Source organism: Oreochromis niloticus, linkage group LG3, assembly GCF_001858045.2.
Source record: "Oreochromis niloticus isolate F11D_XX linkage group LG3, O_niloticus_UMD_NMBU, whole genome shotgun sequence".
Taxonomy (NCBI): domain Eukaryota; kingdom Metazoa; phylum Chordata; class Actinopteri; order Cichliformes; family Cichlidae; genus Oreochromis; species Oreochromis niloticus.
In genome coordinates, this window is record NC_031967.2 from 28938670 (window position 1) to 29081745 (window position 143076).

At 39.5% G+C, this 143076-nt stretch overlaps 9 protein-coding genes and 2 long non-coding RNA genes across 16 annotated transcripts in view; 5 read left to right on the forward strand and 6 right to left on the reverse strand.

Moving 5' to 3' along the window:
* Nucleotides 1–6406, forward strand: part of LOC106097528 (sterile alpha motif domain-containing protein 9-like) — a 15051-nt gene extending 8645 nt beyond the window's left edge. The window contains exon 10 of the mRNA XM_019355078.2: nt 6189–6406. The gene's annotated coding sequence lies outside the window, so the exon portion shown is untranslated. The remainder of the gene's footprint in view (nt 1–6188) is intronic.
* Nucleotides 6407–14709: 8303 nt separating this feature from the next.
* LOC100702416 (sterile alpha motif domain-containing protein 9-like) lies at nt 14710–21973 on the forward strand. Its single transcript, XM_019355079.2, has 10 exons — nt 14710–15017; nt 15241–17998; nt 18305–18345; nt 18476–18540; nt 18689–18903; nt 18986–19242; nt 19760–19888; nt 19974–20130; nt 20219–20253; nt 21517–21973. Exons 2-9 carry the CDS (start codon nt 15259–15261, stop codon nt 20227–20229), a joined length of 3615 nt encoding a protein of 1204 aa, XP_019210624.1. The 5' UTR covers nt 14710–15017; nt 15241–15258; the 3' UTR covers nt 20230–20253; nt 21517–21973.
* A 6680-nt stretch (nt 21974–28653) lies between these two features.
* On the forward strand, nt 28654–57735 carry LOC100701880 (sterile alpha motif domain-containing protein 9). 2 transcript variants are annotated; one of them, XM_019355081.2, is made up of 3 exons: nt 28654–28759; nt 53403–56024; nt 56719–57735. In XM_019355081.2, exons 2-3 carry the CDS (start codon nt 53420–53422, stop codon nt 56781–56783), a joined length of 2670 nt encoding a protein of 889 aa, XP_019210626.1. In that variant the 5' UTR covers nt 28654–28759; nt 53403–53419; the 3' UTR covers nt 56784–57735. The 2 variants fall into 2 exon arrangements, with proteins under 2 accessions (XP_019210626.1, XP_003459450.3); XM_003459402.5 differs by lacking the exon at nt 28654–28759 and adding an exon at nt 51657–52697.
* LOC106097527 (sterile alpha motif domain-containing protein 9-like) lies at nt 37572–45731 on the forward strand. 2 transcript variants are annotated; one of them, XM_019355076.2, is made up of 10 exons: nt 37577–38536; nt 38760–41523; nt 41812–41852; nt 41983–42047; nt 42180–42394; nt 42477–42733; nt 43253–43381; nt 43470–43626; nt 43715–43749; nt 45287–45731. In XM_019355076.2, exons 2-9 carry the CDS (start codon nt 38778–38780, stop codon nt 43723–43725), a joined length of 3621 nt encoding a protein of 1206 aa, XP_019210621.1. In that variant the 5' UTR covers nt 37577–38536; nt 38760–38777; the 3' UTR covers nt 43726–43749; nt 45287–45731. The 2 variants fall into 2 exon arrangements, with proteins under 2 accessions (XP_025756260.1, XP_019210621.1); XM_025900475.1 differs by lacking the exon at nt 45287–45731 and having other exon boundaries at nt 37572–38536; nt 43715–43728.
* A 4467-nt stretch (nt 57736–62202) lies between the features above and the next one.
* LOC109194346 (NACHT, LRR and PYD domains-containing protein 1b allele 5) lies at nt 62203–69024 on the forward strand. Of its 3 annotated transcripts, none has more exons than XM_005464954.4 (9): nt 62203–62301; nt 62539–65311; nt 65604–65647; nt 65763–65827; nt 65964–66178; nt 66261–66517; nt 67039–67167; nt 67256–67412; nt 68606–69024. In XM_005464954.4, exons 2-9 carry the CDS (start codon nt 62557–62559, stop codon nt 68644–68646), a joined length of 3663 nt encoding a protein of 1220 aa, XP_005465011.2. In that variant the 5' UTR covers nt 62203–62301; nt 62539–62556; the 3' UTR covers nt 68647–69024. The 3 variants fall into 3 exon arrangements, with proteins under 3 accessions (XP_005465011.2, XP_025756253.1, XP_025756256.1); XM_025900468.1 differs by having other exon boundaries at nt 65607–65647; XM_025900471.1 differs by lacking the exons at nt 62203–62301; nt 62539–65311 and having other exon boundaries at nt 65349–65647; nt 68606–69019.
* A 214-nt stretch (nt 69025–69238) lies between these two features.
* mrpl48 (mitochondrial ribosomal protein L48) lies at nt 69239–72231 on the reverse strand. Its single transcript, XM_003459401.5, has 8 exons — nt 72064–72231; nt 71696–71754; nt 71428–71459; nt 71253–71338; nt 70815–70984; nt 69870–69972; nt 69655–69744; nt 69239–69488 (listed from the first exon to the last, which is right to left on the reverse strand). The coding sequence occupies exons 1-8, from the start codon at nt 72082–72084 to the stop codon at nt 69411–69413; spliced, it is 639 nt and encodes a 212-aa protein (XP_003459449.1). The 5' UTR covers nt 72085–72231; the 3' UTR covers nt 69239–69410.
* A 1973-nt stretch (nt 72232–74204) lies between these two features.
* zgc:92594 (E3 ubiquitin/ISG15 ligase TRIM25) lies at nt 74205–82822 on the reverse strand. Of its 2 annotated transcripts, none has more exons than XM_005464951.2 (8): nt 82718–82822; nt 80671–81512; nt 80340–80448; nt 79068–79163; nt 77007–77240; nt 76670–76692; nt 75674–75822; nt 74205–75529 (listed from the first exon to the last, which is right to left on the reverse strand). In XM_005464951.2, the coding sequence occupies exons 2-8, from the start codon at nt 81312–81314 to the stop codon at nt 75237–75239; spliced, it is 1548 nt and encodes a 515-aa protein (XP_005465008.1). In that variant the 5' UTR covers nt 81315–81512; nt 82718–82822; the 3' UTR covers nt 74205–75236. The 2 variants fall into 2 exon arrangements, with proteins under 2 accessions (XP_005465008.1, XP_005465009.1); XM_005464952.4 differs by having other exon boundaries at nt 82451–82798.
* Nucleotides 82823–84057: 1235 nt separating this feature from the next.
* LOC102079484 (sterile alpha motif domain-containing protein 9-like) lies at nt 84058–87513 on the reverse strand. The gene is made up of 2 exons (XM_005464950.4): nt 87460–87513; nt 84058–86661 (listed from the first exon to the last, which is right to left on the reverse strand). Exon 2 carries the CDS (start codon nt 86569–86571, stop codon nt 84583–84585), a length of 1989 nt encoding a protein of 662 aa, XP_005465007.1. The 5' UTR covers nt 86572–86661; nt 87460–87513; the 3' UTR covers nt 84058–84582.
* Nucleotides 87514–87530: 17 nt separating this feature from the next.
* On the reverse strand, nt 87531–89448 carry LOC102079423 (uncharacterized). The gene is made up of 3 exons (XR_268141.4): nt 89237–89448; nt 88181–88453; nt 87531–87668 (listed from the first exon to the last, which is right to left on the reverse strand). It is a non-coding gene; the product is annotated as an uncharacterized LOC102079423 (long non-coding RNA).
* A 19185-nt stretch (nt 89449–108633) lies between these two features.
* Nucleotides 108634–115140, reverse strand: LOC106097222 (macrophage mannose receptor 1). The gene is made up of 7 exons (XR_002060052.2): nt 115019–115140; nt 113020–113076; nt 112078–112410; nt 111647–111991; nt 109104–109195; nt 108935–109025; nt 108634–108765 (listed from the first exon to the last, which is right to left on the reverse strand). It is a non-coding gene; the product is annotated as a macrophage mannose receptor 1 (long non-coding RNA).
* A 21549-nt stretch (nt 115141–136689) lies between these two features.
* LOC112842928 (macrophage mannose receptor 1-like) overlaps nt 136690–143076 on the reverse strand; it is a 7720-nt gene continuing 1333 nt past the window's right edge. The window contains exons 2-7 of the mRNA XM_025900546.1: nt 141438–141506; nt 140155–140493; nt 137620–137946; nt 137384–137475; nt 136974–137082; nt 136690–136837 (exon numbers count right to left, since the gene is read on the reverse strand). Of these exons, the coding sequence (XP_025756331.1) occupies nt 136996–137082; nt 137384–137475; nt 137620–137946; nt 140155–140493; nt 141438–141506 (914 nt within the window). The 3' untranslated portion in view covers nt 136690–136837; nt 136974–136995. The remainder of the gene's footprint in view (nt 136838–136973; nt 137083–137383; nt 137476–137619; nt 137947–140154; nt 140494–141437; nt 141507–143076) is intronic.

The following is a 143076-nucleotide window of genomic DNA, read 5'->3' on the forward strand; positions in this document are numbered from 1 at the left end:
GGAGAAAACCAACTTTTACAAACCTGCTGTTCATCCTGACTAAATGTTTCTATCTGCTATAAACACACAGAACCTGCCCCAAATTTCCTGGCATTGTTGCATTCTGATCATCAGCTATCATTCTTGCATATTTTGTCTTTGGTTGTTGTTGTTTTTTTTACAATCAAAAAAGGCATGTGCTAACAACTAGTTTAGACCATGGCTAACAACTAGTCAAAATTTGTGTGAGAGTGTGCGTGACTGGCATTCTGGGTATTCCCTTATGTAGTTTTGTTGGTATTGCTATGATAAGGTCTTGTGGCTGTAATGTGGGTTCGAGGATATGATGCTGCTGCTCGTAGTGTGAACTTTATAATTCATTTGTTAGGCCACCCACCTAGCTGCCACTGCTCTTAATTAAGTTGTCAAAAAAATGAAAGAGAAACCCTTCTGTAATAAATATCAGAACAACATAATTTCATAAATATTTTTGTCCATAGTGATACTTCAGTGAAAATGTGATATCTGTCAGCATAACAAGCAATTGGAATTGGCCTACTTAGCCTGTTGATTTGTATAAACAGAGCAGCCTAAATAGGAAACAAACTCTTGGCCTGAATTATTTTTTTAGTCTGTGCCCATCTGCTGTCGACACTTACTGTAACGCTTGCAGGGATGTGTCTGAATAGAAATTTGGTGTCTATGAGGAGACACATTAGTAATTTCCAGTTTTGGTGGTCATGGACAGTTCATGCAGAAGAAGTGAGCATGATTCATTGAGCTATAGAATTCATTTAGGCTATCTGGCAATTAGACATCAGTGACCCATCATAGCAGAATGAGATCCCAGCAGTGGGAGGAGATGAGAGCACCCCTGGAGTCTAGATGCTGGTGGTAGTGAAGATGAATATGAGGAGGAGGTGGGTGGCATCAATGAGAGTCTGAAAGACAGAATGACAGAAAAGCACTAAGATTTCAAACACAGAGAACAGAAGGCAGGCAGGAAAATGATTGGACCAGAGTAATGATGTCAGCACTGAGTTTGCAGCCCGATGAGTGATTACACATGTTCCTTACTGAAGTTACACTTGAGCTTCATTATTGCTGAGGACCAGAAATATGTGGGGCTCAACTCCCAGAGGACTGTGTAAAAAATGACAGTTTTGCCAACTGCACTCACAGCTGTGAACATTACACCTGCATCAGTTACACCGATCAAAATAAAAATAACAAAATAAACCTGTTGTTTTCAAAAGAAGAAATAAACAGCCTTAAGAAAGGTGCTCTTATTGGTTCACTGTAAATTTGGTCACATCCTGCCCTCTCGAGCCTACATCAAAAACACTACTTTAATGTCATATATGAAACATTCTCTAACCCGACAGAGCAGCTGGTCCATTGAGTGGATGTCACGCTTTGCCTCTCCTAGGCGTGAAATGGACACGTGTACCAGCAGAGAGCTGTAATTTATTTAAAGCTAACAAGACACTCCTGACAAAGGATGGTATGAAGTACACTCCAGGCTCCTTCTATGCCACGTAAGATTAGGCTAAATGGCTGATATGTATTTACGCGTAAACGTGTTAGTAATGTTTCTTTAAGTTTAACTTTCCCCTGACTGTTTTCATGATGCTTTATATACATTTTTAACCTCTGCTGGCACTGCACAGTACTGTAACTTAAGCATGCATAGGCGAGGCAAAGTATGACATCCACACAATAGACCAGCTGGCCTATTACACACTTTGCAGTGACATTGGGTTGCATACTCCTTATGAGGCACTATATATTCACAAAGTGCAAAAAAAAGTCTTTTATATTACAGACAGGATCGAATGTGCAAACACAAACCAATGAAAGGAGAATAAACAGGCTTTAAGTGAGTGTAACGTCACCACAAAAATGTGATCAATACTGCATTGTAAGCCCCACATGTGAGAACTAAATAAAGAATTTTTATCACATTAACTTCTTCATTAGTTTAATTATGTAGTGGAAATATCAGTCCATCCTAAATAAAATATGAATGTAACTCCAGTATCTCTGTGCTGTGCTGGTAATTTCCAACTGCTGCAGTCATTCCTCCTGTGTTGTTTTTACAATAAATGGTCTAAATTTAAAAATTAATAAACATTTCTAGAAAAAATCTAAAAAGTTATCAATTAAATGATCTCATAATAAGTTAGATGATTTATGTTACATTCATAGCTTAACAATGTTTTTATATCTAGTAATGTGCACATGAGCCTCTGCTGTTTCATTTGCTTTCTATGTCTTAATATACAAACGTAACACCTTAGACATAATTTAAGTGTCTAAGGTTATGGTTAATTGTTATTAGATGCTTTGTGGGGTGATACAGGGCCATGATAATGATATGAGTTACAGCAGATGAATGTGGCGGGTCTTGCAGAAGAACGCGATGTTGAGATGCCGCTGACGCCATCAAGAATGTTGCAAATGTGGGAATGCTGAATGTGCCTCGAGTCATGAGATGACGTGCAGCAATGTTGTTTGTTTTGTTTGTTTGTTTTGTATCTTTGAACTGTCAAAGGGAGGCTGAGTTGGATGAATTTGGGCTTTCCTCATTGTTGTGTTTTGCTTTTGTACTTCATGTGATTGCATTTTTCTAGAGGTGCACAGCAAAAATATAAAATACAAAAGTACTTTTCATTGAGAACAATATTCTCATGCACACAAAAAGTCCCAACTGGATTTAGTTACAAACTGCTGGTGTGGAGGACCCATGTGTCATGACGTGTTTGACGATAAGGAATTTCTGGTGATGTTTGAAATGATCAAAGTTCATTTCTAGTCATGTATGTTTTGCTGTAGCAGGCAATAGAGGTGACTTTGAAGCACTTTTAATATTAATCTTATCAGTCTTAGTGTGTGGCAGCTATGGCACCATAAGAATGGTGTCCTATGGCTCTGATTTTGCTTTCATAATGATAATATGTATTATTATAATGATAATAATACATATGAAAGCATTCTAAATAGAGTTAGCATGAAAGAACATGCACAGTAGACAAGTGTTTTTACTTGTTTCCAGCACCAAAATTCTATTCTGTTCAGTAACTGTGTGTTACTGTCTTTTGAGTCAGTCAGTCAGTGGGATGTTTTGTCTAATATTATTTTTGTAAAGCACACAGTTCTTAAATAATGTGGCAGGTGTGGTTGTTTCATAGTTGATCCACCTCATTATGTTTGTCAAGAATTGTTGCTCTTAAATAGATCAGATTACGAGTTACGCCTGTTATTGTGCACATGGTTAAATTTAGTTGGAGCCTGAAGTGAAGTGATGTGATTGAGTGCTCTTGCCCTGAGGAATTAGCCATTTTAGTTGCAACATTAACAACATGTTTTAGCACACTTACACAACATCTCCTGGTGTATAAATACAATGCAAAACCATTTCCATTTCTGGGTTGCCAGTCAGGGAGAGTCAGCCTGGATGTAGAACTCATGTAATAATTTTTTTTTTGCTAATTTAGGCAAGAAGTATTTCTGGATTCATGATTTATTTTGGAGTGACTCCAGCAAAATATCATGGATATTTAGACAAATATAAGGATGTGGCATTTTGTCACAATTTAAATGAGACTGAACTAAAATTGTGTCACTTTGTCACTGTACTAAAATTAATTTAGCATTACACATCAAAACAGTCCGGCTCAAAAGTTGAAGACCACTTGAAAATGAGCATGCAATTTATTAAAAACAACACTTAAACTGAAACAGGCTGTTTTACAGCTGATTAAAAGTTTAGGACCACACACCTTTAAAAGGTTTCATTGTAATGACGTTCCGATGGCAAAAGACAAATAAAAAATAAAAAACTTCCCTTTTGTGAATGTGGTCGGGCTGTTGAACTGCATAAGCAGGCTCTCTTGCACCATGGCAGGACTAGAACATAAATAAAACATTTCCTTTTTTTTTTCTTCATATATAACTTTATTCTTTCAGTGGCAAAAGTAAAACTGCTCCTGCTTATTCATCACTTAGAAGAAAAAAAGCATTTAATAGGAGCAAAATATAAGCTCTTTAACTCCATTCGTCTACATGACTGATGGGACTAAAACTCGTAGAAAAGTACTCGACAGCTGTGGGATCCTAAATTTCCCCTTTTCAGGTGGTTGAGAAAACTGGCAGTTTAGCTCTCTGGCAGAGATGCACATTATTTAGAAATCAAGCATTTCCACACGTTGTGCCAGACATTTTGTTTTTTGTTGTTCTGATTTTTGGCAGTGTTACTTGTACTGACAAGTCCAGGAAACTTCAAGCTGTGTGATGCAATGAACAGCTGTGTGTGTGGTACATGAAAGCATGTGGTCAGGCATCGTTTACGGAGTACTTCATCTGCTTGTGCTTTGTTTTTTAAATGACAGACCATTTTCAAGATTGTGTTCATTTAATCGTGGGAAGCCAAAATTGTGATCAAGATTACATTTCGTGGAGCCCTGTGATTTAGTTGTAATAACCAAAATATCCTAAAAATGTCCTTATTAAGCATTATATGCACATCTGCAAACTAAGACCTCTATAGCAACCTTAAAAGTGCATTACACCACACCCCAATGTCAGCATGACTATGTCATAACCTAAAAGACATTGGTAACATTTGACAGTCAGATAGTAAGAACAGGAAACATTGCAGTGGGAGGTTTCATTATCAGAAAAAGGAAACTTAAAATGCCTTTGAAAGGAATGAAATGAAAGAAGAAAATAATGAAGGAAACAAAATATATAAGGATATGAAAGAAACTGTTGACAGTGTTACAAAGTTAACAGCTGCATGGCCTCTTGTCAGTAACATTTCTGTTGATCTCACGCCCACCCGTTTCCTGGAAATGTTCAATCTTTCTTGCAAAGTAATACTGCTGCATCAAAGTAAGAAAACAATAACCTCAGACGCTGAAGACATTTTTTTTTAACATTTTCCCTGATCTTTCATTAATAGTTTCCTCTAGATTTTCCATCTGAATATCTTTAATAGGCTTCATTCCAAGCTGCCTTTTTCTCAGAAACAAGTAAATATAAAGTCCTAATGATTCCTTCAAACATTTTGATCATATCTTACTACTACCTCATCTGGTCAGTATGTGCTGAGTATCTACTCCCACATCTACCTGGGTGTGACAAGTGGCTGTATACTATATATAACTTCAGCACAAAAGTCACTAGTCAGTAATACATGTAACATATGAGAGGACATCAAACACATTTGCATCAAGTAGAACACAAGGTAAGAGAAATATTTATGGATCTCCAAATATCTAAAAGTTTTTGAGAAGTTACACTTCTAAATCTCTGTCCTGACACAAAGAGTGCTACATATACAACAGCAGTGATTACATCTTAAATCAACACAGACTTTCTGCTCAACAGTCTCAGAGTTTGGTATGAAAATTGGTCAGATTTGTTTTTCTCAGAAAAATATATATTGAAAAGTATTTTATGTATGAATTTAAAATTTCACACCAATCATATACATGTTTAAAAAAGTTGAAGATGCTTGAGCAGATTTTTTTCTAAAGATGTGATGATATGAGACGGAATGACCCTACAGTCAATCTGTGGTTAGACCTGGGAAAAACTGCTTGGACATAACGATTCCAGGTTTTAGAAGATTCCAAGGGCTTGTAAAATACAATACATAAAATATATTTAGTGGATAAAGATAACTTTAGGGGTCAGAATTACAAGTTTGATGTAGAAGTATTTATCACCAAGTCTGCTTTGTTTTCTAAAACACTTACTACATGCCACATTTTAATTAAAACCAATAATTGCAGATTATGTATCGGAATTTCAGGAGCAGGACCACGCCTCCAAACACGCTCCTCTATATAGGTTCCCCCAGTTCTGCAAGCTGATCCCTTGTTCTCCATTCTTTAACTTCTTCACTTCTATTTAGTACCCGTGAGCCGTGCCAGTCCCCTTCAAGGCCTTCCCCCAAACCGCAGCTCAATTCATGTCAGAGCATTCACTTTTACCTACTAAAACGCTGTCAAACTTAAAATGAGGACATGGGCCCAGCTAGTGAATAATAACAATTAAGAATAAAACTAACACAGTAGGTATAATTTGATGAATGTAAAATCCTAACCCTTTGTAATGTACATTTAAAATGTGTGTGCTACTGCCATTTAGCCTCAGAGAACAGTCCATACTAAATTACTTTTATTTTCTAACATTCATTACAGAACAGGACACTTAAAGCTGAAGATGGCAAACACACCAGCCCTGTCCACTGCTAAAGGTGGGGAAGTATGTGTGGGGAGTGAATTCCGAGATTCCTGCACAATGTTGGATATCTTCCATGCAAATCAGTTTGAAGGAGAAATTTTTGATCCAGTACTCACCGGGAAGACAGAAGAGAATTTTTACAGAGGGGCCCCACCTCAGTGGTTAAACTTCTACATCAGTGACCAGGCAGAGTTACATGGGACTGGAACTGCTTTAATCAAAAGAGATGGATACACAAAAGTTAGGAAACAAATAGAGAACTAGAAAGCGAAAATTTCAGAAGAAATTTTATGTGTGCCTATGCCGCTGCTAATCACTGTAGTTGCCATTCATACGGCTACAGACAGCAAAACTCAGAAGAGCAGCCATTCTCCACCATGAACTATGGTAAAAACAAACACCGCTCACGCTTCACAGATGACAGCTTACAGTTTTGTGTAAAGATGAAGTTAATTCGTACAGCGCCGATTTGCAGACGCTGTGCACACAGGTTCATGAGCAGAAGTCCCATTGTACCACGGCAGACCCGACAATGTTTGCATGAACACGCTTTGAAGCATTACATTATGGACCACTTTTCACACATGCATTCACTTTTTGTTTTTTGTTATTTTTACACAGTGTTCTGAATGATGAACAATGGTCTACAGCCAATCTTGTGTATTATTATACAAACTTTGGTTGTAAGATTCAGATAACTATTTAATAAAAGCTAAATATTTTATATGAGAGTAAGAAAGAAAAGTATATCTTTATGTCCACCTTTCTCTGTTAATGCCCTACCTGGCCCCCTGGCAAAAGCTTTGCTAGATCCGCCCCTGCACAGTTACCAGCTGTCAGCTACACAAAAAACAGGAGCTTGGTGTTTACAGGGAGTGCAGAATTATTAGGCAAATGAGTATTTTGTCCACATCATCCTCTTCATGCATGTTGTCTTACTCCAAGCTGTATAGGCTCGAAAGCCTACTACCAATTAAGCATATTAGGTGATGTGCATCTCTGTAATGAGAAGGGGTATGGTCTAATGACATCAACACCCTATATCAGGTGTGCATAATTATTAGGCAACCTCCTTTCCTTTGGCAAAATGGGTCAAAAGAAGGACTTGACAGGCTCAGAAAAGTCAAAAATAGTGAGATATCTTGCAGAGGGATGCAGCAGTCTTAAAATTGCAAAGCTTCTGAAGCGTGATCATCGAACAATCAAGCGTTTCATTCAAAATAGTCAACAGGGTCGCAAGAAGCGTGTGGAAAAACCAAGGCGCAAAATAACTGCCCATGAACTGAGAAAAGTCAAGCGTGCAGCTGCCAAGATGCCACTTGCCACCAGTTTGGCCATATTTCAGAGCTGCAACATCACTGGAGTGCCCAAAAGCACAAGGTGTGCAATACTCAGAGACACGGCCAAGGTAAGAAAGGCTGAAAGACGACCACCACTGAACAAGACACACAAGCTGAAACGTCAAGACTGGGCCAAGAAATATGTCAAGACTGATTTTTCTAAGGTTTTATGGACTGATGAAATGAGAGTGAGTCTTGATGGGCCAGATGGATGGGCCCGTGGCTGGATTGGTAAAGGGCAGAGAGCTCCAGTCCCACTCAGATGCCAGCAAGGTGGAGGTGGAGTACTGGTTTGGGCTGGTATCATCAAAGATGAGCTTGTGGGGCCTTTTCGGGTTGAGGATGGAGTCAAGCTCAACTCACAGTGCTACTGCCAGTTTCTGGAAGACACCTTCTTCAAGCAGTGGTACAGGAAGAAGTCTGCATCCTTCAAGAAAAACATGATTTTCATGCAGGACAATGCTCCATCACACGCGTCCAAGTACTCCACAGCGTGGCTGGCAAGAAAGGGTATAAAAGAAGAAAAACTAATGACATGGCCGCCTCGTTCACCTGATCTGAACCCATTGAGAACCTGTGGTCCATCATCAAATGTGAGATTTACAAGGAGGGAAAACAATACACCTCTCTGAACAGTGTCTGGGAGGCTGTGGTTGCTGCTGCACGCAATGTTGATGGTGAACAGATCAAAACACTGACAGAATCCATGGATGGCAGGCTTTTGAGTGTCCTTGCAAAGAAAGGTGGCTATATTGGTCGCTGATTTGCTTTGGTTTTGTTTTTGAATGTCAGAAATGTATATTTGTGAATGTGGAGATGTTATATTGGTTTCACTGGTCTAAATAAATAATTGAAATGGGTATATATTTGTTTTTTGTTAAGTTGCCTAATAATTATGCACAGTAATAGTCACCTGCACACACAGATATCCCCCTAAAATAGCTAAAACTAAAAACTACTTCCAAAAACTTTCAGCTTTGATATTAATGAGTTTTTTGGGTTCATTTAGAACATGGTTGTTGTTCAATAATAAAATTATTCCTCAAAAATACAACTTGCCTAATAATTCTGCACTCCCTGTATTTGTCTGTCAAAAATAGTTCATAACTTCCCTTCAACTTATTCATGTCACCTAAAGAGTAAACCTGTTTCTCCATCACCAGTTCAGCTCTGATGATTCAGTAAGGACATCTGCCGTTTTTACAGCTGTAGCTCCAGCAAACATCAGCTGATACCAGAAATTAAAAGCAAATGAATTCTAACAACAGCTGATCAAGCTTAAACGTTTTGCTGTTGTTTTGCGCGATAAACAAACAAGAGAGAAACGCCGATCATTGATCAGTTTCATGACTGAAGTTTCAACAGGCGAGAGAATGACAGGGGAGGCTGTCATAAAGTTCAACATGCGCACACAGCTGTATAGAAACTCCGTCGTGCTAGCTAGAACGCAGTACGAGTTATTGTAAGTGACTGAAAAAGTCAGCACAACGAAAATAAACTACACCTAAACTCGGTTTATATCTGACCGAAATAGAGTGCAGTTCATAACTTCTTACCTGAAATTCAGTTCACCTCACGCTCCTGCCTTCGCTTTCCCTGATCCATGATTGACCACCGCGTTAGCAATCGCCTGCCCGGCCTCGTATGTCTCGTTGGCGGCATGTCCTTTCTGTCACACACCGGTGGATAGCTGCCCTCTGTTGTAGCTCCACCACCAAACAACTCAGTTATTTTTTCCACATCGACCAGCATCATCGGCCCATATAAACGAAAAATAAGTCCAGCTAAGACACAGACCCTTGCCGAGCGATCGGGCGATTAAACAAATTTTAGCCACCTCACTATCAGCCAAGCCTGGGTGGTTTTTCACGAAGGGTCGCTAGCGGCGCTAGCTAGCTAGCCAGCCGGCTATCAGCAACACGTAAGAGAACTGTTGCTAAATAAACTACACCTAAACTCGGTTTATATCTGACCCAAATAGAGTGCAGGTCATAACTTCTTACCTGAAATTCAGTTCACCTCACGCTCCTGCCTTTGCTTTCCCTGATCCACGATTGACCTCCGCGTTAGCAAACACCGGTCGCCTGCCTCGTATGTCTCATTCGCGGCATATCCTTTCTGTCATACACCGGTGGATAGCTGCCCACTGTTGTAGCTCCGCGTTATAGCACCACCAAACAACTCAGTTATTTTTTCCACATCCAGCTGTAACTCCGATTCTATGCGAGCATTTGCGAGAGACCGGGGAGGTGAAACGACAGAGAGAGTCCCCTCGCTATCCATTTGCAGCCAAGTGCGGCAGCTAGCTAGGTAGCCGGCTAGCTGTCAGGCAGGACCGACATAGTCAGAGCACTGTCGCTAAATATGGGATGTCTTGATAAAACAAGCAGATATTTGAAGTTTACACACCTACATTCTCGCCTGAAAATATCTTAAAAGCTTATTTTGTGACCTAGAAACACGAATAAAAGACATATAAAACGAAGTGGTGGCCGCCATTGTTCACTCTGTAGAGGCGTGCTATGAATTGTGGGATATGGAGTTTTCAACACAAGGATAAATCTTTTCGGCTGTACTACTCCCGGTATACCACTAGAGAGAGCCAAGACACCACAAATGAAGTCTGTTTATTTGGCGCCAAAAGATGAATTGGCCTAAATTTGCACTAAAATATTAATATTTAAAAAACTATACAAGTTATAAACACCAAAAGTCATAACATAATAGTCCAGCTCCAGCCGCACAAAATGATCTAACATATGTAACCCTAATGTCAAAACTGTTTGGCAGAGGAGCGCGGGAAAATTTTCACTAAAATATTAATATTTAAAAAACTATAAAATTCATAAACACCAAAAGTCATAGCACACCATTCCAGATCCGGCCGCACAAAATGAGGTAACATATATGAAGCTTGTCTCAAAATTTCAGGCGGAAACTGGAGAATAATAATAATAATAAATCCGACGAATAGTAATATGTGTGCCTCTTTCCATAGGCACACATAATTAAAAAAAATCCAGGGATATCAGCTGTAAAACTGTCACACCAACCAGGAAGTGGAGGAACTACAATGGCCATGCAGGTGATGTGGGACTTGAGAAAAACCTTCAGGTGTGCTGTTTTAACTGGCTCCACCTCAGACATGGCAAAGGTTGCAAAAGAGGTTGTCCACCTTTTCACAGCAGGAAGTCGAAACAACCAGAACACTGTGCTGTTGTTAGTGGATGATAAGAAAATCCTGGAAGATCTCCAGAGCAGCATTATGATGACAGTTGCTGAGCAGAAGATAGTTACTCATATGCCTGAAAAACAATGCACCTCAACAAAGTGATCAAGTTGTCCTAAAGAACACACTCTCAGACAATGAGAAGGAAATACTCAATGAGATGGAAGCATTCAATGAGAAAAAGAAAGAGCTTCAAAGCAGGTACAAAGATAAATGTGAAGAGTTTCATGGTTTTAACATAATGCAAAGTAATTTCTCTAAGAAGTATGTCAGGAAGGCATGTGCTGCTTTAGAAAACAGCAAAAAAAAGAAATAAACCTCAGAAGACACAGCTTGCTGCCGTCCTATCCCTGCTGAACGCCTTCGTACCAGGGTCATATCTCCTGGAGTCTCAGTGCCTGGACTTCCTCAGACATGAAGACTACGATGACCTTTCACTGGAGGATCAAATGCAGCCTTTCAGTCATCTCATCATCACCTTCCAACAAGATGGAAGAGCTGAAGCACCCCCAAAAATGGGCTAAAATCGCCCCTGGAATTCATCCAGATGTTTCAGGATACAAACCTAGATGACCAGTCTGTGGGAATACTGTCATTTCTTGTCAAACAATACACTCAATCAGAGCTCGAAGTCATATCTACAAAGCATAGAGAAATGTGTCCAAGTGCAGATTCAGAAACAGCTCTGGTCAACAACATCCTCACACTATTTAGAGGGAAAATGCCATCGAGCAAAAAAGACCCACCTGAGCTGCACATGTTCACCCTCCTCTGGTACTGGCCTGTAAATGAAGGCCAATGTGATTATGACCTCAGTGAGTTAGCTCAGAAAATGCTCAAGTGTTATGAAAATACATATAAGAAGTACTTTCAAAACAGATACCTTCTTCCTGTGTTTTTCATTGGGAAAGGTGAAGGTGTGAAGAGAATTGTTCACAGAAATGTTATTGAGAAACATCTGAAAGTGAGACCGGATTGGAGCAATAACTGGAAAAATGAAAAGAGCTTCAGAAATCCTGCTGTTCAAGAGCTCCTTAGAGCTTGTCTGGCATATACTAAATTTATCCAAAATATATGAAAAACTTCCAAGTACACACATGTTTGATAAGACGATGCTTGATGTTTAAGAAAAAAAAACATTTACAATATAAGAAGAGATTTAAAGAATTAAATAATACTATCTGGAAAGTAAAGGAGGGCTTTATTATCCAATGGTGACAAAAAAAACCCCTTAAAACTTAAGGGTTTTTTTTGTTACTGTTGTAACTGTTCACATTCACTTAAGGCTTAAGTGAATGTGAACAGTTACAACAGTCATAACTGACCTGAACAGTGTGTGGAAGTAAAAACCTCAAGTCACAATCTACTTCTGCTCTTTTTTATTTGGAAAATGAAAATTAAAAAAAAGTTTACAATGACAGATCGTGCAGAAGAACTGAGCTACAGAATTCAGTAAGGCTATCTGACAATTAGACTCCATTGACCCATCATAGAAGAATGAGATCCCAGTAGTGAGAGGAGAGCAAAGCACCCCCTGGAGTCTAGATGCTGGTGGTAGTCTAGATGAAGATGAGGAGGAGGTGGGTTGCATGAATGACAGTCTGAAAGACAGAATGACAGAAGACCACTGAGATTTTAAACACAGAGAGCAGAAGGCAGGCAAGAAAATGATTGGACCAGAGTAATGATGTCAGCACTGAGTTTGCACCCCGATGAGTGATTACAGATGTTCCTTACTGAACTTACACATGAGCCTCATTTTTACTGAGGACCAGAAATATGTGGAGCTCAACTCCCAGCATGCTGGGTGAGGACTGTGTGATAAGGGTAACGTTTTGCCACTGCACTCACAGATGTGGACATTATTCCTGGAGCAGTTACACAGGTCAGAGTTGCTAAAACATCAGAAATACCTGAAAGGTTTCTTATTAAATAAACCTCTTGTTGGTTCACTGTAAATGTGGTCACATCCTGCCCTCTGGAGCCTACATCAAAAACACTACTTTAATGTCATAAATGAAACATTCTCTAATCCAACAGAGCCGCTGCTCCATTGAGTGGATGTCACGCTTTGACTCTATGCAACGTAGGATTAAGCTGTATGGCTGATATGTATTTAGGTGTAAATGTGTTAGTAATGTTTCTTTAAAAGTTGGCTCTGACTGTTTTCATGACGCTTTAAACAAATTTTTAACCTCTGCTGGTACTGAAAACTACTGCAACTTAAGCATGCACGTTAATTTGATACCTGTAGACGAGGCAAAGCATAACATCCACACAATAGACCAGCTGGTCTATTATACAATTTGCTGTGATATCAGGTTGCATTTTCTTTATGAGGCACTATATTCACAATCCCCCTTGAATTCCTAAGGTTTTTGAAGTTTCACTTTTTCCACAAACTCTTGCTCATTTTTATTATATTGAACTAGAAGACTACTACAACACAGAAATTGGTTAAAGGAAGCAAAGCGGAGGGCTCCTTGAAGTTCATTTGTTGCGGATACACTAGGCCAAGTCCATAAGAGCCACCTGGAGAACACAACCATTTCTGCCAGACCAAGAGTAGTTTGCAACTTGCCCAGAAGGGGATTGAAGCTTTTGAAGATGATCTGGAAGTCTGCAGCCTGTGGTATGACCATCTTATCAGACAATGAACAACAATGAACTTTGGAAGAAAGTTCTCACCAAAACCGTGGGACTGGACACTTTCCTGAAATCCCCCAGAGATGAGAAACTGTTCATGTTTATGGAGCTAATAAACAGCCTCAGAGATATGGTTGAGAAAAGGTTTGATTTTTTTTGACAGTTTCAGATTTTGTTTTGAAAAAAGATGATTCATCGTACATTTCACGAAAAACATCAGAATGTCTGCAAAAGGTATGTTATGCCAAGCCAAATGATCAACTCCAGAAAGCCTCCCACCATCTTAAAAACCTGGCTGTCACTTCTCCGAGTATTTTCATGTCTCGAAAGATGGACGAAATTAGACACCAAGGACATTGAACTCTGTCAACATAAAGACTCTACTATACATGTCTTACCCAGCTACATTCTGGCCAATATCACACCGATTAATATGAAAGAAACTTTTATGTTTCTCCCTGAAAGCAGATGAGGTTTTTATTGAGATATTTTAATGAGTTTAAGTATGATTTTATATCTCATCACATAGTAACAATAATAATAATAATAATAATGATAACAATCAGAGACTTTTTTGTTTTTACACATGCGGGTTTAATAAATAGAAGCTTTAAAGTCAAAAACATCAGTCTGATTAAAAAAAAATGGGAATCCTGGTGCCTCTCGTTGGCTGGAAGCAGCAAGTACGCCACCTGTCGAAACTGGGGTGAAACACACCACAACGTCGGAGTTTGCCGTGATCACGTGACCTGGGTGTTTTTAACCGCACTTTGGAGCAGCGTTTCGAAACATCTGTGCCTTGGCGGCTCGACACGGTATCGAAACGTCAATATTGAACTTCCCGTCGGCAGCACATAACGGTTTTGAAAGCCTTTTATTCAGGCTTGGATGTGCGCATGCGTAGAAGGGTTTTATATGTTGGATTGAAGCACGCGCTTGTGAGTCCTCGTTACACACAAATCATTGTACACGTTTGTAAATCATCATATCGTCATGTCGTACTCGTTCGTAACACTTATCTTTATCTCCATATGAACTTAAGTAACAGGTTAACTCAACCACAAGAGCGAACTAGTGACTAAAAGAATAATCGTCCGTCATGAGCGCGTTCATAGTGAAACGTTACTATTTCCTGTTGTGATGAACATTTCCTCGTCAAATAAACTAATGAATGCATTACCGCTTTGAAGAAGTGCAGGTAATGTTTGAATAGAGGACGATATTAACATATATCGCCTATTTTATTATTTTTGGTGGCCAAATTTGCAAGTTTCCACTCTTTCGCTTCTAATTGTGGAATATTTGACTTGAGTTTTTTTATCGACTGAACGAGTCAAGTGTAGCTCCTGCCTTTTTTTTAAACAGGAAGGAAATGTGCAGGGGATTTTTTTTTTTTTTTTAGAACTGCTCTGACATTCAAAGTGTAGAGGTGTACGTCTGTACGTGATTGTCTCTTCCTGCTTTGGGTGTGTCTACTACCTCCCGGGTTACGGTACACATTCACGGTCCCAGTGCTTGAACGCATGGCATGACAGCGGGTCTTTAGAGCTGTCCGCGTCATTTGGGAGAAGGTAAGAAAAATTCTGTTAAGATCTGAAAGTTTTGTTGCAGTTAATGTTTGGTCCTTTACATGGAGAAGGCTGTATATGCATGTACTCGACCAGCAATGAAATGGCTATTTAAATTTATCACATTCCATAAAGTGAATGTAAGACCTTAATTTACAAATAGTTAAAGCTAAGACATAAGACTTACATTTGTTTCTGCTTTGTTTTTACATTCATTGGCATGAAGCAAAGTGAAAGTGTGAAGATGGCAAATACACCAGCCCTGTCCACCTCCGAAGGTGGAGAAGCAGATGCAGGGAGTAAAATCAGTGATTCCTTCTCATTTTTGGATGTCCTCCATGCCAATCAGTTTAAAGGAGAGTTTGTTGAACCTCAACACGCTGAGCAAGTGGAGGTTAACTTTTACAGAGGGGCCCCACCGAACTGGTTAAACTTCTATATCAGTGAACAAGCAGTGTCAGATGGCACTGCAACTCCTTTTATCAAACGAGATGGATATGAAACCCTGAAGGATCAAATTCACCTGAGAAGAAAAGGCCCTGGGACATCAACAATTAAACTGTTTCATCAACAAGGATGTGGGGGAACCACACTGGCTATGCAGGTGCTGTGGGACTTGAGGAAAACCTTCAGATGTGCTGTTTTGACAGGCTCAACATTAGATATCACAAAAGTTGCGCAAGATGTGGTCAGCCTTTTTACAGCAGGTAGCCATGGCCACCAGAAAACTGTGCTGTTGTTACTAAATGATGAGTTCATATTGGAAATCCTCCAGGACAGGATTATGGAAGAGATTGCTGAACAGGATATAGAAATTGATTTGCCTGTAGTAATTTTACTGAATTGTGTGAGAAGCAGTGACGGGGTTATCCACCAAAAGGAGCGTTCTTATGAACTGAAACAAAAATTCAAGAGGAAAATGAGAAAATCTATCATTCTCAAAAAATCTCTCTCAGCCAGAGAGCAAGCAGACTTTGATATGAAAAGAGAAGAGCTTAGCAGAAGATTTGGTGATCGATGCAAGCAGTTTCATGGTTTTAACATTCTGCAGTCTAATTTCTCTCAAGCCTACATCAGGAATGCATGTGCTACATTTGAACATATCAAAAGAACAAATAAACCACTGAAGACACAGCTTGCTGCCTTCCTGTGTCTGCTGAACGCCTATGCACCAGGTTCATATCTCCTGGAGTCTCAGTGCCTGGACTTCCTCAGAAGAGACAAGTTTGGTCACCTTTCACTGGAGGATCAAATGCAGCCTTTCAGTCATCTGATCATCACCTTCCAACAAGGTGAAAGATCTGAAAAAAAGGTCTGCATGGCTCACAATATGATAGCGCAATATTGTACTGAACTGTTGGCAAATGCGGGTGTGACCAGAAGTGACACAACAAGACACTTCTTGAACAGTTTTTGCATAAGTTACGTTCCTCCATATTTACTCGGGTTTATCAAAGACATGCTAAATAAAAGAGAAATTACGGTAATAGAGGACCCAACTGATGGCATTAAACAATGGAAAGAAAAGTTTTCCAGACTGATTCAAGATATTACAAAGAGAGAAGATGAGGGCAACAGTCTGTCAGTTTTGATAATGGCCTCAAAAAAGTTTTATGAAGTTTCACTTTTTCCACAGACTCTTGCTCGTTTTTATTATATTGAACTAGAAGACTACTACAATGCAGAAATTTGGGCAAAGGAAGCAAAGCGGAGAGCTCCTTGGAGTTCATTTGTTGCAGATACACTAGGCCAAGTCCACAAGAGCCACCTAAAGAATATGCCCGCTTATACCAGACCAAGCGAAATTTTGCAGCTGGCACAAAAAGCCATTGAAGCTTTTGAAGATGAAGAAAAACTTGCTAAAAATGAACATGCAAAGGGTAAACAAGGAGATGTGAATATAAAAGTCTTGCGTGCTTTAAACACCAGAGGGCTGTTTGGTTATCTGGAAGTTTGCAGCCTGTTGTATGACCATCTTATCAGACATGATGAACTTTGGAAGCAAGTTCTCACAAGAACCGTGTCACTGGACTCTGTCCTGCAATCCACTGAAGATTGGAACATTGTCAGGTTTAAGGAGCTAATAAACAGCCTCAGAGATTTGGTTGAGAAAAGATTTGAATTTTTTGACACGTTTTTAACGTATTCATATTCTATTGTAAAGAATGAAGATCCAGCCTACATTTCCAGAAAGACAGCAGAATGCTACAAAAAGTATGTTGGAGACGCAGAACCAAATGATCAACTCCAGAAAGCCTTCCACAAACTTAAACAAAAACTGGCTGTCACTTCTCCGGGAGTACTTTCATGTCTTGAAAGATGCACTAGATCAGACACCAAGGACATTGCTATATGGTGGAAAGAAATCTGTCAACACGAATATTCTACTACACATGCCTTACTCAACTACATTCTGGCCAATATCATGCTGATAAATATGAAAGAAACTCCCTCCAGCTCCGACTACCAAAGCAGCTTTACAGAGAAAATGCCACTGGCTCCTGAGATGCAGCCCGAGTTTCACATGTTAGCCCTGCTGTTGTGTTGGCCTACAGATGGTGAAGACAATTTGGCCTCTGACCTCCATCATTTAATCAAAAATATTCTGCAATCCTATGAACAAGAATATAAGTCACTCTTTCAATCAAGGTACCTTCGACCCCTATTTTTTCTTGGACCGGGTCAGGGTCTGAACACACTTGTTCACAGACGAAACCTTGAAATCTTGTGGACCCAAGATGCACTGAAAGCCTCAAACACAAACTGGAGGGACGACGATATTTTCACTGATCCGACAGTCCAAGGCAAACTTCTCAGAGTTGAAGGTATAGTGCAAAATTACAAGCTGTATGCAACATTTGGCGACACAGAGATTGAGTTAGATGCCAACCGAAAAGACAGCCTCTGGAAATCAGGCCATGTGTTCTTTTATCTTGGATTTACAATCGGAGGTCCTGTTGCTTACAGCGTTCACAGAGCTGAGGGTAAGAAAATGAAGTTACTAAAGTCCTCATCTTTAACAAATGTCATATGTGTTAATAATACACATTTTGTACTGCCATTATCAAAGTGAGTTAGTGCTGCGTACAAAGGTTTCCTGTACTAAACTGGTTTTATTGTTACACTTAAAGATTCTAACAATAAAAAATAGACATCTTATATGTACTTAATGTAATTTCGTTATGTAGAAATCTCACACAAGATAGCACTTGTGTTAAAGGGGAAAAAAACAATGTGTCTGAATGACATTTTGTTGACCAGCTCTTTAAAATTTGACTTTGCTTTACAAGAACCATCAGAGAGACCTCTGGAGACTTTTGACAATGAAACAGTAAGTTTCTATTTCTCTGGGATTTTGTTTGTTTTTCATAAATTGTATGTCACATAAAAATTCTAAAGTCATAATGTAAATGTATAATAATATTTTAAAGATATAATGAAAAAAATATCTTGTACAACAGGACTGCAGTCAGTGGACGGAGCTGAAACCTGAAGTTGAGATAATGGAGGAGGTTCATACTTACAGGTAAAGGTTATCGATAACTATAAGACAGACCATAAAGTAATTCATTACAAATGCCATTTTATGTTATTTGCTTTGCAGTTTTGCGGTTTCTGTTCGTGCATGTGAACAGAGCATAACAGAGCAGTTTGTCTTGTCTATTCAAATTCAGCCTGCAGTCTGAAAGCGGCAACTATGAATGCAGCGAGTCTGCCTTGCGGTGGGTTTGTAAGGAAACGGTCAGCTTCAGATACCAGTTTAGCTCATGGGAGCGATTCATGAGGAAACCTGTATGCATGGACTACATACCAGCAGGACCCCTAATGGACATCAAGGTCACAGATGGGAAGCTAGAGGAAGTCCGTCTGCCGCACTGGATCTGTACAGGTGAGCAGTTGTAAAACGCACATGATTGTTTTATTACAGTAATAAGGATATTTATGCACAAATGGCTGTTTGTACTTTGCAGGTGAAAATCCAGCAATGTCAGACATATTTCGAGTTCTGCATGTGGACAGCAGTGGAGATTATTTGGAGCAAGTGTCTGAAATGACATCATCCCATGTGAAGTTAAACCAGCTGGATTTCTCTCTAAGAGGAGCCATGATCCTAAAGAAACTGGGCCTGTATCTAAAAGTTTTTGCTGATGTGTTGATATACATGCAAATCACATCTGGCCTCACTCTGCACGTTTACCTGGTTCCACACGATCCTCTAATACAACAGGTAATACAATGTCACATACTGGAGCAACAATACAAAGTAGAAGTGAGGAAAAATATCATCAAGGTGATATATAATAACAAACAGAGAAATAAACTGCTCTCATTGATAAATACAAAAACACAGTGACACTACAAGGCAGCAAATTAATAGAGTTTGGTCTCTAAATGTTTTGACAACCCAACTGACAACATCACTGACTTTCAGGCAGAAAGAAACTGCATTAAATGTTAAGAACTTACAGCCATCTTTATGCTAATATAATTTAATAATTCTTTCAAAAGCTGTTTTTTGAACAGCTTTGAGCTTTTTTTTTAACTTTGTAGTTGTCTTTCTTGTGTTTGCTTGGCATTTTCCCTTTTCAGTTACATGTATTGCAGTAGTGCAAATCAATGTTCTCATCTTGATATAAACACAAACACATATGTTCATTAAAGACATGAATAGATGTGAACACGATTCCCAAAGATTTCTAACCATTACTTGTATGTGAAGAATGGTCCATTTTTCCGTGTTTCAGGAAGTGGAGAAGAAGGAGAAATCCGACGGATTCAGAAAAATCAGAAAGACAAGTCCTATTGACCCTGTACAGCTGGAGAGTTATTTCTACCTCTCAACAGACTGGGACACAGCAGAAATCTGCCCTGAGGTTTGGAAGTCATACTTCTGTTCATTGCACCATAACATAGAAACAGCAAAAATCCTCAAGTTTCCATAAAATGTTTTCTCTACAGAAACAGCAGTTCATGTTGGAGAGGAGCGACACTAATTTCTTTGAGGTGGTCATTGGAAATGAAAAAAGTGATTTCGGAAACTTGAAACTGAAACTTGAAGTTGAGCACAGGGGAGGAAAGGAAAAGGACACCGTCTGGACGTGCACTGTCGGAACAGGTTAGTGTTTTATACGTTTTTGCCCTGATGCAGCTCATCTAAACTATAAACAGCCACCATTTGACCAGCATGAACCCTTTTATTCCAGATGACTATTAAACACAAGCATTCACCAAGAACAGGGTAAGAGGTTCATTTTAATCCATTATTATTAGATTATTATTGTTATCAAAGTAGATCCCTTTAAAAAAATAGTCATACACCATTTTTTTATTCTAAGGTTTTACTTATCCAGCCATAATTTGAAGGAAAAAAACCATCTGGTTCTAATCGAGTTCTGAAAGAATCTAAATACAAATCTGAGATGAGGAATGTGTTTATATTCATTCATTTAACAAAACTAGGCCAAAATGCGAAAGTAGTGTGTGAAAAACTAAGCACAACACAAGATTTAGTGGCTTGTAAAACCACATTTAGCAACAATAAGAAGCAATTAATGTCATATTACTTCATCAGTCTCTCACATCATTGTGGAGGAATTTTGGTCCACACTTCTTTACAGCACCGCTTCAGTTCATTGAACTTTGCTGTCATTCATTTACACACAGCTTTCTGAAAAAGCTTTTCAGTCCGATTTAGGTCTGGACTTTGACTGGTCCATTCTCCTGTGCTTGGGATCATTGTCCTGCAGCATGATTTAATTTCAGCCAAGCTTTATCTGTCAGCAGATGCCCTTGCATTTTTCTCTGGAAAACTTTGGTATACCGAGAAGTTCATGGTCAACTCAATGACTGCGGGGTGTTTAGTTCCTGTGGCTGCAAAACGAGAAGAGAACATGAAAAGAGACTTTCTCCAACATATAACATGCTAATTGAGGCCTTTAGGGTCTGAAATGTAGCTCTTGGGGTTTTTGTAGCTTCCCTGAGCATTGCACGGTCTGACATTTTCTGGGATGGTGACTCGTGTGAACACTGGAATCCATCCCTGAATGTTTTCTTTTTGTGAATAATAATTCTTACCAGACTGTTGGGCATCAACACTTGTTTCATTAACATTATTACTACTTTCTTCCCTGGCAATCTGTCAGCTGTGGTGATTTCTTGTAAAGAAAAAGAGAGCATCTTCGTGGCTTTGTTTAGTTTGCAGCACCAGGCTGCTATTTACCCTCTTTATTAATGGAAGCATTAAAGTGTATTTAGTTTTTCAGTGTTTTGTCATAATTTTCATTAAAAAATGAGTGAGTTGATCTTTTACAACCTGATAAGGACAAAGTGATATTTATTATATTCTGATAAGTAAAACCTTAGAACTGAAAAAGGATTTACTTCCTTTTTCACAACTATAATCCTAATATAGACCATCACTGTCTAGTATTCAACAGTGATGATCTGAATACTAGACTTTTTTTTTTTTTTTTGTAAATTTTCACCAACTTCCTCCGCTCAGGATTTGGTGGTTCTCCATTGGACAGCTCTGATTGGCAGAGCGAGTGAGGCAGCAGCTGTTGTAGACGAGCTTCAGGAAAAGGATGTGATCTCTGAGGACAAACATGATGCTGTGAGAAGTTTAAATGCAACATGAGACCAAATGAGAGAGATTGTTTAGTCTATGACGCTGACACAACAGAGGCAGAGACGTCCTCTATGAAATCCTGAGAGAGATGAAGTCTCTGAGGTTTCTCATGTATAAGCTTGAGGGATCTCAGTGAAAGAACATGACTGCTTATAAAATGGAGCCGATCTGTACATTTGATTAACGTGCGGCGTTCTCCGTACCTTCTGTGTAAGAATATGATGTGAAAGAATGTGAATACTGAAATCAAATGATTAAACCTAATTTTATCTAGTTAGTGACATAAAAATTAAGGGTTAAATCTGTTGTTTAAGGTATATAAACCTATGAACATTGCAGAATTTTGTTTTCGCAACCAAATAATTGTTTGGGTTTTTTTCAAGTTTAAAAAATGCCTTTTTTAATAATATTTTACCTTTTTTTGTCTTTGTAATTTTATGTGTTTTATGTTTTCTACAAGATGGGAAATGGAAGTTAATCTTTATTCAGAAGATGAGAAAATATTTAAATAAACACTTAATTATTATAACTCACATTTTATTATAACTAGTTTGTTTTAATTAAAAGTGAAAAATGATATTTTGCCTACGTTTAGTGTTCAAACTTGTCAATGAAGCAGAATAATTTGTAGATTAAATAATTAAAAAAAAGTTTTGAGCTGGAAAAAAGTGAGTATGGTTTTATTTCCCCCCCGAAAAGACAAATAGAAATGTCTACACTATTTTGTTTTTCTAAAAGCAGAAAAATTAGTTTTTAGGGGATGTTATTGAGGAATGAGCTATGCGCTATAAATTAGTTGTCGTACAAGTACTGTAGTGCTGATACTTGGTGAAAGTTATTAATTCATCTGAGCGATGAGCCCCTCCAGCTCTGGACGCGCCTTGAACCGTGCTTGGAAATCAGCTTCGGTGTGCTGAGAGGTACAGAGGGAGAAGAGAAGTGGATTAGTACTGAAAATGATTATATGACCAAAAACTACACATGCACATTGCTTTTAAGAGTAAGATGGAGTTTGGTTTGTTATAGTGAGCACTTCTAATGTTCTCCAACAGTCATGGACTAAAAGATGAACATGCAACAGCTAACTCAGACGGGACACAGCGCGGCGTTCAGAGTGCTCAGCTGGACAAAAATTAATAACACTGTTAGCAGTTAGGTCTTTAAAACCTCTCATTACACCTGCAGCACCTGCAGTTTGAGCTGAAAGCACAAAAAAAGACAAGCCAGTTCTTACCTGAATGACTCGGTGGTGAGTCTTGAGGACAGCATCAACGTACGTCTTGGTGCCTTGCTCCTGCATCAGCATGACCTCTGTGCTCTTTGTTGGTAAAGCATAGCTGTATGTGGGAAGCATTAAAGAGCATTAAAACTAAATTTTCAGTCTACTACAAAGAAAAAAACCCCCAAAAAACAACAAATTTGCTGTAATATATTTGTCAGATGAGAATTTGGCAGATTATCTGTATCCATGAATCTTTTCACATTTGTTTAGAAGCACTTACATTGTCAGAGCGCTTTAATCTTCAGTTATATTTGTAAACAGAAAAATAACAGGGCTGTTTGTTCTGATAACTTATGATGATGAATTTCTGAGGACTGAAATATCATAAAAAAGCTCATTCAAGAGAACAAGAGTGGGATTTATTTTAAGTTTTCATCTTACACACTGAGGCAATGCAGAGGAACTCTGCTGCCACCTAGTGACCAAAGTCTGAAATATTTTAAGGTCTAAAACTTGTCTACCATCCTTACTGTGGCTTTGACAGTTTAACATTTTTGATGACTATGCCAGCGCCTTCATGTAAAACATATATTTAAATACATTTTTATTCCTCCCTTTAGAGGGAGAAAAACAACTTTTACAAACCTGCAGTTCATCCTGACTAAATGTTTCAATCTGCTCTCCGCACACAGAACCTGCCCCAAATTTCTTGGCATTGTTGCATTTCGATCATCAGCTGTCATTCTTGCATATTTTGTCTTTGTGAAAAAACAACAACAACCAAACAAAAAAGGCATGTGCTAATGTGTACAGCAACAACTAGTCAAAATTTGTGTGAGAGTGTGTGTGACTGGCATTCTGGGTATTCCCTTATGTAGTTTTGTTGGTATTGCTATGATAAGGTCTTGTGGCTGTAATGTGGGTTCGAGGATATGGTGCTGCTGCTCGTAGTGTGAACTTTATAATTCATTTGTTAGGCCACCCACCTAGCTGCCACTGCTCTTAATTAAGTTGTCAACAAAATGAAAGAGAAACCCTTCTGTAATAAATATCAGAACAACATAATTTCATAAATATTTTTGTCCATAGTGATACTTCAGTGAAAATGTGATATCTGTCAGCATAACAAGCAACTGGAATTGGCCTACTTAGCCTGTTGATTTGTATAAACAGAGCAGCCTAAATAGGAAACAAACTCTTGGCCTGAATAATTTTTTTAGTCTGTGCCCATCTGCTGTCGACACTTACTGTAACGCTTGCAGGGATGTGTCTGAATAGAAATTTGGTGTCTATAAGGAGACAAATGCCACATTAGTAATTTCCAGTTTTGGTGGTCATGGACAGTTCATGCAGAAGAAGTGAGCATGATTAATTGAGCTATAGAATTCATTTAGGCTATCTGGCAATTAGACATCAGTGACCCATCATAGCAGAATGAGATCCCAGCAGTGGGAGGAGAGGAGAGCACCCCTGGAGTCTAGATGCTGGTGGTAGTGAAGATGAATATGAGGAGGAGGTGGGTGGCATCAATGAGAGTCTGAAAGACAGAATGACAGAAAAGCACTAAGATTTCAAACACAGAGAACAGAAGGCAGGCAGGAAAATGATTGGACCAGAGTAATGATGTCAGCACTGAGTTTGCAGCCCGATGAGTGATTACAGATGTTCCTTACTGAACTTACACATGAGCTTCATTATTGCTGAGGACCAGAAATACGTGGGGCTCAACTCCCAGAGGACTGTGTGAAAAAAGACAGTTTTGCCAACTGCACTCACAGCTGTGAACATTACACCTGCATCAGTTACACCGATCAAAATAAAAATAACAAAATAAACCTGTTGTTTTCAAAAGAAGAATTAAACAGCCTTAAAGAAGGTGCTCTTATTGGTTCACTGTAAACTTGGTCACATCCTGCCCTCTAGAGCCTACATCAAAAACACTACTTTAATATCATTAAAGAAACGTTCTCTAACCCGACAGAGCAGCTGGTCCATTGAGTGGATGTCACGCTTTGCCTCTCCTAGGCGTGAAATGGACACGTGTACCAGCAGAGAGCTGTAATTTATTTAAAGCTAACAAGACACTCCTGACAAAGGATGGTATGAAGTACACTCCAGGCTCCTTCTATGCCACGTAAGATTAGGCTAAATGGCTGATATGTATTTACGTGTAAATGTGTTAGTAATGTTTCTTTAAGTTTAACTTTCCCCTGACTGTTTTCATGATGCTTTATATACATTTTTAACCTCTGCTGGTACTGCACAGTACTGTAACTTAAGCATGCATAGGCGAGGCAAAGTATGACATCCACACAATAGACCAGCTGGCCTATTACACACTTTGCAGTGACATTGGGTTGCATACTCCTTATGAGGCACTATATTCACAAAGTGCAAAAAAAAGTCTTTTATATTACAGACAGTCTGGATCGAATGTGCAAACACAAACCAATGAAAGGTGAATAAACACAGAAAAAGGTTCCAGGCTTTAAGTGAGTGTAACGTCACCACAAAAATGTGATCAACACTGCATTGTAAGCCCCACATGTGAGAACTAAATAAAGAAATTTTTTTATCACATTAACTTCTTCATTAGTTTAATTATGTAGTGGAAATATCAGTCCACCCTAAATAAAATATGAATGTAACTCCAGTACCTCTGTGCTGTGCTGGTAATTTCCAACTGCTGCAGTCATTCCTCCTGTGTTGTTTTTACAATAAATGGTCTAAATTTAAAAATTAATAAACATTTCTAGAAAAACTCTAAAAAGTTATCAATTAAACGATCTCATAATGAGGTAGATGATTTATGTTACATTCATAGCTTAACAATGTTTTTATATCTAGTAATGTGCACATGAGCCTCTGCTGTTTCATTTGCTTTCTATGTGTTAATATACAAACGTAACACCTTAGACATAATTTAAGTGTCTAAGGTTATGGTTAATTGTTATAAGATGCTTTGTGGGGTGATACAGGGCCATGATAATGATATGAGTTACAACAGATGAATGTGGCGGGTCTTGCAGAAGAACGCGATGTTGAGATGGCGCTGACGCCATCAAGAATGTTGCAAATGTGGGAATGCTGAATGTGCCTCGAGTCATGAGATGACGTGCAGCAATGTTGTTTGTTTTGTTTTGTTTGTTTTGTATCTTTGAACTGTCAAAGGGAGGCTGAGTTGGATGAATTTGGGCTTTCCTCATTGTTGTGTTTTGCTTTTGTACTTCATGTGATTGCATTTTTCTAGAGGTGCACAGCCAAAATATAAAATACAAAAGTACTTTTCATTGAGAACAATATTCTCATGCACACAAAAAGTCCCAACTGGATTTAGTTACAAACTGCTGGTGTGGAGGACCCATGTGTCATGACGTGTTTGACGATAAGGAATTTCTGGTGATGTTTGAAATGATCAAAGTTCATTTCTAGTCATGTATGTTTTGCTGTAGCAGGCAATAGAGGTGACTTTGAAGCACTTTTAATATTAATCTTATCAGTCTTAGTGTGTGGCAGCTATGGTGCCATAAGAATGGTGTCCTATGGCTCTGATTTTGCTTTCATAATGATAATATGTATTATTATAATGATAATAATACATATGAAAGCATTCTAAATAGAGTTAGCATGAAAGAACATGCACAGTAGACGAGTGTTTTTACTTGTTTCCAGCACCAAAATCTTGTTCTATTCTGTTCAGTAACTGTGTGTTACTGTCTTTTGAGTCAGTCAGTCAGTCAGTGGGATGTTTTGTCTAATATTATTTTTGTAAAGCACACAGTTCTTAAATAATGTGGCAGTGTGGTTGTTTCATAGTTGATCCACCTCGTTATGTTTGTCAAGAATTGTTGCTCTTAAATAGATCAGATTACGAGTTACGCCTGTTATTGTGCACAAGGTTAAATTTAGTTGGAGCCTGAAGTGAAGCGATGTGATTGAGTGCTCTTGCCCTGAGGAATTAACCATTTTAGTTGCAACATTAACAACATGTTTTAGCACACTTACACAACATCTCCTGGTGTATAAATACAATGCAAAACCATTTCCATTTCTGGGTTGCCAGTCAGGGAGAGTCAGCCTGGATGTAGAACTCATGTAATAATTTTTTTTTTGCTAATTTAGGCAAGAAGTATTTCTGGATTCATGATTATTTTGGAGTGACCCAGCAAAATATCATGGATATTTAGACAAATATAAGGATGTGGCATTTTGTCACAATTTAAATGAGACTGAACTAAAATTGTGTCACTTTGTCACTGTACTAAAATTAATTTAGCATTACACATCAAAACACAGTCCGGCTCAAAAGTTGAAGACCACTTGAAAAATGGTCTTGAGCATGCAATTTATTAAAAACAACACTTAAACTGAAACAGGCTGTTTTACAGCTGATTAAAAGTTTAGGACCACACACCTTTAAAAGGTTTCATTGTAATGACGTTCCGATGGCAAAAGACAAATAAAAAACAAAAGACAAAATAAAAAATAAAAAACTTCCCTTTTGTGAATGTGGCGGGTCTGTTGAACTGCATAAGCAGGCTCTCTTGCACCATGGCAGGACTATAACATAAATAAAACATTTCCTTTTTTTTTTCTTCATATATAACTTATCTTTCAGTGGCAAAAGTAAAACTGCTCCTGCTTATCATCACTTAGAAGAAAAAAAGCATTTAATAGAAGCAAAATATAAGCTCTTTAACTCCATTCGTCTACATGACTGATGGGACTAAAACTCGTAGAAAAGTACTCGACAGCTGTGGGATCCTAAATTTCCCCTTTTCAGGTGGTTGAGAAAACTGGCAGTTTAGCTCTCTGGCACAGACACACATTATTTAGAAATCAAGCATTTCCACACGTTGTGCCAGACATTTTGTTTTTTGTTGTTCTGATTTTTGGCAGTGTTACTTGTACTGACAAGTCCAGGAAACTTCAAGCTGTGTGATGCAATGAACAGCTGTGTGTGTGGTACATGAAAGCATGTGGTCAGGCATCGTTTACGGAGTACTTCATCTGCTTGTGCTTTGTTTTTTAAATGACAGACCATTTTCAAGATTGTGTTCATTTAATCGTGGGAAGCCAAAATTGTGATCAAGATTACATTTCGTGGAGCCCTGTGATTTAGTTGTAATAACCAAAATATCCTAAAAATGTCCTTATTAAGCATTATATGCACATCTGCAAACTAAGACCTCTATAGCAACCTTAAAAGTGCATTACACCACACCCCAATGTCAGCATGACTATGTCATAACCTAAAAGACATTGGTAACATTTGACAGTCAGATAGTAAGAACAGGAAACATTGCAGTGGGAGGTTTCATTATCAGAAAAAGGAAACTTAAAATGCCTTTGAAAGGAATGAAATGAAAGAAGAAAATAATGAAGGAAACAAAATATATAAGGATATGAAAGAAACTGTTGACAGTGTGTTACAAAGTTAACAGCTGCATGCCTCTTGTCAGTAACATTTCTGTTGATCTCACGCCCACCCGTTCCTGGAAATGTTCAATCTTTCTTGCAAAGTAATACTGCTGCATCAAAGTAAGAAAACAATAACCTCAGACGCTGAAGACATTTTTTTTTAACATTTTCCCTGATCTTTCATTAATAGTTTCCTCTAGATTTTCCATCTGAATATCTTTAATAGGCTTCATTCCAAGCTGCCTTTTTCTCAGAAACAAGTAAATATAAAGTCCTAATGATTCCTTCAAACATTTGATCATATCTTACTACTACCTCATCTGGTCAGTATGTGCTGAGTATCTACTCCCACATCTACCTGGGTGTGACAAGTGGCTGTATACTATATATAACTTCAGCACAAAAGTCACTAGTCAGTAATACATGTAACATATGAGAGGACATCAAACACATTTGCATCAAGTAGAACACAAGGTAAGAGAAATATTTATGGATCTCCAAATATCTAAAAGTTTTTGAGAAGTTACACTTCTAAATCTCTGTCCTGACACAAAGAGTGCTACATATACAACAGCAGTGATTACATCTTAAATCAACACAGACTTTCTGCTCAACAGTCTCAGAGTTTGGTATGAAAATTGGTCAGATTTGTTTTTCTCAGAAAAATATATATTGAAAAGTATTTATGTATGAATTTAAAATTTCACACCAATCATATACATGTTTAAAAAAGTTGAAGATGCTTGAGCAGATTTTTTTCTAAAGATGTGATGATATGAGACGGAATGACCCTACAGTCAATCTGTGGTTAGACCTGGGAAAAACTGCTTGGACATAACGATTCCAGGTTTTAGAAGATTCCAAGGGCTTGTAAAAGTACAATACATAAAATATATTTAGTGGATAAAGATAACTTTAGGGTCAGAATTACAAGTTGATGTAGAAGTATTATCACCAAGTCTGCTTTGTTTTCTAAAACACTTACTACATGCCACATTTAATTAAAACCAATAATTGCAGATTATGTATCGGAATTTCAGGAGCAGGACCACGCCTCCAAACACGCTCCTCTATATAGGTTCCCCCAGTTCTGCAAGCTGATCCCTTGTTCTCCATTCTTTAACTTCTTCACTTCTATTTAGTACCCGTGAGCCGTGCCAGTCCCCTCAAGGCCTTCCCCCAAACCGCAGCTCAATTCATGTCAGAGCATTCACTTTACCTACTAAAACGCTGTCAAACTTAAAATGAGGACATGGCCCAGCTAGTGAATAATAACAATTAAGAATAAAACTAACACAGTAGGTATAATTTGATGAATGTAAAATCCTAACCCTTTGTAATGTACATTTAAAATGTGTGTGCTACTGCCATTTAGCCTCAGAGAACAGTCCATACTAAATTACTTTTATTTCTAACATTCATTACAGAACAGGACACTTAAAGCTGAAGATGGCAAACACACCAGCCCTGTCCACTGCTAAAGGTGGGGAAGTATGTGTGGGAGTGAATTCCGAGATTCCTGCACAATGTTGGATATCTTCCATGCAAATCAGTTTGAAGGAGAAATTTTTGATCCAGTACTCACCGGGAAGACAGAAGAGAATTTTACAGAGGGCCCCACCTCAGTGGTTAAACTTCTACATCAGTGACCAGGCAGAGTTACATGGGACTGGAACTGCTTTAATCAAAAGAGATGGATACACAAAAGTTAGGAAACAAATAGAGAACTAGAAAGCGAAAATTTCAGAAGAAATTTTATGTGTGCCTATGCCGCTGCTAATCACTGTAGTGCCATTCATACGGCTACAGACAGCAAAACTCAGAAGAGCAGCCATTCTCCACCATGAACTATGGTAAAAACAAACACCGCTCACGCTTCACAGATGACAGCTTACAGTTTTGTGTAAAGATGAAGTTAATTCGTACAGCGCCGATTTGCAGACGCTGTGCACACAGGTTCATGAGCAGAAGTCCCATTGTACCACGGCAGACCCGACAATGTTTGCATGAACACGCTTTGAAGCATTACATTATGGACCACTTTTCACACATGCATTCACTTTTGTTTTTGTTATTTTTACACAGTGTTCTGAATGATGAACAATGGTCTACAGCCAATCTTGTGTATTATTATACAAACTTTGGTTGTAAGATTCAGATAACTATTTAATAAAAGCTAAATATTTTATATGAGAGTAAGAAAGAAAAGTATATCTTTATGTCCACCTTTCTCTGTTAATGCCCTACCTGGCCCCCTGGCAAAAGCTTTGCTAGATCCGCCCCTGCACAGTTACCAGCTGTCAGCTACACAAAAAACAGGAGCTTGGTGTTTACAGGGAGTGCAGAATTATTAGGCAAATGAGTATTTTGTCCACATCATCCTCTTCATGCATGTTGTCTTACTCCAAGCTGTATAGGCTCGAAAGCCTACTACCAATTAAGCATATTAGGTGATGTGCATCTCTGTAATGAGAAGGGGTATGGTCTAATGACATCAACACCCTATATCAGGTGTGCATAATTATTAGGCAACCTCCTTTCCTTTGGCAAAATGGGTCAAAAGAAGGACTTGACAGGCTCAGAAAAGTCAAAAATAGTGAGATATCTTGCAGAGGATGCAGCAGTCTTAAAATTGCAAAGCTTCTGAAGCGTGATCATCGAACAATCAAGCGTTCATTCAAAATAGTCAACAGGGTCGCAAGAAGCGTGTGGAAAAACCAAGGCGCAAAATAACTGCCCATGAACTGAGAAAAGTCAAGCGTGCAGCTGCCAAGATGCCACTTGCCACCAGTTTGGCCATATTTCAGAGCTGCAACATCACTGGAGTGCCCAAAAGCACAAGGTGTGCAATACTCAGAGACACGGCCAAGGTAAGAAAGGCTGAAAGACGACCACCACTGAACAAGACACACAAGCTGAAACGTCAAGACTGGCCAAGAAATATGTCAAGACTGATTTTCTAAGGTTTTATGACTGATGAAATGAGAGTGAGTCTTGATGGGCCAGATGGATGGGCCCGTGGCTGGATTGGTAAAGGGCAGAGAGCTCCAGTCCCACTCAGATGCCAGCAAGGTGGAGGTGGAGTACTGGTTTGGGCTGGTATCATCAAAGATGAGCTTGTGGGGCCTTTCGGGTTGAGGATGGAGTCAAGCTCAACTCACAGTGCTACTGCCAGTTTCTGGAAGACACCTTCTTCAAGCAGTGGTACAGGAAGAAGTCTGCATCCTTCAAGAAAAACATGATTTTCATGCAGGACAATGCTCCATCACACGCGTCCAAGTACTCCACAGCGTGGCTGGCAAGAAAGGGTATAAAAGAAGAAAAACTAATGACATGGCCGCCTCGTTCACCTGATCTGAACCCATTGAGAACCTGTGGTCCATCATCAAATGTGAGATTTACAAGGAGGGAAAACAATACACCTCTCTGAACAGTGTCTGGGAGGCTGTGGTTGCTGCTGCACGCAATGTTGATGGTGAACAGATCAAAACACTGACAGAATCCATGATGGCAGGCTTTGAGTGTCCTTGCAAAGAAAGGTGGCTATATTGGTCGCTGATTGCTTTGGTTTTGTTTTTGAATGTCAGAAATGTATATTGTGAATGTGGAGATGTTATATTGGTTTCACTGGTCTAAATAAATAATTGAAATGGGTATATATTTGTTTTTTGTTAAGTTGCCTAATAATTATGCACAGTAATAGTCACCTGCACACACAGATATCCCCTAAAATAGCTAAAACTAAAAACTACTTCCAAAAACTTTCAGCTTTGATATTAATGAGTTTTTTGGGTTCATTTAGAACATGGTTGTTGTTCAATAATAAAATTATTCCTCAAAATACAACTTGCCTAATAATTCTGCACTCCCTGTATTTGTCTGTCAAAAATAGTTCATAACTTCCCTTCAACTTATTCATGTCACCTAAAGAGTAAACCTGTTTCTCCATCACCAGTTCAGCTCTGATGATTCAGTAAGGACATCTGCCGTTTTTACAGCTGTAGCTCCAGCAAACATCAGCTGATACCAGAAATTAAAAGCAAATGAATTCTAACAACAGCTGATCAAGCTTAAACGTTTTGCTGTTGTTTTGCGCGATAAACAAACAAGAGAGAAACGCCGATCATTGATCAGTTTCATGACTGAAGTTTCAACAGGCGAGAGAATGACAGGGGAGGCTGTCATAAAGTTCAACATGCGCACACAGCTGTATAGAAACTCCGTCGTGCTAGCTAGAACGCAGTACGAGTTATTGTAAGTGACTGAAAAAGTCAGCACAACGAAAATAAACTACACCTAAACTCGGTTTATATCTGACCGAAATAGAGTGCAGTTCATAACTTCTTACCTGAAATTCAGTTCACCTCACGCTCCTGCCTTCGCTTTCCCTGATCCATGATTGACCACCGCGTTAGCAATCGCCTGCCCGGCCTCGTATGTCTCGTTGGCGGCATGTCCTTTCTGTCACACACCGGTGGATAGCTGCCCTCTGTTGTAGCTCCACCACCAAACAACTCAGTTATTTTTTCCACATCGACCAGCATCATCGGCCATATAAACGAAAAATAAGTCCAGCTAAGACACAGACCCTTGCCGAGCGATCGGGCGATTAAACAAATTTTAGCCACCTCACTATCAGCCAAGCCTGGGTGGTTTTCACGAAGGGTCGCTAGCCGCGCTAGCTAGCTAAGCTAGCGGCGCTAGCTAGCTAGCCAGCCGGCTATCAGCAACACGTAAGAGAACTGTTGCTAAATAAACTACACCTAAACTCGGTTTATATCTGACCCAAATAGAGTGCAGGTCATAACTTCTTACCTGAAATTCAGTTCACCTCACGCTCCTGCCTTTGCTTTCCCTGATCCACGATTGACCTCCGCGTTAGCAAACACCGGTCGCCTGCCTCGTATGTCTCATTCGCGGCATATCCTTTCTGTCATACACCGGTGGATAGCTGCCCACTGTTGTAGCTCCGCGTTATAGCACCACCAAACAACTCAGTTATTTTTTCCACATCCAGCTGTAACTCCGATTCTATGCGAGCATTTGCGAGAGACCGGGGAGGTGAAACGACAGAGAGAGTCCCCTCGCTATCCATTTGCAGCCAAGTGCGGCAGCTAGCTAGGTAGCCGGCTAGCTGTCAGGCAGGACCGACATAGTCAGAGCACTGTCGCTAAATATGGATGTCTTGATAAAACAAGCAGATATTTGAAGTTTACACACCTACATTCTCGCCTGAAAATATCTTAAAAGCTTATTTTGTGACCTAGAAACACGAATAAAAGACATATAAACGAAGTGGTGGCCGCCATTGTTCACTCTGTAGAGGCGTGCTATGAATTGTGGGATATGGAGTTTTCAACACAAGGATAAATCTTTTCGGCTGTACTACTCCCGGTATACCACTAGAGAGAGCCAAGACACCACAAATGAAGTCTGTTTATTTGGCGCCAAAAGATGAATTGGCCTAAATTTGCACTAAAATATTAATATTTAAAAAACTATACAAGTTATAAACACCAAAAGTCATAACATAATAGTCCAGCTCCAGCCGCACAAAATGATCTAACATATGTAACCCTAATGTCAAAACTGTTTGGCAGAGGAGCGCGGGAAAATTTTCACTAAAATATTAATATTTAAAAAACTATAAAATTCATAAACACCAAAAGTCATAGCACACCATTCCAGATCCGGCCGCACAAAATGAGGTAACATATATGAAGCTTGTCTCAAAATTTCAGGCGGAAACTGGAGAATAATAATAATAATAAATCCGACGAATAGTAATATGTGTGCCTCTTTCCATAGGCACACATAATTAAAAAAAATCCAGGGATATCAGCTGTAAAACTGTCACACCAACCAGGAAGTGGAGGAACTACAATGGCCATGCAGGTGATGTGGGACTTGAGAAAAACCTTCAGGTGTGCTGTTTTAACTGGCTCCACCTCAGACATGGCAAAGGTTGCAAAAGAGGTTGTCCACCTTTTCACAGCAGGAAGTCGAAACAACCAGAACACTGTGCTGTTGTTAGTGGATGATAAGAAAATCCTGGAAGATCTCCAGAGCAGCATTATGATGACAGTTGCTGAGCAGAAGATAGTTACTCATATGCCTGAAAAACAATGCACCTCAACAAAGTGATCAAGTTGTCCTAAAGAACACACTCTCAGACAATGAGAAGGAAATACTCAATGAGATGGAAGCATTCAATGAGAAAAGAAAGAGCTTCAAAGCAGGTACAAAGATAAATGTGAAGAGTTTCATGGTTTTAACATAATGCAAAGTAATTTCTCTAAGAAGTATGTCAGGAAGGCATGTGCTGCTTTAGAAAACAGCAAAAAAAAGAAATAAACCTCAGAAGACACAGCTTGCTGCCGTCCTATCCCTGCTGAACGCCTTCGTACCAGGGTCATATCTCCTGGAGTCTCAGTGCCTGGACTTCCTCAGACATGAAGACTACGATGACCTTTCACTGGAGGATCAAATGCAGCCTTTCAGTCATCTCATCATCACCTTCCAACAAGATGGAAGAGCTGAAGCACCCCAAAAATGGGCTAAAATCGCCCCTGGAATTCATCCAGATGTTTCAGGATACAAACCTAGATGACCAGTCTGTGGGAATACTGTCATTTCTTGTCAAACAATACACTCAATCAGAGCTCGAAGTCATATCTACAAAGCATAGAGAAATGTGTCCAAGTGCAGATTCAGAAACAGCTCTGGTCAACAACATCCTCACACTATTTAGAGGGAAAATGCCATCGAGCAAAAAAGACCCACCTGAGCTGCACATGTTCACCCTCCTCTGGTACTGGCCTGTAAATGAAGGCCAATGTGATTATGACCTCAGTGAGTTAGCTCAGAAAATGCTCAAGTGTTATGAAAATACATATAAGAAGTACTTTCAAAACAGATACCTTCTTCCTGTGTTTTTCATTGGGAAAGGTGAAGGTGTGAAGAGAATTGTTCACAGAAATGTTATTGAGAAACATCTGAAAGTGAGACCGGATTGGAGCAATAACTGGAAAAATGAAAAGAGCTTCAGAAATCCTGCTGTTCAAGAGCTCCTTAGAGCTTGTCTGGCATATACTAAATTTATCCAAAATATATGAAAAACTTCCAAGTACACACATGTTTGATAAGACGATGCTTGATGTTTAAGAAAAAAAACATTTACAATATAAGAAGAGATTTAAAGAATTAAATAATACTATCTGGAAAGTAAAGGAGGGCTTTATTATCCAATGGTGACAAAAAAAACCCCTTAAAACTTAAGGGTTTTTTTGTTACTGTTGTAACTGTTCACATTCACTTAAGGCTTAAGTGAATGTGAACAGTTACAACAGTCATAACTGACCTGAACAGTGTGTGGAAGTAAAAACCTCAAGTCACAATCTACTTCTGCTCTTTTTTATTTGGAAAATGAAAATTAAAAAAAGTTTACAATGACAGATCGTGCAGAAGAACTGAGCTACAGAATTCAGTAAGGCTATCTGACAATTAGACTCCATTGACCCATCATAGAAGAATGAGATCCCAGTAGTGAGAGGAGAGCAAAGCACCCCTGGAGTCTAGATGCTGGTGGTAGTCTAGATGAAGATGAGGAGGAGGTGGGTTGCATGAATGACAGTCTGAAAGACAGAATGACAGAAGACCACTGAGATTTTAAACACAGAGAGCAGAAGGCAGGCAAGAAAATGATTGGACCAGAGTAATGATGTCAGCACTGAGTTTGCACCCCGATGAGTGATTACAGATGTTCCTTACTGAACTTACACATGAGCCTCATTTTTACTGAGGACCAGAAATATGTGGAGCTCAACTCCCAGCATGCTGGGTGAGGACTGTGTGATAAGGGTAACGTTTTGCCACTGCACTCACAGATGTGGACATTATTCCTGGAGCAGTTACACAGGTCAGAGTTGCTAAAACATCAGAAATACCTGAAAGGTTTCTTATTAAATAAACCTCTTGTTGGTTCACTGTAAATGTGGTCACATCCTGCCCTCTGGAGCCTACATCAAAAACACTACTTTAATGTCATAAATGAAACATTCTCTAATCCAACAGAGCCGCTGCTCCATTGAGTGGATGTCACGCTTTGACTCTATGCAACGTAGGATTAAGCTGTATGGCTGATATGTATTTAGGTGTAAATGTGTTAGTAATGTTTCTTTAAAAGTTGGCTCTGACTGTTTTCATGACGCTTTAAACAAATTTTTAACCTCTGCTGGTACTGAAAACTACTGCAACTTAAGCATGCACGTTAATTTGATACCTGTAGACGAGGCAAAGCATAACATCCACACAATAGACCAGCTGGTCTATTATACAATTTGCTGTGATATCAGGTTGCATTTTCTTTATGAGGCACTATATTCACAATCCCCCTTGAATTCCTAAGGTTTTTGAAGTTTCACTTTTTCCACAAACTCTTGCTCATTTTTATTATATTGAACTAGAAGACTACTACAACACAGAAATTGGTTAAAGGAAGCAAAGCGGAGGGCTCCTTGAAGTTCATTTGTTGCGGATACACTAGGCCAAGTCCATAAGAGCCACCTGGAGAACACAACCATTTCTGCCAGACCAAGAGTAGTTTGCAACTTGCCCAGAAGGGGATTGAAGCTTTTGAAGATGATCTGGAAGTCTGCAGCCTGTGGTATGACCATCTTATCAGACAATGAACAACAATGAACTTTGGAAGAAAGTTCTCACCAAAACCGTGGGACTGGACACTGTCCTGAAATCCCCCAGAGATGAGAAACTGTTCATGTTTATGGAGCTAATAAACAGCCTCAGAGATATGGTTGAGAAAAGGTTTGATTTTTTTTGACAGTTTCAGATTTTGTTTTGAAAAAAGATGATTCATCGTACATTTCACGAAAAACATCAGAATGTCTGCAAAACGTATGTTATGCCAAGCCAAATGATCAACTCCAGAAAGCCTCCCACCATCTTAAAAACCTGGCTGTCACTTCTCCGAGTATTTTCATGTCTCGAAAGATGGACGAAATTAGACACCAAGGACATTGAACTCTGTCAACATAAAGACTCTACTATACATGTCTTGCCCAGCTACATTCTGGCCAATATCACACCGATTAATATGAAAGAAACTTTTATGTTTCTCCCTGAAAGCAGATGAGGTTTTTATTGAGATATTTTAATGAGTTTAAGTATGATTTTATATCTCATCACATAGTAACAATAATAATAATAATAATAATAATGATAACAATCAGAGACTTTTTTGTTTTTACACATGCGGGTTTAATAAATAGAAGCTTTAAAGTCAAAAACATCAGTCTGATTAAAAAAAAATGGGAATCCTGGCGCCTCTCGTTGGCTGGAAGCAGCAAGTACGCCACCTGTCGAAACTGGGGTGAAACACACCACAACGTCGGAGTTTGCCGTGATCACGTGACCTGGGTGTTTTTAACCGCACTTTGGAGCAGCGTTTCGAAACATCTGTGCCTTGGCGGCTCGACACGGTATCGAAACGTCAATATTGAACTTCCCGTCGGCAGCACATAACGGTTTTGAAAGCCTTTTATTCAGGCTTGGATGTGCGCATGCGTAGAAGGGTTTTATATGTTGGATTGAAGCACGCGCTTGTGAGTCCTCGTTACACACAAATCATTGTACACGTTTGTAAATCATCATATCGTCATGTCGTACTCGTTCGTAACACTTATCTTTATCTCCAAATAAACTTGAGTAACAGGTTAACTCAACCACAAGAGCGAACTAGTGACTAAAAGAATAATCGTCCGTCATGAGCGCGTTCATAGTGAAACGTTACTATTTCCTGTTGTGATGAACGTTTCCTCGTCAAATAAACTAATGAATGCATTACCGCTTTGAAGAAGTGCAGGTAATGTTTGAATAGAGGACGATATTAACATATATCGCCTATTTTATTATTTTTGCTGGCCAAATTTGCAAGTTTCCACTCTTTCGCTTCTAATTGTGGAATATTTGACTTGAGTTTTTTTATCGACTGAACGAGTCAAGTGTAGCTCCTGCCTTTTTTTTAAACAGGAAGGAAATGTGCAGGGGATTTTTTTTTTTTTTAGAACTGCTCTGACATTCAAAGTGTAGAGGTGTACGTCTGTACGTGATTGTCTCTTCCTGCTTTGGGTGTGTCTACTACCTCCCGGGTTACGGTACACATTCACGGTCCCAGTGCTTGAACGCATGGCATGACAGCGGGTCTTTAGAGCTGTCCGCGTCATTTGGGAGAAGGTAAGAAAAATTCTGTTAAGATCTGAAAGTTTTGTTGCAGTTAATGTTTGGTCCCTTACATGGAGAAGGCTATATATGCATGTACTCGACCAGCAATGAAATGGCTATTTAAATTTATCACATTCCATAAAGTGAATGTAAGACCTTAATTTACAAATAGTTAAAGCTAAGACATAAGACTTACATTTGTTTCTGCTTTGTTTTTACATTCATTGGCATGAAGCAAAGTGAAAGTGTGAAGATGGCAAATACACCAGCCCTGTCCACCTCCGAAGGTGGAGAAGCAGATGCAGGGAGTAAAATCAGTGATTCCTTCTCATTTTTGGATGTCCTCCATGCCAATCAGTTTAAAGGAGAGTTTGTTGAACCTCAACACGCTGAGCAAGTGGAGGTTAACTTTTACAGAGGGGCCCCACCGAACTGGTTAAACTTCTATATCAGTGAACAAGCAGTGTCAGATGGCACTGCAACTCCTTTTATCAAACGAGATGGATATGAAACCCTGAAGGATCAAATTCACCTGAGAAGAAAAGGCCCTGGGACATCAACAATTAAACTGTTTCATCAACAAGGATGTGGGGGAACCACACTGGCTATGCAGGTGCTGTGGGACTTGAGGAAAACCTTCAGATGTGCTGTTTTGACAGGCTCAACATTAGATATCACAAAAGTTGCGCAAGATGTGGTCAGCCTTTTTACAGCAGGTAGCCATGGCCACCAGAAAACTGTGCTGTTGTTACTAAATGATGAGTTCATATTGGAAATCCTCCAGGACAGGATTATGGAAGAGATTGCTGAACAGGATATAGAAATTGATGTGCCTGTAGTAATTTTACTGAATTGTGTGAGAAGCAGTGACGGGATTATCCACCAAAAGGAGCGTTCTTACGAACTGAAACAAAAATTTAAGAGGAAAATGAGAAAATCTATCATTCTCAAAAAATCTCTCTCAGCCAGAGAGCAAGCAGACTTTGATATGAAAAGAGAAGAGCTTAGCAGAAGATTTGGTGATCGATGCAAGCAGTTTCATGGTTTTAACATTCTGCAGTCCAATTTCTCTGAAGGCTACATCAGGAATGCATGTGCTACATTTGAACATATCAAAAGAACAAATAAACCACTGAAGACACAGCTTGCTGCCTTCCTGTGTCTGCTGAACGCCTATGCACCAGGTTCGTATCTCCTGGAGTCTCAGTGCCTGGACTTCCTCAGAAGAGACAAGTTTGGTCACCTTTCACTGGAGGATCAAATGCAGCCTTTCAGTCATCTGATCATCACCTTCCAACAAGGTGAAAGATCTGAAAAAAAAGTCTGCATGGCTCACACTATGATAGCGCAATATTGTACTGAACTGTTGGCAAATGCGGGTGTGACCAGAAGTGACACAACAAGACACTTCTTGAACAGTTTTTGCAGAAGTTATGTTCCTCCATGTTTACTTGGGTTTATCAAAGACATGCTAAACAAAAGAGAAATTACGGTAATAGAGGACCCAACTGATGGCATTAAACAATGGAAAGAAAAGTTTTCCAGACTGATTCAAGATATTACAAACAGAGAAGCTGAGGGCAAAAGTCAGAGTCTTTCAGTTTTGATGATGGCCTCAAATAAGTTTTATGAAGTTTCCCTTTTTTCACAAACTCTTGCTCGTTTTTATTATATTGAACTAGAAGACTACTACAATGCAGAAATTTGGGCAAAGGAAGCAAAGCGGAGAGCTCCTTGGAGTTCATTTGTTGCAGATACACTAGGCCAAGTCCATAAGAGTCACCTGAAGAACACATCCGTTTCTGCCAGACCAAGAGAAATTTTGCAACTAGCCCAAAAAGCCATTGAAGCGTTTGAAGATGTAGAACGACTTGCTAAAAATGAACATGTGAAAAGCCAGCAAGGAGATGGGAATATAAAAGTCTTGCGTGCTTTAAACACCAGAGGGCAGTTTGGTTATCTGGAAGTTTGCAGCCTGTTGTATGACCATCTTATCAGACATGATGAACTTTGGAAGCAAGTTCTCACAAAGACCGTGTCACTGGACTCTGTCCTGCAATCCATCGGAGATTGGAACATTGTCAGGTTTAAGGAGCTAATAAACAGCCTCAGAGATTTGGTTGAGAAAAGATTTGAATTTTTCGACACTTTTTTAACTTATTCATATTCTGTTGTGAAAAAAGCAGATTCATCCTACATTTCCAGAAAGACAGCAGAATGCTACAAAAAGTATGTTGGAGATGCTGAACCAAATGATCAGCTCCAGAAAGCCTTCCACAAACTTAAACAAAAACTGTCTGTCACTTCTCCAGGAGTACTTTCATGTCTTGAAAGATGCACTAGATCAGACACCAAGGACATTGCTGTACGGTGGAAAGAAATCTGTCAACACAAAGATTCTACTACACATGCCTTACTCAACTACATTCTGGCCAATATCATGCTGATAAATATGAAAGAACCTCCCTCCAGCTCCGACTACCAAAGCAGCTTTACAGAGAAAATGCCACTGGCTCCTGAGATGCAGCCCGAGTTTCACATGTTAGCCCTGCTGTTGTGTTGGCCTACAGATGGTGAAGACAATTTGGCCTCTGACCTCCATCATTTAATCAAAAATATTCTGCAATCCTATGAACAAGAATATAAGTCACTCTTTCAGTCAAGGTACCTTCGACCCCTATTTTTTCTTGGACCGGGTCAGGGTCTGAACAGATTTGTTCACAGACGCAACCTTGAGATCTTGTGGACTCAAGATGCACTGAAAGCCTCAAACACAAACTGGAGGAACGACGATATTTTCAGAGATCCAACAGTCCAAGGCAAACTCCTCAGAGTTGAAGGTATAGTGCAAAATTACAAGCTGTATGCAATATTTGGCGACACAGAGATTGAGTTAGATGCCAACCGAAAAGACAGCCTCTGGAAATCAGGCCATGTGTTCTTTTATCTTGGATTTACAATCGGAGGTCCTGTTGCTTACAGCGTTCACAGAGCTGAGGGTAAGAAAATGAAGTTACTAAAGTCCTCATCTTTAACAAATGTCATATGTGTTAATAATACACATTTTGTACTGCCATTATCAAAGTGATTTAGTGCTGCGTACAAAGTTTTCCTGTACTAAACTGGTTTTATTGTTACATTTAAAGATTCTAACAATAGAAAATAGACATCTTATATGTACTTAAGGTAATTTTGTTATGTAGAAATCTCACACAAGGGAAAAAAAACAATGTGTCTGAATGACATTTTGTTGACCAGCTCTTTAAAATTTAACTTTGTTTTACAAGAACCATCAGAGAGACCTCTGGAGGCTTTTGACAATGAAGCGGTAAGTTTCTATTTCTGTGGGATTTTGTTTGTTTCTCATTTATTGTATCTCACATTAAAATTCTAAAATCATAATGTAAATGTATAATTATATTGTAAAAATATAATGTAAAATATATCTTGTACAACAGGACTCCAGTCAGTGGACTAAGCTGAAACCTGAAGTTGAGATAATGGAGGAGGTTCATACTTACAGGTAAAGGTTATCGCTGACTATAAGACACACACAAATGCCATTTTGTGTCATTCGCTTTGCAATTTTGCTGTTTCTGTTCGTGCATGTGAACAGAGCATAACAGAGCAGTTTGTCTTGTCTATTCAAATTCAGCCTGCAGTCTGAAAGCGGCAACTATGAATGCAGCGAGTCTGCCTTGCGGTGGGTTTGTAAGGAAACGGTCAGCTTCAGATACCAGTTTAGCTCATGGGAGCGATTCATGAGGAAACCTGTATGCATGGACTACATACCAGCAGGACCCCTAATGGACATCAAGGTCACAGATGGGAAGCTAGAGGAAGTCCGTCTGCCGCACTGGATCTGTACAGGTGAGAAGTCGTAAAACACATATCATTGTTTTATTACGGTAATAAAGATATTTTTGCACATATAACTGTTTGTGTTTTGCAGGTGAAAATCCAGCGATGTCAGACATATTTCGAGTTCTGCATGTGGACAGCAGTGGAGATTATTTGGAGCAAGTGTCTGAAATGACATCATCCCATGTGAAGTTAAACCAGCCGGATTTCTCTCTAAGAGGAGCCATGATCCTAAAGAAACTGGGCCTGTATCTAAAAGTTTTTGCAGACGTGTTGATATACATGCAAATCACATCTGGCCTCACTCTGCACGTTTACCTGGTCCCACATGATCCTCTAATACAACAGGTAATGTGATGTCACATACTGGAGCAACAATACAAAGTAGAAGTGAGGAAAAATATCATCAAGGTGATATATAATAACAAACAGAGAAATAAACTGCTCTCATTGATAAATACAAAAACACAGTGACACTACAAGGCAGCAAATTAATAGAGTTTGGTCTCTAAATGTTTTGACAACCCAACTGACAACATCACTGACTTTCAGGCAGAAAGAAACTGCATTAAATGTTAAGAACTTACAGCCGTCCTTATGCTAATGTAATTTAATAATTCTTTCAAAAGCTGTTTTTTGAACAGCTTTGAGCTTTTTTTTTAAAACTTTGTAGTTGTCTTTCTTGTGTTTGCTTGGCATTTTTCCTTTTCAGTTACATGGATTGCAGTAGTGCAAATCAATGTTCTCATCTCGATATAAACACAAACACATATGTTCATTAAAGACATGAATAGATGTGAACACGATTCCCAAAGATTTCTAACCATTATTTGTATGTGAAGAATGGTCCATTTTTCCGTGTTTCAGGAAGTGGAGAAGAAGGAGAAATCTGACGGATTCAGAAAAATCCAAAAGACAAGTCCTATTGACCCTGTACAGCTGGAGAGTTATTTCTACCTCTCAACAGACTGGGACACAGCAGAAATCTGCCCTGAGGTTTGGACTAAGTTGTACTTGTGTTCATTGCACCATAACATAGAAACAGCAAAAATCCTCAAGTTTCCATAAAATGTTTTCTCTACAGAAACAGCAGTTCATGTTGGAGAGGAGCGACACTAATTTCTTTGAGGTGGTCATTGGAAATGAAAAAAGTGATTTCGGAAACTTGAAACTGAAACTTGAAGTTGAGCACAGGGGAGGAAAGGAAAAGGACACCGTCTGGACGTGCACTGTCGGAACAGGTTAGTGTTTTATACATTTTTGCCCTGATGCAGCTCATCTAAACTATAAACAGCCACCATTTGACCAATGTGAACCCTTTTATTCCAGATGACTATTAAACACAAGCATTCACCAAGAACAGGGTAAGAGTTTTGTTTTAATCCATTATTATTAGATTATTATTGTTATCAAAGTAGATCCCTTTAAAAAAATAGTTATACACCATTTTTTTATTCTAAGGTTTTACTTATCCAGCCATAATTTGAAGGAAAAAAACATCTGGTTCTAATCGGGTTCTGAAAGAATCTAAATACAAATCTGAGATGAGGAATGTGTTTATATTCATTCATTTAACAAAACTAGGCCAAAATGCGAAAGTAGTGTGTGAAAAACTAAGCACAACACAAGATTTAGTGGCTTGTAAAACCAGATTTAGCAACAATAAGAAGCAATTAATGTCATATTACTTTATCAGTCTCTCACATCATTGTGGAGGAATTTTGGTCCACACTTCTTTACAGCACCGCTTCAGTTCATTGAACTTTGCTGTCATTCATTTACACACAGCTTTCTGAAAAAGCTTTTCAGTCCGATTTAGGTCTGGACTTTGACTGGTCCATTCTCCTGTGCTTGGGATCATTGTCCTGCAGCATGATTGAATTTCAGCCAAGCTTTATCTGTCAGCAGATGCCCTTGCATTTTTCTCTGGAAAACTTTGGTATACCAAGAAGTTCATGGTCAACTCAATGACTGCGGAGTGTTTAGTTCCTGTGGCTGCAAAACACGCCCAAATCATCACCTCTCTACCATGTTGAGAGCTGGGATGAGGTGTTTGTGCTGATATGCTGTGTTTGGCTTTCTCCAAACATGATACTAATTAACCTACTGTCTTCTGTAAAAGAACAACACGAACACTAACATCAAATAACAAGCCTGACTTGGCACTGGTTTAGCTCACTGGGATGAGCGGCCGCATGGTGGAGAGCGGGCGAATTCCTGTCAGCTCCAATAAAACAAAAACCTGACTATACTTTAGGTCCAAAAGATGGTTTGTTTGCATATGCAGTTTTGCAAACCTAAGCCATGTTCTTTTTAGAGAAGAACACGAGAAAAGACTTTCTCCAACATATAACATGCTAATTGAGGCCTTTAGGGTCTGAAATGTAGCTCTTGGGGGTTTTGTAGCTTCCCTGAGCATTGCACGGTCTGACATTTTCTGGGATGGTGACTCGTGTGAACACTGGAATCCATCCCTGAATGTTTTCTTTTTGTGAATAATAATCCTTACCAGACTTTTGGGCATCAACACTTGTTTCTTTAACATTATTACTGCTTTCTTCCCTGGAAATCTGTCAGCTGTGGTGATTTCTTGTAAAGGAAAAGAGAGCAGCTTTGTAGCTTTGTTTAGTTTGCAGCACCAGGCTGCTAGTTGCCCTCTTTATTAATGGAAGCTTTGAACTGTATTTAGTTTTTCAGCATTTTGCCATAATTTTCATTACAAAATGAGATTTATTATATTCTGATAAGTAAAACCTTAGAACTGAAAAAGGATTTACTTCCTTTTTCACAACTATAATCCTAATATAGACCATCACTGTCTAGTATTCAACAGTGATGGTCTGAATACTAGACTTTTTTTTTAAAAAAAATAAAAAATTTTCACCAACTTCCTCCGCTCAGGATTTGGTGGTTCGCCATTGGACAGCTCTGATTGGCAGAGCGAGTGAGGCAGCAGCTGTTGTAGACGAGCTTCAGGAAAAGGATGTGATCTCTGAGGACAAACATGGTGCTGTGAGAAGTTTAAATGCAACATGAGACCAAATGAGAGAGATTGTTTAGTCTATGACGCTGACACAACAGAGGCAGAGACGTCCTCTATGAAATCCTGAGAGGGATGAAGTCTCTGAGGTTTCTCATGTATGAGCTTGAGGGATCTCAGTGAAAGAACATGACTGCTTAGAAAATGGAGCCGATCTGTACATTTGATTAACGTGCGGCGTTCTCCGTACCTTCTGTGTAAGAATATGATGTGAAAGAATGTGAATACTGAAATCAAATGATTAAACCTAATTTTATCTAGTTAGTGACATAAAAATGAAGGGTTAAATCTGTTGTTTAAGTTATATCAAATTATGAACCTTGCAGAATTTTGATTTTACAACCAAATATTTTTTTCTCTTTTTCAAGATTTTAAATGTCTTTTTTTAAATAATATTTTTACCTTTTTTGTCTTTGTAATTTTATGTGTTTTATGTTTTCTACAAGATGGAATATGGAAGTTAATCTTTACTCAGAAGATGAGAAAATATTTATTATAACTCACATTTTATTATAACTATAGGTTGTTTTAATTAGAAGTGAAAAATGATATCTTGCCTATGTTTGGTGTTCAAACTTTTCAATGAAGCAGAATAATTTAAAGAATAAATAATAAATAATAAAAAAAAGTTTTGAGCTGGAAAAAAGTGAGTATGGTTTTATTTCCCCCCCAAAAAAGACAAATAGAAATGTCTACACTTTTGTTTTTCTAAAAGCAGAAAATCAGTTTTTACAGGATGTTATTGAGGAATGAGCTATGGGCTATAAATTAGTTGTTGTACAAGTACTGTAGTGCTGATACTTGGTGAAAGTTATTGGTTCATCTGAGCGATGAGCCCCTCCAGCTCTGGACGCGCCTTGAACCGTGCTTGGAAATCAGCTTCGGTGTGCTGAGAGGTACAGAGGGAGAGAAGTGGATTAGTACTAAAAATGATTATATGACCAAAAACTACACATGCACACTGATTTTAAGAGTAAGTTGGAGTTTGGTTTGTTATAGTGAGCACTTCTACAGTTCTCCAACAGTTATGGACCAAAAGATGAACATGCAACAGCTAACTCACCTCCGTCACAGAGAGCTGAACTCCCTCTGGTTGATTCTTTAAGAGGACGTCCATGAAGACGGGACACAGCGCGGCGTTCAGAGTGCTCAGCTGGACAAAAGGTCATAACACTGTTAGGTCTTTAAAACCTCTCATTACACCTGCAGGACCTGCAGTTTGAGCTGAAAGCACAAAAAAAACCAAGCCAGTTCTTACCTGAATGACTCGGTGGTGAGTCTTGAGGACAGCATCACGTAGGTCTCGGTGCCTTGCTCCTGCATCAGCATGACCTCTGTGCTCTATGTTGGTAAAGCATAGCTGTATGTGGGAAGCATTAAAGAGCATTAAAACTAAAATTTCAGTCTACTACAAAGAAAAAAACCCCAAAACAACAAATTTGCTGTAATATATTTGTAAGATGAGAATTTGGCAGATTATCTGTATCCATGAATCTTTTCACATTTGTTTACAAGCACTTACATTGTCAGAGCGCTTTCTTCTTCAGTTATATTTATAAACAGAAAAATAACAGGGCTGTTTGTTCTCTTAACTTATGATGATGAATTTCTGAGGACTGAAATATCATAAAAAAGCTCATTCAAGAGAACAAGAGTGGGATTTTTTTAAGTTTTCATCCCACACACTGAGGCAATGCAGAGGAACTCTGCTGCCACCTAGTGACCAAAGTCTGAAATATTTTAAGGTCTAAAACTTGTCTACCATCCTTACTGTGGCTTTGACAGTTTAACATTTTTGATGACTATGCCAGCGCCTTCATGTAAAACATATATTTAAATACATTTTTATTTCTCCCTTTAGAGGGAGAAAAACAGCTTTTACAAACCTGCAGTTCATCCTGACTAAATGTTTCAATCTGCTCTCCGCACACAGAACCTGCCCCAAATTTCTTGGCATTGTTGCATTTCGATCATCAGCTGTCATTCTTGCATATTTTGTCTTTGTAAAAAAACAACAACAACCAAACAAAAAAAGGCATGTGCTAATGTGTACAGCAACAACTAGTCAAAATTTGTGTGAGAGTGTGCGTGACTGGCATTCTGGGTATTCCCTTATGTAGTTTTGTTGGTATTGCTATGATAAGGTCTTGTGGCTGTAATGTGGGTTCGAGGATATGGTGCTGCTGCTCGTAGTGTGAACTTTATAATTCATTTGTTAGGCCACCCACCTAGCTGCCACTGCTCTTAATTAAGTTGTCAAAAAAATGAAAGAGAAACCCTTCTGTAATAAATATCAGAACAACATAATTTCATAAATATTTTTGTCCATAGTGATACTTCAGTGAAAATGTGATATCTGTCAGCATAACAAGCAACTGGAATTGGCCTACTTAGCCTGTTAATTTGTATAAACAGAGCAGCCTAAATAGGAAACAAACTCTTGGCCTGAATAATTTTTTTAGTCTGTGCCCATCTGCTGTCGACACTTACTGTAACGCTTGCAGGGATGTGTCTGAATAGAAATTTGGTGTCTATAAGGAGACAAATGCCACATTAGTAATTTCCAGTTTTGGTGGTCATGGACAGTTCATGCAGAAGAAGTGAGCATGATTCATTGAGCTATAGAATTCATTTAGGCTATCTGGCAATTAGACATCAGTGACCCATCATAGCAGAATGAGATCCCAGCAGTGGGAGGAGAGGAGAGCACCCCTGGAGTCTAGATGCTGGTGATAGTGAAGATAAAGATGAGGAGGAGGTGGGTGGCATCAATGAGAGTCTGAAAGACAGAATGACAGAAAAGCACTAAGATTTCAAACACAGAGAACAGAAGGCAGGCAGGAAAATGATTGGACCAGAGTAATGATGTCAGCACTGAGTTTGCAGCCCGATGAGTGATTACAGATGTTCCTTACTGAACTTACACTTGAGCTTCATTATTGCTGAGGACCAGAAATACGTGGGGCTCAACTCCCAGAGGACTGTGTGAAAAAAGACAGTTTTGCCAACTGCACTCACAGCTGTGAACATTACACCTGCATCAGTTACACCGATCAAAATAAAAATAACAAAATAAACCTGTTGTTTTCAAAAGAAGAAATTAAACAGCCTTAAAGAAGGTGCTCTTATTGGTTCACTGTAAATTTGGTCACATCCTGCCCTCTAGAGCCTACATCAAAAACACTACTTTAATATCATTAAAGAAACGTTCTCTAACCCGACAGAGCAGCTGGTCCATTGAGTGGATGTCACGCTTTGCCTCTCCTAGGCGTGAAATGGACACGTGTACCAGCAGAGAGCTGTAATTTATTTAAAGCTAACAAGACACTCCTGACAAAGGATGGTATGAAGTACACTCCAGGCTCCTTCTATGCCACGTAAGATTAGGCTAAATGGCTGATATGTATTTACGTGTAAATGTGTTAGTAATGTTTCTTTAAGTTTAACTTTCCCCTGACTGTTTTCATGATGCTTTATATACATTTTTAACCTCTGCTGGTACTGCACAGTACTGTAACTTAAGCATGCATAGGCGAGGCAAAGCATGACGTCCACACAATAGACCAGCTGGCCTATTACACACTTTGCAGTGACACTGGGTTGCATACTCCTTATGAGGCACTATATTCACAAAGTGCAAAAAAAAGTCTTTTATATTACAGACAGTCTGGATCGAATGTGCAAACACAAACCAATGAAAGGTGAATAAACACAGAAAAAGGTTCCAGGCTTTAAGTGAGTGTAACGTCACCACAAAAATGTGATCAATACTGCATTGTAAGCCCCACATGTGAGAACTAAATAAAGAAATTTTTTATCACATTAACTTCTTCATTAGTTTAATTATGTAGTGGAAATATCGGTCCACCCTAAATAAAATATGAATGTAACTCCAGTACCTCTGTGCTGTACTGGTAATTTCCAACTGCTGCAGTCATTCCTCCTGTGTTGTTTTTACAATAAATGGTCTAAATTTAAGAATGAATAAACATTTCTAGAAAAACTCTAAAAAGTTATCAATTAAATGATCTCATAATGAGGTAGATGATTTATGTTACATTCATAGCTTAACAATTTTCTTATATCTAGTAATGTGCACATGAGCCTCTGCTGTTTCATTTGCTTTCTATGTGTTAATATATATACATAATACCATAGACATAATTTAAGTGTCTAAGGTTATGGTTAATTGTTATTAGATACTTTTGTGGGGTGATACTCGCCATGATAATAATATGAGTTACAACAGATGAATGTGGCGGGTCTTGCAGAAGAATGCGATGTTGAGATGGCGCTGACGTCAACGAGACTGTCGCCAATGTGGGAATGCTGAATGTGTCTCAAGTCATGAGATGACGTGCAGCAATGTTGTTTGTTTTGTTTTGTTTTGTTTGTTTTGTTTGTTTTGTATCTTTGAACTGTCACAGGGAGGCTGAGTTGGATGAATTTGGGCTTTCCTCAATGCTGTGTTCAAGTATTGTTTCTGAACCTCATTTGCTTGCATTTCTCTAGAGGTGCACCACAAAAATATAAAATACAAAATGACTTTTCATTGATACCAATATCCTCATGCACAAAAAAAGTCCCAACTGGATTTAGTTACAAACTGCTGGTGTGGATGAACTTGAACGTGTCGTGACATGTTTGACAATAAGGAACTTCTGGTAATGTTTAAAAATGATCAAAGTTCATTTCTACGCATGTATGTTTTGCTATAGCAGACAATAGAGGTGACTTTGAAGCACTTTTAATATTAACCTTATCAGTCTTAGCGTATGGCAGCTATGGCGCCATAAGATTTTGCTTTCGTATGCTTTCATTATAATAATATGTATTATTATAATGATAATAATACATATGAAAGCATTCTAATTAGAGTTAGCATGAAAGAACATGCACAGTAGACAAGTGTTTTTATATGTTTCCAGCACTTGAAAAAAAAACTTAGTTAATGTGTGTTACTGTCTTTTGAGTCAGTCAGTCAGTGGGATGTTTTGTCTAATACTTATATGGCCTCTTATTTTTGTAAAGCACACAGTTCTTAAATAGTGTGGCAGGTGTGGTTGTTTCATAGTTGATCCACCTCATTATGTTTGTCAAGAATTGTTGCTCTTAAATAGATCAGATTACGAGTTACGCCTGTTTTTGTGCACAAGGTTAAATTTAGTTGGAGACTGAAGTGAAAAGCTGTGATTGAGTGCTCTTGCCCTGAGGAATTAGCCATTATAGTTGCAACATCAACAACATGTTTTAGCACACTTACACAACATCTATAATACAATGCAAAAATACCATTTCTGGGTTGGCAGTCAGGGAGAGTCAGCCTAGATGTGGCACTCAAGCAATACAATACTGCAAGAAGTATTTCTGGATTCATGATTTATTTTGGAGTGACTCCAGCAAAATATCATGGATATTTAGTCAAATATAAGGATGTGGCATTTTGTCACAATTTAAATGAGACTGAACTGAAATTATGTTACTTTGTCACTGTACTAAAATTAATTAAGCATTACACATCAAAATACAGTCCCGATCAAAAGTTAAAGACTCCTTGAAAAATGGTCTTGAACATGCAATTTATTAAAAACAACGCTTAAACTCAAACAGGCTGTTTTACAGCTGATTAAAAGTTTAGGACCACATACCTTTAAAAGTCAAATCTGTGCAAAAATGTGGATTCATTGTCATTTTCTGTCAGCTAGTCACATTTTCATGACATTCTGATGGCAAAGGCAAAAAAACATTCCCTTTTTGAACGTGGTCGGGTTGTTGAACTGCATAAGCAGGCTCTCTTGCACCATGGCAGGACTAGAAGAACATGGAAGAACATATCCTTTGTTTTCTTCATATATAACTTTATTCTTTCAGTGGCAAAAGTAAAACTGCTCCTGCTTATTCAGTTAAATCCAGTGCATCACTTAGAAGAAAAATATAAATTTAAAGAAAAATGTACCAAAACTTATATCAACAGGGTGCTTCTTTCACATTTTTCCATATTACTGTTAATTAACCTCTGCAGATCTATGAGATCCATATTCAGCTGGACAAAAGTCCATTGAATAGAAGCAAAATATAAATTATTTCACTCCATTCATCTACATGAAAGATGGGACTAAAACTCGTAGAAAAGTACTTGACAGCTGTGGGATCTTTCTACATTTCCCCTTTTCAGCTGGTTGAAAAAATTGGCAGTTTAGCTCTCTGGCAGAGACGCACGTTATTTAGAAATCAAGCATTTCCACACGTTGTGCCAGACATTTTGTTTTTTGTTGTTCTGATTTTTGGCAGTGTTACTTGTACTGACAAGTCCAGGAAACTTCAAGCTGTGTGATGCAATGAACAGCTGTGTGTGTGGTACATGAAAGCATGTGGTCAGGCATCGTTTACGGAGTACTTCATCTGCTTGTGCTTTGTTTTTTAAATAACAGACCATTTTCAAGATTGTGTTCATTTAATTGTGGGAAGCCAAAATTGTGATCAAGATTAAATCTCATTTAGCTGAAATAACCAAAAGATCCTAAAAATTTCCTTAAGCATTATATGCACATCTGCAAACTGAGACCTCTATAGCAACCTTAAAAGTTCATTACACCACACCCCAATGTCAGGATGACTATGTCATAACCTAAAAAACATTGGTAAAACTTGACAATCAGATAGTAAGAACAGGAAACATTGCAGTGGGAGGTTTCATTATCAGTAAAAGGAAACTTAAAATGCACATGAAAGGAATAAAATGAGAGAAGAAAAAAACAAAGGAAACAAAGTATGTTAGAATATGAAAGAAACTGTTGACAGTGTTACAAAGTTAACAGCTGCATGGCCTCTTGTCAGTAACATTTCTGTTGATCTCACGCCCACCCATTTCCTGGAAATGTTCAATCTTTCTTGCAAAGTAATACTGCTGCATCAAAGTAAGAAAACAATAACCTCAGACGCTGAAGACATTTTTTTTTTACATTTTCCCTGATCTTTCATTAATAGCTTCCTCTAGATTTTCCATCTGAATATCTTTAATAGGCTTCATTCCAATCTGCCTTTTTCTCAGAAACAAGTAAATATAAAGTCCTAATGATTCCTTCAAACATTTTGATCATATCTTACTACTACCTCATCTGGTCAGTATGTGCTGAGTATCTACTCCCACACCTACCTGGGTGTGACAAGTGGCTGTATACTATATATAACTCCAGCACAAAAGTCACTAGTCAGTAATACATGTAACATATGAAAGGACATCAAACACATTTGCATCAAGTAGAACACAAGGTAAGAGAAATATTTATGGATCTCCAAATATTTAATAGTTTTTATGAAGTTCTAAACTTCTAAATCTCTGTCCTGACACAAAAAGTGCTACATATACAACAGCCGTGATTACATCTTAAATCAACACAGACTTTCTGCTCAACAGTCTCAGAGTTTGGTATGAAAATTGGTCAGATTTTTTTACTCAGAAAAATATATATTGAAAAATATTTTATGTATGAATTTAAAATTTCACACCAATCATATACATGTTTAAAAAAGTTGAAGATGCTTGAGCAGATTTTTTTCTAAAGATTTGATGATATGAGACGGAATGACCCTACAGTCAATCTGTGGTTAGACCTGGGAAAAACTGCTTGGACATAACGATTCCAGGTTTTAGAAGATTCCAAGGGCTTGTAAAAATACAATACATAAAATATATTTAGTGGATAAAGATAACTTTAGGGGTCAGAATTACAAGTTTGATGTAGAAGTATTTATCTCCAAGTCTGCTTTGTTTTCTAAAACACTTACTACATGCCACATTTTAATTAAAACCAATAATAATAGCAATCAAGAATAAAACTGCCGCAGTAGGTATAATGTGATGAATGTAAAATCCTAACCCTTAATAATGTACATTCAAGATGTGTGTGCTACTGCCATTTAGCCTCAAAGAACAGTTCAGACTAAAAATCTTTTCACACATTTATTATGCTGCAGGACACTTAAAGCTAAAGATGGCAAATGGACCAGCACGGTCCACTAAGGAAGGGGAATTGCATGTGGGGAGCCTCCCACTGTTGGATATTCTCCATGCAGATCAGTTTGAAGGAAAATATTCTGATCAAGAACTCCTGGAACGCATAGGAAAGGCTGAGGAAAACTTTTACAGAGGGGCCCCACCAGAGTGGTTAAACTTCTACATCAGTGAACAGGCAGAGTCACATGGGACTGCTTTTATCAAACGAGATGGATATGAAAAACTTAAGAAACAAATTCAGGGAAACAGAAAGTTTCCAGGGATATCAACTGTAAAACTGTCACACCAACCAGGATGTGGGGGAACTACAATGGCCATGCAGGTGTTGTGGGACTTGAGAAAAACCTTCAGGTGTGCTGTTTTAACTGGCTCCACCTCAGATATTACAAAGGTTGCAATGGAAGTTCTCAAACTTTTCACAGCAGGCAGTCAAAACCACCAGAGAACTGTGTTGTTGTTACTGAACAATGAGACGATCCTGGAAGATCTCCAGAGCAGCATTATGATGACAGCTGCTGAGCAGAAGATAGTTACTCGTATGCCTGTAGTCATTTTCCTCAGCTGTGTGAGAAACAATGCACCTCAACAGAGTGACCACGTTGTCCTAAAGAACACACTCTCAGACAATGAGAAGGAAAAATTTGATAAGAAAAAGGAAGAGCTTCAAAGCAGGTACAAAGATAAATGTGAACAGTTTCATGGTTTTAACATAATGCAAAGTAATTTCTCTCAGGACTACGTCAGGGAGGCATGTGCTGCATTAGAAAAATGTGAAAAAACTAATCAGTCACTGAAGCTTGCTGCCATCCTATCCCTGCTGAATGCCTATGTACCAGGGTCATATCTCCTGGAGTCTCAGTGCCTGGACTTCCTCAGAAAAGACAAGTATGTTGACCTGTCACTGGAGGATCAAATGCAGCCTTTCAGTCATCTCATCATCACCTTCCAACAAGATGAAAGATGTGAGAAAAAAGTCAGAATGGCTCACACTATGATAGCACAATGTTGTACTGAACTGTTAGCAAAGGCAGGTGTGACCAGAAGTGGCACAACCAGAAACTTCTTGAACAATTTTTGCAGTGATGCGATTCCTCTGTGGTTGCTTGGTTTTGTCAAAGACATGTTAACCAAAAGAGAAATGAAAAAAGAAGTGGACCAAGTCAACAGCACAGACATGAAACAGGAAAAGTTTTCTAGACTAATTCTAGACATTCAAATGATGGAGGGGAAAGAGCAGTGTGCAACAGTTTTAGAGGAGGTCTCATGTAAAATCTTTCAAAATCCATTTTTTCCACAAGCTCTTGCTCGTTTTTATTATATAGAACTGAAAGACTACAATCAGGCAGAAACGTGGGCAGTCGAAGCACTAAAAAGAGATCCTCAAAATTCATTTGTTGCTGACACACTTGGCCAAGTCCATAAGAACCACCTAATGAAGCAAAAGGTTTCTGCCGAACCAACAGATATTTTGCAAATGGCTCAAAAAGCGATTAACGCGTTTGAAGATGAAGAAAGATTTGCTGAGGATGAAGGTGGGCCAGACATGAAAGAACATGGCAAAAGGAATGTTTCCAGACTTTTTAATTCAAGAGGGCTTTTTGGTTACCTGCAGGTTTGCAATGCTCTGTATGACAAACTTGTCAGTCAAAATGAAACCTGGGAAGAAGTTCTCACAAAAAAATTATCGACAAGCTCTTTCCTGAAATCACTTGGAGACAACAAACTCCTCGGATTAAATGAACTACTAGAAAACCTCAAAGATGAAGTTGAGCGAAAATACATTTTTTTTGAAAAATATCTGACTTACTCAAAGCCTAACAACAAGAAAGATGATCCTGAATATATATCTAAAGACACCTCAGACTGCTACCAGAAGTATGTTGGAGGCACAACTACAAAACAACTCATCCAGATGTTTCAGGAGGGAAACCTAGATGACCAGTCTGTGGAAGTACTGTCATTTCTTGTCAAACAATACACTCAATCAGAGCTCGAAGAAATATCTACAAAGTGTAGAGAAATGTGTCCAAGTGCAGATTCAGAAACAGCTCTGGTCAACAACATCCTCACACTATTTAGAGGGAAAATGCCCCCAAGTGACACAGACCCACCTGAGCTGCACATGTTCGCCCTCCTCTGGTACTGGCCTGAAAATGAAGGCCAATGTGTTTATGACATCAGTCAAATAATTCAGCAAATGCACAACACTTACAAAAATGTATATAAGAAGTACTTTCGTGCCAGGTATCTTCTTCCTGTGTTTTTCATTGGAAAAGGTGAAGGTGTGAAGAGAATTGTTCACAGAACAATTATTGAAAAATATCTGAAAGCGAAACCAGATTGGAGCAATAACTGGAAGAAAGAAGAAATCTTCAGGAGCCCTGATGTCCAAGAGCTCCTTCTCAGACTTGATGGAGTAGTAAGAAACTACAGAGTGTATACAAGAGTTGGTAGTAAAGAGATTGAGATCAACGCCAATCTGCAAAACAGCCTTTGGAAAAAACGCCAAGTTACCTTCTACCTTGGATTTACTATCAGAGGTCCTGTGGCCTTTGGCATTCAGAACAAAACTGCAGATACAGGTAAGATAGCATAACAGTAAAATTGCAGTTAAGTAAAATGCTCTGTAAACAATCGTTACAAGTTAGTAGCTATTCCATGCTTTGCCTCTCCAAAATGTGAAATGTACACACATGCAGAAGTTGCATTACCAGCAGGGGGGGATAACATCTTAAGCCAAGAAGTCGTGTTGAACAAAAAAAAATATAGAGTACATTTCAGGGTTCTTAATTGTCAGAAGCGGTTAAGCTAGGTGGCTAATATGTACTGTATATACATGTAAATGTGTTAATAATGTCCATTTAAACACTTTCACTTGATTATTGTCATGTTAGCTTGAAATAAAATATCTCACTCTGCGCTTACTACAGCATGCAGCGTGCAACTTACTGCAACTTCTGCATGTGTGTCTTTTTCATGGTTTGGAGAGGCAAAGCGTGAAATGGACACGGTGCACCGGCAGGTCTATTACAAGTTTTGGCATGATTTTAGGTTGTGCCTTCACGGTGCAATAAAAACGTAAAATTCATACATATAAATGCAATATTACAAATTTAAACAGCGCAAATGTGAATTTATTTGGCTACATTACAGTAATAGTTACTTATTGGACTTTTTTATATATACACCATAGCATAATATTGTATTGTGTTTTTTAACCTGTATTATCCATTTTTCTGTTGTTTTACTTTATTTTTTGTTTGCTGATTACCTCAGTTATTGCAGATCAGAATGGGAAAACTCTGACCAACAGTGTGAAAGAGACCAAAGCTGCCACTTAAGCTTTAAACATCATACGAGATAATGAGGGACATCCAAGTTTGTGAATCCTGCTCAACATCCCCCCGAAAGAGATTCTGAAGCTTCCTTTATAGTATTTATGTGTTTTTATATGTAGGGGCAAGAACTAAAAGGGGAAAAATTGTGCTGTAGCTTTGATGTGATGCATGTGATGCAGCACTTTTAGTCATGGAAGTATTGTCTATGCTAACACCTCAGATTAAACAACAGACTTTCTGATTCTTAGAGATAATTTACTTCCTAAAATTTGGCTTCTTTGCATAGTGTCTATTTAATACTTTGTTTATGGGTTTCTGAAGACTATGCAAGCATTGATGTACTGAAAGCTAATCAACATCTGAAGAAAAATGTCTCCTCAAAGTATCGTTTTAAATTGTTGCTTTGCTTCCTGTCTCGTTACTCCTGTTTTTTTCCTTCCTGAGTTCCCAGCTGTCTTCACTTCCCTGATCACCCGTGCTGTGTATATACTGGCCAAATCTGCGCTGGTCTGGTGATGGAACATAGGTTCTTTCTCCATGCTAGTACTTTCCCGGTTACGTTTCCTGCAGGCAAAGTCTTAGTCTACGTTTGCCTTTTGTTTTGTATTTTGTGCAACCTCTATAAACGGCTTGCTTTTATTAAGTCCCGTCTACAGGCATCTGCATTTGGGTCCTCTCAACTAAAGGTTGCCTTTTTTTGTTTGTTTTATGTGTTAGATTCTAAAGTATAAAAGAGGATGTACGTGCTGTTAAATAAAAGTTAGATAATGTTATGGATTTATCCAAGTTTAAATATGAAAAGGATTTATATTCAGTTTTTTCTTTGTTTGTTTTTGTTTTTACCCCTGTCTAACCAGTGTTTGGTTTGGTTTTACTTTTTGTTCTTGTCTAGTTTAAGAGGGCTGTTTGTTTTATTATCTGAGTTTACTCAATAAAGTATTTAATTGCGAATTTACACACATTTGGTACTGATTTCATAGACATATTTGAAAAATTATGATATTTAGTATTAATTTAAAATTTGTTTGCAGATTATTTAGTAGATCTGAAACGGTTAGTTGTTTAAAGCCCAGCCTAACAGTTTTGCACGTCTGGCCTTTAGTTTTGTAAAGTGCCATGTCTTATAAAATTATTTCAGAGTGAAATATTGGCATCATTTAATAACACACAATAATACCATAAATTGTTAAACATTCTTTTAATTTATTTTAAGACATGTTTAGTAGTGAAATAACATTAACATTAATTAATAATAAATCACTGACAATCCCCACTTTAAATGCCTGGGACTTTCCACCTTTTGGTTTAAGAATTGAAGAAGCCTCTTGGATAACAGGAAAAAAATACTCATGTAAAGTACAGATAAATGAAAATTCTACTAAAGTACATTAACAAAGTGTTTGTACTTCATTGCTTCACACCTCTGGATATAGCTGTATATTAAACTCTATGGATTAAAAATAGGATCTCACTTAAGGCAGGTCAATTATTATATATATAGCTCCAAATCACAACAACAACATAAAGAAAACAGAGAACATATGTATGTGAAGGCAGACAAGGGAATACTTTTGTATATATACATCTTTGGAGCAGGAGTCGCAAGTTTGATTCCCACCTGGGGCATCTGTATCCAGTAAGAATCCTAGTCTACCCCCCCGCCTTCTAACCAAGCCTACTGCAGACATGAACGAGAGAGAGAAATATGAAGTCATGCCATCTCGGACATCACCCTGATCAACAAGATCCGAGTCAGGTGTCTAGGTACCAGGGCACCCTGATGAGAAGTGGGGTACTGGAACAAGAATGGATTGGTGGGCAAGAGATGAAAATAGGGTGCTGTTGATATGCTACTACACAAGTAACCCCAGCAGAATGGGTTACGTGAAAAGGATGAGCAACCTATGGAATCTTATCATACCCAACAGCCACACTGAGGGTGAAACAACTAGTAGCTCAGTGTTCCAACATTCAGAAAAAGGGACTTCTCTCATAGCTAGAGAGGTGAGGTACAACACACATGGTACGGCAAGGGGGAGCCAAGACGACAGGTCAGGGGGGAGATATCATCACCCCCACCCAAGATTGGGTACCAAGCACCAAGTGATCGAGATAGATCGTTGAGTGTGAGAGGAACTGACCTGAAAGATAGGATCATGGCGAAACTTGAAACCTGGATCCCCCGTAGCCAGTTACCAAGACTATGTGAAGTACCCTCAGAAGATCTACTAGATGATGTGATTGCAGCACTAAGGACGATACCTACCGCCACCATTACGGAGACAACTAAAGTTGAACAGCTACAAAGAGCAATACCCTCCATGATGAAGGAGACTAGAGGCCAAGATCAAGGTATCGGAGCCAACTATGCAGAAAGGTGCGATGAAGAAGGTTCCTAAGAAGTACAGGAAGCTATCCATACCTGAGGCCTTGGAAACTAATAAGCAAAGACTCACAGTCTTGGCCAGCCACTTGAAGAGGTACACCAGAGAGATTAAAGGCAGGAGAATAAACCACCTGTTTTCCACAGAACCAGTCAAGGTGTACTTTCAGTGGCAGAGGAACAATATGCGAACAGCACCACCAAGGCTGGAGACGGAGCAATACTAGAAGAGCATATGGGAGAAGGATGCAACCTATAACAGCAATGCTCAGTGGCTAGTGGATCTGAGAGCAGACCACAGCAACCTCCCTGAACAGGGTCCAGTAACAATCACAGTGGCAGACATCCAAGAAAGGGTCTCCAGTATAAAGAGTTGGACAATGCCAGGCCCGGACATAGTTCACGCCTACAGCCTAAAGAAGCTGACTGCACTCCAAGAGCATCTGGCAGCACAAATGAACCACCTGCTGGTCGACTGGAGACACCCGGAATGGCTAACTGAAGGCCGGAAGGTCCTGATCCTCAAGGACCCCCAGAAGGTACCAGTCCCATCCAACTACCAGCCAATAACCTGCCTCAGTACCACATGGAAGCTCCTGTCAGGCATCTTAGCGGCTAAGATGAACAGGCATATGGCTCAGTGAGCGGGGCACAGAAAGGAATCGGCAAGAATACCAGAGGCGCAAAACACCAGCTACTGGTAGACCGAGCAGTCAGCTAGGCTGACCAACCTGTGCAATGCCTGGATTGACTACAAGAAGGCATATGACTTAATGCCCCACACCTGGATCCTGGAATGCTTAGAACTATACAAGATCAACAGGACCTTAGAGCCTTCATCAGGAACTCAATGGGCATGTGGCATAAAACACTGGAGGCCAACTTCAAGCCCATAGCACAAGTCACCATCAAGTGCGGGGTCTGCCAAGGAGATGCTCCTATGCTGCCATGATTAGTGCCCCACTGCTGTTCTGCATAGGTCTGAACCCCCTCAGTGAGATCATTAACAAGACTGGCTACGGATACGGAATACGGAATGGAGCAGTTGCCAGCCAGTTGAATGACATCAAGCTGTATGCCAAGAGTGAACGAGACATTGATTCATTGATCCACACCACCAGGATATACAGCAATGACATCGGAATGTCATTCGGACTGGAGAAGTGTAGTCGGATGATAACAAAGAAAGGGAAGGTAGTCAGAACTGAGGGATCGAACTACCAGAAGGCAACATTGCAGACATAGAGGACAGCTACAAGTACCTGGGGATCCCACAGGCAAATTGGAACCATGAAGAGGCTGGTAGGTGAACTGCAACCACCAGGTACCCGAAGAGGGTCAGGCAAGTCCTGAGGAGTCAGCTGAATGGTAAGAACAAGATCCGGACTATAAACACCTCTGTCCTGCCCGTGATCAGGTACCTTGCTGGGATAATAAGCTGGCCAAAGGAGAAGATAGAAGCCACTGACATCAAGATAAGGAAGTTCCTGACCATGCATGGAGGGTTTCACCCCAAGTCCACCATTCTGAGGCTGTATGATGGGGACTGGTGAGTGTCAGTACCACAGTCTAGGATGAGACAACGAACATCCACAAATACATCAGGAAGACAGCCCCAACTGACCGTGTGCTCAGTGAATACCTCAGGCAGGAGAAACTCAAGGCACCATCATGGAAGGACAGGCCCCTGCACGGTATGTACCACCAGCAGATAGAGGAAGTGGCCGACATCCAGAAATCCTACCAATGGCTGGACAAAGCTGGACTGAAAGACAGCGCAGAGGCACTAATCATGGCAGCACAGGAACAAGCTCTGAGCACCAGATCCAGGCTAGGGTCTACCACACCAGGCAAGACCCCACGTGCAGGCTGTGTAAAGATGCCCCTGAGACAATGCAGCACATAACAGCAGGGTGCAAATGCTAGCAGGCAGGGCATACATGGAATGCCATAACCAAGTGGCCGACATAGTGTACAGGAACATCTGTGCCGAGTATAACCTGGAAGTCCCGAGGTCAAAATGGGAGATGCCCCCAAGGGTGGTGCAGAATGACTGAGCTAAGATCCTGTGGGACTTCCAGATGGTGGCTAACCAACCGGATATAGTGGTGGTAGACGTAGCAATACCGAATGACAGCAACATCAGGAAGAAGGAACACGGAAGCTTGAGAAATCAAGCTCTCAGGCCTCTGGTAGAGTCCCATATAGACTGCCCACAGGGGCGAGAGGAGATTTTTTTTAATATAGTGACCTATATATAAGTCTGCCATGTCCTTTTACCTTTTTCAAGACCAGAACAGGTTATGTACACATGATTTTATAAAACATAGGTCAGCATTCAATAAAGATAATGTGTGTGTGTTTGTGTGAAAGAGAGTGAGTGAGAGTGACAGAAAAAGAGAGAGTGAAAAACATTTTTGGAGGAAAAAACTGGATAATAGAGAACTGTCTGTGATCAAGCCACATAAATATTCTTTTTTGATGCTCTTCCAAACCCTCTTCATTGATTATTTACATTTGCTTACATCCTAACGTATTTTTTATGCCCTCCTTTTATTTGTTTAAATGTTTCTAAATAATCAAGCACTGTTTAGTTGCAAACTGAGACCTGAACAGCGACCACATGAGTGAAATAGTGAAAGAAAGAATTGTTATCTTTCATCATTAAACCTTTCATAGTAAAGCCTTGGTATTTCCTGTTGTGACAAGCATTTCCTAATCAAATGAAGTCACCCTGCCCTTTAAACAAATGTAGGTCATGTTTGAAAATAGGACAATATTAACATATATCACATATTTTATTATTTTGTTGGCCAAATTTGCAAATTTCCACTCTTTAGCTTCTGATTGTGCAATATTTTATGCCAGCTTGATGTGTTTATTGACTGAACAAGTCAAGTGTAGCCCCTGCTTTTTTTTTTAAACCAGGAAGAAAATGTGCTGTTAAAATGACTCATTCATTTTTTTTTAAACTACGACATTCATAGTGTAGAGGTGTACATGTCTGTACCTGATTATCCCTACCTGCTTTGGGTGTGACGACTACCTTCCGGGTTACAGTACACATTCGCAGTCCCAGTGCTTGAACACATGGCATGATAGCAGGTCTTTAGACCTGTCCGTGTAATTTGGGAGAAGGTAAGAAAAATCTCTTAAGATCTGCAAATGACAAATGGAAGTTTTATTTGAAGTTAGTGTTTGGTTCTTTACATGGAGAAGGCTATAAATATTTTATGTGATCGGCCAGTGATGAAATGACTATTTAAATGTATCACATTCCATAAACTGAATGTAAGACCTTATTTTACAAATAGTTTAAGCTAAGACATAAGACGAACTCATTTTAGTTTTGTTTTTACATCCATTAACATGAAGTAAAGTGAAAGTGTGAAGATGGCAAACAGACCAGCCCTGCCCACCTCTGAAGGTGGAGAAGTATATGTAACAAGTAAAACCAGTGATTCCTTCTCATTTTTGGATGTCCTCCATGCCAATCAGTTTAAAGGAGAGTTTGTTGAACCTCAACACGCTGAGCAAGTGGAGGAAAACTTTTACAGAGGGGCCCCACCGAACTGGTTAAACTTCTATATCAGTGAACAAGCAGTGTCAGATGGCACTGCAACTCCTTTTATCAAACGAGATGGATATGAAACCCTGAAGGATCAAATTCACCTGAGAAGAAAAGGCCCTGGGACATCAACAATTAAACTGTTTCATCAACAAGGATGTGGGGGAACCACACTGGCTATGCAGGTGCTGTGGGACTTGAGGAAAACCTTCAGATGTGCTGTTTTGACAGGCTCAACATTAGATATCACAAAGGTTGCACAAGATGTGGTCAGCCTTTTTACAGCAGGTAGCCATGGCCACCAGAAAACTGTGCTGTTGTTACTAAATGATGAGTTCATATTGGAAATCCTCCAGGACAGGATTATGGAAGAGATTGCTGAACAGGATATAGATATTGATGTGCCTGTAGTAATTTTACTGAACTGTGTGAGAAGCAGTGACGGGATTATCCACCAAAAGGAGCGTTCTTATGAACTGAGACAAAAATTCAAGAGGAAAATGAGAAAATCTATCATTCTCAAAAAATCTCTCTCAGCCAGAGAGCAAGCAGACTTTGATATGAAAAAAGAAGAGCTTAGCAGAAGATTTGGTGATCGATGCAAGCAGTTTCATGGTTTTAACATTCTGCAGTCTAATTTCTCTGAAGGCTACATCAGGAATGCATGTGCTACATTTGAACATATCAAAAGAACAAATAAACCACTGAAGACACAGCTTGCTGCCTTCCTGTGTCTGCTGAACGCCTATGCACCAGGTTCATATATCCTGGAGTCTCAGTGCCTGGACTTCCTCAGACATGAAGATGAAGATGACTTTACACTGGAGGATCAAATGCAGCCTTTCAGTCATATGATCATCACCTTCCAACAAGATGGAAGATCTGAAAAAAAGGTTTGCATGGCTCACAATATGATAGCGCAATATTGTACTGAACTGTTGGCTAATGCAGGTGTGACCAGAAGTGACACAACAAGAAATTTCTTGAACAGTTTTTGCAGAAGTTATGTTCCTCCATATTTGCTTGGGTTTATCAAAGACATGCTAACCAAAAGAGAAATGATAATAGAGGACCCAACTGATGGCATTAAAGAGAAGAAAGAAAAGTTTTCCAGACTGATTCAAGATATTACAAAGAGAGATGATGACAAAAAGGAAGGCAAACATCAGAGTCTGTCAGTCTTGAAGGTGGCCTCAAAAAAATTTGATGACAACCCACTTTTTCCACAAACTCTTGCTCGTTTTTATTATATTGAACTAGAAGACTACAATGAGGCAGAAATTTGGGCAAAAAAAGCAAAGCAGAGAGCACCTTGGAGTTCATATGTTGCAGATACACTAGGCCAAGTCCATAAGAACCACCTGAAGAACCTAAAAGTTTCTGCCAAGCCAAGAGAAATTTTGCAGCTTGCCCAAAAAGGCATGGAAGCGTTTGAAGATGAAGAACGACTTGCTGAGAATGAGCACATGAAAGGCAAACAGGGAGATGGGAATATAAAAGTCTTGCGTGCTTTAAACACCAGAGGGCAGTTTTGTTATCTGGAAGTTTGCAGCCTGTTGTATGACCATCTTATCAGACATGATGAACTTTGGAAGCAAGTTCTCACAAAGACCGTGTCACTGGACTCTGTCAGGAAATCCCTCAGAGATGAGAAACTTTTCAGGTTTAAGGAGCTAGTAAACAGCCTCAGAGATATGGTTGAGAAAAGATTTGAATTTTTCGACAATTTTTTAACTTATTCATATTCTGTTGTAAAGAAAGAAGATCCAGCCTACATTTCCAGAAAGACAATAGAATGTTACAAAAAGTATGTTGGAGATGCTGAACCAAATGATCAACTCCAGAAAGCCTTCCACAAACTTAAACAAAAACTGGCTGTCACTTCTCCAGGAGTACTTTCATGTCTTGAAAGATGCACTAGATCAGACACCAAGGACATTGCTGTACAGTGGAAAGAAATCTGTCAGCACAAATACTCTACTAGACATGCCTTACTCAACTACATTCTGGCCAATATCATGCTGATAAATATGAAAGAAACTCCCTCCAGCTCCGACTACCAAAGCAGCTTTACAGAGAAAATGCCACTGGCTCCTGAGATGCAGCCTGAGTTTCACATGTTAGCCCTGCTGTTGTGTTGGCCTACAGATGGTGAAGACAATTTGGCCTCTGACCTCCATCATTTAATCAAAAATATTCTGCAATCCTATGAACAAGAATATAAGTCACTCTTTCAGTCAAGGTACCTTCGACCCCTATTTTTTCTTGGACCGGGTCAGGGTCTGAACAGATTTGTTCACAGACGCAACCTTGAGATCTTGTGGACTCAAGATGCACTGAAAGCCTCAAACACAAACTGGAGGAACGACGATATTTTCAGAGATCCAACAGTCCAAGGCAAACTTCTCAGAGTTAAAGGGGTGGTGAGAAATTACAGGCTGTATGCAATATTTGGCGGCACAGAGATCAAGTTGGATGTTAACCGAAAAGACAGCCTCTGGAAATCAGGCCATGTGTTCTTTTATCTTGGATTTACAATCAGTGGTCCTGTTGCTTACAGCGTTCACAGAAGAACTGAGGGTAAGAAAATTAAATTATTAAAATTCTTTCCCTTAACAAATTAAATGCTTTCCTCTTTGAGTATTACATTTTTGCATATTATAATAACAATCAATTTTTTAATAGAGCTAGGTTGAATTGACCAAATGGTGTTTCCTCCATTTTTCTGCTTGAAAGATGCTAAGATTAAAAAACATGTATTTTATGTACTTATATCATATAGAAATCTCACACAAGGTAAAGTAACGTTAAAATTGTGTTAGAATTATTTAATTTTGTGAGCTAGCTCTTTAAACGTTAACTTTGCTTTAAGAAGAACCTTCTGAGAGACTTCTGGAAGCTTTTGGCAATGAAATGGTAAGTTTCTGTTTCTGTGGATTTTTTTTTTGTACTCATTTATTGCATCTTACATAATCGTGAAAGTTTTACATTTTAAATGACCGTGATAATGTAAAAATATATTGTACAACAGGACTCCAGTCAGTGGACTAAGCAGAAACCTGAAGTCCAGATAAAGGACAAGGTTCATACGTACAGGTGAAGGTTATCACTAATTACAAGACACACAATAAAGTGGTTTGGGTGTAAAATGTACCACTTTGTACTATTTGTTTTGTGCCGTTTCTGTTCGTACATATGAACAGAGCAGTTTGTCTTGTCTATTCAAATTCAGCCTGCAGTCTGAAAGTGGCAACTATGAATGCAGCGAGTCTGCCTTGCGGTGGGTTTGTAAGGAAACGGTCAGCTTCAGATACCAGTTTAGCTCATGGGAGCGATTCATGAGGAAACCTGTATGCATGGACTACATACCAGCAGGACCCCTAATGGACATCAAAGTCACAGATGGGAAGCTAGAGGAAGTCCATCTGCCGCACTGGATCTGTACAGGTGAGAAGTCGTAAAACACATATGATTGTTTTATTACGGTAATAAAGATATTTATGGACACATGACTGTTTGTGTTTTGCAGGTGAAAATGCGGCGATGTCAGACATATTTCGAGTTCTGCATGTGGACAGCAGTGGAGATTATTTGGAGCAAGTGTCTGAAATGACATCATCCCATGTGAAGTTAAACCAGCCGGACTTCTCTCTAAGAGGAGCCATGATCCTAAAGAAACTGGGCCTGTATCTAAAAGTTTTTGCAGACGTGTTGATATACACAAGAATCACATCTGGCCTCACTCTGCACGTTTACCTGGTCCCACATGATCCTCTAATACAACAGGTAATACAATGTCACATACTGGAGCAACAATACAAAGGAGAAGTGAGGAAAAATATCATCAAGGTGATATATAATAACAAACAGAGAAATAAACTGCTCTCATTGATAAATACAAAAACACAGTGACACTACAAGGCAGCAAATTAATAGAGTTTGGTCTCTAAATAATTTGACAATATTTTTGTTGACTTTCAGCTGGCAAAACAATATAAAAAATGAAAAATATAAAAAATACTGTGTTAACTGTTAAGAAATTACAGCCATTTTTTAATGCACAGTCTTCTGTTCAGAGGCTCAAATGCAATTTAAAAATTTTTCAAAAGATCAGCCGTAAGCTTTTGTTCTCTTTTAAAATAATTTGTTCTTGCTTTTTTTCCTCGTCAGGGAGATAGATTGCAGTAGTGCAAATTCATTTTCTCATCTTAATATAAACATAAAATACACGTATAAAGAAATGAATAGATATAAACATAATATCTGATTCTTGTATGTGAAGAATGGTCAATTTTTCCGTGTTTCAGGAAGTGGAGAAGAAGGAGAAATCTGACGGATTCAGAAAAATCAGAAAGACAAGTCCTATTGACCCTGTACAGCTGGAGAGTTATTTCTACCTCTCAACAGACTGGGACACAGCAGAAATCTGCCCTGAGGTTTGGACTAAGTTGTACTTGTGTTCATTGCACCATAACATAGAAACAGCAAAAATCCTCAAGTTTCCATAAAATGTTTTCTCTACAGAAACAGCAGTTCATGTTGGAGAGGAGCGACACTAATTTCTTTGAGGTGGTCATTGAAAATGTGAAAAGCGACTTTGGAAACTTGAAACTGAAACTTGAAGTTGAGCACAGGGGAGGAAAGGAAAAGGACACCGTCTGGATGTGCACTATCGGAACAGGTTAGTGTTTTATACGTTTTTGCCCTGATGCAACTCATCTAAACTATAAACAGCCACCATTTGACCAATGTGAACAAGACATAATTTAAAAAGAAAATCAGGTTTTGAAACAACTTAAAAACAAACCTGAGAGAAACAAAACAAAAAGCAGTTTTTCTTTTTCACCCATTTGCTGTAAATTGTTCGCTGTGGTCTGGATCATTGTCCTTTTGCATGATTTCCAGTTTGATCCCATGGCTATAAAACAAAGCCCAAACCATCACCCTTCCACCGCCGTGCTCTACAGTTGGTTTGAGGTGTTTGTGCTCATACGCTGTTTGGTTTTCTCCAAATGTAAATGGTAAATGTAGTGCTGTGCATTTTGTTCAAACATGCCTACTTAGGTCTCACCTATCCAAAATATATTGTTTTTTTTCACATGCAGCATTACTGCTGTTCTTTTAGATAGAAGAGATTTTCCCTCTTTCCAAAAAAAGCCTGTTCAAAACTTGTTCAGTCTTTTTGTAATTGTACTCTCATTAACTTTAATATTTAATGTGCTGAGGCCTGCACAGTTTCAGATGTAGCTCTTGGGTTTCTTGCAGCTTCTCTGAGCAGGGCATGGTCTAACACTGGGATGAATTTACTGGGATAGTGACTCCTGTGTTGACTGGAAGCCGTCTTGAATGTTTTCTATTTGCAAATGATTTTTCTTCCCAGACTGAAGAACATCAGCAATTTCTTCTTAATAATTATTATTGCTTTCCTATTTGGAATTGTGTTAACACACACCTGAATGCTCCAGACTAGGAAACTACTGAACGACTGCTTTTGTAGAGGTACTCGCACATGCTGATGATCAATAATCTAGTGCATTTCTGTATCAGCACCTGGCTTATGCTTTCTCTCTTAACTCCTGTGGAAGCAGTAAGCAGTGTGCTTAGTTCTGTAGCATTTTAATTTTCGTTAAATAATGACAGTGTAATACGTCATGTTGCTGTTCATCTGAGGTTTTAGTAATTTTACAGGCTTGTAAAGACCAGGTGATTTTCATTAGGTGCTGATATGTAAAACCGTAGAACTGAAAAACCTTCCTTTTTCATAGCTATGTATAAGTATATATATATATAGATATGTATATATATAAATAACTATAATATAGAGCATTACAACTTGCCGTGTTATATTATTTTTTATTTGTGCTTTGTGGGCAGCATTTCATGGATCGCCATTGGACAGCTCTGATGGACAGTGAGCGAGGCAGCAGTCGTTCTAGACGAACTTCGGGAAAAAATATCTGATCTCCAATGAGAAATTTGATGCTGTGAAAAATTTAAATGAGCCAAATGAAAGATTATTCAAAGATGAGCTCTATGAAGTCTCTGAGGTTTCTCATGTATGAGCTTGAGGGATCTCAATGTATTGTTTAGGGAATGTAAAAATATGAACCACATTTTAAAAGTTTTTTTTATTTAACTCAACCAAATATAGATTTTTCTCTTTTTAAAAAAAAGGCTATGTTTATTTTTTAAAATTGTTTATCTTTTTTTTTTTTTTTAATCTGAGTAATTTAATCTCTTTTATGTTTTTCTACAACATGGGATACAAATGTTAATGTTTACTCAGAATACACGCAAATATTCTGATATATTATATTGTATAATATATAAAATATATTTAAATAAAAAATACCTGATTGCTACAATTTTAATTTTTGGTCACAGAAATTAAAAATGCTACATTTTGTGTCCAAAGGTTAAAAAAAAAAAGTACAGTGACATGTTGTATATTAAAGTGAACAAAGTTTACAATGAAGCAGAAGAACCAGAAAAATAAATATGGAAATATTTTAAGATGGAAAAATGTGTGGGGTTTTATTTCGCAGGTCACAGAACGAGACAAATATAAATGTGTACAGTTTTTTTCCAATGCAGATAATCCATTTTTACAGGATGCTACTGAGGAATGATGGGTAATAAATTAGATCAAACTGATACTTGTACATAATGAGGTGGAAAGCTATTGGTTCATCTGAGCGATGAGCCCCTCCAGCTCTGGACGCGCCTTGAACCGTGCTTGGAAATCAGCTTCGGTGTGCTGAGAGGTACAGAGGGAGAAGAGAAGTGGATTAGTACTAAAAATTATTATATGACCAAAAACTACACATGCACACTGATTTTAAGGGTAAGTTGGAGTTTGGTTTGTTATAGTGAGCACTTCTACAATTATGGACCAAAAGATGAACATGCAACAGCTAACTCACCTCCGTCACAGAGAGCTGAACTCCCTCTGGTTGATTCTTTAAGAGGACGTCCATGAAGACGGGACACAGCGCGGCGTTCAGAGTGCTCAGCTGGACAAAAGGTCATAACACTGTTAGCAGTTAGGTCTTTAAAACCTCTCATTACACCTGCAGCACCTGCAGTTTGAGCTGAAAGCACAAAAAAAGAACAAAAAACACAACAAGCCAGTTCTTACCTGAATGACTCGGTGGTGAGTCTTGAGGACAGCATCGACGTACGTCTTGGTGCCTTGCTCCTGCATCAGCATGACCTCTGTGCTCTTTGTTGGTAAAGCATAGCTGTATGTGGGAAGCATTAAAGAGCATTAAAACTTCAGTCTACTAGTTAAGTCTACTACAAAGAAAAAAAAACAACTCACTGTAATATATTTGTAAGATGAGAATTTGGTAGATTATCTGTATCCATGACTCTTTTCGCATTTGTTTACAAGCACTTACATTGTCAGTGCGCTTTCTACTTCATCTTTATTTGTAAATAGAAAAATAACAGGGCTGTTTGTTCTATTAATTTATCCTGATGAAGGTCTGAAGACTGAAATATCACAAAAAAGCTCATTCAAGAGAACAAGAGTGGGATTTTTTTAAGCTTTCATCCCACACACTGAGGCAATGCAGAGGAACTCTGCTGCCACCTAGTGACCAAAGTCTGAAATATCAAGGTTTAAAACTTGATCGTCTACCATCCTTACTGTTGCTTTGACAGTTTAACTATGTCAGTCCCTTAATGTGGAACAAATATCTAAATAATTTTTATTCCATCCTATAGAGGGAAAAACAGCTTATACAAATCTGCAGTTCATCCTAACCAAATGTTTCTATCTGCTTAGTTAATTGTTAATTACACACACATAAGAGAGAAGAGCGGGGACCTTTGATACTCGCTCTACCAAAGAGAGTGAACCAAATCTGATTTAATGTTGTTCATATATGGAAAAGAATAAAAACAGTTTAACTTCAAACATCTAATCTTAATGAATAGGGGGCAGTTATAACAGAAAGTGGAAATTTTCCTATTGAACTTAACATAGTTTCCATCTCAGCTCCTTAAGTGACTCGGTTAAATGTTACCTGCTGACCTGCAGTGATCAGAAACCTCAGACCCGCCATCCAAACGTCCTCACCTGTCTGCCACTTTGATGCCGAGCCGGTTGCAGAAGTTATGGATGTACTGGGAGTAATGTTCCACAACAGTCATGTCATATCCTGACACGTTCACATTCAGAGTGCCGTACGCTGTATCTGTCGCAGACATGATCTGTTTCATCTGCTGCTTGTCCTTCTTTTTCCTCGGCTGAAACCAACAAAACAGAAAAGGTCCAGACAGTGTCTTCAGTTAACTCTAGCCTGCAAACAATTTAAAATTCACTCTGGTAACCACAAGTAAGCCAGCAGTCTGACACTGAAGAGTTTTGTGAGGACAGTCTGGTGGTATGAGGTCTTTAAGATGAGATAGGCCTGATTATTCAAAACTGTGTGTGTGTGTGTGAGGAGAATGTTTTTAAATTCATTTCTGGATTTAGCAGGTAGCCACTCAATATATTCTCCACTTGGAGTCTTACCGCTTGCTTAGGTAACAGATATTTCCACCTCCCAATGCCGTGGGTTGGCATGCCCTTGTACTGTCGTTCATTTACAGAGTGTGTGCCTAAGAAGAGAACAAACAACACTTTCAATATTCTGCAGCAGCACAAGCAGTTTGCATTGAGTTTGCATACACAGGATACAAATACTCACACCAAACAGGATGCCGGATGGACGGTGCAACCCTTTAAAGATTACAGAACACATGTTAATCATAAATAGTATCAGAAGGAAAGAAATCATCTCACCGCGATGTGTTTAGAAACATAAAATATTCTACGGTCTAACAATTGAGACTTGTTGTAAATGTCTGTGCTTCAACCTGTTTTAAAAACGTCCATATTTTAACCTAAATGCCTAATTAAATTAAACATATAATGTCTACAACTGGGACAACCGAAAAAGCAAGGCAAAGACTTACCGACAAGGTGTCAGCGATTTATTCAGCAGCAGCGCCTGCTGTGCGACAGACGCCTGCACCTGGAGACACACAGAACAACATCACCTGTCAAACAGTGTAGCCCAGCAGTATTTGGATATCCTCCTTCAGTATATCGATAAACCCCCATTGTGGTCTTCCTCTTTTCCTCCTTCCCTGGCAGCTCCATCTACAACATCCTCTGTTTTTCCAGTTACCTCTACAGGAGCCAGAAAAGACAACAACGACACAAGCACGGGGCTCATTCTGGCTGCAGACTGACAGGAAGCTAACTTAGCTCCAGCACAGCTCTGACCTCTGTGAAGTCAGCAAACCTTTAGCAGAGAAAACACAAACAAGCGGGACGTCACCTTCCGGAAGACAGGATTCATCACTCCGCCTCTCTGTGTCGATATTTAATGTCAGATATGCTCAGACGAAACTCCTCACAGAACTACATCTGCTTAGGATGAATAACAGGCAATAACACACGCACTGGTGCAGACGCCGGAAGTCCGTGCTGTTTTTTGTCCGTCGGCTAAACAAGGGAGTACAACCGTTCCGGGTGTCGTCCCAAAACGTGATTACAGATGTCTCCGTGTGCTCTGTGTTTTTTAATGCCTAATATAGTTCCTTATAGTGGTAAATAAGCTGTAGACAACATGATTTGCAAAGGGGCTATATGTAGAATAAAGAATTGGCCTGTTTTACAAGTATAAACTAAGACCATTGCACTACATTCAAGCACTTCAACCCGTCCTCTGTGTGCCTTCATGTTGTTTTGTATATATTCTTGATATTTATTCAGCTGTTTTACCAAGTATATTTCATTCCACGCACGGTTGGTGTGGAGCATCCACGGCGAGGTATGTCTTTAAAACACTTGTAAAATTGCTTGTTTGTCCAAAACGTTTTATTTTCTTAGCAGATATAATGATACAATAAATGTTTTATTTAGTGGATATTTTGTTGATTTTCACATACTTCACTGAAGAGGTATGTGCCACCCTGCCTGGATATCTTGCCCCTCCTTTACACCTCCATGATGTAAAGTTTTCTAGCTCTGGCACTGCTGCTCTGTCCTCTGCATTAAAATTCACTCCCTTGGGGCAGTTAAAATGTATTTATAGGACTGTGATGTCATGCTTAATACAATCCATGCTTCCCTCTTGGCTCCATCTCTCTTGAAGAGACTTTTGATGTCAGTGACACTTTGACCCAGAACATATGGAAATGTTCCTGTCACAATTCTCTCTGGCTCAGAATGACAATATCATTCATGAAAAATATAATTGACATATTATAGGCCAATAATACACAACAGTTTAAATACTAGAGCAGGTGGTTGCTTTTCCTCTACAGTGTAGTGAACTATATTGGGGTCCCATGACTTGCTTGGTTGAACAGGCTACTCATGTACTGAAAGCTGTCTCTAAACTGTCCCACTTACTAAGGGCCTAAACTAAGATTTTATTATTATTACTACTATTATTATTAGTCTGTAGTGATGGACAGATGAGGTCAGGCTGGGGTCTCTGTGGACTATGTTTGCATATGATGTTGCGATCTATAGTGAGAGTAGAGAGCAGGTGGAAGAGAGAGGTAGTCTAAGGAGCTTGGAAAGAAAAGTGTCTGGACTTCTTTAGGTTGCTTGAAGACGTTTCACCTCTCATCCGAGAAGCTTCTTCAGTTCTAGGGTCAAATTGTGGAGAGTCCCAGATTTAAACCCCGTTCACAGTGGACATAAATGGCTTCTTTCACTCCTCTTTCAAACCATCGGTCTTCTCTGTCCAAAATGTGAACATTGGGATCCTCGAAGGAGTGACCTTTGTCCTTTGAAACGTGTTCAAGCAACCTAAAGAAGTCCACACACTTTTTTCCCCCCCCCAAGCTCCTTAGACTACGATGACCTGGATGACTGAGAACCTTCACAAACATGAAGAGAGAGGTAGCGATGGTGAATGAATTTAAATACCTATGGCCAACCAAAGCAACAGACAGTTAACAAATAGGTGGACAAGACAGTGCAGGCAGGCTGGAGTGGTTGGAGAAGAGTATCTGAGTGATTTGTGAAAGAATAGCAGCTAGACTGAAAGGGAAGGTTTACAAGATGGTAGATCTGCTGTGATGTGTGGTTTGGAGACGGCAGCTGAGCTGGAGATTTTCACTCTGAGTGACCAGAATGGACAAGAATACTAATGTGCATTTGGGAGGGACAGCTAAAGATGTTTAAGGTGGTGCTGACAGGCAAAGAGGAAGACCACAGATGAGGTTCATAGATGTAATGGAGTACATAGAGAGGATTGGTGTGACAGAAAAGGAGGATGCTAGGGATATGTGATATTTGTTTTATTTTCTTTCTTGCCTATTTTCCTGTGTTTAAAGTCTTCAGCGTGTTAGCTTTAAATGTTTTAATCAAACTGCAGTAATGCGTTTCCTGTTCATCAAAGCAAAATTACAAACTCTAATGTCACAATTCTCCAGCAACATAAACAACACCGTGACAACAGTGCACATTCACCAGGCTTTTTATTATTATTTTTATTATCCTTTTTACAATACCTGAAGTTTGGCCCCTCAAATCATTTTATCAAAATGGAAATCAGCTGTCGACATTCAAAGATTTCAGGTGTACCACAGCCTTAACAGTAGTAAAGTGCGAAAGTCCACATCACCTAAAACTGGTATTTTAAGAATAATGTATGAACTGTGCATAGGAACAATTATTTTTGTTTTCACATGTTTGTAAATGCATGAACTGCTTTTAAAGCACAAAAAGCAAAAAGTCATTCTGCAGTAAACTTCTGTTAGCACTTTTTTTTTTTTTTTTTTTTTTTTTTTAAACATCATGCCAAGCAGACAAACATCTCCTAAAGTATGCATGCACACACTCTCACTCACAACCTTTTCTCTTTGGCTTGCAATGCTGAACTTTACAAAAACAATCACAACCTCATACACAGGTTCTGTTCCAGCAGATTTCTCATAGCCTTCAGCAGGAGTTCTGATCGAAGGGCTTTCTTTGGAGCCATTGTTGTATCGAAGGTTTTGCTGAAAGTTCTTCAATCAAGCTAAGGAAATCTAGCTAACAAGGTGAAAGGGTAAATTCTCACACTTTCTAAAAAATCTTTTTGGCAAAGTGCTAGAAAATCTGGCGTCACAGACGTGCAAAGGTTTCCCCAAACTGAGTATGAAGCCTTCCGGTCACATTCAACCATTATACATTCACACTGATGTACAGCGAATGATTCTATAGGAAAGCACCAGAATTAGGTTTACCAGGATGTGACACAGGTTGAGGGTGAGAGTCACTTCGGTACATTCTCAGTCCTTGATTTGTTTCAAGTCCAGCTGAACTGGAAGCTGTCACTCCCCGGCATGTGTCTGGATGCTGTGTGAGGGTTAGAGGCAAACTGTGAGGCTTCTTAAGTCTTTATCTTCACATTCTGCGAAAGAGAAGACGAGCGATTTGTCATGTGACAGTTCACTCGTCCACAATCGAGGATCGACTTCAAAGTGCTTCATTAGGTGGAAAATAATGCTATTAAACTCCTCTTTCTTCATCGTCGTCCTCTTCATCTCCATCCTCTTCTTCCTCCTCAACATCCTCCTCCTCCTCCTCTTCTTCCTCCTCCCCAGGGCTGTAATCATCATCATGCGGTCCCACCCCATCTTCCTCCTCATCGTCTTCCTCCTCCTCCCCCTCGCTTCTCATTTCCTCTTCGCTGCTGTCATCCAGGTCGTCTTCATCTTCGTCCTCCTCCTCCTCGTCCTCCTCTGGGGCCTCTTCGTCATTCTCGTCCTGCTCCTCCTCCTCTTCAGGATCAGAAACGTAGCCTGATGGAGAAAACGAAACAGAAGTTTGAGCAGAGCTGAAACAGCACAAATCCGTTACGCTGTCAGATGTTTTTCGGATCAAGGGCTCGTGTAGCTGTTTCAGACACAGTGACGAATGTCAGCAAATGACTGAATATTTCTTACACAGGGAATTAATAGCATCGATAATGTGAGACCGGAGCTCGTCTTCCAGAAACTTTCTCATTTCCTCTTCCATCGTCATTCCAACACCCTCCGTCTCCATGTCGACGTACTCTGGGTAAAACATGTTTTTCCTTAGCTGCCTGCGGTAACTAAAGCGCACAAAGACAAAAGAAGTGACAGTTTTTGTTTCCTCCATCCATGTATGCATGTCTTAAATCGCTAATCGTTTGTTACAACTATGCTGACACATAAACACTTCAGTCAGTCTATAATTATCAGTTTAAGTAAAACTACAATATGTGCTGGTAAAAGCTCCTTAAATATCATGCTTCCAATGTTTTTTGTGATATCGTTAGCTTCATAGCATAATTGCCTAAGTCACCTTGACCAGACAATGACTTAGGCACTTATGCTATGAAGCTAACGATATACACACAGCAGCCACTTTGTTAGGTACACCTGTTGAACTGCTGAATGCAAATATCTAATTAGCCAATCACATGGCAGCAACATACATGCCACAAAGGCTGAATCATCTCAAACTGGTTTCTTGAACATGACAGTGAGTTCGCTGTACTCCAACAGTCTCCACAGTCAGCAGATCTCAATCTAATAGAGCAACGCTGGGACGTGGTGGAACAGGAGATTCACATCATGGATGTGAAGCCGGCAAATCTGCAGCCACTGTGTGATACTGCCATGTCAACATGGACCAAACTCTCAAACATTTCAAGCAACCTGTTGAAGTAGCTTTGTAGTTAAGAAGGGGGTCCAACCTGGCACCAGTGAGATGCATTAAAAAAAAGTGGCCTCCGAGTGAGAATGACATGAATATTTTGGGGTTTGTTTGTTTTTTTCCCACAAAGAAATAAGCTAACAGATAGATCATTTCAGCTGTGAGAAATATTAGAAAGTTTAAACTGTATTTTGTCCGTATGATGTGAGAATAAAGCAAAGATGAACTGAGAAATGAATTTAAAAAAAAAAAAAACTTACTATTTTCCTTTTGTCCTGTATGCCTGAAAAAGACAAAACAGACGTATCAACACAATTAAAGCAATTATTAAAACAAATCTATGTGTGTTTCCCCACACATAGATTGTACTTTGGTGGGTAGCTCTGGAATATAAACCATCACTCTTTTCAACACTTACATTATCCTAGCAAGATAGTCTGAGAGTTTGATGACAGCATTTTGTTGGTATTTTGACAGCTTTTAACTTCAGCAGGTTAAACTTTCTTCGGATCAGTTCAATAATGTCACAAGAAAGTGTTGTGTTCTTTAAGAGTAAAATCACCGTTGCAGTTTGACAGTGACACATTAGAGTCTCACCTCGATGAAGCGGAAAGGGTCGCTCTCGAGCATGAGGCCTTCGATGCCACAGCGGACTTCCTGTAAGCGCGCCTGGTCCTGGGTGATCTTGAGGATGTTCATCTGAATGGTCGGTCCGTTGATGTCACAGTGAGCACGTGCGCAGTCGCGTAATCTGCCGATGAAGCTCTGCGCTTTGGTCTTCATCTCGTCTCCCAGTCGGGTCAAGCACAGCTCGGTGTCGTCCATAAACTTCTAACGAGGGAAGCGGCGGAAGGAAGAAAAGGCAATGTCAGCAGGATGATGGTGCAATTGTCCAAGAATTTAATTTACTCAACATGAATGTGTGATGTGTAAATGTCACGTTGAATCAAATTTTGCTGTTTTGACTTAAAGTTGACTACACGGTGTCGTGGTTTACACATTCACCTAACCTAACCGGACAAGACACAGTCCCTTTGGGGTGCGTCAGGAAGGTATGGAAGCTCATTTCTGCCACCAATTGTATTTTTTTTTCCAGCATCTGTAAATCCAAATTTTGTGTTACAATGTGAAAAGTTTCAAATTAATACCTTGGCGGGTTTTTTTAGGCATCTCGAAATTTTGAGTTACTCACAAGTTTGAGTAAGAGCATTGCCTGACTTTGTTTTTGAAGCAGAAACAAGTGCCCATAGCAAAGGCATCCTGGGTACTAAAAATAAATAATCAATCAGAGCCCATGTGATTAAGGGAGCAGCAGAAAAAAAACCCTCCTTATTATACTCCTTAACATGTTAAGCTTATTTATAATTAAAAAAACAAAACAAAACTGGTTCAAGTACTTGACTTTGAACAAATTACTTCTTTTTTAGGATTCGAATTTTGGGAAAGGTGGAGCTGGTTGATTCAGAGAGCAGTATCAGGTGAGGTAAGAGGCACACCTGTTGTGCAAAGACTAATTGCTCACTTTCATTATTACAGCAGCGTAGCAGAAGGGGAAGTCACACAAGGAGGACGTACACAGTGAGAATGACTTTTAAAAAGCACATGCCCTGAGCGCCCTGTTTACAAAGCTGAACAAGCTGTTCTATGCAGAGGAGAACTAAGAGTGACTGAGCCTCTTGCCACAGTACTAGCTAGTTGTGGTCAGACACTCATGGGCATAAATGTCTTTTAAAGACATTAAAGATGCTGTACAATCATTCCTCCTGGAAAAAAAAAAGAAATCTTTAAAAGCTCCAAATTACCATGACATCCATGTCCAAGACTAGAAAACAGAAACTTCTCAGCACGACTACACTGACCACAATTGTACTGAAGTAAAACAACCACATGGCTATGGGGAGAAAAAAGAAATAGTCTTCAGGTTGCTCTCCATGGTGCTGAAAAGGTTTTTTTTTTTTTTGTTTTTTTTTTTGTTCCTCTAAATCACTGCATGGAATATACAGAACACTAAAACAAATGAAACTGCAGAAGCTTCAAAGTGGTTTTCATGAACATCCTGTCAGCTGTAACGGTTTCTTCTGTTTAGAGGTCTCTGGCTTTCTTTAACTCGAAGGGCATACATGCAGCAGAGCTTCTTAGAACATGATGACCCAGCACCTCCACAAAGGCATCAATCTGCACCTTCAGAGGCCTGGGATGGACTTCATCTAGTTTTGAGATGACTGAGGGCTTACATTCATAACACTTTGTCATGGTTTAGACTAAAGGAAAAGGCGCTGTGTTAGCCTTATCTGGATAAACAAGGAGCTTTGGAAAAACTGTAGCTGTGTCCTACCACACAGCCCTCACTGATAATTACTCCTGCCACCATTGTGATCATCCCTGCTTTCCTCGGCAATGAGCTTTCTGCAATACATGTTTCTGTCTAACATACAGAAGTCTCTTAAATGCTTCATCTAGAACTAGTAGTAGTACTGCTAAATGCACATGCTGAGTCAGTAATTATGTTGAGGTACAGGCCTCCCAGAGCTGGGATTGAAAAGACACAAGTGCAAAATAAAAGTAGTTTTTAAAAAAAAAAGAAAAAAAAAAGACAAATTGTAACATATTCAACAATTCATTGGTTATGTTTAGGTTAGTAAATGTGTAGCCTCTTACTTTATTATGTCGCTCCTTCTCCTTCTGCTCCTGGAATTTTTTCTCTGCCATGCTGTACTTCCTTTCTGTTCTGTACAGCTGCTTGTCCAACGCCCCCTGGCAAACAAGAGCGCCGAGCAAGTTTAAAGCGACTGAAGCTACAACATGGTTTCACATTTAACATGAAGGGACTCAAAGTTTGATTAATTACAGCTGTGCAGAGGACGACGCTTCAAACTGATGATGACTTACAGCTTACAAATGAATAAATAAATAAATAAATGAATAAATGTCAGAAATTTCCACACTTGTTTTCTTAATGGGACAATTTTTGTGTTTCATTTATTTATGGCAGTATAGTTCCCGTTATCATTATTTTATATAGAAAATACTGTAATTCACCCACTGATCGTGGTGTTTGAGCTCAGCTCTGATAAGCTAATCGATGTTTTCTTAAAGGTGTTTCCCCCATCAAAGCAATTCCCAAACTAACAGATCTCTTTAAATATTTTTCAAGTATGAAAATGCCCCATCTTTGCTAATAGGAGTAGAGCAGGAACAATTATCTCATAAACCTCATATTACTGAAGATTTTCTGCTTTTGTCTCTGTTTTATATATAAAGTCTCATAAACATACATGACTTTTGAGATTTTTTTAAACATCTTGTGGCGGGGCGTGGTGTGCGTTGCGGCTGCAGGGAAGCCAGACGCACCTGAGCAGCATCTGCAATCACGCCTCGCTGCATAAAATAGGAAGTGCGTCCTGTCATTATGTTGTTGTTGTTGTTGGTGTGTGTGGCTGGGAGCTGCAAAGCTACAGCCAAGCAGTGTTGAAACAGCCGAGGGCATAAAGTACACGCTGGAAAGCGTTAAAATGTGGACGGGTCTGCAGTGGTTCTTTCATACAGCTTAAATAAATAAATATATATAATCTCAACTGCCGCTCACAGGATATTTTCTCTTTTTCAGACCATTCCCACAAATCCTAGAGACGGTTTTGTGGGAAAACCCCAGTTTCTGAAACACTCAGACAAGACCATGTGATACCAACACCCATTCAAAATCACTTAAATACTCTGTTCCTCATTCTGATGCTCAATTTGAATTTCAGCATTTCTACTTACCTAAATGAGTTTCTGCCTGATAATGTTCGCATTAACAAGCATTTGAACACATGTATCTAATAGAGTGGCCAGTGCGTGTATATTCAGTGTTTAGTCATAAAAAAAACCACAACTCTTTACCATCATAACATTACAGAGTGAAGACACTAATTTTGGTAAAGAATGTACCTTAAAATCCTTCATTGTATTTTTCAGAGTCTTGATCGTGTGTCCTGAGTGTCCTCCCTCTATGGTACAGGCGTTGCACACACATACCTTGTCATCAATGCAGTAGTATCTGGAGAAAAAAATAACAGGGCTCAGATAAAAATGAACACTAAAGGCTGATCAACAGACCAAATCAGTAAAGCCTGAGGGGAAGAAAGGAAAAAGCTCTGCATCTAAGTAAAAATTTTGAAATCCTGGGGCAACATCCTCACTAGCAAATAAATAAATGTTTTAAGGGCACTCAGCTACTCTTCATGGAAAAGTCAAAAGGCCATCTCCTCCTCCCCCCTACCTGTAGATCTCATCATGATCAGGGCACTTCCTCTTCCAGAAGTCATTCATCGGCTCCGTGAGAGGATGCATGCGGAATGCCGGCAGTTCCAGATGTGGCTTTAAATGCTCTTGGCACATCGACACCTCGCATTTCAGGCAGGTCTTTACTGCAAACATCGAAGCGGCAGCAGCAGGAGCTGCTGCTCCCTCGCTATCACCCGCTTGTTGAGAAACAGAAGCAGCAGAAGATCCGCCCACAGCAGCACTGACAGTCGGCGCCTCGGCAGAACCTGAAGGGCAGTAGTCACATGGCACAGTGAACCCATTCCTGCAAGGTTGTGCCACAAGAGAAGACGACGGCAGATCCCTGGATTTTAACGCTGTGGGAGGCATGGCGCGAGCCCTGCGCCTGTGGCGGTAGTCATCGGCGATATTGGCAAGTTTAAAGTTTTTCTGAAAGTTGGTGCTACACCGGTGGCTGTTGCGGCATTCTGGACAGCGGAAGTGACTTCGCTCTGCCTGCCGCTTTAGGCGATCGAGGCAAGTCTTGCAGAAGTTGTGCCCGCAAGGAAGCAAGTGAGGGTCCCGGTACAAGTCCAGGCACACCGGACAGGTGAGCTCATCCTGAAGGACACTGGACTGCGGTGACTCAGCCGAGGCCATGCCACTGGATGCGAGGGCAGGGGAGATGAGCCGGAGACAGATGGACGTGGCCCAAAATAGGAAAGAGTGGCAATGATGAGGGGGGACAGATGTGGAAAAAGAGGGTGAGGTGGTCGGGATAGGAGAGAGTAAAAGGAAAAGAAACAAGAGGAAAAAAAGGACTCTGCACTCCTAAAGTGTGGTTTTACTTTCTGCAGGCTGCAGAAAAGAGAAGAAACAAGTTTAAGTTTATTGCTGATCAACGTCTTCAGATTGTATTCTGTCAAATTAATAGCTTTAAACACAAAAATAAACATACAAGGCCTAGAGAAAAACCAGTTTACTTGTTATGCTTTTCATATCAAACAGACCATACAACTGCATTTTTTTGCAGCTGGGTTGCATAATTTAAATGTGCTGCCAGTCATTTACCGTCAGAAAAAAAAAAAATCAAGAATATTAATTATTCTACGAGCCTCAAATGTCAAAATGTGCTGCCTTTGCCTTTTCTTGAGATGGTATACTTGAGCATATCTGGCTTTCACTGATAAAAAAAACCCACCCCCAAAACACACAGAAGGTTGAGCACGTCTACGGAGAGCAGGTGTTATAAACGTGAAATTTTCTTAAATATTTAAAGGATTGTTTTAAGTACGCTTCAGAGTGTCACATGATCTTCCTCACTCTACATGCTGCATAATAAAGCCTGGAATTGAAAGTAAAACTTCCTGCTTATCGAGGCCTCAGGGCAAAGTCACCCGTCCTGTCCTGCTCGGTTTATTGAACACGTTTAACAATAACAGTCTGGTTAAAATCTGCAGCCTGAAGATAAGCTGCCAGCCACTCCGTGCTGTTTACATGAGACACAAAAAAGTGCAGTTCCCAGTGGTCAGCACTGGTTCCCAGTCTCGCACCTGTCACACACACAGGCCTGGAAACCTCCCATGAAAGCGTCCAGCCCTTGATTAAAATAGAGGGCCTTTAATGTGTCACTAATTTAAAAACCTGCAGTCGCCTCTAACTGTCCGTCCTTTGAAGTGTTAAACCCACAATTAGCTAACTTGGCTACACTAATCTCCCGCTCCCCGTCGAGATGCCGGGAGCTAAAGGTTTAAAAAAAACAAAAACGGCACAAACAGACATTAAAGTTCCCTGACCTCGACAGAGTATCCAAGGTGGCTTCGTGAAGAGCTGAAACGGTGATTTTTGCGGTTTCACAGCCTGTCAGTCGTGGCCGTGGTGCACCTGCCGTGGCTAACGTGTTAACATTACCGCCCGTTCGCGCTGTCGCTTTTCCCCCCTTGTTCCCTCTGTGTCCGCACACAGTCCAGGTTAGTCCGCGGGGAAATATTCCAGTTAGCCGGCATTTAGGTTCCCATCTGGAGTTTTCTGGATATGACACAAAAGAACGAGTTGACACAAACCTGTGCGGAAGACAAACGGACAGCTGGTGAAGAGACCGAGAAGGTTGATGCGGGGAAATGCCGCCTTTACGGTGCCTGGGAAATTTGTAATTTATACGTACTGCCCGATTTGTTTGTGATTGCGCCGCTCGGGGTCGCTGTTGCATGGTGTGGGCTGTTGTGGCTCGCAGGATGTTTAAATACTGTTGAGCACGATCATGTTTCAATGTATCTTATCGTCCTCATGATCTACTATGATGTCATAATTTTAGTTCCTGCCATACCAAAAAGCATGATAGTAACTGTAGTATCATATTTGAGTTAAAATCATATAATACTTCTTTTTGTACTGTATTTATGAATATTTGTTAAAATGTCACAAGAGAGAGGGATGAAAGACGTAACTGTGTGTACAGTACATTATAATATGAATACCCTTCTTTCTTCATCTGGACATACTGCCTTTCCACTCTTCATCCTCCTCATAACTGGCTTCACTTCTTCTTCACTACACTGCACATGAGGGTGTATGGTGAGGTTATATATGTTTATTAATAACTTTTTACGTATTTATTGCACTTTACAAAATACACTTTTTACACCAAGCGGGAAACAGCCTAAAGTATCTTTCTGTGTGTGTGTTGTGAAAGAAATAAAAATACAAGGGTAAACTAAGCACCTGCATTCACACCTATGGGCAATTTAGATTGATCAGTTAACCTAACCCCACTAATTGCATGTCTTTGGACTGTGGGAGGAAGCCAGAGTACCCAGGGAGAACCCGTGCAAACACGGGGAGAACATGCAAACTCCACACAGAAAGACCCCGGCCTGATAGTGGAATTGAACTCAGGACCTTCTTGCTGTGCGATAACAGTGCTAACCACCGTGCCACGGTGGCACCGCAATGTTTCAAACAATAACTATTGCTTGAAAAATTTGAGCTCTAGGTGTGAATACTGGAGTGAATGTGAGTGTGAATGGTTGTCTGTCTTTGTGTGTTAGCCCTGGGACAGACTGGCGACCTGTCCAGGATGTACCCTGCCTCTTGCCCTATGACAGCTGGGATAGGCTCCAGCATCCCCTGCGACCCTGAAAACGATAAGCAGAAGCAAATGGATGGATGGATAGAAGTAAGCACCACTGAGGTGCCATGTGCAACTGCTGTTATTGTCTTAACTTTAGGTGCAATATTTAAAACTTCACATGAAGGCAGCACAGCTCAGTGCTCCCCTCTGGTCATTTGAAATGGCTTCATGCACATCTGCAGCTGAAATCTACAGAAAGACACACATGAAGGAGATAATCCTACTTGATGTTTAAATGTATATATTTTTATTACATTTTCAAGACATATTTCTTCAAAAGGAATCTTTACAGTGACAGGTATGTTGCAGAAATACAACCAGAAACCAATTAAATGCAGGACAATCCAGATTCAGACCAAAACTAATATAACTAGTTAAATAAAAACCTAAACTAGATGTTAAAAAAGCTAACTGTAAAATAAAAACTACACTAACTAATTTTGGATGCCAAAAAGAAATAAAAGCATAAAACAGAGTAATGATTAGTATTAAACCCACTCTGTAAACCTGTAATTACACTCTATTAAAAATCAAAACTGAAAATCAAAACAGGAAGCAAAAAATTAATCAAAGACTAAACACCACAATAACTGATTCAGACTAATGGAATAAAAGCGCATTACTACTGTTATTTTTATATTAACTGCAATTTCTTCTTTATCTACACATGCAAGCATCTGAGTTTTTGCACGCATAAATCCGGCTTTACTTTTATTGTTTTTCACAGTAAACTCAGTAAAGTAAATGTCCATAATGTAGAGTTCACTGACGGTCACTGTCAGAGTTCAGGACTCCCACTTAAAAGACAACAGGACCCTGAATGGTGAAGCCCAGATAGAAAAGTGTCGTTTGCAGCGTGGGTTCAGGTGGTTGAGCTTCAGTTCTATCCTTTATTTTCTTGTCTCCTACACAAACACACACTTCCTGTTCTTCATGCTTCTGTAACTCTGCAGAAGAACTCTGCTCTATTTTGACCGGAAGAAGGATATCTCTGATTTCTGAAATGTGCCACACTTCCCCTCTGCGCCACATATCATTGATCCGCCTCATCTTCTCCTTCCAATCAATGTTTTCATTTTGTTGATCATTTAGCTCATTGTCCACCTTCTCCTCCACTATTGCATCCAGCTTGGATTTGTGGATCCATTTGCTCAGTCCGGAGCCTTTTCCCAGAAAAAACAGTGGCAACAGGTAACGACCTCGAAGGTAGATGTCATAGCCTGCTCTCTCAAATGCTGTCTCCATGAATCTAACATTACTTTGCAGGTTGAGGTCAAATATGAGGTCAGCAGGAAGCTGTGAATGTTTCTCCGGTTCTCTGTCTTTTTCCTCATCAGTGTTCATGTCCTCCCAGGTTGAGTCTACTGACTCACTGTCCTCTGTGATCTTTTGTCCGACTTCTTCATCGTCCTCTTCTTTCAGCAGCTGAAGCTGATTTTCAGGCCAAAACAGCATGAGCACCAAAAGATAAAACTCAGGTCTCCTATGTCCTTCTTCGCTGCCCAAGAATCTGTGAATTATCTCTTTCAGTTCCTTCACTGGGCTGAGTTTAGGAGAATCTGGCTTCTTGTTGCTTAAGAGGATGTTGGAGAGGATATACCTCTCTGCTAGTTTGATATCATCAACATTTTCCTCGTACGCAGCCTTCAGCCATTCTTGTATTGTCTCCAATTCAGACACAGTTTTTTCAGGTTCCTCAAATCTAGCACGTCTTCCCTTTGACATGAAAAGACCGTGGTTCAGCAGATCAAGGAGGCCTGGAAAGCTGGTGGAGTCTGCTGCTCTTCTGTTTGTGTAGTGCTCATAACAGAGTGCAACATCCCTCCAGAAGAAATGTGGCTCCAAGCTACTAATGCCAGGTTTGGAGTAGGTTAGATACCATTCAAAAAAGTTAAACTTGTCTTCAACTTCTGTTTTTATATCTGGATAAATATCTGCAGAGCGATCTTTGAGTTTCTCAAAAGCTAATTTTGCCACTTGAATGCAACCAAAGAGACCTCTGTTGTTGAAGGTATCAGACATGATTTCATCATGTATTTCATTCTCAGCATTCCTCTCTACATCTTTAAATGCGTGGAAGGCCTCTTGTGCCCTTCTTAAAATATCCTCCCTGGCACGAATCAAGCGTTTCTTATGAACTTGTCCAAGAGTGTCAGCCATGTAAGAGTTGTTTGGAGCTCTTGCAACTGCTATCTTGGCCCATTTTTCAGCTGGTTCTGAGTTATTTGTATTTGTGTGATATAGACGGGAAATGGTTTGGGGATAAACAGGGTCCGTGTGGAATTTGTGTGATGCAAGTTTCAATACAGAGACAGCGTGGTCAAACCTTTCTTTTCTCAAGATGTCTGTAATTAACCTTGAAAATTTATCCTTGCGAGTTTTTCCCATTTCTCTCTTTATTAACATTTTTTTGATTAATTGTATTACCCATGGTTCAGTTTGACCACCACAAAGTAAAACCATTAATTTCTTCACAGTTTTACTTTGGTTAAACCCAAAGTCATTGAGTTTCTCCACAGCTTCCCATGCTATCTCCTGGTCCATTGAAACACCTTCTCTGGATATTTTAATGAAGGAGGTAAAAGGCTTCATTCGTTTTTCAAATGGGGGTCCTCCATGGATTGGATCAGGTGGTCCAAGAAATTGTTGGCACTGTTGCATCGGGAGGTAGAACTCAGGAACGTAAGCATTAATCAGTGCCAAGAAAGAGAACAGCTCCCTGGGTTTGGACACAGTAGGATTAACTGTGATGTCAGTGTCCAAAACGTATGCTAAATATTGTTCCATGGTTTTAACCTTAGACTTGAGAATAAAGTGGAATATTTTATGGCTTTCTTTGAATCCCACTGGACAAGTTTCTGAACCAGAAACAGATACCTGAAGAGATGAGAGAGGAGACAGATGTTAATTGTTTAATTTTTAAATGTACCATAATTACACTGTCATGCATAGCTTATACCAGGGTTGAGGAACTCCAGGCTTTGAGGGTCGATGTCCTGCAGGTTTTAGATATCCCCCTGGGTCAACACATCTGAATCAAATGATTAGTTCATTACCAGGCCTCTGAAGAACTTCAAGACATATTGAAGAGATGATTTAGCCATTTAAATCTGCTGTTCGGATCAAGGACACATCTAAAACTTGCAGGACACCGGCCCTCTGTCGGGTTGCAAATTTTGAAGCCAATATGATAACCTTATCCCATTTCAGATTTGAGAAGATTCTGTTCTCTTTGTGATTACAGGAGCTGCCCTCAGATTCAGACCTCAGCACCACCCAGTGACAGCAGACAGATCATCCAACATGTTCATATGTTAACTGCAAAATTAACTGATGAAAACAGTACAAAGGTTAAAGGACCACATGTGCTGTCAGTGAAAGCTGCAGCTTTATTGATAAAGTTAAAGACAAAAGGTCAAAAGTATTAATCAAACATGTAACTGTGTCACTATATATTAGCAGAAACAATACCTCAGTTTATTGTTTCAGAAAGTTGCTGGTCTCAGACCTGCACAGCTTCAGTTTTAAACACTGAATGTACTCAGCTGCATGAAGAGCACATTTGATTTGCTCTGACACAAATAAATAAAAAGGTTGCCACCTGCTTGTTGAACTACTACAGTTTTTTGCAGATAGCGTGTTATTTATCATAAAGCAATTCAGAGATATTCATACCAGAGTAACCAGAGAGAAGATGAATGCGATGAGCTTCAGTTTTCCTGGTGTTTCTTAAATGATGCCTCTCTTAGTGAGTCAACAGAACATCTGGCACAGGACAGCTGTGATGAAAGAAAGGGAAGAAGTTTCTCCAAACCTCTGGACCCAGGAAACCCAGCTTAGTCCTCGTGGTCTCCCTCACTAGTTTCCCCCCAAGGTGGATGTATCTGTTGATAATAATGTGGACTATTAAATGAAATGTTGGTCCCAAATTAAATGAAAAGAATAAATTACACTACTGTGACTGTAACCTTCTGCTGCTGTTTTTATTTAAAGTTTCCATGTTAGCAGGCTGTGGAGTGCTCTGTCAGTGTAATGGGTCTAAAACTCTTTAAATGTTCAGTTTTATATCATCTTCAGTCTTATGTTAAAATCTCAAAGGACAGCATTACATTTTTGATATTAACAGTAACTCTGGGCCTCTGTGGAGTGTGCAGCTGATCTCATCTCTGACTAAAAATGAATAACAACAACTAAGGAGTGCTGACTCATTCAAACAAACAGATTATGAAAGTAACAATTGTGTAGCATTGCTTACTTGCTAGCAACAAGTCTCTAACACAGTGCGTATGCTAACGGTTAATCTGTAAAGCGAATTAACAGCAGAGTGATTTTAGATGTTTTAGAACTATAAGATGATAAGCTGTGTTCTTTTTTATGGTGACATGGTTGTATTTACCTTAATTTAACAAGTCGTCAGTCGCAGTAAAGCCATCAGCAGGTACACTGAAGCAGCCTGGCTACGTAAAAAGTGTAATGGGGCATGTTCGTTGTCACATCCAGTGGGTGTGTTGGTGGGAGCTTGACACAGACCCTCACCTCAAGTCACTATTGCGCAAGCTCTGGCTCCAAAAGTGCAACATGGCAGTTCCCACAAGTGTGAAATTTTGACTTCATTTTTGTACAATGAGAGGAAGTGCAGCCAGGTCATCCATCTTTTCTACAGTCATTGCTTTTTGCCAAAAGAAAACAAAACAAAGCAGTAACCATATTTGCAGCACAGGTGTAACAATTGGCTACAATATTTTAATAAATATATGTGCAGGTAATCCCTTTGAATGAAAACCTTCAGTGTGCTTTTTTTCCACACGCCTCTGTCTGATTTCAATAAGAGTGGATACGCTTAATATGGTCAGCTCAGGCAGCTCACATGCTAGGGTGCTTTTTTACTGCCTAAAGGAAGTGCGCTCTCAAAGTAAGAGAAACTTAAAAGGCCTTTTCACACAGTGGACAAACAAACAAAGTGTACAAAGTCTCATAAACCTGTAAGATAAAGAAGATTTAAGATAAAGAATTATTTTGAACTATGACTCATGGAAGCTACTCTAGTAGAGTCCAAGAGTAAAAATATGGAGCTGCATATGTGTAAATGCTTTAAAAGTTAATGTTAAAGCTTCTCAGTGCTCTTACACCCATACTGTTACCGGTTATGTTAATGTTTGGGCCAGTGAACCTTTGACCTCTACAGCAGGAAGGAGAACTGATTTATTATTCAAATAAATCTTCTGAACTGCTAAATTATTTAAACTGCACTGATTTTGAAAACAAATCTCTGCAGACTAAAGTATTAAATCAACAAACAGATTTATGAATAATTACAGTTAGAATGGTTAAGTTTCCTAATAGTCAAGTCTGTTAAGTAAAGGGAAAAAATGTGATCGCTCAATATAGGATATTTGTGTTATTTATGATTGATTCTTTTAAAAACAAGCAACGGATATTTCGGCTTACTCACCTGTTAAGAAACCTGATAGAGCTGCAGCAGGTGTGTGGATGACTGGAGAGCCCGAGAATGGTATTTAAACAACCTGAGCCACGCCTGCTGCATACTGCACAATCCTGTCTCTTTGGTGTTACGTATCTCTTTCATTGTGCTGAGTGTGAATTCATCTCTTCCTGGTGATCAAGCATGTTAGTGAGACAATTGTATTAATCTTTGTGCATGAGTAAAATACCTTCAGTGGCTCGCACATGTTTCAGCAGAAATGAAAATGAAAATGAAATGAAAAGTTAAGTTTCCTTGTAAATAGTCAGTTTGCCTGCCGTGAGTCTTTAGGTTTCCAGTTACAGTAATATAATGCAGTATCATTAAGCTGTTGGTTTTATTATCAAATCATTAAGATCCAATCAGAGCATTTCTCAAAGCTATAAAGAATGGACCGCAAACCATCAAAGCTAATACAGGTCAATCAATGAAAGTCGATAAAGTCTTCATCACAATCAGCTGATTTCAGATCTTTATTTATTTGTTTATTTTAATAATTTTACTATATTTAAATGAACAAAACTGCAACTTTTCATTTTCATTTTTTGAAAATTATAAGCGATCAAGAAGGGGTGTGCTGAAATTTGACACTTTTTAAGTTTTTGAGTCATAATAATAATAATAATTTCATAAAGATACTCACATAAATTTGAGTCCAGGTTCAAGTGCTGCTAGAAGTCCAAATGTCACAATTTAAAGACAAAATATGTTTGTTGTTCTGTAAAAGCTCTATTTCTAATTTGGAGCATCATAGTCAACATAATATAATATATATAATATTATTAAACTTAAACACATATATACACACAGATTCAAACATAACAAAACATTAAGAAATGGACTACTGTTTATACATAAAAATTACAATACACACCAAAATGAGTTATAATGTATAAATAATATATGATAGCATATGATGGATTTGTCTTCCATGACCAGAAAAATCAAAGAATGAGTGAGCATTTTATACTTACTCTGCTAGTGTAAGCATATTAATTATAATAACTCAACTAGTAATTTATTTGTGGGTGGTTCTTGGATATTTAGCAAGTTATTTAGTCACCTGCCTGATTTGCTAAATTGCTGTTAAGTGCAACAATATATATTTTCTGAACAGAATTACATTTTGTATGGACAGGAGACTGGAGAGGACTGCTGGGGACAGGAAGAGACTGAACAGGCTGATCCGAAGGGCCAGCTCTGTTCTAGGATGCCCTCTGGACCCAGTGGAGGTGGTGAGTGACAGGAGAATGGTGGCTAAGCTGTCATCCCTGTTGGACAACATCTCCCACCCCATGTAGGAGAGTGACAGCACTGAGCAGCTCCTTCAGTGGGAGACTGCGGCACCCACGGTGTGGGACGGAGAGATTTCGCAGGTCTTTCCTCCCCACTGCTGTCAGACTCTACAACAAAGACTTTTGCAGCTGATCAAACACACACATCCACACATGTGCAATAATCTTTTCTGGCATCGTTGTATTTTTACTCAGTTGTATAAAGCATTTGTATTCTATTTTTATCTTATTGTATATTTTATTCTATTTTATTCTACTGTATATAGTATTTTATTTTATTCTATTCTGTACAGTTGTGTACTGTATTTATTCTTATTTTATTTTATTCTAATTTTTGCTTCATAACTTTTGCACTGTCCACTTCCTGCTGTGACAAAACAAATTTCCCACGTGTGGGACTAATAAAGGTTATAATAATAATAATAATAATAATGATAATAATAATAATAATAATAATAATAATAAATTTTATTTATAAGCGCCTTTCAAGTCACCCAAGGACACTTTACAATAGGAAGACACATAGTAAAACAAAAAATAAGAACAATAAAACAAAGCACAAGATAAAATTAACAAACAGTGGATTCACAGTGAATATGCAGATTTGAACAGATGAGTTTTGAGTTGGGATTTAAACTGGGGGAGAGAACCAATGTTTCTTATTTCTGGGGGTAGGCAGTTCCACAGCCTGGAAGCAGAGCAGCTGAAAGCTCTGCTTCCCATGGTGGTGAGGCGGAAGGAAGGTACAGCAAGCTGGATAGAAGAGGAAGATCGAAGTGAACGGGCAGAACAGGTAGTGGTTAACAGGTCAGAAAGGTAAGGAGGAGCAAGGTTATGAATGGCCTTGAAGGTGAGCAGAAGAAGTTTGAATATTATCCGGGATTTCACAGGGAGCCAGTGAAGTTCCTGAAGAACAGGGGTGATGTGCTGGTAGGAGGGGGTTCTGGTGATAATGCGAGCAGCAGAGTTCTGAACCAGTTGAAGCTTATGGAGGGATTTTTGGGGGAGACCATGCAGAAGAGAGTTGCAATAGTCAATACGGGATGTAACAAGACTGTGGACAAGAATGGACGTAGACTGGGTGGAAAGAGAAGGAAGTAATCTGTTAATATCTTATATCTTATCTTATCTTATCTTATACACACCCTGCATTTTTTTGCTTGTTAAAGAGTTGAAGCTCAGTCAGTTAGTTGAAGGTCAAAAGCTTTGTTTGGCGCTATGTCCAGACAATCTATTGCACATGTGTCAAAGTCGAGGCCCGCGGGCCACATCCGGCCCGGCGTACATTTATATCCGGCCCGCAAGATCATTTTATATAGATGTACTATTATTGTTATGCATGGCCCAGCGATATGAGGCGCTAATAATATACAAACTACAGATCCCATAATGCAGCGCTGCAGCCTCCTTGCTGACCGCTAGGCTAACTGGGAACATTCCCCCGTCAATCAAGTCAAACTTCTGTTATTGCGAAGCTAGCCGCTCACAATGGTGGAGAGAAAAGTTGAATCTGAAAGCAGAGCCTTTCAGCACCGGTGGGAGGCTGAATATATGTTTACAGACATTGCTGGTAAACCCGTGTGTCTTATTAGTGGAGCTAATGTGGCTGTAATTAAGAAATTTAATTTAAGACGGCACTACGAGACAGCACGTCAGGATAAGCTGAAAAACCTGAATGCAGAGCAGAAACTACAGAAAGTAGAAGAGCTAAAGAAGAATCTGACATTTCAGCAGACGTTTTTCACCAGAGCAAAATCATAAAGTGAAGCTGTTGTGAAAGCAAGTTTAATTGTAGCAGAGGAGCCAAATCAGCCCGGTACCACTCTGAAGAGCTGCATGATGAAGCTGTGCGACGTCTTGTGTCCAGACAAAACGCAGATTTTGGCAAATGTGAGCCTGAGGAGAAATACGATTGCTGATCGGGTTTGTGAGATGGCCACTGATTTAAGAACACAGTTGTGTGAAAGAAGCAAAAACTTTATTGCATACTTTCTTGCTGTGGATGATAGTACAGACATGATGGACATTGCACAGCTGACCATCTTCATCCGTGGAGAGGAAATAATGAACATTAAATGACTGCACATTTTTTAAAACGTATGTCAAAGTGTAACCGACATGAAACTGCCCTGGGACAAACTTGTTGGACTCACAACAGATGGAGCACCGGTGTTGTGCGGTGAAAAAAACGGACTAGTCAGCAGGATGCGAGTAAAGATGCAGGAGGAGAACCGGCTACATTAGAGGTCTGCATTCCCGCGGCTGTCCCGCGGGAGCCGCGGGACCCGACCAGATTTCTTGCGGCGCGGGAATAAATTTCCAAATAAAATGCGGTAGCGGTCGGTAACTCTGGTGTAATTTGAACGGGAGCGGGCGGTCTGAAAATATAGCGTGCCCGACATTTTTTCGGAACAGCATATCTGTGATTTCCTCATTCTAATTGAGCACTGGTACAGCCAGTGCTCACGCCTGTTACACGCACTGAGCGCATGGATCAGTGCTTTTTGCACGTGCATTTTACTTGCACAGTCTGTGACTCTGTGCGCGCATCACCTGCATCAGAGCGCGCTTTACCAACATGGCAGAGCAAACTGAAGATGCAATTTCCTTGAAGGACGTTCAGCTGGGATTAGACAACGGTCAGTTTACTTTAAGGAAACCCACATCAGGCAAGTCTGATGTATGGGAGTCTTTTTCATGCGTCATAGACGCAAATGGAAAAAAATTACCCTTTGTACAATGCGATAAATGCCTCAAAGTTTTACCCTTTTGCAGTCACAAGACTGGAACCTCAGGTTTAAGGCGGCACTCATGTCCCATCACAAAGGGGCAAACAAAACTGGCATTTACTAAATCTTTGCTGGTGCCAGAGAAGTTTAAAAAAGAAACCAGAGACAAATGTGTTCAGTTTGTTTGCCAAGACATTCGACCGTATGATACCATCTCTGGAAAAGGCTTCACACAGCTGGCCCAACATTTGGTCGACACAGCAGCAAGAATAGGAAAATTCGATGTCTGTGAGATACTACCACACCCCACAACGGTGTCAAGAAATGTTGAAATGAGGGCTCAGAGTCTACGTAAACATGTTGTGGAGGAAATCACTGCAACAATATCGAAGTTTGGATGCGCTGTTACAGCAGACATATGGACAGAAACATATCGAAAAACGTCCTTTTTGTCTGCAACCATCCATTACGTTAATGAGCAATCTGAGCTACATTCAAGAGTGCTTTTTGCTGCCCCTTTTGACCCAAGCACCTCAAAGACAGGTGAAAACATTCGAAGGCACCTGCTGCAGAATCTCAGAGTGTTTGGCATTGATGCGACAGACATGGGCAAAAAGATTATTTTTGTCACAGATCGTGGAGCCAACATGATCAGTGCCTTACGAGAATACACGAGGCTAAACTGCACAGCGCACATACTAAACGTGACTCTCTCCAGTGCGTTTGGTCCTGCCATAATCGAAAAGTCTCCAGAGATCGCTAGCCTTCTGACTGATGTTAAAAAGTTGGTTACATATTTCAAACACTCAGGACAGCAGGGCAAGCTTAAAAAGTCACTGAAACAATCCATAGAGACACGATGGAACTCTAACTTTGACATGTTAAATTCTGTCTTGGAACAGTACGAAGACATTGCATCTGTGCTGACTGAGAGCAATAATTATGACAAGATCGGACGCATTAGCATCAGTACTCTTAAGTTACTAGTATCATTCCTAAAACCCTTCAAAGAGGCAACTGACGACTTGGAAACTGATAACACAGCTCCCAGTGCCTCACTTGTTCTTCCGTGGTCTGTGCGATTAATTGAGCACTGTACATCAGCCACAAAAGACCCTCTGCTCTCTGAAATTGCAACCGTCTGTGTAACACGGCTGAAAGAATTACTGTCAGCAGACAGCACTTCATCCCATTCTGTTCACATGCTTTATAAAATAGCAACCTTTCTGACACCAAATCTGCGAGGTCTGAGAATGTTAGATGAAAGAGGGCGACAGAATGTGATACAGGGAGTCAAGGAGATGATCGAAGATTTAAAGTTTGATCATGCACATGATGAGGATGTTGAACCAACACCTGCCAAAAGGCCTACTGTTCTTCATAAATTTTCAGATTGGGAGGAAGAGGAAGAATCATGTGGATCAAAATCACTAGATGTTCAGATTCAGGAGTACAGGACCATGAAACTTGAATTATCAAGTCAACAAAACATTTTGCAGTGGTGGAATTCCAACAGTTCCCAGTTCCCTGCCCTGAGCAACCTTGCAAGATTTGTCCTCTGCATCCCGGCAACGAGTGCACCTTCCGAGAGAGCATTCAGCCTTTGTGGTCGGATTTTGGAGGAGAGACGTTCAGTACTGAAACCCTCATCAGTCAGTGACATTCTTTTCCTGCATGGAAATTTAAAATAATTTGGATTTTTTAAGTAAGTTTCGTTCATTTGATTAATAGTTTATAATTTTGAGATGTCGTTTATTGTTGTATTTATATATGCATATTTTCTTTTATAGGAGAGACCTTGAATTCGACATTGGGACATTTTTTCGTTAAACTGATAGTTTAAACAATCATTTAATTTCGCAGTGGCCAACTATTTTGTTCTTTTGTTTACAATTTTAAGTGACTTTTTTTTTTTTTCGCGACACTTTCCCTACTGTGTTGACAGAAAAATGTTACGTTTGTATTTTACATAAAAATAACAAATAGGCCACAATGCTGTATTCGTTTTTATTTATTTTATTTTTGCAACACGTTTTCCATGTTAAAAGATAAATGTTGCATCTTGACAGATAAATGCATCTTGTTTAAGAAAAATAAATACAATCATTGCACAACCTGCAGTTTTATCTGTTATCTCTATTTTTTGGTGGTACCCCATTTAAATGTGAGATTTTGGAAACCAGATCTAAATTTAGCGGGAACGGTCGGGTCGGGTAGAAAATTATTCTAAGCGGGCAGCGGGTGAACAAAGACTGAATATACAGCGGGAGCGGTCGGGTGCGGTACAAAACCTTGCGGGAGCGGGCGGGAGCGGGACTAAAAAAACATTCCCGCGCAGACCTCTAGGTGAGTTAACAGCATATCACTGCATCATACACCAGGAAAGGCTGTTTGGTAAAGTCCTAAAAATGGAGCATGTAATGATCACCGTAACGCAAACCGTAAATTTTATCTGAGCTAAAAGTTTAAATCACCGTCAATTTCAGTCTTATGTGGGAAATAGAGTCAGAGTTTGCCGACATTCCTTATCATACAGAGGTCCGTTGGCTGAGTTGGGATAAAAATTCTCGATACAGTTTTTGAGCTCAGCAAGGAAATCTGTCAGTTCATGGACATGTATGATGTGGTGAAGGCATTTCAAGTGAAGCTGTCACTAATGCATCAGTGCAACCTGCCTCGCTTTCCCTGTTGCCAAGTAATGTTGAACCAAGTCAGCGGACTTTGCTGAACTGCACCTGTACAGATTCAGATGGAGCTGCAGTGTAATGATCCACTCAAGGGAAAGTACGACACTGAATGGCCCGCAGAGTTTATTAGTTCCATTCCTGAAGCAATGCCCAGCTCCGTCTACATGCGGCTCCAACCTTGTGTTTGCTTTCATTTATTTTTTCTGGGGTTTTTGGCAGCATGTTCATATTTCTAACTTGCATAATTTTGACAGGATATATTTTTATGAAGAGCAAAATATTTAAAGTTAAAGGTTATTTTTTTTAAGTTTACTTAATCTGGAATAATGTTCCTGTCTGTTTTTATTCATATTTATGTTTAAAAACATTGTTTTAGTGTGTTCAATAAATGTTTATCTTGTTTGGCCCGCGACCTAAAGTGTGCCTTGAGTTTTGGCCCCCTGTGCAATTGAGTTTGACACCCCTGATCTATTGTGTAAGTGACTTTGAGCTGTGAAAGGATGGCCTACTACACACTTATTCATGGTTATTCATTATTATCTATTATCTTTTTATTCGTTTATATCCTTTTTATAAAGCTTTGAGTAGTGGCATTTGATTAAAGCATTTATTCAATATATTACATATGTTTTTAGTTAAGGTTATTAGACATATTAGAACGGGCCTCTGTCTGGTAAGAGGTCAGAAGCTTTAGCTGGTGAGGTGAGACAGAGTGCATTTGAGGTTGAGACACCCACACACACACACACACATACACAGTAGTTAGACTCATGTTTAGGTAAGAGTTCAAATAATAGTTTGCAAGCTTGCAACTGCAACGTAATAATACCCTGATGTTATAAAAACAACTGCCTGTGTATTATTGGGAGGAGATCGATGCTGATTGTGTGCAGTGTTCATCTCCCCACACGTGTGTTCATTAAAATCATTGTTTGATCAAGCTCTTCTGGACCATCATTGTTTTGTTCTCATCCTCAATATTCTGAACACGTGACAGTTCCTTGTGTTTTTTGTTGATTTAAGTCCCTGCCATGCTTTGCTTTTGTTTGCGTTTTGCTTTTCACTATTAATAAAACTCACTCACAGCTACTCAGTGTCGTCAGTGCTGTTTTTCAACAGATTCGACACCACAGTGTCTGCTCACACCCCCACAACCTCACCTATAGTCAGCCTGGAATCCAGAGCCACACCACTGTGCCAGCCTCTCTCTTCACATGGCGCTGTTGCCTCCTGTGAGATTCCTGACACCCCTCCCCCACCCATCACCTTCACTCAATACCAGGTTCAGAGGAAAATGAGGAGACTTCACTCAGGCAAGTCTGCTGGACCAGACGGAGTGAGTCCCCGTGTCCTCAAGGCCTGTGCCCCCCAGCTGTGTGGAGTCTTCCATAAACTGTTCAGTTTGAGTCTGCAGAGGGTCCCAGTGCTGTGGAAGACAAAATGCCTCGTCCCTGTACCAAAGATGCCACGTCCAAGTGGTCCCCAGGATTACAGGCCTGTGGCACTGACCTCCCAAATCATGAAGACCCCGGAAAGGCTCATCCTGGACCAGCTCTGACACATAGTCAGACCACATCTCGATCCCCTTCAATTTGCTTACCAGCCCTGTCTCGGAACAGAGGGCGCCACCATCTATCTGCTCAATCGTGTCTACACCTACCTGGACCAGCCGGCGAGCACTGTGAGGGTCATGTTTTTTTACTTTTCCAGTGCATTCAACACCATCAGGCCGACCCTCCTGGGTGATAAGCTAACAGCGATGCAGGTGGATGCTTCTCTGGTGTCCTGGATTGTTGATTACCTAACATGTAGACCACAATATGTGCGTCTTTCACATTGTGAGTCTGACAAGGTAATCAGCAACACAGGGGCACCACAAGGGACTGTCCTCCCCCCCTTCCTCTTCCCCCTCTACACTACAGACTTCATCCACTGCACAGAGACCTGCCATCTTCAGAAGTTTGCTGATGACTCTGTGGTGGTTGGATGCATCAGCAGGGATGATAAGCAGTGTTGGGCAAGTTACTTTGAAAAAGTAATTAATTATAGTTACTAGTTACTTCTTCAAGAAAGTAACTGAGTTAGTAACCGAGTTGCAAGACTCTAAAAGTAATTAGTTACTTGAAAAGTAACTATTGTGTTACTTTTGAATGCACCCTCTGGGGTCCAGGGTATCATTGGCCATTTTTAATTACTTCTGATTTTCCCTCCACATTTTACCTTTAAAAACTATTTACTTTGCCTTGTTCGGTATAATAATAATAATAATGCATTGGATTTATATAGCGCTTTTCAAGGCACCCAAAGCGCTTTACAATGACATTATTCATTCACACTCACATTCACACACTGGTGGAGGCAAGCTACGGTTGTAGCCACAGCTGCCCTGGGGCAGACTGACAGAAGCGAGGCTGCCATATCGCGCCATCGGCCCCTCTGGCCAACACCAGTAGGCGGTAGGGTAAAGTGTCTTGCCCAAGGACACAACGACCGGGACAGAGAGGCCGGGGATCGAACCGGCGACCTTCCAGTTACAGGAAGGTCGCCATCCCAACCCCCTGAGCCACGGTCGCCCCACATCCTTTTCAGCAAAACCTCACGTGTCTGAAATTACAGTTATGTTTCCATTTTGATATACTGTAGTAACCAGTGATGGGAATAAGGGCGTTACTAACGGCGTCACTTTTTTCAGTAACGAGTAATCTAACTAACTACTATTTCTATCGTTACAACGCCGTTACTGTTACTAACAAGAAAATGCGGTGTGGTCGCAATACTATTTTTCAACAAACAGACGGTTGAAGCTGTGTTCAGCTTACCGCAGCTTATATCAGTTGCACGGAAGTAGCTGTAAGTAATCTGGGCGCTACAGCTTTAAGCAGCTGCGCGCGCTCCCGTGGACGGCAATCACTTTCTGCCCGACAATCACTTTTCGGCACAACACCTGGAGCTAGGGGAGCAAAAACAATCGCATGAGTGCTGCTGTTTGGCTGAGGAAGAATAAAGTAGTCGTGGTAAGGCAATGACATGACCACTTCAAGATGACAAAGCAACACGGTGATAAATACCAGTTTTTAAATTGTGTTGATAGGCCAGTAAAACCAGAGTCATGATAAACAATATTGTTAAAAGATTATTGAACATATATGTGATCAGCTCCATGAAATGTATTCCTTAATTCATTATTAAGCACATGTCTACATGACTTTTCACCTAGTAACTTGTGTGCAGCTACTAACTGCTTCCTGTCTTCAGAGAACATTTAGAAGTGAAACCTCAGCTCTTTTACGAGTAGAGAAGGGAAAAACCCGCTGCTCTGAGTGACGTTGTTACCTTGACACACACACACACACACACACACACACACACACACACACACACACAGAAACATCTTGTATAAATAAAGAAACGCAGACGGTGACAAAGTGCGAGTCCATGAGTGTCTCCTGTGCGAGCGCTCTGTGACCGTCCTTGCGAGTGAAAGAACTGCAGTATTTGTGTTTTCTAACTCAGGAGTCTTAGCTGAAGAAAGAACGGCAGGGTGATTTAAAATAATCCCCTGTCAAATATATACGCGGCGTGTTTTTCCTCAATAGTTTTGTTACGTTTACTGTCTAAGGACAGCGCTAGCAAGCACTCTCTGCTTATGAGCAAAAAATGAAAAAAACAAAACAAAAAACAGCCCTTTAGTGTTCGTGGAAAAATGCACCATGTCGACCAATCAAAAATGACATGGCAACATGACATTTGGTTGTTTAAGAAGAGGGGGAAGTTTTAGGAGTGACGGAGAGAAAGAGAGAGAGCAGAAAAAGAGAGAGCGCGAGTTTTGAGATGTGAGAGATTTTGGAGTGTGTAGTTAATGTGTTGTCTGTGTAGTGTTGTGGATGGTTTTGTGTTGTGTGTCAGAACAATGAGGCAACTGCTGAATGAAAACCGGAGCAGTGATACACCTGCTGCTGTCAGACCTGCAGGGATCAGGCTGTGATGTTCTCCTTTATAGTGGACAGAAATTATTTTTTTGGAGTGGCACAAATACTTTGGTGGCATCTTATTGAAGAACAGCTGATTGTTCTGTAAATAGTTTGAAATGGTTATTTAAAAAAGGGTAAAAGGTAAATGGATGCAAATAACTTTGTTGTTTGCAAAACTTGTGCATAGGATTTTAAAATTGACAATTTATATTTGCATTTAAAGTTATGAAATATGATTTATTAAACATGTTTGTGGTTGTTACAGTAAAAAATCAAACTTTTTCTACTCGAATTTCATGTTTTTTGTCTGATTTTAGATCAACTGTGTTGCCTTATTATCCCTACCTGCATCTTCCCTTGGTGCTCTGTTCGTGTCCCCGAGTTTTGTGTTGTTAAACAGTCTGTGAGTTTCCTGTTTTACTTTGTAGGTCTGTGTCTCGTCTTGTGAATTAGGTTCAGCTGTGCTCCCCTCCTGTGTGTCATTCCCTCATTACCCTGTGTGTATATGTAGTGGGTGTCAGTCTGTGCTTTTTGTCGCGTTGTCTGCTTTACTCTGTGTGGATGAAATCCAATAGAATGACGCTCCTGGCGGTAACTCATGTTCAAGCCCTAACCACAACCGTAATCTCGCTACTCTCAGAAAAATTATGGTTCTTAAATGGTTCATCAGATGTCTTTATGGTTCTTTAACCATAAAGACATCTGAAGAACCATTATACGTCAAAGAACCTTTTTATTTTGTAGATGGTTCTTTAGGTATTACAAATGGTTCTTTAAAGAACAAAAGGTTCTTCATCCTTAGCTATCTAAGTTTCATGGTGTAGAATGGCATAAATATTTATTCACTATAATGAGGCTGTGAAGTATACTGTGTGTTTTGTTTGTGTGCATGTGTGTGCAATCGGAGAAGGCGGGTTGCCTGGTGATTACCAAAGCCTAAAGCCTCATCACCTCTGTGGACTCATTCCGCTTCCTGGGTACCACCATCACCCAGGACCTGAAGTGGGAGCCCACCATCACCTCCGTCATAAAGAAAGCCCAGCAGAGGATGTACTTCCTGAGGCAGCTGAAGAAATTCAACCTGCCAACACGGACGATGATGCAATTCTACACCGCAATCATCGAGTCCATCCTCACCTCCTCCATCACCGTGTGGTACGCTGGAGCCACTATCAGGGACAAACAGAGACTGCAGCGTGTTGTGCGCTCTGCTGAGAAGGTGATTGGCTGCAGACTCCCATCTCTGCAGGACCTGTACACCTCCAGGACACTGGGGCATGCAGCTCGGATCACAGCTGACCCTTCTCACCCTGGACACAGTCTGTTTGACCTGCTCCCCTCAGGCAGGAGGCTCCGGTCCATTCGCACCAGAACCTCTCGCCACAAGAACAGTTTCTTCCCCTCTGCTGTTGGACTCATGAACAATAACCATATGACTGTTCCCACCAATAACACATGACCCTACACTGTGTTCACTGCATCATTCCATGTCTGGCACTGATCACCACCTGCACTCATGTACATATCTATCCTCTTAGCACTTTTAATTCTTATTTTTATGTCTATTTAAGCGTTGTATAACATTATGTTTGCACTAAATACCGCAGCAATTTCCTAATGTTGTAAACCTGCTCAACATTTGGCAATAAAACCCTTTCTGATTCTGATTCTGATTCTAAAGACCCTACCCCCTACCCCCACCCCCCCAAAGCACACTGCTTAGGTAAATGATCTCAGTACTTGTTCATCACTGAGCAATTTATTAATATGTGTGTCGAGCCAAATAAATGACAGAGAGAGTGAGTGAGTGACGTTAGACACATCGTACTATGGCAACCTCGTCGGGGGGGGGCACAATAATTCTGTTCACAGTTCCAACATTGAGGTTTGCTTTCATTAATATGGTCCTCTCACAAAGAAAGATGACTTGTTTTAGTTCACTGACTTCCTGTAGTAAATAGTGATTTGCAAAACGTTGTGCAAGACCACAGAGCAGGCACGTATAGTGACTCTGCAGGTAAATGAAGATCAGATGTCTCAGACTAAAATCTGTATTATACTTTTAGTCTTAAGACCATATGTTGTATATTTATCACCCTTGTGATAAAACCCATGTCAGCCATTGGTTTATGGACTTTGTATTTTGAAGCCTCAACATTTGCTTTATTGCTATTGCTATGTGGGTTTTTGTGAGCCTTTTGGGACCATATTAGGATGAGGGATCAGAATCTGGAGTCGTACACACTACTGTTTCATTTAGTGTGTATGCATAAGATTCGTACAGCAGATCCAAGTTGTGCCTTGAAAACAGGAAAGTCGTCTGCATAGAGGAGAACTTTAATAGCAGGCTTGTACAAAGTGAGGTTTTGTGCTCACATTTGCTGCGCAGAAAAAAACAAATCTACACCTCCTGCTTTAGATGCAAGTTGTGTTTGTGTGTTCAGAGGCTGCGGCGAGAGGCCAAACTGGAGTCCATCACAGGTCGACTGCAGGTATCAATTTATGATACATTTTATTTTGAAAGAATAAAAATGGTTCTTTAAAGAACCATTTCAAAAAAGGTTCTTTAAAATGTTTTTTTAAAGAACCATTTGAAGGACCTTTTTAAAAATGGTTCTTTGAAAAACCATTAAAGGTGCCCCAAAGAACCATTTCTTGCTGGTTCTTGGGCTCTTAAAGCGAGAGAAGCTAAAATAGTTAAAATAACAGAGGATGAACGAATGGAGTGTACAAAGTCTCAATCTACTGTAAGATTAGGAAGATTTATTTTGAACTATGACTCATGTAGGCTACTCCATAGAGTCCAAGAGTAAAAATATTGAGCTGCAAATGTACATTGTTAAGTACTAAGTAAGTATTCAGCGTTAAAGCTTCTCAGTGCTCTTACACCAGTCCTGTTACAGATCATGTTGTTTGTGCCAGTGAACATTTGACCTCTACAACAGGAAACAGCAGGAAGGAAACATTATTCATCTATAACTTCTGAGTTGCAAAATTATTTGAACTGCTTATTACTGAGTTACACTTGTTAGAAAGTGTTAACATTTTAGGGTCTCTCATAATTGATTACTAAAATATAATGATTGCTAACACCAAAGGATTTGCAAACATAGAATAATAAAAAAAATATCTGCGCACTAAATTAGTGAATCAACAAATAGATTTATGAATGATTACAGTTAGAGTTGTTAAGTTCTTAATAGTCGAGGCTGTTAAGTAAAGACAAAATTTTAACAGCTCAATATAGAATATTTGTGGTATTTGTGATCAAGTCTTTTCAAAACAAGCAATTAGTATTTCTGCTTATTCACCTGATAGAGCTGCAGCAGGTGTGTGGATGACTGGAGAGCCCAAGAATGGTATTTAAACAGTCTGATCCATGCCTGCTGCATACTGCACATTCCCGTCTCTTTGGTGTTACGTATGTTCTTTGTGCTGGGTGTGATTTCATCTCTCCTTGGTGATCAAACATGTTAGTGATACAATTGTATTGAGTAAAAATACCTTCAATGGCTCACACATGTTTCAGCAGGAATGAAAATCAGTAAAGTAGTAAAGTCCACCTCGTTACAATCAGCTGATTTCAGGTCTTTATTTATTTGTTTATTTTAATAATTTTACTATATTTAATTGAACAAAACCTCCATTTTCATTTTTTTTTAAATTAAAGGCCATCAAGTATCAAGGGGTGTGCTGAAATTTGACACTTTTTAAATTTTTGAGTCTTAAAAAAGTCTTCAAGTCAAAGTGTCACAATGTAAAGACCAAATATGTTTGTTGTTCTGTAGAATCTTTAGTTCTAATTTTGAGCCGCATAGTGAATATAACATACTACCCCATCAACCACTACTACCTCCACCACCACCACCACCGTACACACACACACAAACACACAATTTTTAAATTTTTTATAACAACCCATCTTTATTTCATCAGTGTAACATTATGGAAATTTTAATTAATTAATTGATTAAATTAAAATCGTACCTTTTCCATCTAAGGCCCTACATGGACTTGTCGCACATCTTTTAAATTATTTTACTAATCAAGTGAAAGAAAACGGAGTCTGGAATAGGAACATGATTCAGCGCAATCTTTTAGTTTTCAGTTAGCTAATATTATGCTATCTTATGAAACTCAAACATGTGTATACACACAGATTCAAACATAACAAAACATTAAGAAATAAATGAAAATATTTATTAATACATAATACATGATAGCATATGATGGACTTGTCGTCTGTGATGAGCTAAAGTTTGTCACACCCTGCTCCTCAAGCTGTGAACAAAACTGTGAGCAAAAGTAAAAGTATAAAGGTTCATCTGACATTCATCTTACCTTTTTATGTCATAACTAGAGATGGGGAGTAAACCGTAATCCGATTACTTTTTTCAAGTAAAGAGTAAAGTAGTAAGGGAATACTATTGCAAAAAGGTAATTAGATTACTGTTACTTTCCTGTAAGCATGCTGCGTTACTAAACGGAGATTTCGTGTGTCATGACAACGACGTAAGCGAGTGCGGAAGAGAGTATGACCATGCAGCGTTTAAAGCATGGAAGTACTGACCTTTGAGTTTGATTCCATAAAAAGTGACAAAAACAGAGTCTGCTTTTCACTCCGTGGGAAGAAAACTTCTTTTTACAGCGAAAAAACCCCTAAACTTCTGAGCAAGCACTGTGAAATGTGAAATTCACAGAGAAACTCTTGGATTGTTCCTCTGACATGACGGCTGCAGCACTGCTGCACCAGGGCAAACCTCCACCTGCCCCACTCCTGCTATACAGGTGAAAATAAAGCAACAGGACTGCTGAGTCTTCGATTTTATTTATTTTCTGCTGTGTTTTACTTGCATTTATTTGAAAGAGTGAGTGTAAAGACAAAAAACTATTTTATTTTATATGCTGGAATATGCAGATAATAGCTTTAAGTGTTAAACAAATTCCTTACAGTTAGAGAATGTTGCATATCAGCAGTGTTGGGACTAACGCGTTATTAAGTAACGCGTTACAGTAACTACGTTATTATTGTGGTAACGAGCACGGTAACTAGTTATTATGCCAAAACCAGGAACGCGTTACTCGTTACTGGGATTTAGATAGGCTCGTTACTCGTTACTTCGTGTGGTGGATATCGCGGAGCTTCCACAGATTCAATAACATTAGCAAGTGGTGGAGGCCAGCAGGTGGATGAAGGAAAAGGGAGGCAGGAGCAGAGACCCGAAGCGGCCGCCGGTCCGCGTGTCAGGTGAACTGAACTTCTGGTAAGAAGTTATGACCTGCAGTCTATCTGAGTCAGATATAAACCAAGTTTAGGTGGAGTTTATTTTCGTTGTGCTGACATTTTCGTACTGCGTGCTAGCTAGCATGACGGAGTTTCTATACAGCTGTGTGGGTGCTATGTTACTGATGTTGAACTTTATTTTGTTCATAAGGTTAATTATTAGAGTTGCCAACCGTCCCCTAAAAAACAGAATCGTCTGGTATTCAGAGAAAATATTACGCGTTTCGTACTGAGGTGAAAAGGAACACAGTTTGTCCCGGACTTCAGCTACAATGAAAAAGACACAAAGCTGAAGCTGCACAGCTGCCTTTTCTTCTCTGCCCCTCCCTCTCCCGTTTCTACTTCAATCACGAAACTGATCAATGATCAGCTGATCGGCTTTTCTCTCTTGTTTATTTATCGCCCACTTTGCGCCAGAAAGAGGAAACCAGCGGATGTCGCGTTAAACAACAGCAGCACGTTTAAGCTTGATCAGCTGTTGTTAGAATTTATTTAATATTAATTTCTAGTATCAGCTGATGTTTGCTGGAGCCACAGCTGTAAAGCTGCTGGTCATGATATCAGTTTGGATATGTGGTGAGAGGGAAACATGAAGATGAAACCAGGAGATGTCCTTACTGAATCATCAGAGCTGAACAGGTGATGTAGAAACAGGTTTACCTTTTAGGTGACATGAATGAGTTGAAGGGAAGTTATGAACTGTTTCTGAGAGACAAATAACACCAGCATCCTTTTCTATGTAGCTGACAGCTGGTAACTGTGCAGGGGCGGATCTAGCAAAGTGTTGCCAGGGGGGCAGGTAGGGCATTAACAGGGAAAGGGGGGCACAAGGAAATACTTTTCTTTATTATTCTCATTTAAAATGTCTCGCTTTAAAAAAAAAATAATTATCTGAGTCTTACAACAAACAATTGATAGATTGATACATATATACCATCAGAACAGTGTACATCACTGTCACAACAGTGTTTATTTTCATTCAAAGGCTTTATGATTTTTCCTATAATGGTGGGCCGGTCTCTAGTCAAAATGCCCGGGACGATTGTTTTGTCCCAGTCCAGCTCTGTATGCAGCTCATCTGCAGTCTGGTGTTACCTACATCTTCCTATTCAGAAGGCAGAATTTCCAAGTTCTGAGTACAATCAAAAGCACCACGACTGCAGTTTTTGTGTTGGATGTAAAAAGCAGGCTAGAATCATGGCGGCGGTCAACGACGGTCCAGACGTGGGATTTCTCTCGTGGAAATGTGCACATTATTTTTTCCTTTCTATTGGTAGGTGGCACAGTGCACTTGTGGCATGTAAGCAAGCTAGAAGACTGGCAGTCTGGCTGGGTATCCAGTTACGGAAGCAACACATTAACAAGAGAATTCTGAGTAAAACCAAAGTTACTTTCCCTAGTAACTCGTTACTTTGAAAGTAACGAGTAACTTGAAGTAACTGAGTTACTTTTTTAGAGAAGTAACTAGTAATGTAACTAAGTTACTAATTTAAAGTAACTTACCCAACACTGCATATCAGTGATTCTTGAAATAAGGGACAAAACATGTCCGCCAGATAAAACCCAATTTTGGGGTTAAAAATATGCATACAAGTGTTAACCCAACTGACTAAAAGACCAACCAAGGCAATATTAATACAACAAAAGTATGATTTTGCATTTTTATACATATATTTATTTTAAATGGTACAATACATTACCAGTACCTTAAAAATCCATTGTCCATAAGCAGGTGTGATAATATTAAAATACAGAAATATAAAAATTAAAGTAATGTAAAACTAAACGTCATGGATCTTGTCACTAAGTATTTAAGTCAATACCTTATATAATATCAAAATATGCAACTGAAAATTAAGTTTTACATATTTTTTTAAGTGATTAAAATCGTGTCCAGAGTTTTTATCAAAACCATCAGATTTTCAAAAAGTACAAAAAAATCATGAATTATTGTGGATAGCTTACACTCTGAGGACCCCTTTACCACTTCCTGTTTGATACACATGCCATGAGGTCACTGCTCTGATAAGTTTTTTATTCTTATTTCATTTATTGCATACCTTTCTGATAAAACCCTTTGTCACAACCATAGTATTTCAACACCACAGTCGATATAATGCAAGATTTTATTTAATTTGTTTTGTAAAAAGATCTTCATTTAGGTGGATTGTAGCGGCCATAAACAACTGATGAAAAACAAGATGCTTCTGTCAGAAAAAGGTGTTATGAGAGAAAGTAGGTAGGGTATTTTGTCAACACCATCAGGATTTTTGTCTGATGGTGTTGACCCTTTTTTAATGGTGTTGACAAATGCCATAAAAGTGTGCTATTCACAAATATATTAAGTTATTTTATTAATATTTCAGTCATATTACTTCCTGTGCATTTTACTGATATTTCTGCTTTACAGATGTGTCGAATATGATGGAATTTGCCTTATCTTGAATCTCATTGTTAATGTATACTTTATTAATCCCGTAGAAAAATGCTTAGTCCTCTGCGTTTAACCCATTCACTCAGTGATACAGTGGGCAGCTACCAATCCAGGATAGCCGCTGTTTGGAGGATTTGAACGCCCAACCTTCCGATCATGTGGCGAACACTCTGTCTACTGTGCTGTCTCTGCCCCAAGAGCTGGTCTTTAAGTGATGATGTATGGATCCTGCTTCCGGGCCCGAACTACTCTGTGTTTATTAAGGCTGTCGTGCTTTTAACACGTTTTAATGCTTTGTATCTTGTTCTGTTTAATCTGAACAAGCCCCTAAAAACAGTCAGTGATCACTGTCAGCTTAACCATCAGGAACCCTCACATTAACTTTTATCAAGTGGAAAAAAGTTAGCGTTCATCCTCCGGCTTCACTGTGTTTATGTTATGCTAACATAGCTGTGTCGCTAGTGAAATACAGGCCATTTATTATGTAACACATCATTATATACCAGCTAGTCCTACTTGAGTAACCCTACAAACCTCACTGCTGTTTAGTTTTCTGTCTTCATTTATGTTGGAATGTAGGTGGAAACCAGCGAGCCAACTTCTAACTCTGTAAAATTTGGATGCCTGGATGTTACACCTGGTAGAGCAGCCACACTGATCATTTTATTAAAGATGAAAGAATTTAGACAGTTTGCAACCCTCAGTGATGCCGCAGAGGTCCTTTGACTTTGGGATGTGCAGCGGAGTTTGGACCTGGAAATGGCTAATGACGTCAGACTTAAAGACCGGATAGCATCTCTATTGCTTAATACATAATTGTGTTGTGAATATTCATCCTTAATCTGTATAAATGCATATGGTTCAGAAAAATTATAGTAATTACAAAATGGTACATTTCAGGCTACAATGGCAAAGAAATAAAAAGAAAAAAGAAAGAAAAAAGAAATATATATATATATAAATTAAAATGTAAACAACCAAACTACTTTGTGTAATTTAAAAGAAAAAAAATACAGTGTACGCCAAAGTAAGTCCTTGTACGTACACAAAAGCACTTGATGAATCTGACTTCTGTGACCATCTGCTACTTGAGAATTACCTGTATTTAAAATTAAAAAAAGAAAAAGGAAACATTTGTCAAATACGACATTTAGAAATATGGATGTGAATTATGAGGTTTCATTTGCAGTAAAACAAAAGTCAAAGAGTAGCAGGTTGGGCTGGGTTGGCACAACAGTGAAAGCTGATGGTCAGTTCATTGTCTTTACCTTGTTAGGGATGGAAGATTGTGTCATTGTTGTTGGCACGCCAGCTCACTGTAAAATTTGTCACACCCTGCTCTTCTAGCTGTGACTGAAACTGTGAGCAGAAACGAAACTGAAACGGTTCATCCCACTTTTTATTTGTGTGGAAGTGTTTATGGTACGTGTGTCTCACCTGCTGCAGGAGAGAGTCACTCACTGATGGAAGATTCAGGTTCCTGTCAGAGCTTATTTTCAGTTTCACCACAAATCTCTTGGTTTTACGTTCTAAATCCCAAAACAAAAGTAAATAATTAAAATGTGCTTTTAATACATTCACAAATACCCTACATATGTGTAAAGGATGCAATTTTACAAAACAGTTGGGAAAGTTAGAGGATTAAAAAGTAGTTTCTCTGCATTAGGTTTTAAAATTTATGCTGATCAAAGTCTCATATAATAACATATTTCCCTTATTGACTTGAATTCATGCTTTTATGCTAGCAAACTCTATTTCACTCCAGATAACAACCTTCTCGTCTTGTCATGTAACTCCTTAATGTGCGATTTTGTAAATGTCTCATTATATCTGCAGCTGTATGTTCTGGGCACTCGGGAGGAGAGAAGAGCTGAGCTAAGGGTGTGTTGGGAGAAGCCCCAGTCTGCAGGATCTTCAATTCCCACTTCCACTACTTTCACAGCATAATGAAAGATGCTGCAGAAATCCAGTCTGACTCTACTATGTCCTGTAGTTCCATTGCTGAGGTGGTCATACAGAGTGGTGACCAAAAGTTGGTTGGTATTGTGGTGGTAATCATCAGTTTGGTCAGCTTAGGAGGCGGTATCAATAAAGATTGAATACCTTGGTAAAAGTACTTTTCTAAGGCCAGAAATGAAAAAAAAAAAATCAGGCAAAACATTTTCGGCCTGAATTAACTGCATTGAAGTTATTTAAAACTGCCTTAAATTTGTTAAGCAGACCATTTACTGAAGTTTTAGTTGATGCTGCAGCCGATTCCAGGAAGAAAGACGTGCAAAGTTGAACGCTATTTGTGTTAAAAACTAATGGGGACCATCGACACAGATTGAAAGGAAGAATTCTTGGGACCTAAGACAAAAACTCCCCACATTTTTTGATTAATGTTAGTCTGTAAACAAGATAGAAACAAACCTAGAATCGCCTTAGAAAAAAGAATATACCAGTGGTTGAGTCTACATGACAAAACAGATACAACCAGCACATACAACGTAGTAGGGCTTTAAAATTTGTAATTTATCTCAATGCTCCATAACAGATATTACAGACAAAGAAGTGAAAACAATAAGTTTCTTTCTTGCCTCAATGGACAAGCAGGACTTTATTCTAAGGTAAAAAAGAAAAAAGAAATAAACAAACAATTCTCAATTAAAAAAATTTCACCAGTTGCTGAACGTGAGATCTAAGAGGGACTCATCATTTGCAATTCTATTGAGATTCTAACTAAATCTCAGAGCCCTGAGAACTCTATTTTTTCCTGAAGCCTGATTGAAAATTACTTAGAATCTTATTTACAGTCGGGAAATCTTTCAGCTAGAAATCAACCACTAATTGTTTAAGACTGATTAATCCCCATCTTAAAAAAAAAAAAATTCAGATTGAAATTTCATTTGTATCTAAAGACCAGTTAAAAACATAAGTAAGTAACTGGTGGGGCAATAAAGTGAGCAGCTAGCTTTAAATCAATGGCTACAAATGGTCAAGGTGTGCTGAATTCACGTATTTAAATGTTCAAGGACTTTGTGCACAACTGATGTCACTTTCACTGGGTTAAAATTAAACCAGGGCCATCAAATTATGAGTGAATGCAGCTGAGGAGTGCTCATAAGAAATATATAGAGTTTCAAACAGTGTACCAGACATTATAGGTTAATTACAGCAACCAAGCATGTCAGCTTTGTTAAATATATGGTGAGAATCTTAAACCACATAGAGATTTTAATATGATTTTGATATCGATATCGATTTGTTTGAGGTCTGCATAAAACAATAATCAAATTAGGCTTTTCTAGTGGTAATATGTATTGCACAGCTACCTGAATAGCAGTCAATCAGTATGGAGAATAGTTTTCCTGGCTTTTTCTGGCTTATTCCATATTTCGCTCATGGAGTAGCTTTATATTGACCTTTAATTCTAGATTAATTTCATTGGTACATGTTTGTTTTCAGATCCATTGAAGGCATCATCAACAATCTAAGGGAGATTTAAAGACTTATAGTAAGCTTTGAGAGCTTCTCTTAGAGCTGCTCTTACTCACCAGTTCAAATCTTTTATGGACAACATTTCTAGGCAGATGTATCCGGTGGTCTTGTTCACCAGTGAGGGTAATTTACTGGTGGATTTATGTCCCTGTCCTCTCCTACAGTCACAAGTGCTGGATAGTGACTAAAAAAAGTGAGACTGAGGATACAAGCAATGAAAATGACCTTTTTTTAAAGAGTGGCGGGGCTCAACCTTCCTAGGAATTTATGTTTCAGAATGAAATCTATGCCATAGATATATTAAACTCGAAAACCTCTCTGCAACCATGTGTAACCTGACATACACCTTTTTGACTGCTGCCACAGTGACAGAAAAAATACTGATGAGATTTCCTAAATTACAGTATACCAAGGCCTCATAGAAAAAGTAAATAGAACAAAAATTGCATTTAAGCACAGAAGAGCAAAACATGTGTAACAGATTGTGAATAATTACTCACTGGTGTTGCAGGCAAAAGAACGTATCTGATCACAAGGATGATCATCCCACTGCATCTGGTAGAAATCCGCAGATGTAGAACAGTACTGATTGCCGCCAGCATTATCAGGAGCATTTTTAAACCAGTTCCTGAAAGAGCCCGAGCTTCCATCAGACCACTTCCAGCTGTCTCTGAACAACCCGATCCAGACGCTGTAGCTGCCTGCGTTCTTTATAACCTGTATATGCTGCTCAGTAGTTTTCACACTGACCAGGTCTTTGTGATATTGTCTACAGTAACTTTGAGCAACTCGCCATGATGTAGGTGTTGAATATACAGTGTAGTGCTCTCTTCCATTGCTGTCATCTGAGAAAAAAATATTGATTAATATGAGTAAAATCACTTTATCTCTGACATTTAGATAATTACTTGAAGTTTTACTTGTGAGTTACATTCAAAGCACATAAAAGGCCTCTTGTTGCTGCAAGTGTCGGCGTTCCAATACCCGTTTGTTCCCATCCATACACAGTCACCAGCTCCTTTGTTTGCACTGAAATTGAAAACAGTAACTGCCCCAATGCCCTCAGACCACACCCACTGCTCGGTGTCTGATTTCACCAAGCCAATCCAGATGATTCCTGTATCAGGATGGCCAGTGCTCTCCAACAGCCGCCTGTGGTCCTCCATGCTGTCTATGGTAGCCAGGTCAAATTCGTGCACTTTGCAGAAAGCGTGGGCATCCCTCCAGTTCATAGGTGTTTCATAAAACTGGTACAGACGATGCTCTGTGGACCACATTTGTGAATTAGAGGTGATTAGTATTATGTATTTATTTTAAACATTAAGGTCTTATGTTGTCCTGTTTTTGGTCATTTCAGTGAATTTAACTGGATGGTTCGTCAAAGTGGTCTTGTGAATAATTTTGGTAGGCCAGTTACTGTTGAGAAACTTCAACACTGTTCCAAGTTTTCTCCATTTGTGTACAATGGCTGTCACTATGGTTCACTGGAGTCCCAGTGCATTCAAAGTGGCTTTGAAACCCTCTCCAGACTGACAGACGTCTGTGACTTTGTTTCTCAGGTGTTTTTTTTTTAGATCATGCCATGATGTGACTTTATGAGATCTTTTAGACAAACACTTTTTCACACCACTTAAAATTGCAGGCAGCTGCTGTAATCTGTTAGTGATGAAAACAGTGAATACCAAGAGCTCTTTTTTTTCAGAAATCAATGATTATAAGTTTGCTCTGATTTTTAATAGTTTCATTAACATTAAAAGTGCTATATCACATCCAGTAGAGTCATCAACACACATTTTTGAAATATAATATAATATAATATAATATAATATAATATAATGTAATATAATATGGGGGTGCTACTGTTCTTAGTTACCTGTTGCATGTATCTCTACAGTCCTGACCAAAGCCATCAAAAGCACAAAGAACTTTCCTGCAAATCACAGAAGAAATTTGAATATGTCTGAAGTCAACTACAGGAAATTGTTTGAATGGAAAATTATCTGTAAAATCGTAAACGCTAAAACAGAGATTGTCACTTGTAAACTTGTCTCAGTCACACAATACATGCTAGTGGTGTGCGATGCTGCATATTTTGGTATCGATCCGTTACCAAGTAAATATGGGCCAGTATCGCCGATACCAATACCGATACCGATACTTTTCAATAAATAAGGTGAATGTGTCATTGAATTGCTAAATCGCAATTAATTTTCATGACCTTAAGTGTTTTTTGTGATGTCTTTTTTTTAAATTTAAAATAGTTAAAGCCCAGGACATAATTAGGAGAAATTATTTATTTATAATTAAATAAAAAATGCTTTATTATTGTGGTGGGTCGTGGTCTGCGATGCTGCTGCAGGTGAGATGGACTCACCTTCACGGCATCTATAATCATGCCTCTCCGGCTTAAAACCTGTGCTCTGCTTGTACTGTTGTTGTTATTGGTGTTGATGTGTACTGTTGGCAGCAGGAGAGCTGCAGCCGTTGAATGTACTGTTACAGCAACCGTGTGATTATTGTAAGAATAAATGATGCTGCGAAGCATAAAAATGCTATCGGGTCTGCCGTGGTGGCGATCTTTTGGTTTTTTCTTCTTAAGCGCACGCAAACCAGTACACAAATTAAAACAAATACTGTTGATAAACTATAATAAAAAAATTTCAAATAAAATTCTCAAAAACAAAAACAACTGGTAAAAATATAATTAATTTGTAAACAACTTAATAACCCCCAAAGTCCCGTGACGTGACAGCGCAACATGGAAACATAAGATTGGGGGAGGGGGACCAAAGCGTGCCTGCTCTTTGCTGACACAGGAGCGCCGAGTTCAGCAAGCTGGCTGTTTTGTCTATCCGAAAGCACAGCGTTGTAAACAAGCACAAGTCAAAGTAAAGAATCAATCTCACCAGGCTAGTATCGATCCGATACCGATGCCGACTTGGTATCGATACTATCGATATTTGGACCCGCCAACCGCTAATACATGCACAAATATAATCTAACCTAAATATAGGTAACTTTACACAGAAAGAGATCTTAGTATATTTATTGTTAAATGAATATCTGAATACAATCACAGAAAATACAAGCTAATTCATCATCTGAAAGTCAAACAGTGTACAAAAGCAACATAAAACAATGAACAGCTACATGATTTAAATAAATTACAGAAATAAGTGAATGTGATTTTTTTTTTTTTTAAATGTAATTAAAAAAGAAAAATAATTTGAAATGTTGTTTATGAATAAAGTATTTAAGCTGAAATATCTTATAGCATTTGCACTTCCTGGATTTTTGGAATCTTATTAGATATTTGATTCACTTATTTGGTCTCTCAGGATCACTTTTGGCATTGGATTGGTCAATTTAGAGAAAACAATTATATGTAGATACAACATGGAGATACAACAAGCTCCCTGGAAGAAAGAAAGGTAATTATTGTACACATGTATTTTTAGAGTATTTAATAAACTATTTGAAATATAATATTTATAGAAAACCTAAATTTACTTTTAAATTAGATTTTTGTGTGAAATTAGTCACATTGTGTGCATTTTATAACATTTCAGAGATTTTCTTGCTTCCCTTTACATATCTGATATCCAGGTCGTTTGCTTATGTCAAACCTCACTGCAAACCAAATTTCCACCATTTGAATGCGCTTAAGCATGCATCAATATGTAGGTCATAGTTATTACTAATACAATTATCAGGATGTGTAGGGAAAGAAAACATCTCTGCTCTTTTCACTCACACAGAAAGTCATTAGCTCTGAAAAGACTGTGAATACATAGATACACTATCATAAGAGTTTGAAATTCTTATGAAAATTTTGAGGTGACCAAAAATTAAAGCAGAAAATGTAGATTTACCTCCACAGATGCATTTATGGTTCATGACTGTAAAATAGAGGAGGAAGTTCAAATTAGCAGATTCAAATTATGTCTGTAACACAAATTGAACTTTACATGGAATTAACACAAGCACAGTTTGATTAAAAAACTAAAAATAACAATTGCAACAACAACAACAAAAAATCTATTTCCATTAGTTCCTTTACTGGTAGCTACCAGTAAAGGAACTAATGGAAATAAATTTAAAAAGTTATGTTCAAATAATTATTTATAATGAAAGTTCTAAAATTACCTGATATGATGCGTTGTGTACTCTGTGGCTTCCCTGTAACTTCTGTGGCTGTTTTAGGTGTGCTAAGTTTTAAAATATTCACACTGCATGCAAATCCACCATGGTAAGATGGATTTGCATGCAGTGTTGAGATGGTGTTGTCGGTAAGTGTCATCAGGTAATCACTTAGGTGTTCCAGAAAACTACTTAGCTTTGATCTTGGCAGATTAGATCTCTGTGTGGCTACAGGAATGGGAAATATAATAAAGCCTGTCATTATACGTGATTCTGAATAAGGGAAATAGAAAATTATGAAAATTATGGCGTTATTTTTGTGCCATTATTCTGAGCGCACGTAAAAAGAATTTACAGGTACATGTGTTGCATTTTGAGAAGAAATGTATTTTGAGAGAAGAAAAGCTAAATTTGAGTGAACAAAATTCATTGATGCGTTCCAAAAATGTATTTCAGTGTTTGCTATTATCCATATAAACACACAATAGCAGCCCCTCTCGCTCAGTTTTTGCATTTGCGCTTGCTTGCACTATGTTGCTTGCTTTCTCAACATTTCTGCCTGTGCGCGTTCAACTCTTTCTGTACACCGTTATATTTGTGCCACAAAACTAACCAATCACAGACTTGGATGCAAAACATTCTGATTTGCTGTTTTGGTCTCCAATCAGCTCACTAGCTACTGTACCCAAACCGAGAATGCATTTCGCCCAAAACTCAGTTGCAGAGGAACGCAGAGTGGCGAAGTTTGAAATATTGCTCTTTCTAGATCACCAAATAAACTTTTAAGATATTTTCAGGCCAGAATGTAGCTGTGTAAACTGTAAATGTCTGCTCGGTTTATCAAGACATTGCATATTTGCAAAAGTGCTCTAACATGTTCGTCAAAATGCAACACTTGCACTTGCAAAACGCTTTTTACGTTTGTTCAATTTTTTTTTTTTTTTTATGTACGCTTAGAACAGTGGCACAAAAATAGCGCCATAGAAAATAAATATATAGTTGTAAGTGACACAGACTCATAACTGACATTTGATTTTGCTAATACAAACAACATGCAAATGTATGATCACTGTAGTAATTTGTCTGAAGAAATTATTGGTGTAAAAGGCTTCGCTTTATTGCACTAATTCACAGATTTTTATTTGGGATTATGGAGATGTAATTGCGTGGCATCGGCACAAGAGGGAAGCACAAACTATTTTCCATGGAATCGATACCTGCAGCAAACAGAGGTCTACAGGAGCGGATGGTTTCGTACTACACCACATTAATTTCAAGACTTTCTTTACATTTTTAAGATTGAAAGTGAAAGGGTAACACCACCTGGGTCTGGGTGCAGTTTCCCCCTCCAGGGGCAAGGGTACCTAGACCCGGTTCTTAGAGTACGCTTGGGGAGTGTGATAGTGTGATTGTGTGTACAGCGTCTCTTTATGTCTGTCTCCACGTTGGTTGAGTGTGGAGTAATTGCTTATGAGAGCATGAGGGTGGGAATGGATGTTTGTATCTGGCGTACAGGCGTATGTCTGTATGTCTGTGACATATGTCAGGTTGGGTATCAGACGCCACCTCTCTGGGGACATCTCAGGCCCTCCAAGGTTTGGAGGCCTATCTCCCCCCACCACTTCCCCTGCCGGTGGCGGACGCCCTCAGACATCGGTGCGTTGGTGGTTCTTTGTGTCCGGGGATGGGCGCCCGGGTGAACACCGGCTCACTCCTTGGCGGTTGCTTATTGGGGCCTGGAGCCTGGGGCTCGCTCTGGCCACTTCGGAGGCGGGGTGCCCTCGGCCTCTCGGCCCGGGGCTCGGTCACTCAGGCACAGCTGGCTGCCGGCGGAGCTCATGGGCACGTCACTGCAACCCCCCCGTGGCTTCTGCTCCGCGGCTGCTGAGTGACCCCTCATCTGGGACTCTCCTCAGCTCTTTCTGGGATAGTGGCGCGGCTGCCCCTCTGTTGGTCTTCCTTGGTCTCTTGTGTTCTGAGGGCCTCTGGATGTCTGGAGTTTTGATCTCCTCCATACCTGCTTCATGCCCTGGAGGACGGGGCTGTGGCTCCCCACACCCTCTAGCACATAGGTGTCAAACTCTGGCCCGCGGGCCAAATTTGGCCCACAGCCTAATTACATTTGGCCCGCGAAGCCATACCAAATTACTATTAGAGCTGGCCTACTGGTATTATACAGCTAATATATATATTGTTTAGTATTAAGCTTTGCTTGTTCCATATTCAGTTTTTCAGCAAAACGTGTTTGAGTCCATAAGAAAAGATTCATTTTTATATCTGGAGGAATAAATATATTTCAATAAATATTAACGTTAGCCCGCGACTTTGTTCCAGTTTTGAATTTTGGCCCACTGTGTATTTGAGTTTGACACCCCTGCTCTAGCAGATCATTACATGAAGGAACCTTTTAAAAACAAGCGCGTTCATGCTCACAGGTGTACACACGGGTGATCACACACACAAACTACACCCTTTTTGGCTCCTACCTCAAAGCACACTGTGCGCTGTCGATCTTACGTGCTGCACAATAATGTTTAATATTTAGTATTTACTGTCATATTCCCATATATCATTGTGATGTTGTTTATTCTATTACTCTCGTTTTCTTCTGCTTGTTTTCTTTTTTCTTTCTCAACAGGTGATTCAGCTGATCGATATATGTATTTTTTGTCTGCTTATTCTGTTGGTTTTTGTTTTTTGCCCTTTTTCCCCGTCCCTCTTCTCAGCTCTTTTTCTTTCCCTCTTTCTTTCTCCCCTTTCTTTCCCCCAGTCAAGTCTGTCCCGTATTCAGCAAGTGAAAATAAAATAAACAATAAAAGGTGAATCAAATAGACCATTACGGCAAGGCTGGGATGGTCAGTTTGGTAAAGTAAATCCGTTGGGCATCTTTCTTCCCCTTTAGACAATTATTCTGATGGCAAAAGAGCCAAACGGGACAGGCAAAAAATATTGTTCCCGGGATCTGCTGGAGCCACTGCTGGAGCCACTCGCCTAGCTTGGGAGTCACCGCACCTAGTGCTCCGATTACCACGAGGACCACCGTTACCTTCACCCTCCACATCCTCTCGAGCTCTTCTCTGAGCCCTTGGTATTTCTCCAGCTTCTCGTGTTCCTTCTTCCTGATGTTGCTGTGATTGGGAACCGCTACATCGATCACTATGGCTGTCTTCTTCTGTTTGTCCAGTTGGTTAGCCACCACCATTTTGTCCGTCTGTATCTGGAAGTCCCACAGGATCTTAGCTCCGTCATTCTCCATCACCCTTGGGGGCATCTCCCATTTTGACCTTGGGATTTCCAGGTTATATTGATGTTCCTGTACACTATGCCGGCCACTTGGTTATGGTGTTCCATGTATGCCCTGCCTGCTAGCATCTTGCACCCTGCTGTTATGTGCTGGATTGTCTCAGGGGCATCTTTACACAGCCTGCAGCTGGAGTCTTGCCTGGTGTGATAGACCCCAGCCTCTATGGATCTTGTACTCAGAGCTTGTTCTTGTGCTGCCATGATTAGTGCCTCTGTGCTGTCTTTCAGTCCAGCTTTGTCCAGCCACTGGTAGGATTTCTGGATATCAGCCACCTCCTCTATCTGCCAGTGGTACATACCGTGCAGGGGCCTGTCCTTCCATGATGGTTCCTCGTCTCCCTCCTCTTTCTTGGGTTTCTGCTGCCTGAGGTATTCACTGAGCACTCGGTCAGTTGGGGCCATCATCGTGATGTATTATTGGATGTTCGTTATCTCATCCTGGACTGTGGTGCTGACACTCACCAGTCCCCGTTTGACCAACTTATTATACCAGCAGGGTACCTGATCACGGGCAGGGTGTAGGTGTTGATAGCCCGGATCTTGTTCTTACCGTTCAGCTGACTCCTCAGGACTTGCCTGACCCTCTGCAGGTGCTTGGTGGTTGCAGCTCTCCTAGCTGCCTCTTCATGGTTCCCATTCGCCTGCGAGATCCCCAGGTACTTGTAACTGTCCTCTATGTCTGCGATGTTGCCTCCTGGTAGCTCGATTCCCTCAGTTCTGACTACCTTCCCTCTCTTTGTTATCATCTGACTACACTTCTCCAGCCCGAATGACATCCCGATGTCATTGCTGTATATCCTGGTAGTGTGGATCAGTGAATCGATGTCTCGTTCACTCTTGGCATACAGCTAGATGTCATCCATGTACAGGAGGTGGCTGACAACTGCTCCATTCTGTAGTCGGTATCCTTAGCCAGTCTTGTTAATGATCTCACTGAGGGGGTTCAGGCCTATGCAGAACAGCAGTGGGGACAGAGCATCTCCTTGGTAGATCCCGCACTTGATGGTGACTTGTGCTATGGGCTTGGAGTTGGCCTCTAGTGTTGTACGCCACATCCCCATTGAGTTCCTGATGAAGGCTCTTAGGGTCCTGTTGATCTTGTACAATTCTTGGCATTCCAGTATCCAGCTGTGGGGCATTGAGTCATAGGCCTTCTTGTAATCAATCCAGGCAGTGCGCAGGTTGGTCAGCCTGGTCTTGCAGTCTTGGCTGACTGTCCTGTCTACCAGTAGCTGGTGTTTTGCGCCTCTGGTATTCTTGCCAATCCCTTTCTGTGCCCCGCCCATGTATTGACCCATGTGCCTGTTCATCTTAGCCGATGTGTGTGTTTCAAATATAGTTTGTCTGTCTCTGGCGACTATCAGCGAACACACAACATCCTGGAGGAGATAGCGAGACCGCCAGGGTCACCGTGGATGGTCTGTCCGCCCAGCAAGCGTAGGAGGCGACGGAGGGAGAGAAAGCAGAAGAGGGGATGCCGGTCGGGCTCAGATGCTAGGCTACGCAAACAACCACACCGGCCAGCACTTCCGAGCCTTTTCCTATCGAACACCAGATCCATCACCCACAAATTGGACGAATTGGAGCTACAGATAGCCACCACGAGCTTTGCACGTAACTGCAGCATTATTCTTATCACGGAGTCGTGGCTTCACCCGCTGATTCCCGACGCTGCAGTCGAGTTAGCAGGCCGCACGCTACACCGGCATGACAGAAACAGCAACTCAGGTAAAAGCAGAGGAGGGGGGCTATGTGTTTACATGCATAACGAGTGGTGTTGTAACAGCAGGATCATTCACACACACTGTTCTCCTGATTTGGAGGTTCTGGCAGTCTCGTGCAGACCCTTTTATATCCCGAGGGAGTTTACTGTAGTGATTGTGATAGCTGTTTATATACTGCCGGATGCTAACGTTGGCACAGCTCTCAGCCTCTTGCTCAACACCATAAACCAACAACAGCTTGCCCACCCCGATGGGGTTTTTATTGTCGCCGGCGACTTTAACAAAGCGTGCCTAAAGACTGTGCTTCCTAAATTTGTCCAGTTTGTGGACTTTGCTACGAGAGGAGAACACACTTTGGACCATGTCTATTCAAACATCAGGCATGCTTTCAGAGCAACACCCCTCCCCCACCTGGCTGGATCTGACCACCTCTGCATGTCCCTCAGAATGCTCTTCCTGGACTTCAGCTCAGCATTCAATCACATCATCCCAGAGATCCTGGTCCAGAAACTGTGTCACCTGGGACTCTCCACCCCCATCTGCCTCTGGATCAAGGACTTCCTGACAAATAGACCACAGTCTGTTAGACTCGGCCCCCACCTGTCCAGCACCATCACACTCAGCACCGGGTCTCCACAAGGATGTGTTCTGAGTCCCCTCTTGTTTACGCTCTACACATCCGACTGCTCCCCTACCCATCTCTCAAACACCATCATAAAGTTCGCGGATGACACCACAGTGGTTGGACTAATCTCAAGGGGGGATGAGTCGGACTACAGAGATGAGGTCAACAGACTGACTGAGTGGTGTTCAGTTAACAACCTCCAACTGAACACCACGAAAACTAAAGAACTTATATTGGACTTCAGGAAGGGCAGAGCAGACCCGGCCCCACTTTACATTCACGGGAGCTGTGTGGAGAGGGTACACTCCATGAGGTTTCTGGGCGTGCAGATCTCTGATGATCTCTCCTGGACTGCAAATACCACGGCGGTGGTAAAAAAGGCCCAGCAGCGTCTCCACTTTCTGAGAGTGCTCAGGAGGAACAACCTGGAGGAGAGGCTGCTGGTGACATTCTACAGAGCCACCATAGAGAGCATCCTAACGTACGGCATAACAACATGGTATGCAGGGTGCTAAGATGCAGACAGGAAAGTACTGCAGAGGGTCATCAACACAACCCAGAAGATCACTGGCTGCTCTCTGCCCAGCCTGGAGGTCATTGCAAACTCTCGGTACCTCAGCAGAGCTGGCAATATCATCAAGGACCATTCTCACCCCAGTAATCAACTGTTTGAACTATTACCGTCAGGCCGACGGTACAGGTCACATAAAACCAGGACAAACAGATTCAGGGATAGCTTCTTTCCCAGAGCTATCACCGTAGTAAATAAGCACAAAAACAATTGAACCTGCTTAACTATACCATACTGTCACTGTCACCATATTATGCTGCTATTCATACTGTCATTATATTAATGCTGCTATCCTGTATATATCATACTTACTATTGTTTGAGTACTTACGATTGTTTTATTGTACTTTTTATATTTTACATTTATATTTATTATTGCATTTTGCACCAAGGGAGTGGCACTCTAATTTCGTTGTACCCTGTACTAGAGATGGCACGATACCACTTTTTTATGTCCGATACCGATACCGATATCATAAATTTGGTTATCTGCCGATACCGATATGAATCCGATATAGTGTGGTTTTTTTATCAATAAAACTTTTTTTTTATATCTTGCTGCATTTTGTATGAGTTCATACTCAAGTTTAAATAAACAACAACAATAAAGCTATTCTGTTATACCTGTATGTAAAAAATACACTGCACCCAAAATATTTCATAGTTCAGCAATACTGATCAATCTAATAAACTTAAACCTACTCCATCCTCCCTATTCTGGTATTTTAAAGAGTACTTAGCAGAAGTATTAAGCAACCTAACTAATAGGGTTGCAAACTCCCAGCAAAAGAAAATAGGGAACCACCCCCCACCCTCCATCTGATGATGCTTAATCGACGTAATCAACTTTAATTTGATGCAGGGTGAAAAAAAAATGCACAGAAATAAAATTTTTTTCAAGAATAATTAAACAGATTCAACATCTTTCTTCTACAGAATTGCAGAATTCACAGATGGTATCTTCCCAAAGGAAAAAGTACTATAGCTTACTAGGGTATATTAGACTTAACAGTTACTATATATAGCAATGGACTTCTATACATTTTACATCAGATTAAAACTTTGGGTGTAAGATTCAGATAATTATTTATTAAAAGCTACGTATTTTAAATGAGAATAAGAAAGAAAAGTATGTCTTTGTGCCCCCTTTTCCCTGTTCATGCCCTATCGGCCCCCCTGGCAAAACTTTGCTAGATCCGCCCCTGCACAGTTACCAGCCGTCAGCTACGTAGAAAAGGATCCTGGTGTAGAAAGTAATATTAAATAAATTCTAGCAACAACCTATCAAGCTTAAATGTGCTGCTCTTGTTCAGTCGCTGGTTTCCTCTTTCTGGTGCAAAGTGGGCCAAAAACAATCAAGAAGAGAGACGGACTCGCGATAGAAAAGCCGATCAGCTGATCATTGATCAGTTTCATGACTGAAGTAGCAGCAGGAGAGGGAGGGAGAGAAGAGGCAGTCGCTCCATATATCGGTTGTTAAGCTTAACGTGGGCAGTAGCGGTTTTAGATACGGGCGACATGGGCGGTTGCCCGGGGCGGCATCGTGATGGGGGGCGGCATCACGGGCATGGGCAAAAAAAGAAAAAAAACGCTCGTACTCAGCCAGCGCATATTGGGAATGGCACAGGCATCGATCGGTTTTCTAGCGCTCATTTGCTGGGAGTAAGGGCGCCCTCCGTTTGCGTGGTGCGCCTGCTGCTTGCGGCGCAGAGAGGAGAGGGCGGGGCGGCGGGGGATTCTCTGGCTGACTGGAGCGGCATCTAATAACCAACTAGCAAAATAAAACAAAACAACAAACACGAAAACACCAGACATCATGATACAGACTTATAATTTGCACCGATGTTCTTTCAAAATTCTATACACGAAAAGTGAGCGCGATAGCCCTCGGTGCGCCTGCTCGCTGCTGGAGTCAAAGTAAACTTTATTGTCATCTCCGCTACATACAGTCCAGGATATAGAGAGACGAGACGACGAGGCTCCAGTTACAGCAGTGCAAGTAAACAAACAATAAATATAAGAAGAGTAAGAAAATAAATATACACTTTAGGACTCGGGGTAAAGGGATCAATGACAATTCAAAATTTACAGTTTGATGATTTAAAGTCTCACACACAACCAGTCGAAAGGGGAGGAGCCCCGGCTGCTTCCAAATCGAGCACATTTCATTCCTAATGTTGTAAATCCAAGTCTGTTATGTATTCATGATTTGAATCCTGGGTTGTGTGAAATCTCAGAAATGCACCCTAGACAAAGTGAATCTGTGAACTAAGGTGTAGGTCTGTTAGGATATGTTGTGGTGATCCTCGGGTTGAAGGATGGGTGTTCATACTGGAGTGCAAAATTAAAACCAATGGAAGATGGACAAGAAAAGTTCAAAGCCATCAGGTGCTCAGTTTAGAAAAAATAGAAAAGAAGAGGAGGAGAAATGAGCAAAAGATACAGGTAAGCAGATGTGTCATTGGATAATGGCAGGTCATCCTGAAACAATCAGAATCAGAATACTTTATTAATTCCTAAGGAAATTACGTGTGTTACAGCTGCTCCAAGAAGAAATGGTAAAAATAGTAACACTAACAGATTAAACTCCAAACAATACATTATGTTACAGATTTTAATATTAATTAGTCATTGTCAGTTGTTGATTTGTCCTGTTCTCATTGTATGAAGAATTATGATGTCTGTTTGGTAGCCGTTTGCATACTATGCATACTCTCTCTGTCTTCATATGTGTGTGTGGACAACAGTTTTATGTTAATGTACGATCCTTAATATGTTTTGTGTGTGTGTGTGTGTGTGTGTGGTGGAGGGGGGCGCCAGAGGGAGTGTTCGCCCAGGGCGCCAAACAGGCTAGGACCGCCACTGAACGTGGGAATGCTTTACAAACATTCAGAGATGAACTTACACACTTGCTTTACTTCTCTCTGGGATAACTTTCTCGGAGATGAAATGCCGGTTTGGTAGCAAGGCTCCAAATGCTCAACCAGACCACCAACAGGTCTTGAACGCCACAGCCGCTCTATCACGTGATGCATACTGCTCCGACGTGCTAAGGTTATGAGCTGAGTTATGCCATGTCGCAAGTTTTGTGAGGTGCTTTCTTGATATTTAATGGATCGATTACATTTTTTATTTCTCTCCGATATCCGATCCAGTAATGATATCGGATCGGTCCAGCTCTACTCACAAACCTGTCAAACCTGCATTTGAAACGTTGGCTACCAGAGGAGTATTGCAACATGACATTTGGGTTTTCTAACTAAAATGGGAAAATAGGAACATAAATAGTGCCTCATTGCCAGACCTGGTCCACATCTGGTTGACATACACTCTGCTATGACAACAGTCAGTAAGAAAGTGCCGGCTTTATACTAGAGATGGACCGATCCGATATTACGTATCGGTATCGGTCCGATACTGACCTAAATTACTGGATCGGATATCGGCGAAAAATAAAAAATGTAATCCGATCCATTAAATATCAAAAAAGCATCTCACAAAACTTGCAACACGGCGTAACTCGGCTCATAACCGTAGCACGTTGCAGCAGTATGTGTCATGTGATAGAGCGGCTGTGTGTATTTGTAGCCTCGCTACAAGGGGGCACAAAGACATACTTTTCTTTCTTATTCTCATTTAAAATACGTAGCTTTTAATAAATAATTATCCGAATCTTACACCCAAAGTTTTAATCTGATGTAAAATGTATAGAAGTCCATTGCTATATATAGTAACTGTTAAGTCTAATATACCCTAGTAAGCTATAGTACTTTTTCCTTTGGGAAGGTACCATCTGTGAATTCTGCAATTCTGTTGAAGAAAGATGTTGAATCTATTTAATTATTCTTGAAAAATAATTTGTTTCTGTGCATTTTTTTTCACCCTGCATCAAATTAAAGTTGATTACATCGATTAAGCATCATGAGGTGGAGGGTGGGGGGTGGTTCCCTATTTTTTTTTTTTTTTTTGCTGGGAGTTTGCAACCCTATTAGTTAGGTTGCTTAATACTTCTGCTAAGTACTCTTTAAAATACCAGAATAGGGAGGATGGAGCAGGTTTAAGTTAGGTTTTAAGTTAGGTAAGGTTTATTAGATTGATCAGTGTTGCTGAACTATGAAATATTTTGGGTGCAGTGTATTTTTTACACACAGGTATAACAGAATAGCTTTAGTGTTGTTGTTTATTTAAACTTGAGTATGAACTCATACAAAATGCAGCAAGATATTAAAAAAAAGTTTTATTGATTAAAAAACACACTATATCGGATTCATATCGGTATCGGCAGATATCCAAATTTATGATATCGGTATCGGTATCGGACATAAAAAAGTGGTATCGTGCCATCTCTACTTTATACCAGATCCGGGCCAGACCTGCTTGCTAGAGCTGGCCGATATGACCCAAAATTCATATCTCGATATTTTTTAGCTGGATGGCGATATAAGATATATATCTTGATATTTTTTAAAGCCATAAAGTAAGAACAAAAAGAGAGTTCTTAGTCAAAGCTGTGTCCCAGATGTCACACAGGCACTTTTATTAACATACAGCATAGATGTACATGAAAAAAACTACTCAAAAATAAATTGAGTAGTTGTTTTGTGCATAACAAAGAGCTCACAATTGTGCAGTCAAAATGTAAACTAAAAGACGCTGAGCATAATAACAGACAGAGTTCACAGCTGCTCTGTTCCCAACTTCTACTGCGTGACTGACAGCCTGGAGTTTGAAATCCGCTTCGTAACCATGTCTCTGAACAGGAGCCATTTATGATCCTTATACACCCAATACGGTAATATTATGTTGAAGCACAGTACGTGTTACTCCGCGAGGCTCCTCGGTAGCCGTAATGCTCCAACAATCCATCAAGCGGTGCAGCTCCGTAGCTTAGCAAAGTCGTACTAAAACATTTTTTGACAGATTGCTGAGCGCTGTGTATCACATAAAATCGGTTCGCGGTCATCAAGCACAACCAGAATTCATACAACAGGCGCGCAGTCAACTTTTGAGAAAATGAAAGGATTTAAGGCCGTGCATGGCGTTAGCGTGGTTAGCTCGTTAACACGTTGACGCCGTCCAGCCCCACGCACGGGGCGATGCACAGTAACTCATTAACGGAGATTTGCCGTGTCCATCTTGTCGCTGCCTGCAGGTGAAGTGATGGGGGAGGAGAGGGAGTTGTGTTCAGTGAAGGAGAGGTGAGGTCGAGTAACGTTGCGTAAAGACAAAAGTGGACGAAAGAGAGGCAAACTTGCGGCTCCGCAACTATAATTATAACGTAACATAGACTATATCGATATAAAGGATATTGTCACATCTTATATCTCGTATAAAAATATATCGATATTTTTAAAAAACTCGATATATCGCCCAGCTCTGCTGCTTGCTATGTGGGAGGTAGGGCTGATAAAACACTGAAGCACTAAACAGAAGAAACAAACCCTAATAACTAATAAAAAAATCAGAATTTACACAAAACACAAGATGAAACCAAAAGGAAACACAAAACGCTGGGTCAACGACCCAAGACCATGACAATAAAAGTTTTTTTTATTCATTTGCTATGAAGGTGAACTTGGTTAAAATTACTTTGTGCACATCTGTAGCTGAAATCTGAAAAAAGACAAACATGAAGGAGATAATCCCTGTTCCCGTTCAAGTGTATATATTTTTATTACATTTACAAAAACATTTTTTAAAGCAGTGATTACAGTCACAAATATGTTGCATTAATGAAACCTGAAATTCATCAAATGTAGGAAAATACAGATTCAAACAACATTATAACTGGTTAAATAAAATCTTGAATTACATATTAAAAAGCTTTTCAGCTAACTGAAAAAGACATTTTTAAAATTTGCTGTTATTTTCATATTAATATTTCTTCTTTATCTACATATGCAGTCATCTGAGATTTTTCAGGTATGACTCATGGTTTACTTTTACAGTGTTTCACAGTAAACTCAGTAAAGTAAATGTCCATAATGTAGAGTTCACTGACGGTCACTGTCAGAGTTATGGACTCCCAGTTTAAAGACAACAGGACCCTGAATGGTGAAGCCCAGATAGAAAAGTGTCCTTGGTTCAGGTGGTTGAGCTTCTGTTCTTGCCTTTATTTTCTGGCCTCCTACACAAACATACACTTCCTGTTCTTCATGCTCCTGTGACTCTGCAGAAGAACTTGGCTCTGTCTGGACCAGAAGAAGGATATCTCTGATTTCTGGAATGTGCCACACTTTCCCACTGAGCCACAGATCATTGATCCGCCTCATCTTCTCCTTTTTATTTTGTTTATCCTTTAACTTAGCATCCACCTTCTCCTCCACTATTGCATCCAGCCTGGATTTGTGGATCCATTTGCTCAGTCCGGAGCCTTTTCCCAGAAAAAACAGTGGCAACAAGTAACGTCCTCGCAGGTACTTGGCATAGCCAGCTCTCTCAAACGCTTCCTCCATGAATGTGACATTCTGTTGCAGGTTGAGGTCAAACATGTTGTCAGCAGGAAGTTGTGCAGGTTCCCCAGGTTCTTTGTCTCGTTCCTCATCATTGTTCATGTCCTCCCAGGTTGAGTCTGCTGACTTATTGTCCTTTGTCGCCTTTTGTCCGACTTCTTCATCGTCCTCTTTTTGTGGCATCTGAAGCTGTTTTTCAGGCCAAAACAACATCAGCACCAAAAGATAAAACTCAGGTCTCCTACGTCCTTCTTCTCTGCCCAAGAATCTGTGAATTATCTCTTTGAGTTCATTCACTGGGGTGAGTTTTGGAGAATCTGGCTTCTTGTTGCTTAAGAGGATGTTGGAGAGGATGTACCTCTCTGCTAGTTTGATATCTTCAGCATTTTCCTCGTATGCAGCCTTCAGCCATTCTTGAATTGTCTCTAAATCAGACACAGTTTTTTCAGGCTCCTCAAATTTAGCGTTTCTTCCCTTTGACATGAAAAGACCGTGGTTCAGCAAATCAAGGAGGCCTGGAAAGCTGGTGGAGTCTGCTGCTGTTTTGTTTGTGTAGTGCTCATAACAGAGTGCAACATCCCTCCAGAAGTAGTGTGGCTCCAAGGTACTCATGCCTGGTTTGGAGTAGGTTAGATACCATTCAAAAAAGTCAAACTTGTCTTCAACTTCTGTTTCTAAGTTAGGATAAATACCTACAGAGTTGTCTCGATGGAGTTTCTCAAAAGCTAACTTTGCCACTTGAATGCAGCCAAAGAGGCCTCTGTTGTTGAAGGTGTCTGGCATGCTTTCAGCATCAACAATGTCCATCGTCTTTGAGTGTTTTTCATTCTCAGCTTTCTTCTCCACATCTTTAAATGCTTGGAAGGCCTCTTGTGCCCTTTTCAAAATAGTTCTCTCGTGTGCCCTTATTACAATATCCTCACCAGCATCAATCAAGCGTTTCTTATAAACTTGTCCAAGAGTGTCAGCCATATAAGAGTTGTTTGGAGCTCTTGCAATCGCATCCTTTGCCCATTCTTCAGCTTTAGTCGTATCCTTCTTATGATACAGACGAGAAATTGTTTGAGGAAAAATAGGATTGGTTTCAAATTTTTCTGATGCACATTTCAGTACAGAGACAGCATGGTAAAACCTCTCTTGTATCAAAATATCTCTGATCAATTTTGAGAATTTCTCTTGGCCATTCTCACTCGTTTCTCTCTTTGTTAGCAAATCTTTGACGTATTGGGCAATTCGTGGTTCACTCTCAGCTCCACATAGTAAATGCATTAATCTTTTCACTGTAGTGCTTCTGTTAATCTTCAGAACATGCAGCAGCTCCACGGATCTCTGTGCAATCACTGGGTGAATTATTGTCACATGTTCAGGGACTGGACTGATGAAAAAGGTAAACGGCTCCATTCGTTCTTCAAAGGGAGGGCCTCCATGGATTAGATCAGGCGGTCCAAGGATCTGTTGACACTCATCCATACAGAGGTAAGAATCAGGAAGATATGCATTCAGCAGCACCAACAGTGAGAACAGCTGTGTGTTGTTGGACTCTGGGTTTTGTTTCACATACTCTGTGCACAGTTTCCAGAAGTTATTACATACAATTTCTGCTTCCACGTCTTCACTGATGTCAGTGCTCTCAGTTTCTGCTGACTTTTGTTTCATGGCAATGAATTCAAACTTCAAGATTAAGATGAAATTTATGTTTTTTTTTCTTTAATCCTTCTGGTACCGAAATCAGACACCTGGAGAAGTGAGGATGAGATGGATATAAATGATTTATTCATTTTAAAATATATATTCACCAAATAGATAATATTGTACATAATATAGAAATAGTATATTCAGTGACAAAAAGATCGAAACTAAATTTGGATGTATACAACTTCTGCTACTTCCCAAATTTGAGCTTATATACAATATAATTTCATATAACTATTGCTTGAAAAATTGGAGCTCTGAAGTTTTCTGCATTTCAAAATAAGTCTCTCAGCTGTCATATGATAAGCACTTTCTGTTTAGCATGGGATGGCAAAAGCTTTTGCTCTGAACGACCAAAGCCTGGCCTCCTGCACAAACAGTGAAAATACTGTTTACATAAGTCATTAGAATTTGGAAAAACAAAATGAGTTTGATATTCAATCTTAAACCTGTCAGAGTCAACTTTTCATATTAATATTTAAGTCTGCCTGCTAATTTGGCTGTATGGATAGTAATGACAATTGGTTTGTTGGCTTCTTGTACATAATAAAATGCAAGAAATATTTAAAGTGTAGGAAATCAGAAGAGAGCTTCTTTTCTGACAGTGAATGAACAGATAGACTGAGACAAAGCCCAGTGTATGGTAAAAAGTTGTTTTTTTAAACTCATAGTAAAGGAAAAAGCTCTGCTCTAATAGAATCAACTCTTTTTAGGTACTTTAGAAATAAAAAAGAAGTATATTTTTACTTTGATATTATGTATTACTACATGTACAATTCCTGAAGTCCTAATAGTTAAGCCAGCAAGGAAAGAGATAACATCGACAACATAACTTTTGAGAACTGTAAGTTAGTAGCATATATTATTAGCAAAAAAATTGGTATTTTTTAGTATCAAGTCTTTTAAAAACAACCAACATTTGTTTTCTGCAAACTCACCGGTTAGAGCTCAAGAAGGTGTGTGGATGACTGGAGAGCCCAAGAATAAGATAAGATGGCCTTTATTAGTCCCACAGGTGGGAAATTTGTTAATGGTATTTAAACAACCTGAGCCACGCCTGCTGCTTACTGCACATTTCCTCTCTTGGCTGTTGCGTTTATGTTCCACTGTGATGTCATTTCTCCTGAGGGATTTAGTATGCTAGTGATAACAACTATATTGCTGTTTGTCCATGAGTGAAAATACCTTCAATGGCTCACACGTTTCAGCAGAACTGAAAATGAAATGAAAACTCCTGCTTTCATGTAAATGATCAGTTTACCTGCTGTATGTGTTTCGGTTTCCTGTCAGTATAATATAATGCAGTATCATTAAGTTATTGGTTTTATTATCAAGTCATTAAGATCAAAATCAGAGCATTCGTTAAAATGTTAACTACATGAAGAATGGACTGCACAGCAAAGTTAATAAAGTTTATTCAAAGAATGTCAGCAATTTCCTCCTCATCAGAATCAACTGATTTCGGTTATTTATTTTAACAACTTTAGTTTATTAAATTGATCGAAATTTCATTTCATTTTATAAAATCTTTTGAGCCCTCATAATTTCAATCGAGATGTCCACAAGCCAGTTTTATAATGTAAAATGTCACAACGCAAAGATTAAATCGTTTTATTTCTAAATCTGAGCAGCTGGTGAACATTAAAGAATATTTATCAGCTCAGTCATATTAGTTTCCCCATTTTTTGTTTTGTTTTTTTTTAAACAAAAAGCCATCATCATGTACTCACTATAGCAAAATAAAATGAAATAAAACAAATTTTGTTCATTTAAATTAGGGTTAAATTAAATTAAGTATAGCTGTTTTATACATACGGTTCTACATGGACACCCACATCTTTTAAATGAATTTATTCATCAATAGAGAGAGATCATGGAGTAGACAAACGACCACCACCAGAGGGGACTGTAAGCGCCATTATAGGTACACTATCTGGATAAGCTGTGCTTTAAACAAAGGGAATTAAATGATGGAATAGTTTACCAAAGACAGTAAAGTTGCGCCCCCACATACTGTATGCACATGATCACTTTTTTTTTTTCCATGATCAGCTGCTTCTCTACAAGTGATTCAACAAGTTGTATTAAAAATGAAAGAATGTGTGAATATGTCATTTTCATTTCATTTAGAAATACTAGGATGTATTTTGAAACTATGAAGTTTACAGTGAAACAAAACAAAATGAGTAACAGGTTGGGGTGGTTTATGGTAACAGTGTAATCTGATGGCTCATCTTTCTATCTTGTTAGAGATTGATTCATTTATCTATCTTGGCTCACCAACCCATTGTGAAATTTGACACACCCTGCTCTTCTAGATGTGAATAAAACTGTGATCAAAAATTAACCTATGAAGGTTCATCTCACTTCCGGTTTGTGTGTTTGTGGTATGTACATCATACTTCTGCAGGAATAAGTTACTAACTGATTTTAGGTAAAAACCCACTTATTTAGCCTCGCCTTTTCTACCAGTTAACGCTTGCTTGATAGTTAGCTTAACGCTTATTCTTATCTTTGGCTTATTCTTAATTACTTTTAATTCATTTTTAATTTTTTTGATTGCTTTATTCTCTACACTTAGCTTTCTTTTATGCTTTTATATGCAATTCTTATGCCTTCGTGTGTTTTAATGCCATTCAACCTGCTAGCACGTTTTGGTACCTTGCCATAGCCCTCATCCTTCCCTGTTACTTCATCTTACCCTCTTGCATGTTAAGCACTTTGGTACACCACTGGTTTTTAAATGTGCTATATAAATAAAGTTTGTTGTTGTTGTTGTTGTTGTATCAACTGTGGGATTCATATTTTTTAAATATGTTCAGACGCGGCAGCAAGGGGGGGGGGGATTATGTTTTGGTATTAATCTTTTCTGGTTTCTAAAAGATCTAGGACTTCTGTCAGACTACTTCCAGGTGTCTTGAACAGCTTGATCTAGTCATTGTGGCTGTTGCCTTCTTTATAACCTCTTTATTCTCCTCGATAGGAGACAAAGTCCATGTGATACCGTCTGGAGTGGCTCTAAGAATTTCACCATGATGTAGTGTAGGGCTAGTATATAGGGTATAGTGTTCTGTCCCATAGTTGTTATTTGGAAGAAAATTTTTTGAGATTTTGCACATGAGTTACATTTTAAACACATAAAAGCCTCTAATTGCTACAAATGTCAGAGTACCAATTATCAGACCCTTCTTATTCTGTTCACACAGTCACCAACACCTTTGTTGTTACCGCAGCTATAAATAGTAGCTTCCCCAATGTCCTCAGACCACATCCACCAGTCTTTGATTCCACTCAGCTAATAGTGATGGTTCCTGCTTTAGAAAGGCCAGTGGTCTCTACAGGCAATTGTGGTCCTCCATGCTGTTCACAATGAGTCAACTTCAGTTCAAAGGCTTTTTGTAAAATTGGTACATGCTACGGGCCATTCAATCCTTATACAACTGTTGCAAGAGCTTGGTCCGCACAGCCAGCAATAAGTTGGACTCCTTCCTGGTGGGTGATGGGCTCCACCAGGGCTGCCCTTTGTCACCGATTCTGTTCGTAATTTTTATGGACAGAATTTCTAGGCGTAGCCAAGTGGCGAAAGGCTTTTACTTGGGTGGTCTCAGAATCGCATCTCTGCTTTTCGCGGATGATGTGGTTCTGTTGGCTTCATCTGGTGATGGCCTCCAGCTCGCCTTGGGATGGTTCGCAGCCGAGTCTGAAGCAGTGGGAATGAGAATCAGCACCTCCAAATCTGAGGCCATGGTCCTCAGCCAGAAAAGGGTGGAGTGCTGACTCTGAGTCAGGGACGAGTTCTTGCCCCAAGTGGAAGAGTTTAAGTATCTCAGGGTCTTGTTCACTAGTGACGGGAGAAGGAAGCCGGAGATCGACCGGTCTGTTGTGGTGAAGAGAGCTGAGTTTAAGAGCGAAGCTCTCACTTTACCGGTCGATCTCCGTCCCTATGGTCACGAGCTGTGGGTAGCAGGGTTTTAATAGTTTTGCAATTTTCATTAGTTTTTATTTTTATTTCGTTTTGACTTCAGATTTTCAATTTTATATTAGTTTTAATTAGTTTTTACCAATTGTTTGCTAGTTTAGTTTAGTTTTTATTTTTTGGAAAATCCTTAGTTTCAGTTTAGTTTTGATTAGTTTCAGTTATAGTTTTAGTTGTGTTTGCAATAAAGTGTAACAAAATCCCAGTTTCATCATATCAGTCATTCTCTTCTGCTTATCCTTGGGTATGTTGCTATTCCAGCTACCATACCCTGCACCCTGGACAGGTCGCCTGTCTGTCGCAGGGCTAACACGCAGAGACAGAAAACTCACGTTCCCACCTATGGGTTCTTTAAATAAATAAATAAAGGCAGATGAACAACCACTGATACCAGGCAACTATAAAATGCATATCTTGGCCCCAATGAGACTATTAACTCTTGCAGCACCGGGTGTTAAGGCAATTGACTCACACAGTTATGTAGATATCCCAGTCCTGTTGTCTCGGGATGCATCACGCTGCCTTGCCTGGGGTTAGCTTCTGTTTCTGGGGATGAGGGTTGGGCGTGCTCCCTTACCTTCTCAAGGTAAGCTAGGTTAGCCTTCTTGTGTGAGCTTTTCAAGTGCACTTTAAGGTTTGTGGGATTTTTTTCCTTTTAGAAATGTCCCTCATAATTTGTCTCTTTCCACTACAAGACACTTGCTTTATCCAAAACACAGTCATATTCAAAGTAATCCCAAATTGGACTCTGGCGCTTTCTCCAGACTTTTCCTGACATGATTCTGCGCGTGGACGGAGCAGAAACACAGACGACTCGACTAACGTACTTGCCACCTGCTGGCATAATGAGACACAGCAAGAAAAAAATCTGGAAACTAAACTTCATTTTCACCCTTGACTATTGTATGACACGCAAACATCAACGAAAACTAAACACATTTTTGCTATAAATTCAGTTAATTTTAGTTAGTTTTGTGAACACTCATTACAGTTTTAGTTAGTTTTCCTTTTTTTGTTTTTATTTTTATTTCCGTTAACGAAAATGTTTTTTCACTTCTAGTTTTCGTTATTTCGTTAGTTCTCGTTAACGATAATAACCTTGGTGGGTAGTGACTGAAAGAACGAGATCGAGGATACAAGCAGCAGAATTGAGCTTCCTCCGAAGGGTGGCTGGCCTCTTCCTTAGAGACAGGGTGAGAAGTTCGGCCATCTGGGAGGGGCTCAGAGTAGAGGTGCTGCTCCTCCACATTGAAAGGAGCCAGTTGAGGTGGTTCGGGCATCTGACAAGGATGCCTCCTAGGAACCTTCTGGATGAGGTGTTCCGGGCATGTCCCACCAGGAGGAGACCCCGGGGCAGACCCAGGACATGCTGAAAAGATTTTATGTCTCAGCTGGCCTGGGAACACCTTGGCCAGCTGGAGGAGGGGGCTGGGGACAGGGAGGTCTTGGCTTCTCTGCTTGGGCTTCTGCCCCTGCGACCCGGCCCCGGATAAGTGGAAGAAGATGGATGGATGGATGGTACATGGTCTGTGGACCACATTTGGAAATAAAAGGCACACACAGGGATTTTTGTTAACTTAACTTTTTGATAATTAAAAAAATAGTAAATGTTGTCTTATTTTTCTATCCATTCATGCATATTACAGAGTACAGATGATGCCTCAATCATATATAGCCAAAATTTGAAGGCAAAATTTGAAATATGAAGGCAAAATTTTCCCAAGTATTTTATTATCTATTGGAATCTGGCATTTCATTGGCACTCTTGATGACATTATTTGGTAAACTGTTTAAAACTGAATTTGAATTAATGTTCATACACTATCTAAATCTACCTTTTAATTAGTAATTTATAAATACACTCTTAAAGCATGACTCAGGTATCTTGTTACCTGATATTGTTCATCATTTTTAACTGCATTTAATATCACCACAGACAATTTCCTGTTTCTTCTTTCAAATCAGATATGATATATCCATAGTTTTTCCAAGCCATACATCGTAGCTGGTTTCACTACCATCTTGTGTTCTATAATGCACTCATGAAACTTGGGTTTCAAAAATACTGAAAGATTTTATAAGTGGTTGAAAGTAAATCAAAAGGTTTAATCCATGCATGAAAACCTCAAACAAAGAGTCAGTAAATAGCATCAGTTTCTCTATACAAAAACTGAGCAACATGTTGGACATAATTATGATACTGAAAGTAGCTTTTATGCAATTAACCCCAAGAGAGTCTCCCAGACTTGTTCTCTAAAAACCTAAAGAAGAATTATGGATTTGATCAACTGGTCCGTTAACGAAACTGACAAACTCCTGGGCTTGGGAGAGGCCGATTGTCCTGCGGAGACGTTTGCTGCCGGATACTCGATGGTTGGTTGCGTATTGTGTCTGGCGACACTCTCAATGGAGGACATTGAACAACATCTACCAATTCGGAACCACGATAACAGAGTTCTGGCTGATTGGAGCTGGCTCAGACCTGGCTTATCGAAGAACAAGAAGCGGCTACAGCTGTTCAAAATCCCACACATACGCATGTACACTGACACAGACCTGGAGATAAATAAAGTCTCTCTGACTCTGACTCTAAGAATCACTTCTGAGTTAAATAAAAATATTAAATGGTACTATTTCTTTTTGTTTTAGAAAATAATAAAGAACAAAATCAAGACAATAATGAGTGTGGGCAATCAGAATCAAAAATCAGTACCAAATCAAAACATAAATATGAATAAAAGGTTGAAAATTCAGAAAGTTACTTTATTGTGCACAACCTTTAACATTATAGATGCCACATAAAAGCACAAAAATCATTAGCAAGGTAAACTACAACTACAAACTTGTTTTTTCTGTTGTTTGTTTGTTTCTTTCCTTCTTTCAAACTACAGGAATCGGCAGAGGAAGCTATTCTTCTTGCATTTTTAAAGCTCGTCTTTGCAAAATAAAGCACTTGGACAGCGATGTCCAAACCACTGTAAGGCACATTTTACAATGCTTAAAAATGATTTGCATCTATTATTAGCACTTGGATTTCAGTTCATATCATTGCCTTATTTAATATTGTATAAGTATAATATTGTATAAGTGCTACTTCCAACCTATAGTTTCCACCTAAATTCAGTGAGGTGAGACACAATCTTTAAATAATCTGTTTCCATTCATCAGCGCTACAGTAAAACAACATAGGTACTTCTGCAGTCAGCATCCTAGAAAGAGAAAAACATGTTTAACTTGTTTTTGATTTTTAACTATATTTCTGTCCACAAAATGATTAATATGTTTCAAATGAAAACTAGTTGAATTGAAGCATGATCTATACAGTCTGCAGTGAGCATCTCTTACCCGTCTTCTCTGTGGTTTCCAACTAACGCTGAAAGACACTGCCATTTTTATCACTTTGCCAGCTGAGTTTGAAATCAGCCACCCCTTGATTTATCAGGATGGTCTCCAACTTAAAGAAAAACATTATAGAAGAAAAGAGCTGTTTGTCATACTTGTTAGATTTACCACACATAGCTTTATGTCCCTGTCATGCAGGTAATAATCATGATTAAATGTTTTAAAATCATGTTAAAAGTGAAATTTCATTATGTTTTAGAACAAAATAAAGAACTTTTGCTACTTTTGTTTACTGCTATTATTTTTTCTGTAGATATTTTGTGTTTACTGTTGTTTTATGAACTCTTGCTGCACAACCTGTTTCCCATAATGCGACAGTAAAGACACAAGGAACCTAGAATCTATGTTTGTACCTTCTGTAGGATTAGACTGGAGGCAGCGGAGTCAGTGAGATCCACATCAGACTTCACCTTCATCCTTATGACCATCTTCTTTAATTTGGCATCTGTAGAACACAAATAAAGAAATATGTCATTTATTATTGTGATTATTATTATTTTTTAACACAAGTTTTGATGCTTTAATGAAAACAACAGTTGTATCACACTTATAATGAAATTGATTTATTTAGTCCATTTAAGGAACTTACCTCCTTGACAGATAAATGTTGCTTTCTTGTTACAGTCAGCTGGTATCCATCGTCCCGTCTTTGATCCTTCCACAGAAACACAGTTTCCACTATAACTTCCGCCTCTTTTCCAGTACCTGAAGGAGGTCTTTGTTCCATCTGACCAAACCCAAGCATCTTTAAACAGACCAATCCACGCTTTGTTGGTAACTGCAGCAATCGCTGCATTTTCCTTGTCTGTAAGCACACATGCCAGGTCAATGTGCTTCTGTCTGCATAGATCTTGACTGCTCTGCCAGGTTTGTACCTGTGTGTAAACCACATACTTCTTGCTGCCATCCTGCTGAACTAGAGATATACAAGGAGAGAGGAGTATAAAGGAGTTAGACTTATTTTTTCTGCCAAGAAAAATAGTCAGGCAAGTGATTTAGAGCCAAATTACTAACAGCAGAGCCATGATGTTTCTGGTCATAAACACTTGTTGGCCTTGCCTTAACCTCCTAGGACCTGTTGTCCACATATGTGGACATCACATTTTGGGGTTGTCTAGACCAAAATCCTAAATTTTTCTATACAAGGACCTGATATCCACTTATAAGGACATTATGCTGCCACTGTTCTATCAAACTTTAAAACGAATCAGGCCCTTGTAGAGCAAAATCATCTCAAAAGATCTTCTTGATGCATTCTCAATCATCCAGGGAAGTAAATCTCCAAAAAGTTGATTCTGTTCATCTGGACGTAGCGTTTTGTGGGAGAAACGTTTCGTCACTCATCCAAGTGACTTCTTCAGTCTCAGCTGACTGCAGGTTTCCTCAAATCTTATAAACAGTACATTTGCATAATGACTGAAACCAGCCCACTGAGGGAACAATGGGCTGGGAGGTCAGTTCCTTAATCTTAATTATGCAAATTCTCATGATGATGTACACATCATGGACAGGGAGGAACGCTGGCTTGAGCGGGGAGTCAAGGAGGACATTTACGTGAAAAGGGAAAGACCATCTCTGAATCGAGGAGGGGGCCTAAGGGTACATCTTTCACCATCTTACAATGCTGTGATTGCAGCCATTCCCCAACTCTCTGTGAATGGTACTCATGGCCATTGATCAGTGTTCTTTGATCAGTGGGTTTTGGTCGGTGGTTGTTGATCAATGGTCATGGGAATTTGCATAATTATGATTAAGGAACTGACCTCACAGCCCATTGTTCCTTCAGTGGGCTGGTTTCAGTCATTATGCAAATGTACTGTTTATAAGGTTTGGGGAAACCTGCAGTCAGCTGAGACTGAAGAAGTCACTTGGATGAGTGACGAAACGTTTCTCCCACAAAACGCTACGTCCAGATGAACAGAATCAACTTTTTGGAGACAGGTCAAAAGATAATTATTTGTTTTTACATTCATCAGGTCCCAATCAGCCCAAATAGCATAGAGAAATTAAAAATGCATGCCATGAAAGAGTTCGGGTCTTAGGAGCTTAAAATATAAAGCGCCTTGAAGCAACTTTTTTTAAAATGATTTGTTGCTATATAAGTAAAATTAAATTTAACTGAAGTACAACTTAGGCTTTTACTGTATTATTTTGGTCAGTAGATCATTTGCTCTTTCATTAAGTCTGTTGGGCCACTGTGAGAGCCAATTAAAGGCTAGTTCACTGGTAAAAGGGGTTAAAAGGAGAAATATACATTTTTTGTCGTTAAGTATATTTTCGAGATGATTTTCAAATACTGTTATGCTAAAAGCATATAATATAGAAATGTGAAATTCTAATGCGCTTTTTGGTAATTATGTGCTTAGATAGTTGGGAGTCTGATAAACTGGAAGCAACACAGTTTTGTCACCAAGTTTTGCAGTGTTATTTTAAAGTTTCATTAAACATCTCCTTTGACAGAAAAGTACCCGGTCTTACCCATGTTTCAAATGCCTGTTGCTGGACTGACTTCTAAAGGTGATACAGAAGAGTGAAAAGGAGCCGGAGTGCCGCCATTATAGCCACTAATCTACTGGTTTGCTCAGCCATTGTTTGGACGATGTTTGTCATTACTGAAATAAACTTGCTGTATCTTTGTTACATTAAAAAAATCCAAAGATCATTGCAGAATTAAAAATACCAGATATGTGGTCAGAGAACTAAACACTGGCTGCTTAGAAACATTTAAAAAAATTTTATATTTATTTTATTTTATTTTATTTTATTTTTTTTACTGGAATTCATCCTAAAGTTCACGCAAAAGCACGGAGATGAACCTGAGGAAAAAATACAGACCTACCCAGAGAATAACCAAAGTTGGTGGGATATTTTACATCCTTTTGGAAACATAGCTGTTGAGTTACTTCAGTCTGGACCAAAACTGTTGGAATCATAGGAGTGAGTTCTCATAATCTCACCGCTAGCAAATTATCATTTTGTGTGCTGGTCACTCGGTCACATTTTCATTTTTGTTTTTAGATATTATATAGATTAAATTGATTATCATCAATAAAATTTTCATATTAAAATCATGATCAATTATGATCACTCACAACAGTTTCAACTGTAATTGCAATTTACTCACTTTCATAACACACATAAGCTCTGGTTAAGTCACATGGAATATCGTTCCAGCGGCCGTCATCTTGTATCTCTGCGCACGACTCTATGCCATTATAGTTGTCTGGTTGATCGAGGCTCCATTTGGTGAAGTCTGCTCTGCCGCTGCCATCAGACCACAGCCACCTGTCATTCTGTCCGTTGTAAAGTCCGATCCATGTGGCAGTCGCGTGACTGTCCAGTGTACTGACCAGCTGGTTTTCTTCAGCCATGTTATTTATGGTGGCCAGGTCAGTGTACTTTAATCTGCAGAAGCTCTGAGCCTCATACCAGGTCAGGGATTCATTGATAAAGTGGTACTGCACTAAAACACAAGATTATCCAGTCTTACACACAGACGCCAAGAAATAATTCCCAGTTTGTTCCAATAACTTTATGTCATCATTGTCTTATTAAATCATTTTTTTCTGGAAACATTTTAGAGGGTTGCCGCATTTGTGCCAATGCAACTTTGAGAGATGAAGATAAAGGTGTAACCTGTACTTCCCTCAGGGGGAGGGACAGGTTGCCACTCCATCATAGAGACACACCTAACCATTCATGCTTAAGTTGGCCAATTTTGAATCACCAGCTAAAACACTATGTATGTCTGTGGATTGTGGGAGAAATCCAGAGTACCCAAAGACAGTACACACAAGCACAGGGTCAAACATGTACACAAACTTTCATATAACAGAGAGGCCCCAAGTGCCTGGGGGTTTCAAATCCAAAAACCTCTTGACGTGAAGCAATAGTAGTAACTGCTGTCCAGGACATTAAACAAACAAAACAAAACAAAAAAAAAAATTCTAATCAGCCAATCACGTGTCTGTATCTCAATGCATTTAGACATGCAGACATGGTCAAGATGACCAGCTGAAGTTCAACCTGAACATCAGAAAGAAGAAAAGGGGGATTTATGTAACTTTGAATTTTGCATGGTTGTTGATGCCATGTATTTCAGAAGCTGCAGATCTACTGAGATTGTCCCAAAGAATCATCTCTACTGTTTAACAGAGAATGATTAAAAAAAGAAAACAAAATTCAGTGGGACGAAGTTTTCTGTTGGGAAAATGCCTTGTTGATATAAGAGTTCAGAAGACAAAGGGCAGACTGCCCACAAAAACATCCAATGCTCACTGACCTGAAATACATGTATACTAAAATATTAACTTTATCAATGATTGAAAAATGCAAAATGCAATGACAATAAAATAAAAAGCAAACAAAAACACCCAAAACAAACAATGATCATGTGTGCTTATTTACCTGTTTTACTGGACCCTGTCGAAACCAGTGCCATCCTGGTGATAGTCATCAAAAGCATGAGGAAAATTCCTGCAGCCCAAAACATGCAGAATAATAACTTGCAGTCATCCACTGAATGCACAAATAATTCATGTTTTGGTCATTTATAATAAGGTGTACTATAAAGTTACAGAAGCAGTAGAAGCTGGCTAAATTATTTTAAAAGCAAAATAGGTAAACTTTCATCCCAATGACACAACTACAACTCTCCGTTGATATTAATGACGCCAATTAATTGAATTGATTATATTAATTAAAAAACTATAGAAACAGACATTATATATTATTTTCTATAGTTGTGGTATTAAGGCTTTGGTATTATCTTTATTATCTGCCTGAATGCAAACTATCATATCAATTCTGTCGTCCACTCATGCCTGCTTCTTTGTTTCCCAGGTTGTTTCCCAAGATGCTTTTTTTTGACAGGTCATTTAAATATACGAATTCCAATTGATTCATTTATTCTTGGATGAATTTACAAAAAAGTGATTTTGTTTTCATTAAATTTCTTCTTCATATACAAGATTTTGTATATGAAGACAAATTAGTCTGGAAACAAGAAATGCACGAGCACTTTTTTCAATATACCAACTGACATTTTGAAATACAGGCATACAGATTGGTTTTACTATATTATATAAAAAATGATACATAGAGTTAAACAAGTGCCTGATGTGTTCCACTGTATCTGATGTAGTTTATCTATGCACCTTCTGTAGATCTGAAGGTCCATTTACTTGTACAATATGTAAAGCAGTTTTGGAGAAAATGAAATGTATTTGGTTAAAAGTGCGTCACAGGAGATTTAAAGAACCACTGACAGTCATCAGGTAAGTCTAAGTGGAATGTAAGACATTAAGAAAATGTTACTACTATATAAATGTTACTATTTGGCTGAGGGTAATTATAGATTCAAAAGTCATTAGGTTATTCAGAAAGAAATAACATGACATTACAGCATCAAAGTCAGCAAATCAGTGTTATATAGTCAAAGGATTCTTAAACCTGCTATATAAAGTTTACATACACAATGCTTAGACCACCTGTAATGCAACAAAAGTCCATTTCTATAAAAATGCCTATAAAATGTATATACTCAATACTCAGTGTAATAGATATATGCATTAGCGGTTCGCTCGCTAACACACTAATGAGCTAAAGGTGCTGACGTGTTGACGCTGTGAAGCCCCACGCACTGGGCGATCTGCGCTAACTCGTTAACGGAGATTTACCATTGATGCGGTTATGGCGTTAACGTCATTTTAATGAGATTAATGCTGACAACACTAATGCATACATAACTTGGATTTAAGTCTTTAAGTCCTTTGACAAACCAAGTACACCCCATGATTAAATAAAATGGCCTGGCACTGATACGGCACCGTTCTAAATGATTTACGCCAATCTATGCTGTGGAGCCGTAGCTGTCTAAATTAATCTATCTTGCACTCAGCTGTTATATCGACAACGACATCTCTGCACTGTCTGCACACGAGAGCTTGACTGGTGTGATAGACGAAAGAATCCATCTATCTTGTGCTCAGATCTAATTCTAAGCACCATTTTTAGGATTCCATGATGGTTCTTCTACTTGCTCCTC

Excerpts from the sequence above, each read along its gene's own strand:
- LOC100702416 (XM_019355079.2), top strand. The coding sequence starts at position 15,259 with ATGGCAAATACACCAGCCCTGTCCACCTCCGAAGGTGGAGAAGCAGAT. Across the intron at positions 17,999-18,304 it reads CAGCGTTCACAGAGCTGAGG|AACCATCAGAGAGACCTCTG; the intron begins GTAAGAAAATGA and ends TTGCTTTACAAG. Across the intron at positions 19,243-19,759 it reads ACGATCCTCTAATACAACAG|GAAGTGGAGAAGAAGGAGAA; the intron begins GTAATACAATGT and ends TCCGTGTTTCAG.
- LOC106097527 (XM_025900475.1), top strand. The coding sequence starts at position 38,778 with ATGGCAAATACACCAGCCCTGTCCACCTCCGAAGGTGGAGAAGCAGAT. Across the intron at positions 41,524-41,811 it reads CAGCGTTCACAGAGCTGAGG|AACCATCAGAGAGACCTCTG; the intron begins GTAAGAAAATGA and ends TTGTTTTACAAG. Across the intron at positions 42,395-42,476 it reads GCCGCACTGGATCTGTACAG|GTGAAAATCCAGCGATGTCA; the intron begins GTGAGAAGTCGT and ends TGTGTTTTGCAG.
- zgc:92594 (XM_005464951.2), bottom strand. The coding sequence starts at position 81,314 with ATGGCCTCGGCTGAGTCACCGCAGTCCAGTGTCCTTCAGGATGAGCTC. Across the intron at positions 80,449-80,670 it reads GATCATGATGAGATCTACAG|ATACTACTGCATTGATGACA; the intron begins GTAGGGGGGAGG and ends TTTTTTCTCCAG. Across the intron at positions 75,530-75,673 it reads CGATGCTATTAATTCCCTGT|GCTACGTTTCTGATCCTGAA; the intron begins GTAAGAAATATT and ends TTTCTCCATCAG.
- LOC100701880 (XM_019355081.2), top strand. The coding sequence starts at position 53,420 with ATGGCAAATGGACCAGCACGGTCCACTAAGGAAGGGGAATTGCATGTG. Across the intron at positions 56,025-56,718 it reads GAACAAAACTGCAGATACAG|TTATTGCAGATCAGAATGGG; the intron begins GTAAGATAGCAT and ends TGATTACCTCAG.
- mrpl48 (XM_003459401.5), bottom strand. The coding sequence starts at position 72,084 with ATGAATCCTGTCTTCCGGAAG. Across the intron at positions 71,460-71,695 it reads AAATCGCTGACACCTTGTCG|GGTTGCACCGTCCATCCGGC; the intron begins GTAAGTCTTTGC and ends TAATCTTTAAAG. Across the intron at positions 69,745-69,869 it reads CTCACCACCGAGTCATTCAG|CTGAGCACTCTGAACGCCGC; the intron begins GTAAGAACTGGC and ends CCTTTTGTCCAG.
- LOC109194346 (XM_005464954.4), top strand. The coding sequence starts at position 62,557 with ATGGCAAACAGACCAGCCCTGCCCACCTCTGAAGGTGGAGAAGTATAT. Across the intron at positions 66,179-66,260 it reads GCCGCACTGGATCTGTACAG|GTGAAAATGCGGCGATGTCA; the intron begins GTGAGAAGTCGT and ends TGTGTTTTGCAG. Across the intron at positions 67,413-68,605 it reads GATGTGCACTATCGGAACAG|CATTTCATGGATCGCCATTG; the intron begins GTTAGTGTTTTA and ends CTTTGTGGGCAG.
- LOC102079484 (XM_005464950.4), bottom strand. The coding sequence starts at position 86,571 with ATGGAACAATATTTAGCATACGTTTTGGACACTGACATCACAGTTAAT.